Source organism: Schistosoma haematobium, chromosome 4, assembly GCF_000699445.3.
Source record: "Schistosoma haematobium chromosome 4, whole genome shotgun sequence".
NCBI classification, from domain to species: Eukaryota; Metazoa; Platyhelminthes; class Trematoda; order Strigeidida; family Schistosomatidae; genus Schistosoma; species Schistosoma haematobium.
This window is the reverse complement of record NC_067199.1, coordinates 39,820,494-39,964,672: the sequence shown is the minus strand read 5'-3', so window position 1 is coordinate 39,964,672 and position 144,179 is coordinate 39,820,494. Positions and strand designations below refer to the sequence as shown.

The 144,179-nt window shown below is 33.4% G+C and overlaps 3 protein-coding genes across 3 annotated transcripts; 2 read left to right on the top strand and 1 right to left on the bottom strand.

Annotated features, from left to right (window-relative positions):
- Positions 1–4,438: 4,438 nt before the first annotated feature.
- LDB2_2 (LIM domain-binding protein 2) lies at positions 4,439–19,309 on the top strand (the record flags this gene model as incomplete). The annotated part of the gene is made up of 5 exons (XM_051219391.1): positions 4,439–5,305; positions 6,849–7,526; positions 9,279–9,414; positions 9,454–9,593; positions 19,124–19,309. The coding sequence occupies 5 exons, from the start codon at positions 4,439–4,441 to the stop codon at positions 19,307–19,309; spliced, it is 2,007 nt and encodes a 668-aa protein (XP_051066986.1).
- Positions 19,310–26,567: 7,258 nt separating this feature from the next.
- CPLX2_2 (complexin 1) lies at positions 26,568–40,894 on the top strand. Its single transcript, XM_051216392.1, has 5 exons — positions 26,568–26,759; positions 31,589–31,816; positions 33,342–33,508; positions 37,199–37,340; positions 39,662–40,894. Exons 2-5 carry the CDS (start codon positions 31,762–31,764, stop codon positions 39,757–39,759), a joined length of 462 nt encoding a protein of 153 aa, XP_051066985.1. The 5' UTR covers positions 26,568–26,759; positions 31,589–31,761; the 3' UTR covers positions 39,760–40,894.
- Positions 40,895–63,173: 22,279 nt separating this feature from the next.
- Positions 63,174–118,500, bottom strand: CDH2_1 (Chromodomain-helicase DNA-binding protein). Its single transcript, XM_051208238.1, has 8 exons — positions 118,360–118,500; positions 98,161–100,085; positions 91,670–93,255; positions 83,309–83,702; positions 80,860–81,831; positions 77,569–77,642; positions 74,059–74,233; positions 63,174–65,179 (listed from the first exon to the last, which is right to left on the bottom strand). The coding sequence occupies exons 2-8, from the start codon at positions 100,037–100,039 to the stop codon at positions 63,714–63,716; spliced, it is 6,546 nt and encodes a 2,181-aa protein (XP_051066984.1). The 5' UTR covers positions 100,040–100,085; positions 118,360–118,500; the 3' UTR covers positions 63,174–63,713.
- Positions 118,501–144,179: the final 25,679 nt, after the last annotated feature.

Genomic DNA, 144,179 nt, shown 5'->3' with positions numbered 1-144,179 from the left:
GTTATACTTATCTTAAAACCTAACAACAAGTTTATGCTTAGGTTTAACGTATCCTATCATACCAACTTAACAAGATGCCACAACATACATTTGAACCAGTTTAATAACTGAGAACACGTGTCATGTAGATTTTATATGATGCTTGACAAATTTAGAATGAATTTTAATGCTGTTAAAATAAACCTAACTACTCTTTCACTCCGAGTTAAAGATGACCTATTGTTTATCAGTAGTGTCGGAAAATTATCATTCATAATTTCATTCAAATTACTCTTTTATTATTATATATGGTTGAGGGTTATTAATATGTTGTATAGTTTACATCGCTGACTGACATTAGTTAAAAAACGATTATACACCAGAAAGTATTGGACATATGTTACGTCCTTGTATGAGAATGCTGACTTCGATTAGGTTGTAAAGGCGCTCTAGTAAGCGGCTCCATGCCAAGAAGGGACAAATTTACAGTGAGTGCTGGTTTTCATTAGTTGTCTGATTAAGGTCACTTCATGATGTATATTGTGAAGTTCTTCTTTTGAAATAAAAAGTAAGTAGTTATTACAAAGTATAGTGAATATAAGATGAATTCGTCTATATAGTTTACTAATTTCATTTCTTGAGCTAAACAGAAAATATCATTGGATACATTATTCTAGGTGCTACGAATAATCTTTGTTGATAGATGATGAACTATCTGTAATAATTTATATTTAACCAAGCAGAAAATTGAAAATTGCCATGAATTTACCATACTTAGTAGACTGTTGCATTTTTGAAAATGTACGAATAAACATTGGAACTCAAGGTCTAGTGTAAAATTAAAAAAAGACATATATCTGTCCCACTATGACTTGAAGAATTCAACCATTTCAGGGATTATGAAAAGGATTAATTATCAGTTGAACCTTTCAGTATAAGGACAAATCGTTTACCAATTAGAAATTATATTCTAAACGTTTCATGTACTACTTATACTATTTATAAGTAGACGGTATTTTTCAGGAAGTTTCACTAGCTGGCTCTTATTTTCATACTGCGTGATTTAGAATTGGATGCTTCTCATGGGACAAAACAATGTCTGAGGAAACACAAAAACGACTAGATTGAATCCTTTTAATGTTTTTCCTGCCTATTGTATTAAAGCATTAAACTGATATGCGCCACACAAGTTACTTGATTTGTGTGAGGACTGGAATACTGTCCGGGTGCCCAAACCAAAACAGGTGGTTTACTTAGGGGGTCACATCCGGAGCCTTCGACATAAAGGTCTGATCCATAAGGCAGTGGAGCAACGTCAGGAGATGCCGTAACATGGTAGCTGGTGAATAACAATTGGTTCATACACCATTTGTTTCTTCAGGATCCTGAAGCCCATGTACACTATTGGTTTGGAATGAGGGTTTTCCAACTCCCTAAGGTAGATTCTTCGTTTCCACAAACCCGGTAAAAGCGTCGGACATTCGCCTTTCGTCCTCCCAATTTCGTAAGGAACACCCCCCTTAGCGAGAAGGCAAACCGAATTGTTCTATCCTTTATCTGTGGATAGAGTACTGCTTTTGTTTATTAGGAATACATTTCCTTATTTGTTAGGTAATCCGTTCATATTCTTAACGATTTAATCTCTCAATTTCACATAGTTTGACTGTAGTAGATGTTGTTCTAACGGACAACTTTATCTGTTGAAGAAAGTATTGTTCAGGAATACTTTATTTATTTTTTACCAACATTTGCTTTGACAGTACCGCTTTTGTACGCTTTAGTAGTATTTTGTACACCTTTCTACATTATACGTAATTTTCGGCAATTATCACCCCTTGAAGTATTCGAACTAAGGAGTGTGTGACTAAAGAATCTGTGGTTATGAAGATATTGAGTTTCCTGAAATTTTCTATCTAGTAGTAAGTATTCGTTAAATCCCAAGACTATAAATATCAGGCAATTCCAAAATTTTTTGAGATTGCGCAAATGTGACACCCTACTGTAACAAACATCAGAGTCCAATCCACTGATGCTGTATTTTTTAAATTTACAACCGCAACTTTATCCGCTGAATCTGCTTTGAATGTTTGTCACTGATACAGAATTATAATTATCATTACTACGGTGATAATGATTTGGACGATGATGATGATGATGATGATGATGATTAGACGGTAATGTCAATTTCAGAGAGCAAAGTAATTTGTTATAAATGAATAATACAATACTAGGTGTTTCAGGAAATTCAATTAAATACTTTTTCAAAACTCAATCAGATATTAAATTCACTTGGTGTTGTTTTACTTGTATCTCCTCATTGTTATTTAGGACTGCACAATTGATCAGTCTCTTATTGGCATATGTGCATCCTGTGAGGATTGCCTTGACATAGCCTTAAGTCACAAGCTTTTTAAGTAAAGATGAATAGTGGTTAGCGGTGGAAACCAGTTTGATGTGTGTTTCGTCTTATTTGGGACTCGTCAGCTGGATGTACCTGCATCCCAGAGTTGATGTTCACTCCGGGAAAGACTCAAACCCAGTACCGTTCGCTATCAGGACTCAAAAGCTAAGTGGATAAGGCGAATTTCTTTAATTTTGATAATTTAACTTACTAAGTGTTATCTACTTCATTGTTTATTATGAATATAATTTCTTCCATGTTGATAAATTGCTTGAATTATACCAAAATTATATATGTATTATAGTGAATTGTAACCTAACCTATGATTAAGAATAATGAAAATTATTTGAATTCATCAGGTTGTCTTTTGATTTCAATTCTTTCTGGTGTTATCTCTTTCATTTTATTGATTTTTCGGATGTTAGTTAGTCTTTGAAAATTCTTTTGATGTATCTTTGATTCGTTGTGCCTCCCAAAGAAAGATTCATAGTTGTACGGAGTTCATCTATCATAGTAACTGTATACAGGATGCAGTATTTTTTCGACCTCTGTGAAATCTTTTTTATTTCTTGAACTTGATCGGAATAAATATGAATTATTTAGATTTACATTCTGGAGTTTTTGAATATCACTTTAATTCATTCTAAATGAATCCAAATACGTTTAACGTTATTATTTATTGAGATTTGAAGCATATCTAGTTTTGTAAAATCTTATTTAGTTATAGTGGTAACAATTCATGACCGAATCTGGGATTTATTGACCATTTGGATGAGAGTTTTGTTTATTCTGATGGCTGAAATACCTCATTTCGATATATGGGAGGAGGAACTGTGCATTTATAATTTACGAAAATAGTTTTTTTTAGTTTTAAACCCTCTGATCTGTTTGATTTATACTTAAAGCGTTCATTATTTTACCACTTAAATATAGCAAAATTGAGTCAGGTGAATGTTCCATCAAGTTTACTTTACTAACACGAGATCTAGTTGATTGGTGAAAGGGTTTTATTATTTCTACCATTTATCGCTATATTCCTATGAGCCAGTTTTTTTGAAATTGTTCAAATGTAAAGTAGGAAGAAATACAAGTCTATAAATTGACGATATAATCTCTGAGGCCACAGAAAATCTGGACAACAAGAGCAGACAACGAAATAAAGCCGAAATTTACTGATGATTATTGAACCTTTCCTGTTTCATATTGTCTCAATATAACTAACGTGATCGGCAACAGTTGCTGAGTATCAGTTGTAGACTAAAAATAAATATTCACGTTAAGACATTTTACTCACATAACTTGTGCTACTTATAAGTAGCTTACAAATGTATCATAAACTTTACACTTTTGCTAGTAGTATATGAATAATGATAGAGATAACGATATCATAATAAAATAGACCAACCGAACAGAAAGATTGGGGATTCACTTCATTTCGCAACAATTATTCAGCGATTCCAATTGAAAATTAATGAATTCAAAGTTGTGATAAAAGTTTAATAAAAGAAAACCTAGTTGAGATAATGTTTGAGTCCTGGAGCGAACATTAGCTCTGGGATCCAGGTACATCCAGTTGACGAGTCCCAAATAAGACGAAACGCATGTCAAACTGGATTCCACTACTAGCCATTATTCATCTTTACTTAAAAAGCTTGTGTCAAGGCAATCCTCACAGGATGCACATATGCCAATAAGAGACTGATCAATTGTGCAGTCCTAAATAACAATGAGGAGATATAAGTAAAACAACACCAAGTGAATATTTATTCTAATATTGACCACTATTCATATATAAGGTTTATGTTCATTGGATAAGTTTACACAATAAATAAGCATATATCAAATGACCTTAAAGATACTCCATAGTAAACAAATAAATATTTATTATCATTTATTGAAAAAGAAAAAGAAACATAGATCCAATAAACAAATGCATTAATGAAATCAGCTTATTATTATTGTTTATTCAATTTATATTTTCAGTTTGGAGCGAAATACAAAATTTTCAACTAATTTGAAAATCAAATTCAAAAGTCAAAATAATTTAGAGAAAAAATAATGGATTTAATACAATCAAACAAAGAAATTATACATAATTTCATTGAAGATTATGATGATGATATTAAAGGTGTTAATAACTCCACTATTACTACTACTACTATCACTACTGATGAGAATGATGATGATGATGAGGAGGAGGAGGAGGAAGAGGAAAAAGAAAACAAAGAAAAGAAAGATAGTGATATAAGTTTTATACAACGACTTGGCATTGAATTACAAAAACGTATTGGTCTATTACCTAAAGTTGAAATATTTTCATTCATATTACGTAATATACCTAAAAAATTAATAAGAATATTATGTGTTAAACCAAAATCTTATACAGAAATCTCACGTACAATAAGAGCAGCAAGAACAATGAAATTAATTATTAGAGCTTATAGCCATTTATCATCATCATCCTCATCCTCATCCTCATCATTATCATCATATAACTTATATGATACAAATAATACTGTATTCATTGATTTATCAGATTTATCTGATTCACCAAGAATTGAATTCATCAATAAAAAATGTCCAATTAATGGAAATGAATTAAATGGTTTAAAATTATTATCATGTGTTACTATGAATGAATTAATTAATTATCAAATTAATCATAATATTGAAATTAATCAATTTATTGATTCATATTCAATTAATAATACAATTATTGGTATCATTTTATCAACACAATCAAATCTATATAATCCATATAATGATTTAATCAATGAAATAATTTCTATACGTATAATTAATTGTCATGGTGATTTAATTGAATATTTAAATCAAAATGAAATTTTAGCAGCTATTTCAAATTTAGGTTTATTAGGTGTTGTTTATGATATAACACTTAGATATACACCAATTACATTAACAAAAGTAAGTAATTTACATTTATTATACATTATATTAAAGATAGTTATATCATATCACAAATGGAGTATGTTTGGTTATTTAACATAAGTATTATTACTATGGGACAACTCTATAGAGTTAGAACAATTTAAATAATGTTTATTGATGTTTGCTTGATAAAGCTTTACACTTTCACAATAGTCACTATAGTTTTTCTACTTCTGTAGATTTTATCTTTACGAAGTAAAACTAATCGGATGTAGAAAATATTGACCATTTTTCGTATGGTAATTCTCTTTGTAATATATATATATATATATATATATATATATATATATATATATATATTAGATAGATTTACTCATCAATATAGACTATGTTTATTAACCTTTTAGTTTTATTTTAAATATATTGAGTCAATATGATAATCGGAAGTATTTGAATTATATTATGAACTAAGAATCCCAGAAATAACGTAATCGGATCAAGAAGTACTAGATAAGCACAAACGAATGTACTGTATTTAGAATTCAAAATCAAGCATTCAACAAGTACAAAGAAACCATTAGTTCATTCAAACACCACAGTCAAATAGCATAATCTGTTTACTTGCATAGCCATTATACGATATTAGCAGACAATAAATCTTATTATTGGTATAAGAGTTTATGGAAATTGTTTAATTTTATGTTTTACGTTATGGAATGATCTTAGTTAGATAGCGATAGGAAACCAGTAAGCTTTGGGTAGGTACTTTATCTTAGTATGAGACTCCTCAACAGTGAACATTCCACCAGTGATTAAATTTGGAACCTTCTGGTCTCACTGCAATCTCTAGACCTTTGGATCATTGAGTTGTCATCCAAATGTTTAAATATCTATTCAAGGTCAGTTTGTGATGGTAACAATAAAATCCAACAATCTGAACAAAATGTTTACGCTAATAGTAATCACGTTTTCACTAGTGACTAGTTTCAAAAGGGAATTCTCGGAGTTATAGTTAGATGCTGTTACCATTAGACTTCAGCCATATCTGTTGTGAAGGAATTACTTACCGATGAAATTTTAAGATGGTTAGGCTATATCGCGAATCGATTGAAAATAAATGCATAAACTATTTGATGAAAACTTAGTAATTTAAACGTTGAACACCTACCATAAGACCTGACGTTAACGGACTCAGTCCTGGTTATAGGCATGGTGATACACTTCTGATAAATCCCATGCAAGGACGAAAAAACCATCAAGTACTTACTAATTTTTTTAATGGTTGTTGAAAGAGCTCCCGTTCGTGATATGAACACTAAATCCTATTACCGTGTTCACTTGAAAACATTATCATTCACATATTTCAAATAGCATACAATGAATACAATAAAGCAAAACACTGGATAAAATTATATTTTATGTGTTAAATAAACCGATATAAGGATTTAATTCATTATTTTCATGGGATTATATGAATGGCTTTCATTATTTATTTGGTAAATTGATACTTTTCAAAGTTGGGAAATATCCCACTTTATGATGTCATATATATTTTTTTTTGAAAAATGTTTCCTTTCAGGTGAATTATCGATTTTATAAATGGTCAAATTTATTGAACATTGAGAATAATATACTAAAAGATGCTATAACAACTAATCAATCCATTGAACTAATCTATTTACCATATAATAGTTGTCGTACTATTTCTATTAAACCATCAAATCTTGATTCAAATCAATTGAATACTAATGACAATAATAATACTGTTGCTGATACTGCTGTTGTCGATGATGACAATGATGTTGTTGATGATGATGATGATAATATTGATGGATCCGTAGATTTAAAAAATTGGAATATTGAAGAAGATGAATTATTGTTACGTACAACAAAACGTTGTTCACAAAATAATTATGATGATCATATTACTAGAGAAATAAAAAATAATAATCATAGTAATAATAATAATGCTAATAATAATGATCCTTCAATTTGTTATGATTCTGATCCACAACAATTTGTTTATTTGTTGGATCAAGTATTTGGACCATTCAGTGAAGAATTTATTGAACAACCAGAAAATACACCAAAATTATTGAAAAGAGCACATCATTATTTAAAGTGTAAATATTGTCCACATCCGACAATTATTCAGTATACACCATGGGCATTAAATTCATTTGGTAAATTTAATGAACCACTTAGAATATTAAAATTTACTATGGAAACAGACTTTGAATTAAATCGATTTACATTAGTAAGTGATATGCTTTGAAGTATATTGACTTAATGCATTCAGTTAGTAAATAAACAGTGTAACAATGTTCAGTTTAATTTTGACTCAGCGAACCTATTTTCTCAAAAAACAGTGTGTAATGTATTGATTGATAAGTAAAATATTAAAAAGAAACTATAGATGACCAAAGTTGATGATCTATATCAAATGACTGGGGGCCTACTCGAGTTAGAGAGGAATGATGTGACCAACCAGCTAACGTCGAAGTTATACCTCCCGGTTAGTATCTAACCTGGATTACTCCTTCGTCGTATCCAGGTCCTATGGCTACTTTGTTGACCGTACAACACAAACGAAGTTATTACAGAAATATATTGGCAAGAATGGGTACAAAAAACAATGTGATCATCACCACATGGACTAGTGCATGATGTTCAACTAACTGATGCGCGTTGGTTGCATTTGACCTTGACGAGGATCGGTGAACTGTTAGATGCTTGGTGATCCAACTGCTGGATGATTTGGTTAGGGCCTAACGACATTTCACTGGTCCTACAAAACTAACGAGCTAAATGTATGATTTATCATTTCCGCAAAACTAGAAGTAAATGGGTTAGGTCTCAAAGGGAGGTATTAGCACATCCTTTACTAAGGAGCCACCATTATTAGGAAATAGCTCTTCAACACCTCTCTGTTATTTATTATACTCCATTCGGTATCAGTTTGCGATGAATTTAAGTCATCAAATGACTCAAAAATTTCTAAACCGCGCATTAGTGGAAATATAATATAATCTAACGCAGAATTAATTTGTGATTATTACATTATTGATGAGCCAACAAATATGCATTCAAGATTTAAATAAGTAATTCTGTTCTAGGATTTACAAAATTTATTTACTAAGATGATTTCTTTGCATCTGTATCAGCACTGGGATCCAGGTACGTCCAGCTGATAACTCAGTAATAAAAAGGAACTTATGTTCCAGATTTTACCGCTAGCTAGACGCGATCCAAATACATTAATACTTCGAAGAAATATTCAACTAGTCAATGACCATTCTTTAGTTGGTCACGATTTCTATACAATTAACGAACGAATTATATGCAAACCCACAACCCGCCAGATCTTAGCGAATTTGAAAAGCCTTTGGATAATTAGAAACGATGGAGCAATTCCAATTAGGTTAACTTCAAGTGTCATTAACAGCACCAGAACGTAGCTTCTGGGAGCTAGAAGAAATCCCATTTGGCTGACTTTGATTGATGGTTGTCTCAGTCTGTAAGAAAGAATAGATACCCACTTGTGATAACCACATAGGAGTCACTCTGATTAATGCTTTGTCTATGTTTAATGGTTAACTGAGACGTGTAAACAGAAATCGAGGGAGAAATTAAGACAGTTTAGATTACATTTTCACACAATGTTTAGGTTTTCAAACATAGGCGTACTTGAAAATCTTCCATCTATAGTTTATTTCTTGAATCTATCATGAAAAACGTTTTACGACACTGTTTGACATTGAAAGGTGCAATAAAGAGGTTAACAAACTTTCCGAAGCCTCTTGAAACAAAAAACATTGTCAAATCAGACGGTTACCAGGAGTGGATACATAAAATGTCGTTCATCAAGTTTGCTCTCTATACTCTGTTTTATTTGCTCTCATCACAGATATTCTCCTGTTTACATCTTTTTATTATTGTCTAATTTGTGTGTTACTCATCAATTCTATTCTCTTCTTCTTTGACATTATTTTACAAATCTCATATTCAGGCGATCCATACAATTTTAAACATACTTCATAAGTTAGCCAACAATGAAATACCAAATTATTCAGTTAATCTTGGTCTACGAATACAATTTACACGTGGTACTCACAATAGTCATCTGTTAGGTGTTGGTTTAGAAAGTGATGAACAAAAATTAGGTCGTAAACATTTACTTTTAGCACATATCACATTTATGGGTTTAACAGGAAATGGACCAAACAAACTATGGAATGATGCAGCTGAACAAATTATTTTAACTATGTTAACTAAAATACCAACTTGTATGCCACAATGGAAAACAGAATGGCATGCTAAACAGGTAAGATTTAATTACATATCATATGAGGCTTATATTTTAGTGATAATTTCTTAAAGACAGTAACGAATCTGTGTGGAAATGAATTCAAGATTTTCAAATATCTTGATAGGTTTAATTTAGTTGATCCATGAGACCTATAAATTACATATACTGAGTCATGTGTAGTGATAGGTGTATGCTTCTACTTGTTCAATGATTGTTTGGCTGACATTATATCATGATGAAACTGACTTCCACGAAATGAGTACATATAGGCTAACATTAATGTATCATATACTAGATAACGTTAGTAGTTTGCCATATAATGGTTCGAATGTAATATTATAATTACTTTAATCCAAGCAAATGTAGCATAAAAACTTTATTTTCTTATCTCTTCAATTAATCTATACTAAAAAGTTGTTATTCTTCCCATATTTCCAGTAATATTTCAGAATCATTAATTACCAAATTTATTTAATCTTCCCATGTTTGCTTTCCTTGCAAACTTAAATACACATGCTTGCTGAATTATATAAGTGATAATATTGTTATCATGACTAACCTACTTTTTAGTGTCAAAAACCAACCACTGAGTCATAAGTTCGAATCCAGCTCAGTGGTATCACAAATCCTAATATAGTGTGTATGTACTATTTGGTAGAGAATATAAACCTGTACTTGTTAACCGAGTCACATACTTAAGTTTCCATATGTAAGTAGATGATTTATGGATGGGTTATGTAACAGATTTCACTTACTTTTCCGTCATGACTTATTTATTGAAACCCCGCGTAAATATAGCATCGGACACTTCATCACGCATATACAGAGGAGCAATTAATGTGTCATCAATAATTATCACAAATCTATTATTCCTTATGGCAGCTTGGTATATGATTACAGTGAAGTTAGTTCAAGATTTATTGTAAAATGAATAGTATTAAACGGTCGTCTTAACATCATTTAGAACATAATTGCTATTCTATACCAGATAAGGTTCAGAGCTCATAGATTTAATATTTTAATACAACCATAAGAGAAGTGAGACCTAAAAGTTCTGAATTCTACTGCAAGTGGAATTGTAAAAACACACTGTTGATCAGTTCTAAAATAGAACACAACGATTTTCATGATCATCAATACTTCCCCAGATAAGATCATTTCTAGATGACAACATCATCTTTGCATTTTTTTAAAAAGTTAACCTATTAAAATTTGAAGAATTGTTATATCAGTAAGATATAAACATATGTTCAGAAAAAAACATCTAATAAGTTACGTTTTACATGGAATGGAAAAACCTGGAAGCATTGCACGGCCATCTCGTCCTAGTATGAAACTTTTCAGCAATGTCCGTTCATGATCCAGCATGTGAGACTCAAATTCAGAACCCCGGCTTCGTGCGCGAACGCTTAACCTCTAGATCACTGACCCGGGACCCAATGGTGTTTATGTCTAACTTCAATCGATCCATGATCGTGAATGCACATTGCTGAGGAGTCTCATACTAGAATCAAACAAACGTCCAGTGCTTTCAGATTTTTAATGGTGATCTAGTTTACTTCGACTCATAAATTCAACTATTAAAATCACTGCAATTTCCGCAAACCCCCATTCTAATATCTAATTGTTTTCTTTTTTGCTTACTAAGTTAAAAACAAACTATCTTTAGTCATCTTAATGCAATACTTTCATATTCCCAATGCTTCCGGTTTATATATAATTAGTTTATCTTAAAATCGATAGATATTCAATGTTGTTACAGTTATTACAACCGTGTTTAATCGGGTAAATTGCCTACAGTCATCCATATACACACACGCACACTCACATAAAAACTCAAACATACTAAAACATTTCCAAATTTATGATGATACTGACAGAAATAAAATCTTACATAATTTGAATTCGTTATAAAGTTTTCTTAATACCTCAGTGATTAACTATTTTTTGATTATACTAGGCTACAATGATCATGATCTGTTAGAATAAACGATCAATAATATTGATCAGTAATATTCACAATTGTGGTGGTCTAGCATCAATCGGTTCATGATCTCAATCAAAAACTTAATAATCTCCACAACCCCTATACTAGTAATCAACATGTACTCACTAGTGACTAGCTTTGTGAGGGAATTCTCGGAGTTCTAGTGAGAAGTCGTGACCAGTGGAGCCAATCCTTGTCGGGTAGAGACAGGTATCTACCTCAGTACAACGAAATTTGTTTGCGCAATTTCGTGGATTGGTTGATGTTAGAAACTATCACCATTGGATGCCAGCTCAGTGGTCTAGTTGGTTAAGCGTTCGCGCGCGAGGTCGAAGGCCCTGGGTTCGAGTCCCGCGAGCGGGATCGTGGATGCGCACTGCTGAGGAGTCCCGTAGTAGGGCGAAACGGCCGTCCAGTGCTTCCAGGTTCTCAATTGTGGTGGTCTAACATCAATCGGTTCATGATCTCAATCAAAACCTTAATAATCTTCACAACCCATATACTAGTAACATATAAATCGTTTACTCAAATAATAATTATTAAATTTGAGTGAATTAGATTGGAAATTATTTTTCCTCATGAAAATCGATTATAATACTGTGAATTTCTTTCTAGAAAACATTTTTAAAAAATTGATCAGCTGTTTGTTTACAAATTCATAGTTTCATAAATTTACTTACGCCTTTTATGCTTCATGGAGGAGCATAAGCCTCCCATCCCAGAATCATCCACAGAACTCTGTCCAGGACAAAGTTAGTTTTGTAAAAAAGTGTATTTTCTGAGTAAAAATATAGTGACCAGGGTGATCAGCAGAATAATTATATTCATCAGATGATCTAATACATCGATTGATGTTATTATTTAATATAATTGTGTGATTAGAATCAACACCGGATTGATCGAACAACACAATATAGTTGAGATCATAAGTTAATTGAAGATTGATCACCATGGAAAACCTGAAAGCACTGGATGTCCGTTTCGTCCTATTGTGGGACTTTTCAGAAGTGCGCATCCACGATCTCACCTCGCGAGATTCCAACCCAGGACCCATCGGTCTCGCGCGCCAACGTTTAACCACTAGAATACTGAGCCGGCCGATATCCAACGGTGTTAATGTCTAACTTCAACCAATCCAACAAATTGAGCGACACATCCACCATTGTCTTCAATAAGTTACTACCTTACAACAGACCCGGTCGAATTGTACTGGTCACTGCTTCTCACTAGAACTACATGAAATACCTCTTGAAGCTAGTTACTAGTGAGCACACGATGATGATTAATATCAGAAGTGGTTCTGTGGAGATTTTATTAAATTTATAGTTGAATTCATGTGTCAATTGGAGCTAGACCAGCATGGAAAACTTGGAAGCACTGAATGGCCGTTCCGTTTTGTTGTGGGACTCCTCAGCAGTGCGCATCCGTGATCCCACCCCGTAGGATTCAAACCCAGGAACTATCGGTTTAGCGCGCGAATGTTTAACCTGTAGGCCGTCCAGTGCTTCCAGGTTTTCCATGGTGGTCTAGCTTCAACTGACTCATGATTTCAACTATTAAAATTACCACAATATCCACAAAAACCCCCTCTGATATGCCAATGAATTAAACTTGATCAACGCAATTAAAGACTGTTATAGAAATCACTATATGTATTGGTGGATGTATATGTAGGAAATTAAGTATAAATGAAAATAGTGAAGTGGGACAACTTAAAAACTTAGAAATGTAGAGAAAAGGAGTAATTATTTGGCAATGAAGCATAAATTAGATATTCAGATAATGAAATAAATCCACAGTTTGATATACAAATATATATGACAGTTTAATGAATGTCATTAAGGTCAAACAATGAGAATCACCTTTCTTCAATACAGAAATTAATTAGGAAGTGACTGAAGAAACTATTCAACTATAAGACTTAACAGTGATAAAATCGTTACGAAATAATTTAGAGATGTAAATTGCCGAACAGTATAAAACCATTGGGAAGAATCTGGAGCTTCTAGAATGATCTCATAATGGAAAGTGTAAAATCTATCTACTTGAAAAATAATCTATTTTTAAAACAACTATGATTACAGTATCCTAACACCTATGTTTGATAGAGCTTATTTACCACTGAATTATGGTCTAAAATGATGAAGGTTCATAACTCTGGTGTATATTTTCTTGGTTGTGCTATGATCGCAGGATTGAACAGTTTAACATTTTAAAGATTTGATTGTCATTCTGGACATTATTACTTCCTTACTTACCTACTTACTTACGAACATTTCATATACCTAAATAAATGGTTGCTCTGGTTGTCAGAAGAGGCATCAGCCTCGTGACTTCCGAAGGAACTCGGCTTTCATCATAAGGCTTCATAACTCTTCTAAATGAAAACCTTCTGACTCCCAGAGCAGAATTTTAGTGGTTCGAATAATGTTTTTCTGGTTAGCTTTTTTAGCGAGTTAGTTTTCTAAGGGATGGGGTCACCAACCCCATGCCCAACCGTCCTTCTTTATCCGGGCTTGTGACCGGCAGTAGCCCCAGAATGGCTCCAACCGGAGCCTAATTTTTTTATAGAAGTAAGATGTTTAGCTAATCCATCGGTATTCAGTCCGACTTTTCTGATGACCTTGTTTGTGAGTGCTTGTTTTTATCAGTTTAAAAGAAGGTTAGTTATTTTTACAGATGGTTTTACTCATCTGGAGAATCATAGAAAAACGGTAAGAAGTTGAAAGCTTAGAACAACTTCTATTTTACCAAAAAAAAAAACAAATTCAGGGCTTTTGGATCTATAAACTTTCAATAAATTCATTTAGTAAATAGCAGTTGTGTGATCTTCAAGTGACTAAAATCGATATGTATTACCAGAAGTTTTAGACATATACCGTGATCCATGAAGTAATTGAATTCAGTAATTAAACACCAAGACAGGTTGATGATGTTTAATCATGATCAACCTGTAATAATACACATTGACTAGTAGCAAAAATGATTTAACAGCAGAAAAAACACACAATTGAAAGTGGTCAGATTTTGCAATCATTACCACCTAGGAATTAAAAAGTAGTCGAAAGTTATTCATTAACTAATTCATTCCCAATATAGTACATTACACTCAATTTTTGAGTGGGATTCTTACTATTTACACCTCTGTAAATACATGTTGAATGTGATATAAAATCAGTTTAACTGTATTTCAGTCATAGTTTAAGAAATCCACGATTATATACAAGATCAAATCTAAAACGGTTGACTTTCGTAACAGTCATGATTATAAATCCATTTTGTATTGTTTGCTTGAATCTTTCTGTTGATGTTTAGGACTGCAATCGATCAGTCTCTTTTTGAGATATGTGTATCCTGTGTGCATTGCTTCGATATTTCCTTAAGTCACAAGCGCCATAAACTAGTGGCTATCAGGACTTCGTAGCTGAGTGGATAACACGATAGCGTTTGAAACGAACGATAGTGGGTTCGAGTCCTGAAATGGGTATCAACTGTGGGATGTAGGTACATCTAGCTGACGAGCCCCAAAAGGGACGAAACGCTCGTCCTGGATCCCACTGCTAACCACCATCTCTCTTTGCTTAGAATCGTGATTATATTTCAAACTATTCAGTTGGAATTCTCAATGACCTTCATTCTTAACTTCAGTCAATTTATGATCTATGATTATTCTTATTCAATGACACTCTCTTGATCTGATGATAAGTCGTGATAAAAATTCCGATTTCAATTAAACAGTCATCACAAATCCCCTATTTTTCTTTTAATACATCAAATATTGGATACAATAATAACAGTGTACAAGTCAATTTGAAACCATTTGACATCATCCATTTTTATGATTAACAAATTTTTGAATGAAATACGCTGCTAGGAAAGCCCTACTCACTGCCTTCTCGTGGCGAATGTCAGACGCTTCCATCGGGTTGGTGGAAACGGAGAGTCCACCTAGAGGAGTTGGAAAATCCTCATTCCAAACCAATAGTGTACATGGGCTTTAGGATCCTGAAGGAACAAATGGGGTATGAACCAATTGTTGTTCACCGACTACCATGTTACTGCATCTCCTGACGTTGCTCCACTGCCTTATGGATCAGACCTTTAGGTCGAAGGCTCTGGATGTGGCTCCCTAAGTAAGCCACCTGTTTTGGTTTGAGTACCCGGACAGTATTCCAGTCCTCACACACAAATCGAATGACTTATGTGGCTCATATCTATTTGGTGCCTCCTTGTACCAATGTTTAAATAAATAAATGACATTAATCACACCTATGATCTAAGATAAACCTATATTCAGTAGAAAATGAATCAACAATATATATATATATATATATATATATATATATATATGAGGTCATCTAAGGTCACTCCTAGCTACAGAAGCATACATACATACAGATACATAGATATAGATATATGTGGGTTTATGAGTTCTGATATAAACCGTTTGAGTTGAAATTTCTCTAAATCATATTTGTCGAATAAATGAATGGTGTCTAAGAAAACTGAGAGAAAAACTTCTCTTTTTATGTATATCACCTAGTTTTTTATGAATGTTAAAATGAATAAACAAACTATAGAAGTAGGTTTGAGAATGCTTTACCGATAAATTTCCATCTCCTAAAAGGTTTTCAATTATTTAGATTGAATCTATGGAGAGTAATCAATATTGATAAAATTAATCAAATGAGAAAGTTATTATGGATGATCACTGATAAAAGTGGATAATATTGGTCAATTATCATTGAGTTCTGATATAACAATCAAACTCATTTTAATATTCACCCAATTTCCACTCGTTGTGAATATGAACAGATAGTAGAAGTAACAAACAGTATGTATAGTTATTCTCCATAGATTTTACAGTCTTATTTAACTGAACAGTCCAAAAACGAAGTACCTGAACTGATTTCTGGCTTATTACAACAAGTGAACCGTAACTATAAAAATGCAGAACGATCCTTCTGGTACTCAAAGAGTAAATCATCCTAATTCTTTAAGTTAGTTAGATAAGGTTCAGTAAATAGTCGTAGTTGAGTCCGTTATGCAAGTTTTAGAAATATAGCATGTACCATATGTTAGAATCTTGGTTAGAGACATCTACTACCAGATTTGAGACGTAGTTCAAATATTAAAAGCATCAACTTGTAAGTTGAAATGGGATTTAATGAGACCGAAAATAGGATTTCATGAACCCAGATCCTTAGAACCGATTGTTTATAAGGTGGTGATTAATCAGAAGAGAATCGGTTGCTTACAGAGACACATAGAAATTTAGAAAACAAGGAGGACTAAGTTGAAAAAACTTAAATGTTACTGGAGGAACACAGATAGTTGTTATGTCCTTGATCTGTCTACCTACTACAATGCAGAGGATAACTCGCCTAAATCGAGATTAATACCTTGACGCGATAAGCTGACTGGTTTAATCTTGAGGCTAGTATACGTGAGTTCGAAGTGAGACCAATTACTTCAGGTAGAGAGATGAAAACTATTCTATTATCTGATTAGCTGACAAGCGCTTGGGAGAGAGAAGACAAGTCAACTAGAACACTACTCGATTTATTTCCAATTCCGATCTGGTTACGAATTCAGATTACTGTAAAAAGATACATGAATAAATAGATGAATAACCGGACCACAACGCATAAACAATTAGGAAAATACAATCACGTTCAAAACTGGGGATTAGGGTAGAAAATAGAATACAAAAGATTACGTTTAAATTACAATAGCTTTGGGACAAAAAGGGCTATAGCAGTGAATGATACATCAAAAAAAGCTTATGATCTGTAGACTAAACTAGGGACAAAAATAAATGTTGCTGTTTTACAAGCTTTGAATTAAAACGAAATAACGCCCCCAAAAATAGTTTCCATAGTTTGTCCGGGATTCTTGTTTCTCTGTCCACGTCAATAGTTAACATTTCGAAATTACCAAAAACTATCAAATGATACTTTCTCTTTATGAAATCGAAACAATAACTGGATTAGAATTGATTGACGTCGTGAACTGAGAGCTCAATCACACAACACCATAAATAACTAACTAAGGAAGGTGATCATTTAATATTACTAACCTTATACCATTTTAAATCATACTGGTATTTAGTAAGAAAAGCTTCACTTATACCTACCTACCTTACAGGTACTACTTAACTCTTGAACCTGTAAATTGTTAAACAGTCATGGAATTCTGATATGGTAATCTTTTCAATTTATTCAAAAGTATTGTTTTACAGGACTTTACAGTTTGATTTTTAACTCAATATAAAGGAAAGGTTACTCATTGTTGGTTAGTAATAGATTAGCAAAAAGACATACGATTTATTTTAGGTTTATTGATTTTCATTAGCTGTTTAGTTACTATTCTATAATCGATTACAAAGTTTCTGATAAGAGACTAAAGTCTACTAGGCAACTACTTTCATTTTGGAATCGATACACTCTGTTACATCGTGGTGAATAATTAGAAGAGATAGAAGTTTATGAACTATTCAACAGATGGATGATTGTATACAGTAATTTTATAATGGCTTAACTGTAAGCTATCAATTAACTATTGTTATATGTTTTATCGTTCTTAAATTACCGTTGATTTATTATGGACTCATCGCTCCATTTTTTTATCACATTGGGAGTTTTATTCGTGGTGATTTGTGGTCATGTAACTGATATATTTAATCTTGTAAACGTTTAAGTCAGATTAACAAATAATAAGTAGAAGGGATATCGGTTTGTTATCCTTGTGTTCTAGATGACATATAAGGATAGAAAGAGCTGTATAGATTTCTGGTTGTCAGTTTTGTTTTTTGACCGAACGTTTCATCAATGAGCTATATAATCTAGTGACTCAACCAATGGAGCATAAAAAGCTGAAATCTTAACAATCTGAATTTTATATAATCAATCTAAAGTAGTTGGCTACAATGGTTTTCTTTTTAATCTACGAAAGTTTTTGAAATGGAATTACGTCATTTAACAGTTGAAAGATAAGATAATGTTTGGAGGTAGTCAATAGGGAACCCTGGACCCAGGTTTCGGGCTCTTTGACACTCTTCAGCAAGTCGTACCTGTAATCTCGAGGGAACTGATGCGCCCTGACGGATTCAATCCCGTGTCACCCAGCTTCATAGTCAGTGACATTACCATTGGGCTATCCGGGCCGCGACCGATATCCTTAAGGACTGAAATGTATTCACAACTGATTGACCACCGGGTGGTGATCAATGTCATGTGTGTCGGATCATTCTTAGTGCGGATCGAATATTATCTCAACATAATACGCACAATGTCGAGTCACCTAGACTGGTGGCCACATTGAAACTTGGTCGATAGGATCCGATCTGTACGAAGAATATCCCAACACATGTGACATTGATCATCACCCAGTGATCAATCAATTGTGAGTTGAAAGATGTTGATAGACTGTTGCTTGAACACTGAATACCACACTGGTTAGTATTCTTTCGTAAAAAATTAATTATATTTAACGACATTAAACTCGGCTCATTTTTGTTTTGTTTCTTTTTTTTTTAAATTACTATTATTATTGAAAGGTTTTACTCAATAAATTTCGTGAAGCATTTAAACAAACAAGTGAACCATTTAAACAATTAATTACTTTGGCCGATCGTGATGGAATGTTTATGAATAAATATTTAGCATCTATTTTTTATTCAAAATCAACATTCTATCATAATTTATATCAATCTCAAAGAAATGATTACTTGGCAACTATTTAAAAAAAAAAAGAACAATATAAACCCATACATATATGGATGGATGGATGGATAGGTGGATGGATGGATGGATAGGTGGATGGATGTATGTATGCATATATACGTAATATTTGATGTTGAAAAAAATTATAAAAGAAATAAACAATTGAAAAACTAAATGCAATTATTTCTTTTATTGAACATTGAACATGAATGGAATTGTTCTAAATTTAAAATAATTAGTCTCTTTGATAAATTTCGATAATATCAGAAGGGGGTTTTTGTGGATATTATAGTAATTTTTATAGTTGAGATCATGAGTTAATTGAAGCTAGATTATCATGGAAAATCTGAAAGTACTGAATGTTCGTTTTGTCGTAGTATAGGACTCCTCGTGAGAATCGAACCCAGGACCTATCAGTCTTGCGCACGAATACTTAACTTCTAAATCAATGAACCAGGATTTAACGGTGTTAATCTCTAACTTCAACTAATCCACCAAATTGAGAGACACATCCACCATTGTCTTCAATAAGTTACTATCTCACAACAGACCAAGTTGAACTGCGCTGGTCACTGCTTCTCACTAGAACTCCTTGAAATACCTCTTGAAGCTAGTCACTAGTCAGAATATGTTGAATAATATCATAAATGGTTTATTTGGATATTATAGTAATTTTAATAGTTGAGATCATGAGTTAATGAGAAAACGCAGGTTATCAGAATTATTTGATATATTTGCACAATACATTTCGAACAATCTGATCACAAATATACTTGTTAAGACATTTTCAAGTGAAAATTAAAAGGTCAACTAGACAGTTGGAAGGTAATTTGTAACAAAGAAAAATAAAGTACACATAAACAATGTGATAACCACTCTAGAAACACGTACATGGCGAGGAGCAATCGTTATTCGTAAGTAAGGGTGGAAGAACATATATCCAAGTAGCTGCAGAAACAATCCTTCTGTAACTAACTCTAAACGTTTTTAGCTAGCAGCTGATAATAGTTAATCAAGCTTCTCAGATCAATGAGGAAGAAAATAAATCGAGCCACTTTACATATTCGTTACATTACATCAAGCGTGCTAATAGAGCTGCTATGAAATGTCATGCATAATGTGAACATTTTTGGAATTCTCCCCGAACTGGTTAATTTCATGCTTTTCCTTGAGCGGATTATATCAACTTTTGAGTTTTGGAAAGGTAGACATTCCTTCGTGTATGTATATATCTTCTTTTACCATAATTCTAGAGACTGTCCTCATGCATTATGACTGTCTCTGTTAAAGTGAGAGGGTGGAAACAAAAATCCATTTCTGAAAATGGCCTGGTTAATAATCAAGATCTTCTTAGAGAATTCGAGAGGATTTTCTCCTAAATCAATGCCACGTGTGGGACTCAGTATCCCCAGATATTAAATAATTTATGATCCTATTATATGCAGCAGCTACTATGAAGTTTTATCTCCTAACTCTACTCCACTGTCTTTTAGTACACTAATCTTATAAGATATTTTACAACTATAGTTTTGTTAAAAACATGTACAAAGGGGTTCAGTTTACGGGTAAAAATATTCATATAGACTTACTACACTCGCGTAGTATATATTTCTCAGTTAATATACCTACTAAAGATTACGAAAATTAGTCAAAACTACAAGCGTATCCATATATAATATTAGTTGATAGTCGTATAGTGTTAGGTGGAGTGTTATAAACCGATTATGACAAATTCGAAGTGTCTTGAGCTCGATCCTGTGATGGAAGATCTGAAATGAGGGGATAAGACAACTGTTTATCGATTCATAGTTTTCAAGGGTTCATCAGTTAACGTTAGTTCATGACGGAAAGTATATCATATTAGATATTGGCAAACCCTCTTCCAAGTCTTCTAATATTCATCTGATAAAGACCTTATTGATTAATTATTACATTTAACATTCATTTCTAGTATTCCATACTGGACAGTAACCCAATGAGAATAATTTAATAGATTTAATACATTTAATATAAAAGGGTAAAAGTATAAAATTGAAAGAGATGGTGTTTACGTATCTCATGCTTTTGAGACTTATGTTTAGCTTGAAGTTACATTGTGTACTTCAAGAGTGTGAACAGTAGAGTTTTCAAAATAATCTGAAAAGAAAAAGGACAAGAAAGAAAAAAACTATCCAACAATTCAATAATTACATAAGATACTCTTACGTCTAATAATCAAACTAATCAACAACAACAATTAGCATTAACACATCAGTAAGATTAAAACAACCTGATAATCAAAACTAGAAGTTAATAAGGTAATGCTTTGAATACGTTACACACAAGTAATTTAAATTATGTACTATTCCGATCAGTTTTAAAAGTTTCTATCTCTGCAACACAATAAATACATTGAATCATTTGAAATTTGATTTGATTTTGTTTTAATAATAAAAACAATAACACAATAGAAATATTTTAAGACTTGGCAACTGTTAAGGAGATTTAGAAAACTCCTCGAAAAAAAACAACTTAGAAAAGGCTCTGAAAGCATTGAGAAGCATCTTATTCAATCATCATTCATTAGAAGTTTTGCACGAAACATCTAATAAGTGAAAAATCACACATCAAGTTTCTGATTGGATGATTACCTATACTGGTATTATGTTTAGTAGCATTCCAGAATTTTCCGAAAGTCTAAAGCCATCTAAAATACTATAAAAACCCTAGATTTCTTGTAAATAAACAAAAGTTTGGAGTAAAGCATTCCTCCTATAATTCGCGTCTTTTCTCTCGTATTCAAGTTGGTGTTTAGATCTAACCTAGGGGTTACTAAAAGAGCTTAGAAACTGAATCTAGCATTCAATTAGATTTATCGGTTTGAATAATTTTTCTGGTTGGTGTTTTTTAGCGAGTTAGATTTCTACTGGATGGGGTCGCTAACCCTATGCCCAATCCTCCTCCTTTATCCGGGCATGGGACCGGCAGTGGCCTCAGAGGGGCTCCAGGCGGAGACTATAATTTGCGGACGACTTTTGAGCGACGCTAAAGTGATCTTGAGAGTGTCTACCTACTTACTAGGGCTAAATGAGGGTTATAAAGAAGTTTGAAGAGTAAGGATGATGATTTACAGTTGATGACATCAGCTATAATGCCAAGATGCTATCTCGCCAAATGGGTGAATGAATTTCGCGCTAAAAACCCAGACCTATTATCGTAAATCTGATTGGTTTGTCCATAAATTATAGTCTCGCTGGTTTATCAGAGAATACTAAAACATTTATGTTATCCTCATAGAAATACCTTTATAACCTACTGTAAAACACAAAAAAATTTTCACTCTATCTTATTCTAATTATTTTCATTAATCAAGCTAAACGTTTTAAACAGATTCTTTCTTCTCTCCTTTTTTTCTTTTTTTCTCTGAATTCTTGTAACGTTCTGTATATCACTTGATACAAAGAGAAGATTTTCAAGAAAAAAACTGACATTGGAATTGTAAATTTAAGTTTGTTTTTTCTTTACTTTTTTTCCTTCTGTACTTGTATTATGACAGTGTTATGAAACTAATAAGGCATGATTATTTACACATATATAATAATTTTTCTGGTTAGCGTTCTTTTAGCGTGTTAGTTTTCTAAGGGATTGAGTCGCTAACCCCATGCTCAATCCTCCTCCTTTACCCGGGTTTAGGACCGGCAGTAGCCCCCGGAGGGACTCCGGGCGGAGTTACACATATATAATGGTGAATATATATTTGTACAATTAATGAGTTGATGTTAGTATGAGCTAAATTTTTAATTTAAATTCACTTGGTGTTGTTTTACTTGTATCTTCTTATTGTTATTTAGGTTCGCACAATTGATCAATCTCATTTTGGCATATGTGGATCCTGTGCGGATTGCCTCGATATAGCCTTAAGTCACAAGCTTTCTAAGCAAAGATGAATAATGGCTAGTAGTGGAAACCAGTTTGATGTGTGTTTCATCGTATTTGGGACTCGTCAACTGGATGTACCTGCATCCCAGAGTTGATGTTCACTTTGAGAGTGACTCGAACCCAGTACTATTCGCTCCAAACGCCATTGCGTTATCCACTTAGCTACTGAGTCCTGATAGCCACCCGCTTGTGCAACGAGGTGAAGTTTAAATTCACTTGGTGTTGTTTTACTTGTATCTTCTTATTGTTATTTACAACTTTAATCGATCAATCTCATATTGGCATATATGCATCCTGTGCGAACTATTTCGATATAAGTAAACAACATCAAGTGAATTGAAAACTTCACCCCATTGTACAAGCAGATGATTATCAGAACTCAGTAGCTAAGTGGATAACGCAATGGCGTTTAAAGAGAACGGTATTGGATTTGAGTCACTCCCGGAGTGAACATCAACTGTGAGATGCAGGTATATCCAGCTGACAAGTTCCAAATATGACGAAACGCGCGTCCTGGATTTCACTTCTAGTTACTATCCAGCTTTGGATTTTTAATTGTCCTTATTTATTAGCTGACAACAACAAAAATATAGTTCTGTACATAGAAAGTATACTGTGTTTAATGTTACCTAAGATTTAAAGATATAAATGGATGGCTTTCATGTCCTACTATAAGATTATTCATCAGTATAACTTGATTGTTGAAATGATTCTATTCAATAACATAGTGACCTATATATTTCATTTTCAATCAATGAATAGAGCGATATTAATTTAGTACTATTATTGTTAATGTTTTATTTCTGACATGATTAAAGTTCATAGACTTTGGGTTATCACTGGAAGTTCGAAGAATTCATTTAAAATTTAGAAACTAGTGGCAATATGACTATCATTCAGACAAGGAGTTTGTGGAGACTTTTCTAATAAAATCAACATTAGCCAGATAATTGCTAAAAAACAGAAAGGACTTAACAACTATTTTTATTCTTTGTTTGAGTTCGTTGTTGACTGAGATTTCGTATACACAACGTATGGTTAGAATATAAATATCTAAGCTATGACAGGGCTCGGACTTGAGATCGGTAATTTGTCTCAACAGTTCTCTCTAAACTCAGTTATTAGACTTGACAATTTTATAACCGGAGTAGATATGTTTAGGAAATCTATTAAAATGTTTCAGCAAATATCTACTCTTGGTTCTGTAACTCAGAACCCAAAAACTGTCTATTTAAAAGTAAATTCTGGATCAGTGACAGTTAATGACCAGTTAGTGAATCGGCATTTTTTTATATCCTATCCTGGTCCTTTTACAACTAGTCAGCATATATTTTCTTATCATTTACTATCTTAGATATGGGATATGGCTAGCAGTGGGACCCAGGACTCGCGTTTCAGCCTATTTAAAATCCGTTAGTTGGATATTCTTGCATCTCAGAGCTAATGCTTAGTTTATACCTCGAACACAGTACCGTCGCCTTCAAATATCGACGCGTTATCCACTTAGCTACTGATTCTAGACAATCAGCCACTTGTACAACGAATATTAATTTTAATTTAGATTGTAATGGTTCACATTATACCGTTATTGATATTTTGACTAAAATGTAATCAGTCCTGGATTCCACTGTTAGCCACATTCCATCTATTCTTCATCAACTTGTATTATAATAGGTATATCAAAGCAGTCCTCACAGGATCCACATATGTCAACCATGACTGATCGACCTTCAATCAAAGTACCAACAACGGGATAATCCGAACCATTATAAATTAATTTAAATACAAAATATGTCACATGATATTTCCTAGTTAGCGCGTTAATTAGATTTTCTTACAGTTTGATAATGGGTTCAGATCATTTTGAAATGTATGATCTAACACTACGGATAAATTCTGATTATTTTTTCATATACTATAATCATTTAGTGTTAAACCATGTAACATAAATGATATTTGGTTAGTTGTGGTAAATTTTAAGTTAGTTGGTAGATTGATTTACAAGTTTAAACACTTATCTGATCATAAATATAATCAACACTATACTTATTTATTTACGCTTGTTACCCATCGTAGAGGAGCATAAGCCTCCCATCAGCACTACTGTAAAATAAAATAATTCATACTACTTAATAAAGAACATGTACATTAGATGATTTGCACATATTAAAATACTTTACTTACTTACGCCTGTTACTCACAATAGGGCATAGGCTGCCGACCAGCATTCTCCAACCCACTCTGTCCTCTGCCTTCCCTTCCACTTCTATCCAATTGTTGCCCATTCTCCTCATATCTATCTCCATTCCCCGGCGTAATGTGTTCTTTGGTCTTCCTCTTCTCCACCTTTGACCTTGAGGATTCCATGTGAGGGCTTGCCTTGTGACGCAGTTGGGTGCTTTCCTCAATGTGTGTCCTATCCACTTCCAGCGCTTCTTCCTAATTTCTTCCTCCACTGGGATCTGGTTTGTTCTCTCGTACAGTAGGTTGTTGCGGATCGTGTTTGGCCAACGTATCCGAAGTATTTTACGTAAACAACTGTTGATAAACACCTGTATCTTTTGGATAATGACTTTCGTAGTTCTCCAGGTTTCTGCCCCATACAGTAGAACTGTTTTGACATTTGTATTGAAAATCCTGACCTTGGTGTTGGTTGATAGTTGCTTTGATTTCCAGATATTCTTCAATTGTAGATATACTGCTTTCGCTTTGCCGATCCACGTCTTCACATCTGCATCAGATCCACCATGTTCATCAATGATACTACCATAATTTAGCAACAAAATAATGCATATTTATATAAATTTCTATTCATAATTGATGGATCACTGGGTGGCGCAGATCGAATGCTATTGATCAGGTTGCAATATGGTCAGGGAGCACCAGTTCCCTCAAGAGTACAGATACATCTTTTTGACGAGTGTCAAAGGGCATGAAACCCGGGTCCAGATTTTACTGTTGACTACCTCCAACCACCATTCTATAAATTTCTATACACTACACGTTCAGGATAGTAAACAGTAGTAAAAAAAAGAAAAGAAAGAGCATTACATAGTTTAGACAAATCTGTCATCAATATTATTACTATAAACTATTTCTATATTCTTTCTCCTCTTAAATTATAATTCTATCTATTGCCTACCTTTCAGACCAATATTCCCTTATCTTATTGTATAAGTAAACTATTGATAAAAAAGGGTAAAAATTTACTTCAGCTTAAACTCAAACTCAGTCTCATATTGACTAGTTAAATAAAAATAATTCATAGTGATTGGTTATGAATATTTTTTCCATACTTTAACTAACTTCATTCTTATAGGCTATTAGAAAATGGCTATCATTCTCTGCCCGGGTTAATATAATGAAATGGATAATATTGAATATTCTTTATAAGAATCAACTAAAAATACCCATTAACCATATGCATAGAACTCATAAGGAAGAAGAAAACAAACAGATATATCATATAACATTATCATAGTTACTAAAAGAATAATAAATATTCTTAAAGGTAAATATTTATAGTGAAATAGGAATTCATTTTATATTCTGGTAAGTATATTATTATTATTATTTATTTGAACACATAAATACTGGTACAAGAAGGCACCAAATACATATGCGCCACACAAATCTCATTTAATTTGTGTGAGAGCTGTGGTACTACCTGAGTGACCAAACCAAAACAGGTGATTTTCCTAGAAGGTCACATCCGGAGCCTTCGACTCGAAAATCTGATCCATAAGGCAGTGGAACATTGTAAGGAGATACAGTCTCATGATAGCCGGTGAACAACAATTGGTTCATACACCATTTGTTCCTTCAGGATCCTGAAGCCTATGTACACTATTGGTTTGGAATGAGGATTTTCCAACTCCTCTAGGTGGACTCTTCGTTTCCACCAACCCGGTTAAAGCTCTGGACATTCGCTTTTCGTCCTCTCAATTTTGTAAACAACACCCCCGCCATGAGAACGCAGTGAGTAGGACTTCTCTGGCAGAGGCCATGTGAAAGTATTTGGAGAGAGAGAGAGTGTGTTGACTCTCCCCACTCACGGCCGTATCAGGGCACTTGGGGTAAAAGTATATAATCATGATCATTTAGTAAGTAGAATCATATAATTAATATTTTAGCAACTGAAATTCTTTTAATGTATAAAAACGTTTTTTAGGCTATTTTAAATGATAACTCGATCATTATAGATATATTCGTATTTTTCGAGTACCATTTAACAAGATGAAACTTTGAAAGATCCCTCTTAAATATTGATCTATTGATAAATACATTTAAAAGATAGAAGGTTATTGTGAAGTTATTCTCCGAAGGATAAATGATTAAAACTTGATAATGCTCTGAAAGGTTATTTTCTTCTATATTTCTGAATGTTGAACAATCACCAACTTCTTGTTGTTTTTTATTTCTTTGAATCCGGGTAAACTATAATTAATGTTTTTCACACATTTAATGATTACTTCAAGGTTCAAAGATAAATTGCTTAGACTAGCTACCTATCTCTAACTATTAGTTCAAATACTAAATTGACCCATGCAGAACTCAATGGTTTTTTCTGGAAGAAATTATAGATTAGTACAATCATAAAGTATCCTAGTTATTTCCGAATATCTATTTAGTTCCTAATCCATTAAACAGAACAACATTCATCCAGTATTCAAATTATTCTGATCTGTTTAATAGAATCAGTAAATCGGTGTAAATGGTTTCTAATTACCAAAATCGATCAGTAGCACATTTTTTTATTTTCAATGGTTATCTTCGTAATAATAATGTATTTAAAGTATAGTTTAAGTGATAACTTCTACAATTCCTCACGAAATACCCCAGTTTCTTTTCTTTCAACGTTATTCTATTATTATTATTATTATTTAAGAGCTATTAGAATGTTATTTTGTGAGTTTTCACAAGTCCTTAACTCAGTTACACAGTACTAACGTACACTGACTATTGACTTTATTAGTTAATCAATAAAGAAAAGTTGTTGAGTACACAACTTGTATTCAGGTTTGTACCTACAGTCCTCTTATTTACGTCTAAATAATCGGCTGATAACAATAATCTTCATACAAAAATTGTATACATTGAACTGATTACACTAACCATTAAACATCTCATATAATACTTTAATTATTTTTTGTATTTTCTATTGATAGACACAAATACTCCACTATTTCTCCATTACTGTTACAATATCCACATGAGGTCATATATAATTCCCTCTTTCTAGAAATTCTAATTAAAATAATCCAAGATCATAAGTACTTTCTATCATTATTTCATTACATAGTTTACAGGATTAATAAACTATATATACATATATAGCCAGTATATGTAAGTTTTGACAAATGCACAATGGGACGAAACAACCGTCCAGTGCTTCCAGATTTTCAATGGTGGTCTAACATCAATCAGTTCATGATCTCAATCAAAAAAATGAACAATAGTCAGTTTCATTGATATACAGTTACTAAAAGTATCTGAAATTGATTTATTGAATAAAAACATAGAAATCATTCAATAACTGAAATGGATTTGACAGAAACAACAATATAAAGAAGAAAAAAATGTATTTGTAGAAATCTCAACGAAAGAATTTGAAGTAATTCCAATGATTCACTTGATAATCTGGTTCATAGCTTTTTCAAGGAAATACATTTTTTCTTCCTCTTTAATGTCTTACATTAACTCAGTACTCAAATATTGTGAAACTATTCAATCAAATTTCGATGAAAGTTCTTATTTATTATCTTGTAATATAGTTATTCGTTTGCTGGAATACTGAATCAATCTATCTGATACATTAAACGTTATTGTATATAGATTTAAATACTTCATTACTATACTAGTGAACTTGATTGCTCATTTATTGAATATCACCTGAAGCATGTGAAAATGAATAAAGACCATGTAATTATTCAATGAATATTTATTAAACTTTTAGTATACATTGCACAATAATGTGAATAAAGATTAAGATGGAAATATATTTTGAATCTTAGATGTGTTTATTTCAACAGTTTGTGTATACTTTATTACCTGAATGATGTACAAACTTGAACTTTTGAAATGGATTAAACCATTTAAAAACTGATAATAATAATAATTAATGTGACATATGTTATGAAGTAATTCGAATATATATTCTCACTGAATAGATTCACAACCTAATTGATGGGTTTTACAGTTTAAGACTTAGAAAAAAGTAGGAATATTCAGTAGTTCATTCAACATAATATAGGTATGAACTAAATAACACTTTTGATGGTGTTTTGTTCTCTCAGCTGGATGGTTTGGTCGTGGAGCTTTCATCGTTCTTCTGAACTACATCATCATCATCACAAACTTCAGATAGAAGTCAAGTGTTCGAATTTCTCCACCATCACTAAAGAACACACTACAGAATCTCCCTCCCCCCCCAAAAAGAAATAATAAGTATTAAAATTCCTTCAATATTGTAGGTAAACCTTGTTGGTACATGCCAATTAGTACAAAACCTATCAGATGAGATATCTTGATAATTAACTTCATCAAGCGTCAGCTGTGTTAATACTCTCTGATAGTTATTGTTTCTAGACCTTATGTCAGATTGTGACTAAAATTATATCCGAATATTTCAATCGTTCAAGTTATTGATGATAATACACTTAGTAATGTAAAACATTTTTATTCAGTAGTTATAATTTATACGATACCATGTTTTAATAATACAAATCTTCATAGAAAAATTGAATTGGAAATGTGATGAGTATTTTTAAACATTTTATTGATTAACTATAAGTAAACAATTATTTTTCTCCTAATAGTTGCTAAGGCAACTAATTGAATTTCTTCTATCTATGTATACATGTCATATGATCGATCGGGTGTATCATAAAAAATAAACAAAAAAAAGTATTCAGAAATGAATTATTATATTAAAGGTAATTTAATGAATGTATCCAATTGGATATTGTTTACAGTGAATAGGATATTGCTATTATTATTATTATTATTATGACTTTATTCGTGCATACTATTTATTATTGACTGTAATGACAAAAAAGTGACGTCAGAGTGATTTCATATGCATTATGAATAAGAATACTGAAAAGGTCATTAACCTTTATTAATGCATGAGTACTTCTAGACACTGTCAATATACAAATGTATTAAATAACTAAAGATTTTAAGCATGAATTCATCAAAATTTAACTTCTTATCATTAGACTTTTAGTACGTGTATTGATAATTTCAATAAAATAAAAATCTGCTTATTATATGGGAACTTAATATATTCTTTAATAAATGAAATCATGAATCGATGAATTTTAGACCACCATTGGAAACCTGGAAGCATTGGACGGCCGTCTCGTTCTATTATGGGACTCGTGAGCAGTGTGCATCCACGATCCTACAAGTGGAAATCGAACTCTGGACTTTCGGTCTCTCGCGCGAACTTCTTATTTCGTTAGATTATAAGGTGCTGTGGTAGTTGTTGGATATATTAGATTACATCGGTAAAAGATCTTGATTAGATAGTGAATGAAACTAAGAAAGTACTAGACAGTCGTATTATCCTAGTATTGAACTCCTTTCAAGTGTTTACTCACAACTTGACTGAGGATAGGACCCAGAATCTTTAGGTTTCGAGATTAGCTTTAGACTTTTAGACCACTGAGTTAGTATTTATTGATTTATATCCCTAACATTAAGTAATACACAATATTGAGGAACCATTTTCCATTGTCTTCAGTGAGTAAATGATCAATTCAAGAGTTCATTGAATATCTGAATAAATCTTTTGAATCACTGAATTTTAAAGATTTGTGTAGTCAGTAGTCTCATTCTCTACATCCATTTACTAACCGATGTTTTAATAGAACTGGAAATTTTCACAACTGTAGAAATAAACTCGTACTTTAAACTCTTCAAATATTAGATTACTGGGTTTTTTCACATTTTTCGTATTTCCACTTATCAGTAAAAATATGTTTCTTCTCTTTTTTTCATATAATTTTAAGCAATGACTTGATTGTCATAGTAACCATTTATGATTTATATAACTGATTAAGCAATCAAATCTATGTTGAGAATGAGTCGGTTACCCACTAAAGACATAATGATAATCAAGTAACATTCTGAGTTAATTTGAATTGAATATGTAAACCATTAGATGTCAATTCATCGGTCAAAGGTTATGAGACCTAAACATCTTAGAGTTGATCACCATTAGGATTGTAAACATTCACTACTAAGGAGTTCCAGATTGTTCAGTAGTTTATTTTCACTGATTTTCTAAGTCCGATATGTGAACTAATAATATTTAACAGTCTTCACAAATCATGTACATTACGAATAGGAAATCATGTTGTTGTTTCTTTTTTTAGAAATATAATTAAATGCCACAGAAATCAAGAACTGTGGAATTAAAATAGAAAGTTGAAACGAACAGTATAGACACAAATCATATTAGAAAAAAGTGAATAAAAAGAAGATCAAATCTTCAGCGAACATCATATATATCTTCTGATTTCTCCTTAACAAAAGTATAATTTTAAAAATGGCAAGTTTTATTGCAAAACAACTAATCGGAAATCAATTGGATTCAGTAAAAGGTATGTATTTCTGTTTTGAATAATTGTCATGTTTTAAACCTGGAAGCACTGGATGGTCGTTTCGTCCTATTGATGGACTCCTCAGCGGTACGCATCCATGACCTCGCCTCTCGAGAATTGGACCCAGGACCTATCAGTTTCGCGAGCAAACGCTTATCCTCTAGACCACTGAGCCGGCTGGCATCTAATGGTGTTAATCTCTAACTTCAACTAATCCGCCAAATTGCGACACATACACCATTATTTTCAATGAATTACTATCTCATAACAGACCTGTTTGAACTCCACTAGTCACTACATCTCACTAGAACTCCAGGAAATACGTCTTGAATCCAGTCACTAGTGAGTTTGTCACGTTAGCCAGTCACGTAGCAAAATTACTACAATCTTCACAAAACCCGTTCTGATACTTACCTAAATTCATTTTTGCATTGTTTGTTTACAAACAGTTCAATCAAGTTGTCCTTTAAGTTCACGACTAATTGATTAGGTACAATCAATTGTGAATAGATGCCAAAGATTTTTGCAAAGATTCTGAACTCCCCAATAGTGGTATAATTTGCTTACTATAATTTTCGAAGAACATATTTTCTATAGGGAATTCGATTATGTAATATGGCATATGTAATATATTTCCCAAACACCTTAGTCAATAACAGTTCACTGCTTCCTCAATGTATCACACTGCATCAAACTTCAATACTGCTAACTCAACAATTATTCCGTGTAGGAATTGACTTAATTCAACCTAACCAGAAAGCAATATCCTTAGTTTACAAAAATCTAACCAATTAAAAAAAAGATTCACATAAATTCCTCTTTAAGGCTGCTTCACATTGCGGATAGTAAAATTTCAACTGGGTCCAACTTATTATTATAACTTCAGAAATTTCCGCCTGAAGTTAGCCTCTAGTGATTAAATGACAATTATCGGTGTGATGATTTGTGCAGATCATTGAATGTTATTGAAATCAAGAGCTGATTTAAGATACTAATCGAAAACAACGGAATAAGTTTGAGCAATATCGCGAATTGGTTAAATTTAAATATGTAAACCACTGGATACCAGCTCAATGATAAAAACTTAAATATCAGTATGGGGGTTTTGGAGATTATTAAGTTTTTGATTGGGATCATGAAAAGAATGATGTTAGACCACTGTTGGAAACCTGGAAGCACTGGACGACCGTTTCATCCCATTGTGGGACTCCTCGGCAGTGCGCATCCACGACCTCGCTCGCGGAATTCGACCCCAGGGCCGTCCAGTGTTTCCAGGTTTCCGACGGTGGTTTAACATCAATCGGTTCATGATCTCAATCAAAAGCTTAAATGTCTACTGCGACACCTGAATTTCCTACGTTCAATTTCCTTTGAGGCACTGGATACTCACTTCTTTGGAGTTTCATACTAGGACTAAACAGCTGTCCAGTGCGTCCTGGTTACCACTTTAGAGATTTTTATACAACATTTTTCTAGTTGTTCATAATACTAATTTTCTATTTCTTGTTTGATATCAATTTTCAAGGTGCATTAGGTGATAAGAAAGACGAAGGTGAAGGTGTTTTAGGTGGACGTAAAGAAATTGATCCAGAAGTTGAAGCGGCATTACGTGAGGCAGAAGAGAAAAGAGAAGCTAAACATCGTAAAATGGAAGAAGAACGAGAAGTGATGCGTCAAGGTATCAGAGATAAAGTAGGTTATCTTTTGTGGTATAGTATCATATTTATTACCTAGAGGTTGATTTTTTGCACCATAACTATGCTAGATTGACAATCATAAGTAACCCTCAAAGAGACTTTAAATAGAAGCGTTTTGAATACAGAGACCAATAGTTATGAGTTTGAAGTGATTGAGAAAACACGTAGTTCATATAGACGCCTCTAGTTATATTGTATTATTTGGTCTGAATGACTTTATTGGGAAGTCTTCATCATTAGCGGTAATTTCATATAAAAGTGAACTGTTTTGTTGGCTATTCCACGTATGTTAAAACAGTTAGTTCTGATGACCTTATTCATGATTGATTACTTCCGTAGGTTTTGTTGTCATCATTTGTCTTTGCATTTCATTCCTTTTATTTGGTTGACCTCTAACCAAATATTTGATTGGCTCTTTTTGTATGAGTTAGTACATCGTATCTATGTAAGTATGTAGATTGACTTAAATGGTATGTTTATAGATATTCTCAGGGATTTTTGAAAGTTTATCGATTCACAATGTTCACGTTTTCTCAAACTGAATTCATGTCCATGGTTATCTTAATCCACTGGTGCATTTATATGTAAAAATATACTATACATTTGTACTATTATTTTTGATTAGATATGAAAAGGAAACCACTTTGTCCTATGAAATATTTTTCGTAGTTTATGGAATTTATTTTGTAGATAGTACTGAAATTATGAGAAGGGGTTTTGTGGATATTATAATAATTTAGTAGTTGGATTCACGGGCCAATTGAAGCTAAACTACCACGGAAATCCTGGAAGCACTGAATGGTCGCTTCGTCCTACTATGGAACGCCTCAGATGTGCGCATACACGATCCTGCCCACAGCGAGGTTCGGACTCAGGACCTATCAGTTTCGCGAGCAAACGCTTATCCTCTAGACCACTGAGTTGGCTGGCATCCAACGGTGTTAATCTCTAACTTCAACTAATCCGCCAAATTGCGACACATACACCATTATTTTCAATGAATTGCTATCTCATAACAGACCTGGTTAAACTCTACTAGTCACTACATCTCACTAGAACTCCAGGAAATACCTCTTGAATCCAGTCACTAGTGAGTATATGTTGATTAATATCAGAAGGGGTTTTATGGATATAATAGAAATTTAGGAGTTGCAAACTAAGACGAAACGGCCGTCCAGTGCTTTCAGATTTTCCATGGTGATGGTGTGGCTTCAATTGACCCATGAATTCAACTACTAAATTAAAATCCAAATGTTTTGTAATACAATCTTTAAATATGATTTCATTCTATCAGTTTAACAAAACGATTGAATAAAACATGTAAAAATCCGCAATGGATTGTATCCAATGGTTATCTACTAATTTTACGTAATGGCTAAGATTGGAATTTGTGCTAAGGATTTTACAAATTACCTCAAAAGTCTGTTTTTATGTTCTTCACTGTATCAAACTAGCATATAATGCAAAAAATTACGAGTTATTGAACTAAATTGTTACATAACTTTCATTCTATCCGCTTTAGCTTACAACTTTAGGACTATGGTATAGAATCATACATAGGGGCTTCTGCTTAACACTTAGTTTAAATAATGAGACCGAATAAGAATATTAGCCTAATGTCATCATTTGTGTTGTAAATGTTTTAAGGAAATATCGGCTAGGACTGATGAATTACTAGCTTCCAAATTTAACTTTCCCGCAAACCATATTATTACTAGTGGTGTTTTGAATAACAGGTACTTCCGTGGTCTGCAGATATCAAAATACATCTGAATCTGATTGCTAAATTGCTATCCATTTATGTTGATTACTTAGTGCTTTAGCAACTGTTAACGCAAAAGATTTGGGATTTTTAGTGAGTAGTCAGAGCCATCAATATATTTATTGAGATCTATGGTGGAAGCCACGGCTTGTGTAACTGTCAGCGACTCTAATCTATGATTTGTCTAAAGAACTGAAAAAGATGTTGAAGAACCTGATTAGACCACATGATTAATGTATCAACTCCAAAAAATTCCTAGCAGATATAAAAAAATGCTATTAAACAACGGCGAAATAATAATCTCAACGCCACAGTTCTAGTCTCCTCAGTGTGTACGAAACGCCTTGAATATATAATATCATAACTGCTCAGCAACGAAGAACCCTGACAATATACAAAAATGCAGTGTTCGAGTTCGATTGAATTTACATATCAGTACTACTCAATAGTTAGATTCACAAGCAAGTCAAAGGGACCAATAATCAACCCAAAGATTTGAATACATTGCGTAGATGACCTACGTGCTATCTCCAAGAGATATAAATTTGATAATACACACAAGTTTATCAACTATATTTCCACTGTCATAGAATTTACTATAGAATAAATATCAGTAAACAAAATTCTGTTCTTAAGGGTGTTAATCAGTGAAACACATACAAGACCTTGAAAACTATTGGTATAGAGAAAGCCGAGCCTGAGATTAAGCATTAAGTTATAACCATCAAAAGCAGAAATGCACGAAACGAGCTGTGTGACATGTTATTCAGAAAAACCGAAATCCTCTTCAGAAATCGAAATGTTTGAAAATATGAAGAAATCTCTCTTCCGATTCACCTCAATCTTCATGTTTATTTTCTCAACTTTGTCAAAAATTACCTAACTAGAAGAAAATCATCCCCGGGAACAAGAACACAGAGTACTCGATAATGTGTAGAAAAAGATCTTAGAAAACGTGATATGGATTTCGAAATCACTCGAAATTAAAGTCAAATCAAAATAATCACTACTTCATTTTACGTAGGCTGAAAATTATAACTATAAATGAAGACAATTTCAGTACTTCACTAGTGAAATTCACGAGTCAATTGAAGCCACACCACCACCATGGAAAATCTGAAAGCACTGGACGGCCGTTTCGTCTTAGTTTGCAACTCCTAAATTTCTATAATATCCATAAAACCCCTTCTGATATTAATCAACATATACTCACTAGTGACTGGATTCAAGAGGTATTTCCTGGAGTTCTAGTGAGATGTAGTGACTAGTGGAGTTCAACCAGGTCTGTTATGAGATAGTGATTCATTGAAAATAATGGTGTATGTGTCTCAATTTGGTGGATTAGTTGAAGTTAGAGATTAACACCGTTGGATGCCAGCCGACTCAGTGGTCTAGAGGATAAGCGTTTGCTCACGAGACTGATAGGTCCTGAGTCCGAACCTCGCTGTGGGCAGGATCGTGGATGCGCACATCTGAGGCGTTCCATACTAGGACGAAGCGACCATTCAGTGCTTCCAGGATTTCCGTGGTAGTTTAGCTTCAATTGACCCATGAATCCAACTACTAAATTATTATAATATCCACAAAACCCCTCTCTGATTTGGATTTTATCTATTATAATCGGTTATTACAGTTCAAATGAAATAAATTTGATTTAAATTCTTTTTCTAAATCCGATAATAATTTACATCAGATACCAGTTAAAAGAACAACAATTTTTTAGTTTTAGCAATAAGTTTGACTTTCTTCCATCATTATTTATAATTTAGTTTACTTTTAAAATTACGATTGCTGCAAGCCATATGAATAAGGTAAAGTGGGAAATTCTTTTGGGATTAAACGTGTGTCAATTTATGCAACCATTTATTGTATACAATTCTGCATTTTGACGTATTTTCTCCATACATTCATTTATGTTTCTAGTATGGTATTAAGAAAAAAGAAGAAGAGGTTCCAGCTGATTTCGACTTTTCTAGTCCTGAAGGTCGTCTCGGTCGTAAACGTAAAACTCCAGCTGAACTAGCGGCTGAGGCAAATGAAGCGGAAGATGAAAACATTTTAACAAGTAAATTTATGTATCTGTATTATGCTACTGATGTATATGTTAGTAGTATATTGAATAGTGCGGGATGTTTTTTTATTAACTAAAATGTATGAGTAGTGGTTTTGTGGAGATTGTAGTAACTTCAATAGTTGAGATCATGAGTCAATTAAAGCTAGACCACCATGGAAAACCTTGAAGCACTTGACTACCATTTCCTCCTAGTATGGGACCCCTCAGCAGTGCGCATCCACGATCCAGCCTCGCGAGAATCGAACCCAGGACTTATCGGTCTCGTGCGCCGTCGTGTGCTCCTACGTTTTTTATGGTGACCTAGCTTCAATTGACTCATTATCTTAACTATAAAAACGTATTAGTCGAAATGCGATTGCCCAAAAATAACTATTCCCATCATTCTAGAACTTACGGGACTTCCTACAGTAGACGACGATTTAGATTAAAATCAGTCTTTTAATATTTCAACTTTAGTTTTCGAATAATTTACACCATGCTACTCTCTAGTTCTCATTGAAATTTAATACGTATTCGCAATCAGAAAAAGAATTTTCAGCAATTTTAGGGAAACACATGATATTTTGTGGTGAGTAGAATAAATAAGTAATAGAGGGAGTCAATTATTTCGGCTGGAATGAAGCTATTGTAATCCTGTAAAAACTGACTGCCAGAAACTAGCCATAAATATTAAGGCGGGATATTTCCTCACTGCCATAGAGTAGCTTAACTTTAAAGAATCATTAATCAGTCGTTATATAATAAGCCTTAGTGTTCGCAAACTTGATGCTTCTACGTGAATCCAGTGGCAAGACTATAAACACTTATCTCGGGTAGACATTAATGTTTATATGAAGGCTAGTATCTAGTATATCAAACACTGGAGTTATAAGAATAAATATCAGTAGAAGGTCAAGAAATAAACGACCATATCATGAGAGTCTATTGTCCGTATAATTATCTCTGTAAAACTGTTTTGTTGAAAGTCTCATAAGGCACTCAGATTCTCAAAAGTGAATGTGAAGTATTGAGTTAATTGAATCGAAAATGAGACAGTTACTGATCATTAGTACTGAATAAGGATTCTACTATAACTGAGTGAGTGGTATCATGTTCAAGTTGATGGTTCCAGTATAGAACTATCAATGAAAAATCCTGAGGCTTCAAAAGCTCGAATGAAATGACTGGACATTTATCCATCGTTTCCCCTTCCGATATCAGTATATAACCAAGGCTATTCAAGAACCTTTTTCACCCCTAGACTGTCACTTTATCCTATTATGTATCGTACTGAATTCCCAAAGTTAGTTAAATGGCTATGATCTTTGACTATCGAGTATACTGTGATACTATCTAACCAACTCTATTTACATCAGTTTGAATGTGACACTTATCACTTTAATCTACAACATACAATAAGTTAATCTCTCAGATTGATTCAGAAACCATCGTCTAGTTATCAGCATAGAGTTGTGGAGATTATTATGTTTTTAATTGACATCATGAACCGATTGATGTTAGATCCCCATTGAAAATCTGGAAGTACTGGACGGCCGTTTCGTCTTATTGCGGGACTCCTCAGCAGTACACATCCACGATCCCGCTAGCTGGATTAGAACCCAGGGCCTTCAATCTCGCGCGCAAACGCTCAACCTACTAGACCATTGGGCCAGCATTCAACGGTATTAGTGTCTAACCTGTACCAATCCTCAAAATTGCACGACCATATTCCATTGTACTGAGGTAGATACCTATCTCTACCCAACACGAATTAGCTGGGTTCGAATCCCGCGAGCAAGATCGTGGATGTGCACTACTGAGGAGTCCCATAATAGGACGAAACGGCCATCCAGCACCCCTGGGTTTTGAATGGTGGTCTAACATCAATCGGTTCAAGAGCTTAATCATTATCTAGTTTTTGAATCCCATTTTGTAGTCATATTGTAGTGAACAAGAACACGAGTGGGGACAATTGGATGTAATTGACAGTAAATTGCAGAGCATCTCAATAAAATCCGAGAACCATGTAGTGAATTGTTAATTTTGCAACATATCAATCCATCATATCAAAATTAACTGTTCCTGTTGCAATCATCAATCCATTGTCTCAGATTTGATTGTTCATAGGTTTTCATATCAATTACGTTTCATTCTCGTTCTTTCCTCATCGACCTTCTACTTAAATACATTATATGCCTAACCACCGTTATATACTACTTGTGTGGATATAAGTAACCCACATCACAATATAACGGTAGATAAATTATTTTTATCAATTCATTGATGATGTTCTCATATATATATATATATATCCTTACTATCATCATTTCTAGGTATGTTACCAGAAAATATGAGAAATATGGCTAATAAAGTAACTGAAGTTCCAGGGAAAATAATTTCAGAAGCTAGTGAAAAATGTCTTCTTATGTGATTATTATCATCTAAAAAACGAAAAAAAATCAAAACTATCATATACTTTTAAACAAATATAAACATGTATAATCATGTCAATATAAATCTCATCAAAAGTAATTCTGGCATAGTCAGTATATGCATACATGTCACTATGTTAAACAGACCATAGTAATGATAACAAGAAAGAACTTCATTATTCCTGATTGAATCGTTTATTTATTTATTGATTTATTGATTTTATTCTAATATTGTAATACAAAACTGTGTGACCATTTCAATACATTAAATGATTAATTAACTCCTTCTACTTATATATATAAATTAAATTAGTGCCTGATATTGAAGTTATTCATGTATGTTTATTGTATACATAGAATTATCATCATAAATACAAAAAAAACAAAGCAATTATAAACCTTATCTGCACATATATATTCCATGTGTTTAATCTTTGTTTATTAATAGTCTATTTGTTTAGTTATATCATAACAAATTGTATGTAGAATAATAGAGATTTCATTGATTACGTAACTAACTAACTAACTAACTAATTAATTAATTAATTAATTAATTAAATCACTTTTCATTAATTTTAATTTCTTTCTTTCATTGATTTCTTCAATTATATAATAAATTAGTAAATAAACTCAATTATAATTTAATTAATTCATTAATTGTATCATTTATTCATGCATACAAATATACAATCAAAACAAACAATTAAATAAATAAACTGTAATAATTGAATATATTACATCATTATATTCATATTTCATTTCATAATTTTAATTATTTTCTAGATTGATGATTACATAATAATTGACTATTGATTTTGTTTATTTATTTCATTTATTTATTTCATTATTTATTGATTCAAACTATTTGAAACGTTTATTATTCACATGACAACCATAAATTAATGGAATTTAAAATCAATATAAAAAAAAGAAAAAAATCAAAAAAAGAGAAAAATAAAAAAAACTATCATAAACTGTGAACCATGCATAATTCGAAACAATGGCGGATTCATTCTATTTGAAATTTTAAACAAAAATGAATGACCCATTGTCTGTTCATAAACAAAAATATATATTTATTATTATTATTATTCATTATCTTATATTGTATTTTTGAAATAGAAATATATATATATTCCTCATAGAATGGATAGTTGAAAATGCGAAATTGATTGTTTACTCATATTGATTTTGTTTTATATTTGTGCGAGTAATTTAGTAATTAGTATCAGAAAGGGTTTTGTGGAGATTGTAATAAATTCAATAGTTGAGATCATGAATCAATTGAAGCTAGATCATCATGGAAAACCTGGAAGCATTGGATGACCATTTCGTCCTATTGTGGGACTCTATAATAGTGCGCATTCACGATCTCGTCTCGCAAAATTCAAACTCAGAACTTGTCGATCTCGCGTGCTAGTGCTTAGCTAATAGACCATTGAGCTGACCGGCATCCAGCGGTGTTAATTTCTTCATCTGTAACTATCTCGTAATACCTGTATAAATCAGTCAGCTACAATGTAGGATCATGCAAATATATGTACCGGTCCAAGTTGTCGTTACCTCACTTGACTACATAAACTACAAAATACAGTTTCTAAAATAACATATTTTTCATCAGTCTAAATAATCAATACATTTAATTCTATTTATAATCAGCCTAATCCGACACTGATGAGTTTGTTTCAATTCTAAACTTACGATTCTATGTCAGATCAGTCAGTCAGCTGCAACGTAGAACCAGGCACATATGTGCATAGGTCCAAGTTGCCATACCTCATTAGCACAACAAGATAAACACCGAATTCATAGGAGTAGTTAATTCAGTGGTGGTAATATATAAAAGAAAGATTGCATATAAGGATATAGTACAGGAAAAAAGAATTAGTTGGTAGAAGGAAAGATATGAAGCGATTTTAATCTCACAGTTTAAGGGAAGAGTGTATACACTTACATCTCGTAATACCTATATATATATATTCACAGACTGACCTTTGTTAGATGACCATCAAAATGTAGGACATACTGGTTGGCTATTTTGTCACAACATGGAACTCTTCAAAAGTACTCATCCATGATCCTAACGAGGATCGAACACAGAACCTTTGGTTTCACATTGAGCACTTAACCTGTTGTACTAATAAGCGTGTGCTCACTAGTAGACAACTGATAGAAATTTTTTTAGGAGTTCCATTATGAAGCTGTGACCATTAGAGTTCGACTATGTTGGGTGTAGGACAGTTATCCACAACATGTAAACTATTAACTTTTGCCTCTGTGATCTTAGAGAATAAACACTCTTCATAAGAAAAAAAGTCCTAAATTCGATCTCCATTAGGATTTTGGATATATAGTGCTTCAGAGTCCTATACTGAGAAAGAATAGATATCCAATATTTCCTGCATTTCAGTGATTGTCTAACAAAGGTTAGTCCGTAAATGTACATTTATACTGTTAACACAGCAATAAGAAGACATTGTCTATTTACCTAAAATTAACTTTATTATAAATAAATGAAAACTGATATGCCTCGATACAGGGAAGAAGCTGAATCCAACAGATGAAGATTTATTATGCACCCACAAAATGGCGGCCTGCTTGAATACATAAGCTACCTGTTCCTGCCATCTGGATATTTCAACAAGTTTTATATTTTCTTGTTTGTTTTAACACATCGTTATGCCAATTGTTAGCACAACGTATTCAGGTGCGTTTTTAAAAACTTTCACGACATTTCGCTGTACAAGTTACAAAACAGCTCAATCAGAGACATCGTGGTTGCTGGCAATATGCATCGGAAAGAACATACACTAATGAGATGTCGATTCCTCAACTGCTAACATCTAACTAGCGACCAATCAATATTTATCTCAAGGGTTGATCAAGAAATAAGGAAACTTATTGGAATGCTTTGTGTTGAGAATTCTATATTGTGCCAAAAACATGATTTTGAATAAAGCCAATAATAATAGTGATAAAAGTAAATTAGAGTCTTAGAGACAATTTAATGATGAAATAAAAATGAATTGAGATTTAGAGTTGATTAAGTTTATTTTAATAGATGATGATGGTATTAAAAATAAAACAGGATTTATAAAGCAACCACACTTTACGGTACTACCATACCCAACCCATACTTTGAAAACACCAATCATCATGGCATTTCTCATAGTTAAATAACAATACAGAGTAAACTGCTGTAGATGAATATCTTACCTGTGTCATTAATGAAACAATTTTGTGTAAGATATCTGATATTCTGTCAACCTTTAACGTACTAGGCAGATGAAATTTTAAAGATAAGTGAATTAGTTAACGCACACCATTGCTTCATTCTCTCTGATCAGATTAGACATTAGTCCAACGTTTTGAATTTGAAGGATGATAAATGCATTTCAAATAAGCTTTCGGGACTGTTTAATAAGTTCAACAAGTAGATTTTCTAGTAAGATTTGATTTTTGGGAATATCTGATTGTTGGGGTGATCCGGCAAATTTCTCACAAAAGACAAGCAAGGAGAAGGAAACGCTAAGAATCGTTTCCTCCAATCAGCGTTCATTTGAATTTTTAGCCAAAAATATCAAGGAAGTGAAACGTCACATGTAGAGGTTCTGATTGACTGGTTGCTATGCTGCTACTATGTTTTGTAGCATCCCAGAATCTTCTAGCAACCCAAGGACATTTAAAAACATTATAAAAACCCTATATTTTCTGTGTTAAAGTGAACCTTGGAGTAAAGTACTTCTCGCATATTTTGCGTCTTCTCTCTCGTTGTTCAGGTCGCTGTATAGTTCTAGCTTGGGGGTTACAGAATAGCTTAGGAAACGAATATAATGTTCAATTTGCAAGACTTATCACTGGTTCGTTCAAGTTCTAGTAGAGTGCCTTCAGGAAGTATATGTGACCTTTTTGGTACAATCTTTCTCTAGACGAAGTCAATAAATATACTGAAGTTAAGCGCCGGTAAAAAGGTGACCTTGCATAAGCTTACTATCGAGGAATCTACGTCTAGACCTAGAACGTTCCCAAGTTTTTCCATACATGATGTCTCTGAGTTTCGTTTGAATATTGAGTAACCATAGAGACCAAGATTATAAATACGTCACCAGTTAAACCGATACCTATGTGAGTCTTTTTTAACACAAACTAGGATGATTGGACATCGAGACAGATCAAATCGGCTTTTTACTAATTCCTGAGAAGCAAGTGACTAGAATGGAGCCGGAGGCAAATTCAGTTATTTCTCAAAGTGTCTGATACACAGTTCCGGTAGGCTGACCTGAGGGCAGATAACGGTTCGTATATTTCAGAGGATGTCTTTTCTAATATTTGCCTTATGATATTGTTGTACATGATAATTCTAAACAGTTGTCGAGTGTTACCTATGTCACAACCTACTCCATGTTTTTCATTTTTGTTATATAACACAACTGATTATTCACGAAAAATGTTTTCGAGGGCCGACAAAATTTACTATAAGCTTCCAGAACCCTCTTGTTTTTTTAAGTTTTTGAGACAAGTTGCTAACTGAGGTTAGTCTCATTTGTACCACAAACTCCTAATAATTACAGGCTACCTTTGAATAAAACCTCAGTACATAGTCAATTAGTATTCCACTAAAGAAACGTTTACATTTTCAATTTCAGAGTTAGACCAAAGAGGTCATATTATTTGGAATTTTTAGAGACTAATATTTTGTAAATTCTAACCAACACCAGAGGGTGGTTAGAGTTTTAGTAATTTTTCTGTGGGAAAGGATAGACTTTTACCGACTCTCTGCAACGATCAATAACATTGTTATGGTTCATTTGTGAGTTGTTATTATAGGTCACGATGTTAAACTATGTCTCGCTTTACTCTTCAAGTTTGTGATTGCTAAGAATAAACAGTTCTCTGAACATAAATAAAACAGACGTCCGCCAACATAATTTCATCCAACTAGAACTCCAGAAAGGTAGTCTGGTGTTATTCCGTCTGATTTAACTTATGTACATGGGAGCCACAATGACGCATTACAATTACTACCATTTGGAACTTAAATTTTTAATTTTCCCTAAAAAACATTTGGTATAACTTGTCATCTATTTCTTCTGAGATTCATTTGATGGAAACAATCAAAGCTAAATCTAATCTTCTGTTTTTTACTGATTTATTAAGTTGGCCGACTCCAATGCGACTGGCAGATGGGATAAATTCAAGGTGTGGTAGTTACATTCTCGAACTCAATGCTGTTTTTACATTGAGACCACCAGGGTCAAACAATGGTTCTCTAAATATGGGAAGGATAAAATACGTTAGCAAGCTTTCGTTAGATAAATAGAAGTCCTCGGGTCCTATTCTGAAACTTAAGAAAAATAATATAAATTTATACTGTAGTGTTTTGTTGTTGCCCTTTGTTTTATTTACCTGAAGGTTTGAAAAATAAAATCTCCAACATGCAGGTCACAGTGCATTTTCAAGAGATTATGGATAAAATTTGAAAGCTTTCAATTGTTAGTTCATTGTTTATATAAGTGAAAGAATATGAAACCAAAAAAAGAGAAGCTCTTAGCTAAGATATGATTGAATTTCTCGGATGTAGAATGAACCTGTTGAGAAACTTTACATCCGGTACTGGGAGGCCATACGTGTTTTATTTCTAAGTTAAACGCTTTTAGTTTCTTTTTCCCCCTTGTGAAAACGCGGAATCTACAAAATTTTATCATGTAATGTTGTCTCAGACGAATAATTTGATAAGCAAATACAGAAACATTGTCAACATTATCCACAAATTCCCATTCTGAAAACTTGTTATTGTTTACTTCAAACTTGATTTCTCTATATATGTATCTCTTACTACTTAATAAAAATAAGTAGTTAAATCAAACATAAATATGTTCACACCTATTTGAAACTGTAATTTAATTCATTTGTATTGATTACATGAATCTTCACATTCATGTTTAAGACTGTAGTTGATTAGACTCTTATTGGAATATGCGCATCCTATGCGGATCGCCTTGATATTCCCATTAAGTTACAAGTATTATAAGTTCGGATGGATGATGTATATTGGTGGAATGATTGTAATGATTGTAAATCTATTGTTGATCATAAGACCAAATGAAGGCGTGCATAAATCAAATTTAATGTTTTCATACGGTTTTTACTTCCAGTATTATTTCTTACTGCCATAATCATTTCGATACTTCATGTACACTGATTTTCAGACATATCAGACACATACATTCACAAAGTTGGTATTGAACGTTGGAAAATTTACAAGAGAAACATGCGAAATTCATCCTCTTTGTAGATTGAATGAAAATTAAAGGAGAATGGACAACGCTGTTGATTTAACTAAGTAAAAATAATAAAATAGCGACGTTACTATATGAATTAAAACATTCTCCTTCTCAGATGATGTCTGATAAAGTCAACTATGAAAAATCAAGTGGTAACAAACTGTTCCTTCTTGGTTTCATTTATAAACTCTTGATAGTGGACATCAAACTCATGACCCTTGGACTTCAAAGTAGACACCTTAGTCAATATCAAACTGAATAAGTCAGCAGTCAACTTAATTATAAAATCACCTTCTCATTTGTATTTTCATCACTAGAATTCATCTCATCCAGAAGCCAATAATATTACCAACCTTGTAATTATAGGAAAGATTTAATCAACACTCGCGTCACTTCATTATAACTCCGCCTGGAGTCCCTCCGGCGGCCATTGCCAGTCCCAAGCCCGGATAAAGAAGGAGGGTTGGGCATGGGGTTGGCGACCCCATCCCGTAGAAAACTAACTCGCTAAAAAATGCTAACCAGAAAAAATTATTCAAACCACTTAAACTCTGCCCTGGGAGTTAGGTCTTCATTTAAAAGAGTTATGACGCCTCATGATGAAATCCGAGTTCCTCCGGAAGTCACGAGGCTGATGCACCTTCTGACAACCAGAGCAACCATTTATTTAGGTACATGGAATGTTCGTACAATGTGGGAGACTTGGAGAGTCTTCCAAATTGCTGCAGAAGTGAGGAGATACAGCCTAGTGGTGCTTGGAATCAGTGAAACATATTGGACGCAAGCTGGACAACAACGACTAGCTTCAGGGGATCTTCTGTTATACTACGGCCATGAAGAAGAAAATGTCCCCATATACACAAGGAGTTGTATTGATGATGTCCAAACAAGCACAAAATTCATTTATAGAATGGGAATCTCATGGACCAAGGATCATCAAAGCCTCCTTCAAAACAAAGAAAGAGGGCATTTCAATGAACGTCATCCAATGCCATGAGCCTACCAACGACTACAATGAAGACGCCAAAGATCAATTCTACAATAGGCTGCAGTCAATCGTCGAGAAGTGCCGAAAAACGGACCTGAACATTCTGATGGGTGATTTAAATGCCAAGGTTGGAATGTACAATACCGGATATGAAGACATCATGGGAGAAAGGAACGAAAATGGTGAGAGATTTGCAAACCTATATGTCTTCAATAAACTGGTCATAGGCGGCACTATATTCCCACATAAACGCATTCACAAAACCATATGGACTTCACCGGATCACACTACGCAAAACCAAGTCGACCATATCTGCATCAACAAAAAGTTCAGGAGGAAAATGGAAGACTTGGGAACCAAGAGAGGAGCTGATATAGTATCAGATCATCACTTGCTGGTTGCCAAGATGAAATTGAAACTCAAGAAGCACTGGACAACGGAGCGGACAATATCACAAAAGTCCAATGGTGCATTTCCTCGGGATACCGACAAACTCAACAAACTCTAGATAGACCTCAGAAATAAGTTACAAGCCTTCCATAATCTACTCAGTGGAGAAGGAACTACTATGGAGAGCAACAGGAAAGGGATAAAAGAGGCAATCACTTGAACATGTCATGAGGTTCTGGGCCACAAGAAGCACCATCACAAGGAATGGATCACTGTTGATACACTGGATAAGATTCAAGAAAGGAGGAATTAAAATTAAGATTTACAGTTGATGATTAAGGTTGGAAATTAGATTTAGGATTTTCATTACGAACTGACATCAGCTATAATGCCAAAACTATTTATCCGAATGAATGAGTGAATTTCGAGCCAAAATCCGAGACCTGTTATCCTACACATGATTTTTTCGTTCATAAATTATAGTTTCGCCGTAATTTTTCGTTCATACATTTGTGCTTTTAAAATTCAGCACCACTGATTACCCTTTGATTTGATATTTACTGGTTTAGGCCTTCACATTCGAGTAATAAATTATAAGCCAGTACAACAAGCCTCACTCCGTATCATCAACCATGTGTAATTGATCTCACGCTTAACTTAGCTGACATTTTTTATTAATCAGAGCTTTTCACTACAATTATTATGGTTTATGCTAATCATACAGACAGATATAAGTAGTATGTATCCGGAATGAGGAGTAAGACTCTTAATGATATAAGAGTAACACTAGAAGAAGAGAAAAAAGGTAGAAGCAGTCCAGGTGGAAACAGAAAAGAAAAAGCGATGGAACTTGTAAGAGATCATTCAAAGAAGATATCTAAATGATGTATTCAGTGTGTTGCTTCCACATTTTACAAATACAGTGTGGGCTTATGCTTGAGACAATAAACTGGTTTACTCTATCCTAATCTCCGTTTATTATATTACGAGATCGTCATCCCAAGTTTTCTCATTATCAAGCACATCAACTATTATTCGCTGAAATATTTCGGTAATTTCATAATCAATAAATATAGATTTATCAGTTTTGTACATTTGAATCGAACTGATTTTAATTTTCCACTGTAAATTATGTTTAATCCTAATAGTTCAAAATGTTCTCACTGATCCAATAAGCTCATTTGCATTCTCCGTCATTATCTTTCCCATCTCACTCATTTTTGTGTATCACCTTACACTACTTATTAATATTCAGTAAACTGTTTCATTCTCTCATAATTATCGAGCTTAGAGTGTGGTATATCTGTGATCAACTGGTGTTCTCGGGGATTTACATGAGCTGATGACATTCAGTTTATTTATTACATCAATTGCATTCTTTTGATAATTCCAACAGTATTTTCACTCCTATCTTCTGAATCAAACGTTTGTTTTATTGTAACGGTTCTCCTATTTCGATGTTTTTTATTCTTATTTCGACATTATCTAGGATTATAATCTTGACACATATATATAAGCTGTCGTATATCATATCACACGTTGTCACGGATTGATAAACTGGATCGATTTCATTGTGCTTATTGATTGCTGATTGACCTGAGTGCTAAGCTTCTAAAAATTCCCTGATGTTTTTGAAATCGACTCTATCCAAAATTTTCACGTTTTTCCAGTCCAATGTGTGTCCACAGATGTCCATGTGCATTGATATAGGTGAAGACATGTCATGGCACTTGACTGTTAATTTATGTTCATGCAGGCGAAGATGAAGAGGGCGTCCGCTTTGTCCGATGTAGTGTTTTTCGCAGTCGACACAATTTATTTTGTAGATGATGTTTGGTTTGTCTTCTTTTTTCATTTCATCCTTTGGTTTCCACCTGAGCTACAAACCTTCTCCACCATCTCAATGCCATTAGTCCCTTTTATAAATATGAATCAAGCTAGTGTTTCGGTCCTGGCTGGTCGATTTGTGGTTAAAATTCATCTAAAGCAAATTATTATTATTATTGTTTCACCGACATTATTACCACTATTTAGTTGGGCAAATTATGAAATTTCGTTCAGTATGAAGATCATTTGGATCATAGACTCAAATCACTGAGATCTCTTTTTGAAGGACAGATCCTCTGGACATCACGAAAAGTGGATTTCCTACAATCATTAAATGATTATTTTGTTTCCCTTTGATCTGGTGAGTGATAACTAGGAGATTTGCATATAAATAAAAAAAATGCCGATTCGAGTTAATTTGTCCTATCAGAAATCATTAGGAAATGAGGTTTGTTTTCTCGAACTACTCACAAGTAGTCAAGCTAAAATTAAAAACTAAATATGTCAGGCATTTGAGGTATACGAGCAAAAGTTGTGACATACAGGAATCTTGAAGGAAATAATGCTCTACGCTGAATCTTTTTCTCCTCAGTGATCGACCATAAACATTAATTCATACTGATAATGCTAAAATATCCAATTTACTTTTAATGTTTACTATATACTGTTACTATTTTGACCCTCATTTGAGATTAAGGTGAACCAATGGATTAATTCAAACAATATTAATTTGATAAACTTGTAAATAGGGTACAGTTTTAGTAATGATAAACACGAAGCTTTGTTTATCTGAGGTTTTAAACCAATCAACAAACTTGTTTTCATCCTTGAAAACGCTATTTGCCCTTGATGGATCAGACTCGTGTTATTAAGTTCTGTAGTCAGTAGAATTGGAAGTTAAAGTGTTTGATTTAATAACTTAATAACACACATCGTTTCGTTAGTAGAAATTAATTAATAATATTTTGATCAGTAGTTTATGCTAGCTCAATCGTACTGACAATTACACAATACAACTTGAAACTAATGAATCACTGAGTAGTGACTAGTGTTATGTACTTCTAGTCCTTTAGTGCTGATCGACTTCTTTCTTACGATTTACATTGTGAGCAGTAATCTGTGTGACTTGACGCTGAGTGCTTTATATTTTGATTTCAAGTGATTGGTCAAGATTTTGTGCTAGTTAACACTTAGTCGTTGCAAAGTATGTTTGTAATTATTAGGGAAATGATGATTCACGTAGAATTAAAACACATGTTACATTAAATTCACTTGGTGTTGTTTAACTTGTATCTTCCCATTGTTATTTGGGACTACAGTTGATCAATCTCTTGTTGGCATATGTACATCCTGTACGGATTGCCTTGATATAGCCTTAAGTCACAAGCTCTTTAAGCAAAGATGGACAGTGTCCAGCAGTGTAATACAGGACTTGCGTTTCGTCCTAGTTGAGGCTCGTCAGCTGTATACACATGCATTCCAGAGTTGATGTTCTCTCTGGGACTTGAACTCAGTACCGTTCGCTTCAAATGTTCAGTAGATAACTCTTGGAGTCAGTCAGAAGTCTAGATATCTTTGTAATTAACTAACACAAGCATCTGTATCATTTGGATTTACATTTATTCAAATAAAGACTTAGTAATTGGTCTTATTATTAAGATGAAGGAAATAGATATGTATTTATACTCTGTTTTTTCAAATAATGCTTATTATTATACTGCATATATGATTTTTTCCTTTGATTGTTAGCTGGGTCAATAAAATATTCACACTATGTAGAGATATGATTAGGTGTGAGATGTCTACTATCATAGACTATGGTCAACTTCTAGATCTATTAAAACCTAATTAGTATTAGATAGTTGTTAGGCCTTATTTGTAACTATATGGACTACATATTCTGACGTCAGTCAACTGAATCCATGGTATGATAATCACTTGATAATGTTATATGATGAGATAATAGCAGTGAAACATTGGAACATAGTTGAAGAAGAACACAGTTTTAAAAAGACAGCGCTTGATAATAAGTGGCTAGGGGTAATTGGTGGAAAAAACTGGTTGGTTTAAGTTCCATGCTAGTTAAGAACTTTCGGACCAAGGCATACCTACAATCTGGAGGTAATTAGTGCTCCCTGGTGAATTCGAACCAGCATTACACAATTTCACATTCTGAGCAGTTATTACTGAGAAGTTCGATCTGTGATTTATCTTCTGTAAGAAATATATTTACACTGACTGGCTACTGAATAGTGACCGCCAAGCATCATTGTCTTCAATTATCTAACATCTATACATAGTGTACGCGATATCGAGTCACTTATGACAGTGGCCAGATTTCAACTTGATCAACAAAATTCTATCATCACTAATAATTAGACAGATATAATATTAGCATCTATTCAGTGATTAATCACTAGCCGGTCAGATAGTCCTACAAATATCACACACTCATCAACAACAACGAAATGAAGTATTGTAGTCAAAAAATAAATCATCCTAACACATATAAAGGACATATTAGACAGATCAAGTTTGGATTAGGCGAAGCGCATGAATCAACAAAATCATTCCAATCTTTCTTATGCACAATAAAAAAATGGAATGACAATAAAAGTAAAGCTATACATCAACTCCATAAACACAAAACCATACAATGTGATCAATTTCTTCATCTTCATCTTTATGAATACTAACTAGATGTCAAACATCATGCTGTATCTTCGCCAATATCAATGCCCATGGACAATTGCTGACATAAGTTCAATTAGCGGTATATTGAAATAATGAACAGAGGAGATAAAAAGAACCTTTAGAAGTTAGGCTCTCCCTTCAAAAAACGATTATTAAACTGACATTAAAACGACTGCAGCTTTTTATCTTTATCCCCAACAATACATTTTGATGGTATGACCGTAAATATGAAAAAAATAGTGATTGATCTAAGTATTATCGAAATATATGCTCAATATATCTACTTAGGTGGAAAACTTTTTTTATCGATCGATCGAAAAAATCATGGACAAATGAAGAATTCAACTATAAAATTACTAAACTCTCCACAAAACCTCTTCTAATATTAATCAACATATGCTCACTAGTGACTGGATTCAAGAGGTATTTCCTGGAGTTCTAGTGAGAAACAGTGACCAGTGGAGTTCAATCGGGTCAATTGTGAGATAGTAACTCACTGATGACAATGGTGGATGTGTCCCTCAATTTGGTGAATTAGTTGAAGTTAGACATTAACATCGTTGGATGCGGACTCAGTGGTCTAGAGGTTAAGCGTTCGCGCGAGAGACTGGTAGGTCCTGTATTGGGATCTCGCGAGGCAAGATCGTGGATGCGCACTGTTGAGTATTTCCACAATATGACGAAACGGCCATCCAGTGCTTCCAAGTTTTCCATGGTGATTTAGCTTTAACTGACTTATGAATTGAACTTTAAAATAAAGAATCAAAAAATAGAGTGGGTAGACAAAGGCAATCTCAATAAATATGCAGAAATCAACAGATTCAAAGTCACGAGTAACAAATCCCGATTTAAGTTGACCGGACAACTTGGAGGAATTCAAATACCTTATTTCTACCTGAAATTTATTCTGATGATATTTTTCAGAAGGATAATGAATGATTCACAATAAAAAATAATAGTAATCACACAGGCCAAATCTCCTAGTAATATTATGTATATGCTCAAGATTATTCAAAAGGCAGAACACCAATTGTAGGGATAATGTATTGTTAATGACTGATGAAACCAGCAAGCAACGCAGAAAGCAAGCACAGAGGGAAGTAAGTGAGAGAGAGAAAAGCAAAACGATCTGGCAGAAATGTGATGAATAGTATGAAGAATGCACACACATACCACTCACATAAAAAAATCGTCAAGTTGACAAGCGAATAATTAACGAGGCCAAAATGTGACTCAAGGAAAATGAATAAATTAGCCTGTCTGGAAGCTAGAACAAGCCACGTGGGCTTGTGACATGGCAAGCGACACTATAACGGTTTTTTATAAAGATACTGATTACTTATTCATAAATTCATCTATCCAATCGAGAATTCATTTATTTGGTAGTGAAATGTGAATCACATGATAAGGGTGATTGAGAAGAACGTTTTCCTACTGAGACGGTGTCACATCGAAAGTAAACCCTAGTGAAACTATGATTTCATGAGAACTGAAGACGCTTCAAGTAGATACTTTACATCCTGGACCCATCCTTTTACGCTTATTATCACAAAATTTAACCTTTCATGTTAGAAGCTTTCAATTAGAACAAATTGAAGAAAAAAAGTTGAAAAGGGTTTAAAATTTCCAATTGTTTGTATTAAGAGCTGTAATTGGTCAGTCTCTGTTGCTATACATGTATCCTAAGCTACTTGACACAGTATAGAGTCACACCATAAGTTTAAATATATTTGCTATATAACTAGTAATGATATTTGTGGCACAATTGTGATGCTCAGTAATGGCTAACTTCACTCAATAACTCAGTGTATAATCCATTGTTATTTGAAGCAAAAGTTACTGTGAAAATCATTGGGACATAGATAAATCCAGGTGATGAGTCTATAAAGGGATAAAATTAACATCTTATATTCAACTAATAGAAACATACTAAACACATAAATTGGAAAAAACGTGGATAAATTCACAGGTATTACTACACTTAGATTTAATTGTACGTGTGAAATTTATTCCTAGAACAAGTCTGTTATTCATTGAAGGCTTTTTTGTAAACTGATTACATATAACGCAATTCTAAACTTTCTTGATTGTTGTCTTTAGTCAAACATGCTAGTTATGATCTCTTTCATATGACTTTGAAAAATTACATGGCTACATAATGTTTGCGAATGATTTCCAATCTTGATATGTTTATAATGAATTTGCATATAAGGATATAGTACAGGAAGAAAGGATTAGTTGGTAGAAGGAAAGATATGGAGCGATTTTAATTTCACAGTTTAAGGGAAGACAAAGAGTGTATACACCTACGCCATTGTGATCGATTCCTAGCCATGTCATTCAAAGTCTCCAACAATTGGTTACGATATTCACGCGGTCTCCAACCAAGTAGTATGCATCTACCGGCAGGGCTCAGACCAGAAGTTGGTGACTTCAAGCATTGATGCCACGTTTTGGTTTGGCCGACCCTAACTTTCTTCCAACCATCCCTAACACTAATCAGCATTGAGCGTCATGGTAATCGGTGTTCAGGCATACGCAACACGTGGCCAAACCATCTCAGTCGATGAAGATTTACAACCTCATCAAATGATTTATCATCATTCCCTAATACCCTGTGTCTAACCTCACTATTACTTACCCGGTCAGATAAGTTGACATGATTTTGAATCCACAAGCCTTATGGGTTAGGAAAAATTCGGTCACCAACTAGTAACTTCGAAAAAAATAGTTATCTTTTCATTGTAAAGGCTTTTAGATTGGGGTAAGTACTTTAGTGAGATGGAACTTGCAGAATGACAATACAAAGATAAAAAGAACTTCAGTTTGCCGTCTTTGTATTTTGATTGACTAATTGGAACAGAAAGGACAGCGGGGCAAATAGTAGTTGGGACTAAAGTCATTATGCAACGTCATTCATGGTATTAGTTGGAAAGGAAGTTATTGGTCATACATCACAGTACTAATAAACTGAAAGTCATTAATGCATAACAATTTGTACTTTCAAAGATTACAATACCATTGCATAATTGCTCCTTGATATGTAAGAAGAAAATATAATGAACCACTAAAATTTGTAAGATTTCTCGAAGTGACATATTTCTTATTCAATATAGATCATTGAAAATTCTTATCATATAAGCAGAATTTCTACAAGCCAAAAGAAATCTAGGTCACTTTATTCCAATTCACTGACTCCATAGTAATAAATCTCCTACTTTAAATATGAAGATTATCATTTTCAATTGTATATGTGTATGTATAGTGAGGGTTAAAATGGATAGAATGAAGCATATTAAAGTGTATTTTGAAAGAAGTACAAAAAAAGTGTTATACATTTGTTAATGCTTCGATGAATAGTTCTTGTTCGTTGATGATAGTACTTTCAAGATATATACAATTTCCAAAGAACTTGTTTACCTTAATAATCTACGTCCAAATTCAAAGACATATTAGATGATGAACTATGTTAATGATGTGTGAAATAAAGATCTTTTATTAGGTCATTCATTTCAATAGATTATAATAGTTTATATATGAAGTTTTATTCTATTAAGAAGAATGAATTGTATAGTTATATCAAATTTATAAATCTACGGTTACATCACAACACATTTCAAAACATAAAGGATAACAGTTTGTTATTAAGAATACACTAGCAGAATATGTAGTGGATCTATCAACAAAGAAAAAGAAGACTAAGAGGTAGTCAAGATAATAAACTAGATACAATAATGTAACAAGATTTGAAATGAACTCTTGAATTTATATGACATGTGTAGGTCAACCATATCAAGACTAAGATAGATATGATTGATGATATCGGATACTTTTTGCATAACGCTTACAAACTGATTGAACTTAGGAATAGAAACTATTGAATTCTGATCAAATATTCTAACAGTATTATTATGTAAGGCATCACAAGGCAAGCTGTAATCTGGAATCCTGAAGGGCAGTAGAAAAGAGGAAGGCCGAAGAATACACTACGTTGGAAAATGGAAGCAGATATAAAGAGAATGAATAGCAACCGGAAACAACTGGAAAGGATTGCCTAGGACAGGTTTGGATGGAGAGTGCTGGTGGGAGGCCTATGCTTCTCTAAGAGGGGTAACAGACGTAAGTAAAGACATAATGGTTTTAAATATGACCTTTAAAATCAGTCAAGTTGAAAATGAAGTAGCTGCTTATCGAGTTTATTAAATGATAAGCACAAACTATCGAGATTTGATCTTATTACTTTAAAATACACTTGCTTTCATGATAATGATTCATTGAAATAACAAAAGCTAAGCAATTTAACCATCCAGCTTAGAAAATTCAACATCACTTGAAAATATTTGATGATATACGTATGTTACATAAATTAAAATTCTGTGATTCAGAATTTGTGATTCCCTGTTATTGATATTGAGGACTACAATTAATCAGTTTCTGTAACACAGTTTCACTAAGAGCATTAACAGTGAAATGTAAACATATCCAGATGAAGAGTATCAAATAGGACGAAATATGAGTTCTATATTCCATTGCTAGCTATATATCAAATATATAAGGTTTTAAATAAAATCTTAAACAAAATAAAAACGACAATGAACTTTGATTAAACTACATAATGATGACAGTTTAGTCCTATTTAAAATGTGACATGGAGAGAACCAAAACTATGTGGTTAACATGCACCATTTTTGCGTCAACAGAATAAACGACGTGGACATATTGGATGATAAATTACATAGGTTATTCAATGAGTAATAACCAATATCACTTTCTTCTAGTCCTTGGTAGTGATCGAGTTCTATTCATCAAGTTTCCGTTTGACCGCTAGTTTGAATGGTTCATTATCTAGTACACTGTATTGAGATGTTTGATGGTTCGATGAAATTGACAGGAAACCTTTCTCGACTTATTTTTCATGCTAGTTAGCACTCATCCATAGGAAAGTATATTTGGAATCTTGAAATATCTGGTACTCTTATCACGTTCAAACTCTTATCATCCAGTCTTACGGTTTAAGACACTATCACTGAGCTATTCGTACAACAACCGAGCTCTTGTAGAACCCAGCTATTTAAAATAATTGATCACTGAGTATCGGTAACTTTCACTCAGGTTCGAATCCTACTAGAATTTTAGTCTTCGCAATATTTCGAGTATTCATTGTTAACGAGTCTGAACTGGTGCAAAACCCAAGTTAATACAGTGTTCCCTTCCGACTCTTTACATACATTTAGACAAATAAAAACACAACATATGGTTACTTACTACATTTCATTATTATTTGGTAACATTTGTTTGGATGTAGAAATTATTGTTTTTATTTTGATTACGTTTATGAAGCGAATCAATATAGCAAACGATATGTTTCTTTTTGATGAAATGACTAAACTAAAACGTATATAGAGATTAGTGAACTACGTAAATTTCTATGCTTACTATAGAGATTGTAAAGAATATTATTTATCAATATTCACGACTGATTATTTAAATCAATATTGATTTTCGATATCATAAACCCTGAGTATCTTGGTGGAGTTTTGTTCTCTGAGCTGGATGGTTTGGTCGTAGAGCTTTCATCGTTCTTCTGGACGACAAACGTCAGATAGAAGTGAAGTGTTCGAATTTCTCCATATGTGTTTCACAGCTTGATCTGTGCACCTCAGTGTTGATTGGTTCTTATCGACCTAAAATTTATCATTGTCTACTTCTTTGTTTTGGTTGTGTCTCCCATTGGTTTGATTTTTGTTCCTATATTTATGCATGATTTTCCTGATTGGTTGATAAATTGGATGGATTTCAATATGTTTGTTGATTGATGATTGACCTGAGTGCCAGGCTTCTAAAAATTCTCTGATGGTTTTGGAGTTTCCTCTGTCTAAGATTTCTACATTTTTCCAATCTAATGAGTGTCCGTAGTGAAGGTGAAGACAAACCTATCTAGATTCACTACAGAAAACATTGAATAACCATCATTGATTGTCTTTTATTTTCATCCATAATTATTATTATATTTTATTATATGATTAATAATCCATAATTACACTCTTTTGGCTAAATATTTTGTGCTTAAGTAATGAATTTTATTTCTCAATACACTTTCATATTATCCAGTCTGTTCGATTGGAAGTTCAGGTATCCTTTTTGTGAGCAAAACTGTTAGTACAATTACTACGTCTATCCCAATATTTCAGTATGCCCGATAAAGCTATCAAAATAACGCTGAACAGTATGTCAGTAACAATGATAAGTGTTGACAGAAACTAATCAAATTTAATGTTGACAAAACATGCTGTTACATACTCTTAATAGAAAACCTGATAGCTCACTTCTACTTTAAGTTTATGCTGATATTGTCTAGAAAGATAATGAAAGATTCACAATTGAAACCCTGAGCTTAAAGATCACAAATTCACCAAAAAAACAAATTGTTTCATGACATTTTTATTCTGATATTATTCAATTAAAGCTAAACCACCATGGAAAGTCTGTAAGAACTGGACAGCCGTTTCGTCCTAATATGAATCTCCTCAGAAGTGAGCACCAATGATTCCGCATATGGGGTTCGAACCCAGGACTTATCGGTTTCATACTTCAATGTTTTCCACGCTAGTCTATCTTTAATTGATCCATGAATTCATTTTACTCTACATTCTTTGAACAATTTATCGTTAAATTGAAACAGAATTAAAATTATTTACAAAGCTGCATTTCATAACACACTCATATATAAATGAATCAAACTTATTGTTTGAATCAGAAAGTTTTTCAAATAGAAACTCAAGTGTTTTTCACGAGATGTTTACAATAAATGAAGCATAATGTGAGAATAACATTCTATTGAAATCGTTGATTAGGAAAGAATGATAACAAGGGTAACAATATGGTGGTGATCAAAAAGTGAATGGATGTTTACTTTACAACCACTCGAATTGGTGGCATTCATGTGTAATGAATAAAGTTGACAATCTTCAAACTTGAGAGTGATTCATTTATTAAACAAATTTCATATAAAGAATCATTGAAAACTACAAATTATTAGAGGGTAGTTTCATTTTAATTAAATACATTTGAATCTCAGATGCTTCAAATTATATAGCGAGTATAATAGACTTTCTGACTATGAAAAAGCATTTGATAGCGTGGACAAAACAACATTATGGAAACTTCTTCGATACTATGGCGTGCCTCAGAAGATAGTCAATATCATACAGAATTCATATGATGGATTAAACAGTAAAATCGTGCATGGAGGACAGTTGACAAAGTCGTTCGAAGTAAAGACCGGTGTCAGGCAAGGTTGCTTACTCTCACCCTTCCTCTTTCTCCTGGTGATCGACTGGATCATGAAGACGTCAACATCCGAAGGGAAACACGGGATATAGTGGACATCTAGAATGCAGTTGGACGATCTAGACTTTGCAAAAGATCTGGCCCTCCTATCGAAAAAGCATCAACAAATGCAGGAGAAGACGAATAGTGTAGCAGCAGCCTTAACAGCAGTGAATCTCAATATAAACAAAAGGAAGAGCAAGATTCTCCGATACAACACAGTATGCAACAATCCAATCACAATTGACGGAGAAGATTTGGAAGATGTGAAAACCTTTACATATCTGGGCAGCATCATTGATGAACATGGTCGATCTGATGTAGATGTGAAGGCGCGGATCGGAAAAGCAGGAGCAGCATATTTACAATTGAAGAACATACGGAACTCAAAACAACTGTCTGTCAACTAACAACAAAGTCACAATTTTCAATACAAATGTCAAGACAGTTCTACTGTATGGGGCGGAAACCTGGAGAACTACAAAAGTCATCATCCAGAAGATACATGTGTTTATCAACAGCTGTTTACGCAAAATACTTCAGATCCGTTGGCCGGACACGATCAGCAACAACCTATTGTGGGAGAGAACAAACCAGATCCTAGTAGAGGAGGAAATCAGGAAGAAGAGCTGGAAGTGGATAGAACACACATTGAGGAAAGCACACAACTGCGTCACAAGACAAACCCTCATTTGGAATCCTCAAGGTCAAAGGTGGAGAAGAGGAAGACCGGAGAACACATAACACCGGGAAACGAAGATAGACATGAGAAGAATGGGCAAGAATTGTATGGAACTAGAAAAGAAGGCGGAGGACGGAGTGGGTTGGAGAATGCTGGTTGGCAGCCTATGCTCGATTATGAGTAACAGGCGTAAGTAAGTAAGTATAATAGACTTTAAATCACCTAGGTAAAATTCAATGATTTATGAATTTAAATTCAGTGATTTGATAATAAAACTGGATCACTATACTGTACCGTAAGCGTTTCAACAGGTATCTAATTTCAACTGTACTATAGAATAACGTAAATGATTTAATGTCACCCGTCTTCGTAAACACAGATTTAATTTGCACTTTCGTCAGGTGAATCAGTGAAATACAGACTCAGACACGGATAAAATTTGAATAAACTTCACAAAATGATGGAATACATGTTATATGAATATAATACGTCAGTATATATACAATAGCGAAATGGTGTGGTTAAGTTTGAATTTTTGAAATGTCTATCATTGGCTGGCTTAGGTAACCTAGTTTAAGTAATTAAAAAACGCCAAATTAACTTCAAATCGAATATCGACTAAATCAAATAAAACTTCAACGTTTATCGAAAAACGAATTAAAGAAAAGGTTTCTTCATTAATTTGTTAAGACAACAACAGATTATGCTCACATTGAAGATATTATTTATTTATTTGAACACATGGATATTGGTACAAGGAGGCACCATGTAAATATACGCCACACAAATCTCATTTAATTTGTTTGAGGGTTGTGATACTGCCCGGGTGCTCAAACTGAAACAGGTGGTTTACTTACGGGGCCACGTCCGGAGCCTTCGACCTAAAGGTCTGATCCATAAGGCAGTGGAGCAATGTCAGGAGATGCAGTCTCATGGTAGTCGGTGACCAATAATTGGTTCATACGCCATTTGTCCATTCAGGATACTGAAGCCCATGTACACTATTGGTTTGGAATGAGGATTTTCCAACTCCTCTAGGTGGACTCTCCGTTTCCACCAAACTGGTTAAAGCTCTGGACATTCGCTTTTTGTCCTGTCAATTTTGTAAACAACATCCCCACCACGAGAAGTGTTGGGGATGTCAGATCCCCAGAACTCACTTGGTAAATGCCTTAATTTTATAATTTTGTTTTGGAAATTTAAATTTCCTTTTTTTCGCGACAAATGCACACTTTTCACCTTCGTGTCGTATTTCCCACTTGGGAGAATCTTTAACGCTATTGTTTCGTTGTGTATTTTTAGTATGCTATTTTCGCAACGCTTTCCAAGGACAGTTTTATACTGTATATATACGTTTGAGTTGTGTCTGTTATTATTCATTCGTGCTTCTGGCTTACGGAATACACTTTCCCGTTCCAAACTTGGACTTCTTTCTCTAGTTAGTGGGGCTGGAACGCATCAAGAAGGCAGTGAGTAAGACTTCCCTGGCAGAAGCTATATACGTGTGGCCATGTAAGAGCATTTGGAGAGGGAGAGCGGACTCTCCCCACTCTCGGCCGTACCAAGACATTTGGGGGCTATTGGAACTGTCAGACAATTTCATTTGAAATATTTGAGGAATAGAATATTATCTGTAAGAATAAAAGCAAAACATCACTACAGATACCGAAAGTTGTACAGTTGAAATAGCTTATTACCGTGACAAATACTTTGAGCTAAATTGTTTGCGGCTTGATGTAATCTGTATCGTTGCCTTGTAAATCAGAAATGCAGTTCATGTAACTTGGAAAAAGTGATCTAAATACATCATGTTCATTACTAGTGTACTGAGTAAGAATATAGGCTGCGACAACCAAATTAGAGAATCTCTTAGTAAAATCTGAGAACCATAAAGTAAATAATTCATTTGCAAAATGTCAATCAATTGTTTCACATTTGATTGTTCCTTTATTTCCACACCAATCACCCTCTTTTCTCGTTCTATTCTCTTCAATCTTTTTAATTTTCTGCTGCCAGACATATCACTTTCGATTGGTGATGCTTACTACTTTTTTATATGTCAATATCAGTAACACACACCACACTAGATATGAAGGTCATCTGTACATTTGTGACATCGTATTACTGAGGAGTCTCATACCAAGATGAAGTTTAAAATATATAAACCTTAACAAATCACATATTTCAATACGATATTCTCTTCGTTCACAATGAGGTAACTATATCACAAATGCAATATACAATATAACGTTTGAGATTTTAAAGCCGTTTTTTTAACCAATAGGGAGAACACTCGTTGTTATTAAAAGTATTTTGTTTGGAAATTAAGGAAACCTATCAAAGCGGGGAGGCCATTAATAAATTTTTTCAAGGTTAACCATTAGTTTTCTGATAGTATTAAAGAATTTCACTAATCTAAATGTGAATAAGTTTCTTTTATGAACCTATTCGGTTGTTATTAACAGGTATACAGAAAATTACTAATTGTCAATAATATCTTTATCATTGGATTCACTGAATGAATGGTTAACAAGATTAGGTTATATGATGATGATATGAAGGTGTCACACATAAAAATTGTAGTACATTATGCATTTCTACTCTGTTGGCTCGATATAATGTTTTCGTTGAAAGTTAAAATAGCATAAAAACCAGTAAAACAGAAGCTTTCTGCTTTATGTATGACATAAAAACCTAGTTCATAAAGAATGTATTACTGGTGGTTTCCTTTCCACACTGTCATTTCCTGTCTATGATGGTAGAATAATTTGTTCTTGTTAATTAAACGTTTTTTCTCAATGCTTTTTTTTATCTGAGAAGATTAAAAAGAACGTATACAATCATGGAAGTAATATCTTTTCATGAGTTAATGAAAACTAGACCACCATGAAAAATCTGGAATCACTGGACGACTCTGTCGTCTTAATATGAAACTTCTCATATCCCGTGAGCCGGATCATAAATGCACACTGCTGAAGAGTCCCATACTAGGACGAAATGGCCATTTAGTGCTTTTAGGTATTTTTATAGTGACCAGTGGAGCTAATCCTTGTCGGGTAGAGACAGTTATCTACTTAAGTACAATGGAAGTTGGTCGCGCAATTTCGTGGATTGGTTAATGTTAGAAACTATCACCATTGGATGCCGGCTCAGTGGTCTAGTTGGTTAAGCGTTCGCGCGCGAGACCGAAGGCCCTGGGTTCGAATCCCGCTCGTGGATGCGCACTGTTGAGGAGTCCCACAGTAGGACGAAACGGCCGTCCAGTGCTTCCAGGTTTTCAATTGTGAAGGTCTAACATCAATTGTTTCAAGATCTCAATCAAAAAGATCTAGTTTTAATTGACTCATGAATGCCACTATTCAATTACTATGATCTTTACAACCCCCTCCCACTTCTTTTCGTTGAATCCAATATATACATCATCATTATAACAATAAGAGTAATCTTTTATTCTTTTCATTCAAAAGTATTTCAATTTCAATGATAATTTTACGAAATTAAAAAATAATTATTATCTAAATAAACATCAATATTGTTATCATTACTGATTATTGAACATATTCAATAACACAATAAAGTTCTTTAAACTTTACTTCGATTCCTATTGGATAGATAATCCATTATGAAATGATAATACCAAATTACAATGTACATTTGAATAAGAAACAAAAGAAAAAAAGGGAATATACAAACGTATTTAAGTGTTTATCCTTTTTTAAAATAAAATCAAAAACTGTTCTTATTCAATATTGTTTTATTTTAAACAAAACTAGCTTCTCTAATTGTTTTGTAGGTATATTTGCCTACATCCGATTTTGATAATCCATAATGTTCTGATTTGATCATTTCCTTTGAATGAATTGAATTATCGGTCATTTGATTATCATGATGAGGATGATGAAGATGATTATTATTATTATTATTATTATTATTATTATTATTATTAATATCAACGATCAATGGTAATGAACTAGTTATAGTTGGTGAATATTGAAATGAATGATGAAATGTTCCATTTTTAATTTGTTCATTACAGATAAGATTATCAATATAATCCGTTTCATTATCAATCGACATGTTGATATTATTATTATTTAAAGGTATAGTTGAATTCTTAGATTTAACATAAATCGGTAATTCCTCTAAATGATCTATGGTTATTGTTGTATTAATACTATCATTATTGATAGTATTATTGTCAGTGTTATTTGATGGTTCATGATTGCCTGATATGACATTCTCATCACAAATATGATCATTATCTTTACTAATATCATCTTGATTTTTTACTAATAATTGTTGACATTCTTGTTCATCTTCTAATGGTAAAGGTGATTGATGATGACGGTGGTGGTGGTGTTTAGTTTTGTTTGGTAAACATATCTTTAAATTATCCGTATATATTATTCTAGGAGATATAAGAAGATCATCATGATGTTGTGGGGCATGAAATGTTTTATAATGAATCTGATCCCTTGAACAAATCAACCGATTTTTATCATGATGATGATAAGTTAGCATAGGATTTGGGTCAGTATTCATGACAATTGATTGATGATTATGTCGTCTTAATGTTGCTTGTAGTAATGAAATATCCTGGTAAGAAGAAAGCGGATGTTGTTGGTTTCGATGTTCCTGCTGTTGTGGTTTGAAGCGATGCTGAAATGATCTTAAATTTGCGGGATTTTGTAATTGATTTATGGGATAAACTGGTAGCGAATTACCTCGAAAATGCATTGGATGTCTATTCGGATTAGGTGACATAGCATAGATTAATGTAGGCGTTTTAGATGACATTTGTTCACGTCCTTCATTATTCATTGTTGATTCTGTATAAATGATTGACTGGTGACTCATACTCACTGGAGAATTCAGTTGTTGTAGACTCATTGGTAACCAATTACGATTATTAGTGCCTATATGGTTTAAGCCGATGGCTTCAACATTCTGGATAGTTTGATGTGACCTTTGGTCAAAAAATGGAGTTAAACAACGTGAAATATGTGATATTCTATTATCAACTGTTGGAGCTAAACATTGATATTCGTTATCGACATCGAAACGTGAATTAATTGGATGTTGTACACACTGTGGGTTATATGTGCATTTATTTAGATTGCTCTGTAATTCCGATGTAACCAAAGCAGATTGATGTGTTGGTCTATTCAATGTGGTATTAAATAGAAATCGAGGTTCAGAATTTCTTTGAATAAGAGGGTAAGAATCTGAAAGAAAAGGTAACCGAAAAATGTTACACATAATACTGATTGCTAATTATTTCTTATCAGAAGGGGTTTTGTGGACATTATAGTAAGTTCAATGGTTTAGATCATGGATCACTTGAAGCTAGACCTGCTGAGGAGTCCCACAATAGCACAAAACGGCAATCCAGTGCTTCCAGATTTTCCACGGTGGTCTACCTCCAACTGACTCATGATCTCAACCATTGAAATTATTTTTTGAACAAATAATTAGTTAATGTTTTTCAGACACGATGTGTCGCTTGACTTCAAAATCGCTACCGATTTTATATGAAAAAGCAACTCAATGTAAACAACAAATTTATGTTGCCTTGAATAAACTCTTGGTCAGTCAACTACATCGCATAAAAATGAACCACATCATTGAACAACATGTTACTTGTCAGTTTTCATGATAGTACTGAATTTGTTCAAAATACTGAAAAGTAAACAACATATTTTGATATATAGGCTAACCACTGTAAAAATCAACATGCTCAAGTACAATATAGTAGAGCATTGTTTTGTTTTTCAAAAGTCATACTGATCGATATATCTTTGAATAATAACAGCGATTGAAAGTACTCGAACTCTCTCAACTTATCAGGATTTACATAGGTATTCCTTTAATAAAACTTTTGAGAGTCTACGCCAATTCTTCAAAAGAATCTTTAGGAACTGAAAGATGCTTGAAAATATTTCTTCCAATAAGCGTTCAACAGAAACTCCCCAGAGGGTTCTAGAAAAAACAGTGGGTAATTTCTAGTCGTCTTTGTAAATTGAACAAGTTTCTAGGAGCTTCCGGAATATCACATACAACCATGAACCTTTTAATATCTTTGATATCTGAATCTAAACTAACCTTGGAATTTAAGCGTCTTTTCATGCTTCTTGCCTTTGAACTTCTATTCTGGGTTCAAATGTAAATGATTCCGGTTGACCAAACAGGCGTTAGAAAGTCAATATTAAGTATTTAAAGTGACTGTACCCCTTTTAGTGTTACTGCCTGTCCGAAGCCCTGGTAAAGTAGGAGGGTTTGGCATGCGGTCAACAACCTCACCTCTTAGAAAACAACCTTGATTAGAAAACGCTAACCAGAAAAAACAACCAAAACCATTTAAATTCTGCTCTCCGAGTAGAAGGATCGTCATTCACGAGAATTCCAACGTTTCATGGCAAAATACGAGATTCTTAGGAAGTCACGAGGCCGATGTCCCTTCTAATAAGCAGACCAACAATTAATATATGCACATGGAATGTCTGGACGATGTGGTAGACCGCGGGGACCAATCAAATAGTTACGGAAATGGAGTGATACAAGTTGACGGTTCTCGGAATCAATGAAATCCATCGGACCCAAGACGGACAGAAAAGGACAGATTCAGGAGACATGTTGCTGTACTCTGATCATGAACAAGCTACGTAGATTTCACTGGATTACAGTACAGAGAATCAGATAGATCATGTTTGCACCAAGTAAAAAAATTCAGAAGGACAATGGAAGATATGGGAACCAGGAGAGGAGCTAACAGCTTCAGATCACCACCTGATTATGGCCAAGATGAAACTGAAGCTAAAGAACCAATGGGCAGCTGGAGAAACAGCACTACAACGGTTCAATACAACCTTCCTCCAACATACTAACAAACTCAACGAATTCAAGATAATTCTCAACAACAGGTTCCAAGCCTTACAGGATCTAGTTAAAGATGAAAGTACTATGGAAGACAACCAGAATAGGATTGAAGAAGCAGTAACTTCAAAGTGTCAGGAGGTTCTGGGTCTCAAGAAGCACCAACATAAAGAATGGATCTCTATCAAAACCCTGGACAAGATTCAGGAAAAGAAGAACATGAAGACAAGAATTAACAACAGCCAAACAAGAACAGAGAAAGTCAAGGCACAAGCTGAATATACAGAAGCAAGCAAGCAAGTGAAGAAGTGTATTAGAGTCGACAAGCAGAAATAGGTGGATGAGCTAGCAACGACAGCGGAAAAAACTGCAAAAGAAGGAAATATGAAACAACTATATGACACGACAAAAAAACTGACAGGGAAATATTGTAAGTCAAAGAAACCGGTCAAGAACAAAGGACGCAAGCTAATCACTGAGATTCAAGAACAGAAAGGTGGAATACATCGAGGAACCATTGAATAGACCACCTCCACTAAATCCACCGGAAATCGAAACAGCACCTACAGATTTTCCTATAGATGTCACTCCACCAACGATCGAAAAATTCAGGATGGACATCAGACTACAGAACTACAGAGAAATCACATTCCCATTGGTACCAGGAAAATTTTTCTACAGTGTTGCTGATCCGGATGAAAGATTTGACACGACAGGATGAAAAGTCAAAACTAGACTGATTTACTCATCATGATTTTTATTCAACATGAATTCCGTCTTTTTTAATTCAATCTATTGATTACTCAATGTAGTATTTGTTTTGTTTTTATGTATAACATGCGGTATTCCTGTATTAAATTAACATGAAATATACTCAGCATATGATTTGTTATAACCTTAAATATTTATCATATATGTGATTTCATCCTAATTATCAATCGAAAATGGCTGCATGAATCAATATATAAATGAGTGTATTTTCGACTAGACTTGTCGTAGTTGTTCTTGCTTCTGGCTGCTTGTGAAATATATTTCCCTCTTCCGAATTTAGATTTCTCTCTCTAGTTAGCTAGGCTGGGACGCGTCGGAATAGCTAGTTTATCTGTCACTGTGTCATAGAGTCTTCGTTTTGTTCTCAGATTAGGTAAACTCGTGATCTTTTCAGTAGATACCCAGTTTCGACAAACCGAATTCCGTAAGGATAGGTCGTGCACAGAATAAATGGCGACACAAGGGATCATCGTTGAACAATCAGTTAAATGGAACTCGTCACTATACATCAACTTCCTTGACTATAAGAAAGAAATTGACAGTGTGGATAGGAGAACCTCGTGGAACCTTCTCTGAAACTATAGAGTGAGTAGCTGAAAAGATCTTCAAAATCACATGGAATTCCTACGACGTGCTGCACTACAAAGTCGTGCATGGAAAACCGCCGACAGACGCATTCCAAGTGAGTACCAGAGTCAGAAAACGCCACTTACTCTTCCCCTTCCTTTTCCTTCTGGTTGTTGACTGGATTATGAAGACCTCTACAGCAAAGAGGAAGCAAGAAATACAATGGACAGCATGGTTGCAACTGGACGATTCGAACTTCGTAGATGTCCTGGTCCTTCTCTCACATACACACGAAGAAATGCGGGTCAGGACAATCATTGTGGCATAAGTCTCTGCATCAGTGGGTCTCAACATATATAAGGGAAAAAGCAAGATCCTCGAATACAACACAGAGAACACCAACTCAATCATACTTGAGGGAGAAAATCTGGAAGAACTAGAAAATTTCATGCAACTAGACAGCATCATCGATGAACAAGGAGGATCAGATGCAGACGTGAAGGCGTGGATTAGCAAAGCAAGGGCCCCATTCCTACGGTTGAAGAACATATAGAAGTCAAAACAACTGCCAATCAATAACAAAGCCACGAGCTTCAATACTAACGTCAAGACAGTGAGTTCTGCTGTACGGAACTACCACAACCATCATCAAGAAGGTATAAGTATTTATAAACAGTTGTCTACGCAAGATACTCAACAACCATTGGCCGGATACTATCAGCAACAGCCTACTGTGGCAGAGAACAAACCAGCTTCGAACTGTAGAGAAAATTAGGAAATACATTGGAAATGGGTAGGACATACATTACGCAAATCATCAAACTGCATCACGAGGCAAGCGATAGCTTGAAATGCTGAACAGAAACGGAAAAGAGGAGGGCCAATGAACAAAGTGCGTCGAGAACTGGAATCAGACATCAAAAAAATGAAAACAAATGGAAACGATTGTCCAGGATAGAGTTGGATGGAGAATGCTAGTGGGTGGTCTGTGCTTCTGCATGAGGGATAACAGCCATAAGTAAGTAAGTGTTTAAGTACTAAGTGTCCCAAGAATTTTGGGAAATCAGTGTTTATCGACATACTTTTCAAACTTCAATGATAAAATCATTTGAAATATGGCTTAGTCCTAAAACGTCGAAATATCAGATATTTTTGACTATCCGGGAATACTTTAGACAATACAAACAATTTGTATTTTTATGCGCTTATGTTTTTCTGTTGTTGACATGGAGGACTGCAGGTGACCAGTCCTCAGAGTGGATTACCTAGGTTTTCATTTGTTAAAGTTAGAAGTAACCAGAGATGGTATTCAGGATGTGAATTTCTTTATATTTATGACTAGTCAGCTGGGTGTACCTGAATTTCAGTGCTGGTTTTCGTAATAAGACTCGACCCCCGTACTTTTCGAATTGAAGGCCCGAGGCTCAATCCTTGGTGGAGTATTAGGTATGCACTGCCGAGGGGTCACATACTAGAATGAAACAATGTTCAATGCTTTCTGGTTTTCAACATTACTACAACTGAGATGATTCCGTGAAGAATCTTCACAGAACCCGTTGTTCTTTCTTATCTCTTAGAAAGTTAAACAGCTTAGAGATAACCGTTATCATGAACTGAAAACAGCTGAACTACTGAAAACCTAGTTGTCTGTTATTGGTCAGTAGCTCCTCATTATTATGCACTTCAAACCCCCCACACCAAGAACACATTTCATAACCATTAGGGAGTTAAAATACAATGATCTATAATTTCATACCAAATCAATTTATGATGTAGAGTAATATTCAGTTGATATAGCCTGTAGATAACCATTTAACTTCACAGTCTGCAACTCCTTAGAATAATTTCTGGAAATCCATCTCCAGGCTAGTTACTTGTAAATGAATCGTATAATTTTAAATGAATAAATTCACTTTGCTATATCAAACAGAAAATTGTCCAACAAAAGTTGACGACTAGTTTCTATAACGAAGACGTAAGAGCAACTTACATAAGATTAAGATTAAAAAGAAGATTGAGGCTTTAAGATTAGAATTTATATAGTTTAGGATTGGAGTTAAATATTAGAATTTAAGAATAAAATAAAGGGATTAAGTTACACAGAAAAGAACTTTGAAATCATATCCTAATCTTAAACATGAAATCTTAACTGATAACCTTAAATGGGGAGACTATAATTTATGGATGACCTTTGAGCGACGCTAAAATAACCTTGAGAGTGCCTACTTACTAGGACTAAATGAGGGTTATAAAGCAGTTTGAAGAATAAGGATTATGATTTACAGTTGATGGTTAGGGTTAGGAATTAGATTTAATGCCAAGACTCGATTTAACCAAATGGATGAATGAATTTCGCGCTAAAATATAAGACCGGTTATCGTAAATCTGATTAGTTCGTCCATAAATTATAGTCTCGCCCCTTAAATTGTAAAACTTAATCCCACTACTACTGCAAACAACAAAAATATTAAATCTGTATTCTAATTGATTGAAACAAGGTCAAAAATTTGTCCAAGTAGTTTAAAGTGTCACTTAAACTCTTCCCCCTTTATCATATCTATTTAAGTAATATATACATATGTATCAGAAAACATTTTAGAATTAAATCATCTGATCTAAGCAAAGATGGATAGTGTCTAGCAGTGGAGTCCAGTTTGACGCGCGTTTCGTCTTATTTGGGACTCATCAACTGGATGTACCCGCATCTCAGAGTTCATGTTGTTGCACTATCCATCTTTGCTTAAAAAGCTTGGGACTTAAGGCTATATCGAGGCAATCCTCACACGATACACATATGCCAACATGAGACTGATCAATTGAAGTCTTAAATGACAATCGGCAGATATAAGTAAAACAACACCAAGTGAATTTAAACTTCACCCCATCGCACAAGCAGGTGGCTATCAGGACTTAGTAGCGAAGTGAATAGCACGATGGTGTTTGAAGCCAACGGTACTGGGTTAGAGTCACTCCCGGAGTGAACATCGATTGTGAGATGCATATACATCCAGCTGGTGAGTCCCAAGTAGGACGAAACGCACGTCAAACTGGATTCCACTGCTAACTACTATCCATCTTTGCTTAAAAAGCTTGTGACTTAAGGTTATATTGAGGCAATCTGCACAGAATGAACAAATGCCAATAAGAGACTGATCAATTGTAGTCCTAAACAACAATCGGAAGACACAAGTAAAACAACACCAAATGAATTTTAATCATCTGTCATTTATAAGTATTATGAAATGGAATGAAATAAAAGAGTTTTGTGGTAAAGGTTAATATTATTTATTATTATTATTATCATCATTACTACTGATTAATGTGTTTTCATTACTACTGAATTCTAATTTTATGAATAATGGATTTATGACATGTTGCTAATTGATTTTAGAATTTCATCGCCCGTGTTTTTTTCCTTCTTGTTTTCTATGGTTACATAAATGTGTATGTTTTTGTAACAGAATTTTCTATTAAAATTTGACTAAAACTTTTACATTTCACATGGTCACTGTATAAATAAATAAATAACTTTTGCTGGTTGAAATCATGAGTCAATTGAACTAAGACCACCATGGAAAACCTGGAAGCACTGGACGACCGTTTCGTCCTAGTATGGGACTCCTCAGCAGTGCTCATCCACGATCTCGCTCCTCGTGATATTTGAACCGGGTCAGTGGTTTATTTGGTTAAGCGCCTGGTGCGAGACTGATAGGTCCTGGGTTTGAACCTTGCGAGGAGCGAGATCGCGGATGCGCACTGCTGAGGAGTCCCACACTAGGACGAAACGGTCGTCCAGTGCTTCCAGGTTTTTTATGGTGGTCTAGCTTCAATTGGCTCATGATTTCAACCAGTGAAATTTCTGAAATCTCCAAAAAACCCCTTCTGAAAATAACTTTTAACATAAACATTTAGAAAACAAAAAGAAGTAAAGAGGGAACACAATATTATTCTATTCATAGTTTTAAGTGTTGATAGATATTTATCTAGATGAAAGAGAGAACTCATTGGTTGTGCATAAAAGATTTTACTCTCGTTTGTATTCTACACAAAAGATCTAATAAGACATATTATTTGTCAGGGTTTATATTTTCTTGTTCTTAGGGTTAAGATCTGTAATTAATCAAACCGCCGTCCATTGCTTACATGTTTTGCATGGTGGTCTAGTTTCAATTGTCTCATGATTTCCACTATTGAAATTATTAAAATCTCCACAAACCCCTTCTGATAATGATCAATTTCTTTTGGTAAATATACATCCTAAACAGCTTACCTTGATATGATTATTTAGTTAGGAATTTTTAAAAAAAATAAAGTTGGATAGTGACTAGAAGTAATCACAATTGATTGATCACTGTGTGGTGATCAATGCCATGTGTGTCAAATCCTTATTCAGTGATCAATCAATTGTGATTTCATCTCAGTCATACAGGAGGCCGGTCGCGGCCCGGATAGCTCAGTGGTAACGTCTCTGACTGGGAAGCTGAGTGACACGGGATCGAATCAACCAGAGAGCACCAGTTCCCTCAAGATTACAGGTACACCTTGCTGACTAGTGCCAAGTAGCACGAAACCCGGGTCCAGGGTTTCCTGTTGACTACCTCCAACCACCATCTAATTTCAATATATAGTGACTAGAAGAGGGATTTAAGACACATGTTTTATAAATCACTGCCTTTATCGTCTATAATTAATGCGTTTAAAGTAGGATGAAATTATTTGATATTCATATCGAAATTTTACTCTTCATTATGGAGTAAAATAAGTTGGAAATAGATCGAAAATCAAAAATTATTAAGATCTTCTTTTCAGTCTCCCAAGAAACACGAAGTCAATAACTATGTTGTTGTGAACAGTTGAGTTGAACCTAATGAATAACAGTTATATTTATAGTTGATTTTCATTACTACACTAACATCATCCAGTTAATATCAACCAATGCTGTGAATTAATTTTTAGGTACAGAAAACTTCAATAAGTTCCTTATCTTCATATCATGTTACTTTTTCACTCATTTTGGGTGAACAACTAGTGTATAGATTATCATTGTACAAATGTCACCTCTACAGTTCGGTGGTAACGTACCTGGTTGAAGCATAGATCGATGAACTTTCCGAATCTTTGATGATATTTAAGTTCTCTTGTGATCATGGATGTGTTTTCCCAATTAATTATTATCATAAAGTTTAAGCTTACGTCCTCAGGACAGCTGTCTCCGACGAATTAACATTAGAAGAATTGAAATCTCATAATGAGTCACTTTGATGACCACACTGCAGAGTCAATCGACAGAACTCGAGTAACACTAGGAATCATATAGTATGCTTTTGCTTAACAATTGAAGGCTGATGAGAAATTGGGACTATTATTAGCGTGCTAGGACGGTCGAGTATAGAAACAACACATTCATGTGCTTACATACCATATCAGAGTCAAGCGGCAAGTAAAAATTTTCAAATGAGGTATGCTATTGAAACAAAATTGGTTATGCCCCTACTTGAAGTCTCTGTCGACATATCATTGTCTTAGTCAGAAAAACAGTTGCATAAACACATGTGATTTATATGTACTATAGTTTGGTTAGTTATTTCAGTATTACTACATATTTCAGTCTTTTTATTCTCATGATGTGTTTGGTATACTTTGGGAACTGAATCAAACGACAGAATACTACACAGTCACTAAATATAACTGATGATTCCAAACAAATCTAGTTTCATTTCAATGAACAGGAATGACCTGATTGAAAATCATATGTTACCAATACAAAGAGCTTGATTTCGTTACATAATGCAACACATAATACAACTCTGCAAGGTGTTGTAACACTTTTATAATAATTTAAATTAGACCTAAATGTATAAGTTCAAAAGATGTCTAAAAAGATAACACTTACCATGTGGATTTTGAAGCATATCAGTTGATAAAGTTATCGATTTCTCTGTAGCGCCAATAGATCTATCATTAATACATGACATTTCATTAGAATTTATTGTAATGTCTGTTGCACTGATCATATTATCTGGGATTGCACGATATAATGATGCAGTGTTTCTTGACAGTTCAACCGGCTATATTTTTCAAAAGAACACAATGAATGAAAATGTTTTTTTTCAGTGAACAGGAAATTAATTTCAATAGTTAAGATCATGAGTCAATTAAAGCTAGACCACCATAGAAAACCTGGAAGCACTGGATGGCCGTTTCGTCCCATTGTGGGACTCCTCAGAAGTGTGCATCAACAATCCCGCTCGTGGTATTCGAACCCAGGGCCTATCAGTCTCGCGAGCGAGATTAATTATTGAAATTAAGCCTTCTGATTGGATAGACATTGTTTAGAATAAAGATTTATAGTACAAGCAGTAAGCTTACTTTTATGATAGCATTAAAGATCAACGAATGATATATATATATATATATATATATATATATATATATACATCGAATTCACTACCTAGAACGTGGTTAATTCAGTAGTTTGCAATAATTCACTACTCAATAAGATCATGGTGTAGTGAAATTATCATTGAATTCACGAAATACCGACAAATCAATATCTAGTAAATCCATTATCAGACATGGACGGTTGAATCATTTCAAAAACTTTTCATATCAGTCCATGTCTTAAAACAACTACAAATTTCGGTTACCATTTAAATAAAAAATGAAGAAGAACTAGGAAAGAATATTATTGTTAATGATTAAAGTCTATAGAAATATTAACCAAACTATCAATTAGTTACCATAGGGAGATTGCTCTTGTGTCATATCATGAACTAATCTTGGCTAAATAACGTAAGTAAAACAAGAAGTATTGAACGATTATTTCGTCCCAGTATAATAGGAGAGATCAAACACATGACTTTCGGTCTCGTGCTCGATCGTTTAACTTTTAGACCATTAACTCAGCATTCGAGTATGTAGTTGTCTGACTTCAATCGGTTTATGACATTATTTAATCTTCTAATGTCATTGTTGTATAACTTCCTCATACTCGATTTGGTTGAACTCCACTACTAATGCTTTCTCATCAGGACGTCTGGGATTATTTAGTTGTTTCAATTAGCACTTTAACATTCCAGTGGTTCTATAAAATGAAAATTAGTTTTTAGTCATGATCGAATTGATGAAAGTGCTATAGATAACGTTGAATGTCGATGGTACTGAAAGAACAACGTTAACTTTGTAAAATTCATCGTTTGAAAATTATCAGTCTTAAATATCCCAGAGAAAACACAAACCTACAAAGTTTATAATCTTAGAAATTTCTCATAACCGTATTTCTGTTTGTGTTATAGAAAGATGAATTAATAAGTGATTATTTATATCAATATACACTTGGATGGTTGATTTGCCTGTAACCGAAAACTTTTAAAGAACAGTTAATAAAAATAATAAACCTGTTATCAACCGATAAAAAAATAAACTAATCCATAATATGTTCTCGAGCGAGACCGATAGGTCATGGGTTCAAATTCTGTGAGGTGGGATCGTGGATGCACACTGCTGAGGAGTCCCACAATGGGACGAAACGGCCATCCAGTCCTTCCAGGTTTTCCATGGTGGTCTAGCTTTATTTGACTCATGATCTCAACTAATAAAATTACTACAATATCCACAAAAACCCCTTCTGATATTATGTATTTATTGAAAATGAATATGTTTGCTCTGATTGTCAGTAAAAAGAATAGTTATTAGCTTAGATACGATAGTGAAGTAATTAAACCTAATAGCTGAACATTTATTCCATAGGAAAGTGAATAACCTGTAGTTCCCATACCCGCCAATCATTTACCTGTTAAACAACTTATTTTTATTCTTGTGTTCATTATTTTATATATAGATGCCGTGGATGTGGATTGCCCCCAAATGCCCTGGTACGGCCGAGAGTGGGGCGAGTCTGCTCTCCCCTCTGGAAATGCTCTCGCATGGCCACGTGTATATAGCCTCTGCCAGGGAAGTCCTGCCCACTGTATTCTCACGGCATTACTGTTGTTTACGAAATTGAGAGGACGAAAAGCGAGTGTCCGGAGCTTTAACCAGGTTAGTGGAAACGGAGAGTCCACCTAGGGGAGTTGGAAAACCCCGATTCAAAACCAGTGGTGCACATGACCTCCAGTATCCTGAATGGACAAATGGCATATGAACCAATTATTGGTCACCGACTACCATCAGACTACATCTCCTGACATTGCTACACTGCCTTATGGATCAGACCTTTAGGTCGAAGGCTCCGGATGTGGCCCCGTAAGTAAACCACCTCCCTCGGTTTGGGCACCCCGGCGGTATCACAGCCCTCACACAAATTAAGTGAGATTTGTGTGGCGCATATGTATTTGGTACCTCCTTGTACCAACATCTATGTGTTAAAATAAATAAATAAATAATAAATCATTATTTTATTTACAGATGCATCATATAAGATGGTGGTTGGAGATAGTCAACAGGAAACTTGGTCGATAGGATTTGATATGCACTAAGAAGGACCTAACATACATGACATTGATCACCACCCACTGATCGACCAACTGTAGATGCATTATATTGTTAGGAGAAAAACTTTTTCTACCGGCCAACTGTCTTATCGTCTGTTATTGATCACATTAACAGTTTTCACTCAGCCATATAGTATAATTGCATATTAACAACCAATAAGATCATTTCATTTATTAATTTAACAATATACATACATCTCTTGACTATAAACTTGTTAGTTCCCGATAAACATAATGAATGGTAATTTTGGGATCCTTTTATGGACCAATGATAAACGTATATGTTTATTGTATAGTTGTCAAATAACTAAACTATTCATATTCATGTTCCTCTTATTATAAGCTTTATTTTGACCTATGAACCATTATTATACGATTTACCATTCTTGAATTATGCCCTGTCTATTAATCACTGCCTCCGACATTCACAGCCACATTTGGCCATATTTTGTACAAATGTTATTTTCTATTTTATGCTACGTTGTGGTCTGTTTGATTGGCATATAAACTTAGTATGTTTGAAATATAGTGATTCATATTGCAGAGGCTGAGATTGGCGTTCTGGACTTAACTGGTGGGCTAGGCGGGAAGCAGGACCAATCAGGACTCTAGGCTGCTCGCACGTGTTTTACGCGTCCTCGATAATTCCCTGCATTTGATTGGCGGCTTTGGGCATAGCAAAACTATAAACTATTAATTCACAACAATGACAAAGTGGATAAAAGTTGATTGCTAGAATATCCATCGTATTGAATCAGATTAGCTTACTACTTTAATAATTCAATTTTGTCGAGTTGAAACAATTTGATCACTCCTAATTATTACATAATACCTATTAGTTAATAATCAACTTGATTCATATTTGAAAATAGAGAAGTTTTCCATAATCATTTAAAAATAATCAAACTTACTGCACATATCGTTTCATTATTGTCTTGATTACTTTTTAAGTTACAACTGTTTGGATTCGATCTAAAAGTACCGTCTAAAATTAATTATCATAAGTAGTTAAGAAAAAAATGTGGTGAGTAGACTTTAGTAAACAATATTTAAATTATTGGTTAGAATAAATAATGTAAGTTATGTAGTTTAGGTGTTTACTGAAAACAATTGAGTTCAATTAGATTTCGTAAATATTAGTTACCATGGCTTCATGGGTATTAGTTGCTGACGTGTGCCAACTAGTACAAAACTTACGTCAAGAATGAGGTCCTATCAGCTACATCCAACACCATAACATCTTAATTTAAGTTGTAGTGGCTGGCTCTATATCGAGCCTACATAGTTTATTCTAGCTTCCGGATAGACCAATCTAGTTACATTTTGACCTTGTTAATTATTCGCTTATCAACCTTGACTGTTTTTATGTAAGCGCATATGTGTGCATTTCTTATCCTGTTCATCACAGTGTCTAACTTTCAATTGAATTTCATTGAAATCATGAACCCACCAATATTAGACCACTATCAAAAACTTGAAACAACTGGACGGTGTTTCATTCTCGTATGGGACTCCTCAAAAGTACGCATCCACGATTGAATACTCAGAATACTGATTTAAGCATTTCAGTCTCGCGAGAACGCTTAAAGACGATATAGATGTTCACTTTCATCAGTGTTATAAAGTATTACTCAAGTTATCGTATCGGACTTAATTCGGTTTTAACAAATTTTATTAACTACAAAATGTTATCTAGTAATCATTCTTATTTATCTTTTTCAAATAATTTTACTTGTGAAAATCTGTGTTCTCATCAATTATTCAATATTAAGGGATTTACGTACAAGTTAATACATGATTTTATAATTATAACCTAATGTTAAATTCTATCAGTAAATAGTTGTTTTTTCTTAAAAAGTATAAGGATGGTAAAGATGGATAGTGGCTAGCAATGAAAGTTAGGATACGCGTTTCGTCCTATTTCGGACTCTTCAGCTTAATGTACCTGCATCTCAGAGTTGATGTTCACTCTGGGACTTGAACCCAGTACCATTCACCTCAAATATCATCACGTTCTCCTATTACACAAGCAAGTGGCTATGAAAACTCAGTAGCTAAATGGATAACTCAACGGCGTTCAAAGCGAACAGTACTGGGTTCGAGTCACTCCCGGAGTGAACATCAATTGTGGAATGAATGTACATCCAGATGAAGAGTTCCAAATAAGACGAAACGCATGTCAAACTGGATTTCACTGTTACCCACTATTCATCTTTGTTTATAATGCTTGTAACTTAAGTCAATTTGTAAAACTAACTGTTTATAAGTTTGTGTCAATTTTTTTTATTTTCTTTCAATTACAATAACAATTACTTTTATGTATAAACAAACTGTTTGTTTTATTTACGATTTGAAAGTTGCCAAGTAATAAATATATGAGTTATGAAAAGAAAGAACTTGGCTATTTGTTTCTTCTTTCTCCCCCCCCCCTCTTTTTTAAAAAGATCTATTTATTAGATATATGCTTGTGTTTATTGATGATTTATTTACTCTCTATGATATAAACAAATCATTGTTGATATCAATGTAAACAAAACAATGAAATGATCCATATGGATGATCTAATAATTCAGTGGATATGTTTATCATTAGTTTTGTCAATGGTTATCTTACTTTGAATGATGAACTTACATGCAGAGCTGATTTGTAAACATATAGAAGTTATGGAAGGATATTACGACAGTCTTTTTGATATTTACTGTCAACCATTTACTAGAAGTTAATGTCTAACATTTTTTTTAAAAAATCATAAGTTAGGCTTGTTCCGGTAGGTTTAAAAAATTCAAATGTAGCTAGTACAATAGAATACCAGGAGTCATTGTAGAATGAACAGAAGATCTCGAAAGATTGTTACATAAGCACAGTTTCTTCTTAAGAGTTAACTCAAGAATGACCATTGAAGTTAAGTTTGACAAAGAGCATAAAGTTAACTATGCTTTGACATTTTTATTACGTTTGCTAAGGAGATCAAAGATTACTTGTTATTTTGTTGTTGATAATGCTAAATATTTACTAATAATCTAAAAGGTATTTGATTTTCTTTCTACTTCAGTCTTTTGGGTGACATTTGGTCTTTTCTAATTAGATATCACTACTTTTAGTACGCTAACTTTCTGTGTGACTAATTTTAAGTTGTCCTACATGAATCATATGCTTTTCTTACACTTCATTTTCTTCTTATGTTAGCGATTGAGCGTTGAAATGTCGTATGTCAACTGTAGTTAGAGAGTCGCCAATAGAACTATGAGTATAGGAATAGATTAGTTTCGTTTTAATACGCAAGTATTTTAGGCCAACCGGAAACCATAATAGCAAATAGTATTATCAAGACATAATAATTATTTAAACCCATACTTAGGTATTCGGAAATAAAATCACCCAAATTTGTTATTCATTTCATACTACTGACCGAATCAGTTTCATCAACTGATTTACTATAGTCGTAAAGTTATTTTTTGGCTATTAGCCAAAAGTCATGGATTCAGAATTCTGAATTGTTGATACCACTTATTAATATACACTATAAACCTTCTTCGGTAAATTTATGCTCAGTTAGTTTGGTTGTAAACATATGAACAGTGATATTTGATTTTGTAAACTTATACGAACAATGAAAATAGAAAATGATCCTCTATTATGTCATCACACTGATATATACATGCCTTACACGGCAATAATTTTAACAAATGTAATTTTACTACTAAAACCTATCTGTTAGTACATAATAATAATAATAAAGGTGATGGTCTAACATCAATCGGTTCATGATCTCAATCAAAAACTTAACAATCTCCGCAACCCCTATACTAGTAATCAAAGTGTGCTCACTAGTGACTAGCCTCGTGAGGGAATTCTCGGAATTCTAGTGAGAAGCCGTGACCAGTGGAGCTAATCCATGTCGGGTAGAGACAGGTATCTACCTCAGTACAACGGAATTCGGTTGCGCAATTTCGTGGATTGATTGATGTTAGACACTATCACCATTGGATGCCGGCTCAGTGGTCCAGTTGGTTAAGCGTTCACGCCCGAGACCGAAGGCCCTGGGTTCGAATCCCCGGAGCGGGATCGTGGATGCGCGCTGCTGAGGAATCCCACAATAGGACGAAACGGCCGTCCAGTGCTTCCAGGTTTCCAATGGTGGTGGTCTAACATCAATCGGCTCATGATCTCAATCAAAAAAGGTTATATCAAATTGAACTCACCTTTCAAGTAGGATTTAGAAGTAGGTACTGGTAATAAAAGTGTTTTCCGCCTAGTCAAATAAATCAATACCATTATAGCGATCAATAAAATAATAAATACGATTATTAAGCAAACTACTGCAACTTCACTGATGACAAAACTATTAGATTGATTATTTCCATGATTATGATTATTATTATTATTAGTTATATAGTTTTCATCATGTCCATTTGGATATTGTTGCATTATACCTGGATGTTTTCTGAATTTTGAATCGGATAACTGTTGGTTACTTGAAGAGTATTGATTTCTAACATTTTTATCATACGGTTGATGATCTAGTGAAGATTTTATATCCCAAATATTTTTAAATTGGGCAAATTTTGGTGGATAACGTTTATTATTACTAACAGAATTTTCTTGTCCATGGAAATTACCATTCGTTTTTCTATTTAAATCAATGTTATTATTGTCATGATTGTTAATATTTGAATTATAATTAACATGACCAGGTAACATTGCTGTATTAGACTGTTTCATGTAACCAATGAATTGTTGATCTACTGAAGAAGATGGATCATTTGATTTTTTATGGTTAGTAACTAAAGATGGATCTAGAGGATTTGTTAAATGTGGTAATCTAACAAGATGTGGAAATTCATTTGGATCAATTACTAACTGTACCCAAATGGGTGAAGCACAACGTTTCGGTAAACCGTGATCACAAGCTTCGAAACGTAGAACATATGTGATAGGATTTATAGGATTTTGATTCAGGTTTGTATTTTGTGATAATGGTTGTATAAAATGATCAGATTTTGAATAGAGATTAGGCGATAAAGACAGAACCCCAGTATCTGAATTTAAAACAAACAAACTATCTGTATTTCCAGCTCCAATTTCATAAGTAATTTTAGCATTTTCATCAATATCAGCATCAGTGGCTTCAATTTGTAGCAATGGTCTAGATTCGGTTAAACTGGAAGCTTCACCTAGAGATATAATGGGGTTAGATTACTGATTAAGGTGTTTAATGAACAGAGTGATATACATAGTTTTCATCACAAACTAATAGAAATTCACAATCTGTTGAAACTAACCTTCAGTATCATTCAGCGTTAAAACATTGAAATTGCCGTTGATTATTTCAATAAATAATTCATCACGAACTGATTTCAGTTTGATAAACTTTTACAACCAGAAAACACTAGATATCTGTTTCGGCGTAGTACGGAACTCTACAGAAGTGTACTAATTCAACTCCATCGGGGACCAAAGTCGTATGCAATGCAGTTACCCACCAATGATATCAGGAGATGGTTGTGTAATACAGTAAAGTTCATTGGACATAAAAACGCAGGCCTTCAGAAGTTAGTTCAGCAATCTAAAGACCAAACGCTCTCTGTAGCGACTGAAAGTCATGTTTTCGATCTCAGATAGGGTCGTAGATGCCTAATACTGAGGAGTACCATGTAGGACGATACAGTTATCCAGTACTTCTTGGTTCTCAACGACTATCTAATCTACTTTGGTTGATTATAGATATCTATGAAATTCAACAATCTCCAAAAACACCAGTATATTCAGTTCAAAATGAAAAATAGTTCACTTTAAGCAACCAATTCAAGGATATTTATTTCCTCAATATGCATTTTTCAACTTTTGTTTAATCTTATTAAATGGTGGTCTAACATCAGTCGACTCATGATCTCAATCAAAACCTTAACAATCTCTACAACCCCATAAAGATAATTTCCATGTACTCCCTAGTGACCAGCTTCGTGAGGGAATCCTAGGAGTTCTGGTGAGAAGCCCTGACCAATGGAGCTAATCCTTATCTGTTGTGAGACAGTTATTGACTGAAGACAATGATGGACGGTCGCATAATATCGTGGACTGGTAAAAGTTAGACATTACCATGGTTGGATATGGGCTCAGTGGTCTACAGGTTATTCGTTCGCACGTTAGATCCAAGACGTCCAGTGCTTCTAGGTTCTCAATGGTGGTCTAACATTGATCCATTCATCATATCAATCTAAACTCAACAATCTCCACAACCTTATTCTGATAAAGTAATATTATCAATAACCATACGTATCACATATTAGCCACTGGATATTTGTTTAATAGTCTAAAAGCTTAAATGCTTTTTGAGAGATCTGATGTTTTTAAATTCGATCCACAATCTGATTATGGATACAAGAAGTTGAATGACTCTTTAGTAGAATGAAACCGTTTTCAATTTCTCGTTAGATTTAAATGATTTTTTGAGTAAGATCCGTTCGTTATGTAAATTGTAAAATATCTGTATTGCAAAATTACATTGGTATGATATGGACTTAACCAGTATAACTCTATCAAGTACTTAAAAAAAAACAACTAAGGAAACGTAACATTAGTTACTATCTAAATGAGATGGAAAAATATCCTTACTTAACTACTTTCATTATTAAAATACATTTGAATTACCTTCACCATTAATGAAATCATTAGTTTTTTCTCTTCTATGAACTAATACAACTGGTATATTTGATTTATCATTATGATTGAATTGTATAGTTTGTTGTATTAAATTATTATCATCGTTATTATTGGCACCTTGATTCATTTGTTTCAATGGATTATTGTCATTGTTATTATGATCATTATGGGAGGCGGGCCAATTAACTTTTAAATGATCATCTTGTTTTGCTTGTAATTCATTTTCTTTTTTATCATTAATTAGTGGATTGATAGAATATGGTTTATGAATATTGTTTGTAAGTTCATTATTCATCGAGTTTAACGTTGATTTTGATTTAGATGATAATGTTGTAGTAGAAATAGCAGGTCTAATAAAAACAGGATCATTGTCATTCTCATCCTTATGGAGATTTCATTTTAGAAAGGAAAAGAAAAAAATGAAAAGAGGGAAAAATTCCAAATAATAAATCAATAAGTACAGTACATCAGTATATGGAACAAAAGATCATTCCATTGATTATCAATCATACTGCAATAATGTAACTGACCTCGTTATACATCATAATAATGAAAGGAGCTTAAATCCCTAACGTAGTGTCAGTTTCGTTGAAGATTAGGAGCAACTGTTTCTTCAGTGCACAGAATTATTACTAAGCAAAATACCTATGGTCGCTTAAGATTTATCGATGAATTATCTCAACAATCCTTCACCAGGTACTATGATATTTATCGTCAGTATTATTTATCCGTGATCCAGATTGTTACTATTTACGGGATCCAATTCAGAAGCATACGTTCCCTATACTCTTGCCCAATCAGTTTTTTAAGTGAAAAGACCGAGAAGCAACTAGGAATCTGTGATTGATAAGGTATATATCTAAGGTAATAAGTCATTGGCGTACATACAATTGTTCCTCTGTTTCAGACAGGGATATGTAGGCCCAAAATTTCCCTATATTTTAATTTTTCCTCCAGCGTTTTGGAATTTAGATAACTTCAGATACACAAAATCAGTAGAAATCGCACTAATATGTAAACCATTCACCCATTAAATGAACTGAAAAATGCCCGAAAATGCGGGATAATGTGTACTTTTTGGACATTGTAAAACGGATGGATAATCTCACACCTTATATAGACATGGTTATAGGAGATTTTCTAATATGAATAAAAAATGAAATAAGTGTTTATAAACTGGCGATAAATTTGAACTAAAACTTAATCAACTAAAACAAGTAGTATGTAGCAGGAATTGGAAGTTGAATGCTTATCAGCAGAAAGTTGAAATAAAGAGAACAGAAAAGAAAATTGAGAACACTAGGAATAACAACGGAATTAGAAGAATGATGGGTAACTGAAGTAAGATCTACGAATAATATATCTAATGTATAACTTTCGTATTTTACAAAGGCACTGAATTTAACTTTGCACAAAAACTGTCTTCGTCGACCACACCACTAATATTAATGCTACCATCATTCGCATACATACAATAAAATAATTATCCACTGATGTCATAAATATCCTGGTTAATTTTGAAGGAAAACTAAACCGTAATAAACACTAACATCCATCTTTTCAATTGATAAATACATGACTGCGCAGCCTACATTTCGTCACTTCCCTATTTTTTTTAACCGTTTCCCCTCAATCCACAAGCATACCCCCATAGTGTTGAACTAGTCAATAAGACGTATATATAGACTTTAATTACAACTTTTTAGTAATGTATTCAATAATTACTTCATTAGGCAAGGTACACACAAGATAAACAAAATTTACAGAATCTTTGGTAAATTATCATTTAGTGCCTTGTTAAGGGGGAGGAAATCTCTTTAGAAAAGTAAAATATCTGTGTTATTAAAACATAAATGAGAATTTATGTTTTATTAATTGCTGTAAAAGCCTCATTTAAGCAATTTTTACACACGTATCTATTAAAGTACATTGGTGTTCGTCAGCAGTGGAATTCAAGACATGTGTGTCGTTCATTTCGGGACTCATCAGAAAAAAACTGATCAAGTTCGTTCTTGAATATGAACAAGAGAATATAACGTACAAGATATTGAACTATGTATTTATTCGTAAGAAGCTAACTCTACTTACAGGTTTTCTAGGTTTACTGCCGGTTCCGAGCCCGTATAGAGTAAGAGGGTTGGGTGTGGGGTTATCAACTCTATCTCGTAAAGAAGAACTTTGCCGAAAAACGAAAATCTTTATAATTTAACATTCATTAGACGAGATACTACTAAGAGTAGTGGATAATATGTGTTGCTTATAATGTTGATATGTAAAAATGGATAGTGGCTAGCAGTGGAATCCAGTTTGACGCGCTTCTCGTCCTATTCGGGACTCGCCAATTGGATGTACCTGCATCTCAGAGTTGATATTCACTTTGAGACTCGAACCCAGTACCGTTTGCTTCAAATTAAGGCAATATCGAGTCCATACGCACAGTATGCACATATGCCAATAAGAGACTGATCAATTGCAGTCTCAAAGATCATCAATGGGAAGATTAAAGTAAAACAATACCAAGTGAATTAATGTTGCTATTTTCTTAAATTATTCATACTGAAATGTATGAGGATCGATATCAATGTCATAGGAAATTTTAGTAGGTATAACACTGTCAATTTACCAGATTATATTTACACAATAATATAAGAGAATATGTTACGGATAAGGTCTTGATGAGGAAAACCATACATTAAATAGATTATTAACACATCTTCCATCAGTTGTCTTTTATAAACTTTATCAATCCTTCATTCCTATTGTCATTAAAAATTACTCACTGTTTCCCATTCTCTTGTCAATATACTTTTGATAACCATTCCAATTCTGACTGTTCCTAGACACTACTTACATTTGTTAACATAAGTAGTATATATCACATATCAGAGATTTTCTTAAATTTTTGTTTAAAGGAATTGGCATCAATTATTCAATCAAAAAAATGAAATAATAATGACGATAGATATTTACTAGAATTTATGAGAATCTTCTAGAAAAAAATCTTTTCACAGATGTTCTATAGTTTATCCATGAATGATGTCATACATTTTGTATTCATTTATCAATTTTATTTATTTTTTTTAAAAATTTGGCGGTTTATTTGAGATTTTGCGTTACATGTTTTATTTAAATAAATAAATATATTTAGTCTGTTTTAATTTTTTTTTATATTATCAACTACATCTGTTCAGTAAACATGATTCACTTTCATGTTGAATGTACATTTACATTTGTTTGTTTGTTTTTAATAGTTAGTTTATAAATGAATCATATCTGTATTGTTATATTTTAAATGAATTATATCTTATAATTGACGTATAATGATGTTGTTGTTGTTTGTTATTTTTTGTGAGTTTGAAGGCCTAATTATGAAGCTTTGATTATCAGTTTAGACAAAAGCGCTCGTGCGCGAGACTGATACGTCCTGAGTTCGAATCCTGTGAGGCAGGGTCGTGGATGCGCACTGATGAGGAGTGCCACAATAGGATAAAACGGCCATCCAGTGCTTTCAGGTTTTCCATGGTGATCTAGTTTCAATCGACTCATGATTTCAATCAAAAACTTAACAATCTCCAAAAACCCTAAACTGATGATCATTTAAAGTTTCCATAATTACAAGACGTTCATAAAACATCAAATGTTTAACCATAATGCATTTCATATCAATATGAAAGAATATGGTAATTCTGCCATACTGAATAAATTAAAGTTTAGTTGATGTATCTACAACAACAAGGAAGCAACAAAAATAAATCATTCCAATGAAGTGAAAGCGAGGAAACATAGATTTATTTAACAAACAAATGAAGAACACTTGGCTAGACAAATATATACATAACTACATAAGAATACAAATAGAATACGTTTAGTTAAGGTCAATTTTACAACTGTACATTCATACATAAGTATACATTGTATACACACTAGCTCATCGTTTCTGAATGGTCAGATATGTGAATCTTTCATCCAGATGATTTTTTGTCATACTTAAAAGCATTTATTATGTCATTAGGGTTCAGTAACTTTAATATAACACTATTCGAGATAATGTATTTTGACTGACTTATCAGAATCCATCGTAAATTATTTATTTTAAGTAAACTTACTGAAACTGAAACCCATAGTTGAAATACGTCGGTTCAAAAATCGATAATTTCTTTATTCGATGATTTAATGATGTCATTCTTCATCCATGCAAGACATATTAATGATAACTAAAGGTATATACTTCCTTACAGATTATCTCTTTATCTGAGTTAGTCAGCCTATTTAGGTATACGTGCTATTCGATCTGAAATAGGTACACACATAGAACACTTTTATATGTCTGTCTAATTATTTATTTTATTTATTTGAATACATAAATATTGGTACAAAGGGGTATTGAATACATATGCGCTACACAAGTCACTTGATTTATATGTGAACTGTGATACTTCCCGGGTACACAAACTGAAGCAGGTGGTTTTCTTAGGGGGTCACATCCCGAGCCTTCGACATAAAGGTCTGATCCATAAGACAGTGGAGCAATGTCAGGAGATTCAGTCTCACGATAGCCGGTGACCAATAATTGGTTCATAGTCCATTTGTTCCTTCAGGATCCTGAATCTCATGTACACTATTGGTTTTGAATAAGGGTTTTCCAACTACCCCGAGTGGACTCTCCGTTTCCACCAACCCGGTTAAAGTGCCGAACATTCGCTTTTCGTTCTCTCAATTTCATAAACAACAGTAATGCCGTGAGAATGCAGTGAGTAGGACTTCCGTGGCAGTGACTGTATACGCGTGACCATGTAAGAGTATTTGGAGAGTGAGAGCTGACTTTTCACACCCTTGGTCGTACTAAAATAATTTCGGATAGATTTGATCAAAATAGTCTCATGAAATAATATTCCTGTGTAAAAGAATTAGTTGATAGATTTATCATAGCGACTGCTTATTTGTTCATTAGTGATTAGCCAGTTGAGTGCATAACTTAATACGTTTGCATAATATTCAAAATTACAGATAATCTGTGTCTTTTGATATTTATTATTGAACAACATAATTTTACCAAAATAACAGAGTTCATTCATTTATCCTTTCTTACAAAATAATAATACTCCATGACAATAGTAATAATAATAATATTAAGATTATTAATCTTCTATATTAATTGATCTTAAGATGTTAATCGAAATAGTACTTACGTCCATAAAATTTGGAACAGAATAAATTTCTTCAGAAATATAATTACATCTTGTTAATATAACTTCCCAACAAGTTTGAAGTCAGCAAAATTCAAAGATTCTTAATGACATGCTAAATATTGTGTTTTAGATGTTTCTTTTTCAAAAGCAAATTGACTTGTCATATATGTTTACAACGGTAGATCACGTGTCTTATTCAAACTACCTGGATTAGACATTACACTCTAGATATTAACACTAGTTTACTACCCTACACTAGATACTGGATCAGGAGATCGCGATAACTAATTATGTGAAATATAAAGTCGTTTAGTTATGCAACCAATGATCAAGAATATGAAAATGACCATAACAAGTGGAATCAAAACAGGATTTTAATAGAATGATGTTTGGGCACAATATGATCTCCCATATTTAATCTAGTTAGTTATATTTGTGTTTGTCTCTCATTCAGTTATGGACTATTTTCACTAGATACATTGTAAAAGAAATAGGTTTCTATGCAATGCACTTCTATTTAAAGTAATCACTCGTAATATTGTCAGAAGGGGTTTTGTGCAGATTGTATTAATTTCAATAGTTGAGACCATGAGTCAATTGAAACTAGACCACCATAAAAAACCTGGAAGCACTGGATGGCCGTTCCGTCCTATTGTGGCACTCCTCATCAATGCGCATCCACGACCCTGCCTCGCAGGATTCGAACCCAGGACGTATCAGTCTCGTGCACGAGCGCTTTTGTCTAAATTGATAATCAAAGCTTCATAATTAGGCCGTCAAACAGTGAACAGTACTGGGTTCGAGCCCCGGGGCGAACGTCAATTCTAGGATGCAGGTGCATCCAGCTGACGAGTTCCAAATAAGATGGGACCCGTATTCTAGATTCCACTGCTAGCCACTATTGATTTTTGCTTAAAAAGCTTATGACTTAAGGCTATATCGAGGTAATCCTCACACGATACACATATGTCAACATGAGACTGATCAATTACAGTCCTAAATAACAATGAGAAGATGCAAGTAAAACAATACCAAGTGAATTTCATACACAGACTATTGAAACTATTACCGATTCAATTCAAATATAATATACAACAACAAAAATAATAATTGATAATAATGAAACACACAGTTCATTAGACATTCTATTGTTTTTCTTTTCCTTTTCGTTTTTTTCTTTTCAATCATTTTATCTTTAATAGAAATAAATTAGATTAAACTGTTAATTATTATTGTAATACTATTAGTATAATTAGTGTTATTCTATTTAATGGATATAAATTCGATATATAGTAATAATGATTTTCTTTTAGTATCTATCTTAGTAACCTACTTATAATAATCACTTCATTATAAGATGGAACAAAGATACAAATTTAATCTTTTGCAATAATCTATCATGTTAACAGCGGTCTACCTAATTCCGTCAGACTGCGAATCCTACAGACGGCTGAAGTAATTGTTATTCGGTTCAGAAAGCCAGAGTTTTACATCCAAAAGAAATATGTTCAACCTTTCCTTTTACTATGGCCAACTAGTTAATATCAGAATGGGTTTTGTGGAGATTTTTAGAAATTTCACTGATTGAAATCATGAGTCAATTGAAGATAGACCACCATGGAAAACCTGGAAGCACTGGACGGCCGTTTCGTCCTAGTATGGGACTCCTCAGCAGTGCGCATCCACGATCCCGCACCCCTCGAGATTCGAACCCAGGACGTATCAGTCTCGCGCCAGGAGCTTAAAGGATCATGTTTAACTCAATATTAAGTATCAGTTAATGGCTTGATATGTTTAATCAAGATCTAATCAAGCTTATATGAGTAAACAGTATGTACTTTCAAGCCAAATAAAAATATTTCAATTCACATCTATGAGTCAAATAGAACTATTACAAATATTTATATATGCAACTATAACCTTGATAATTGATTTTTAGACTAACTTATTATGTCGTTATGCAATCGCAATTGTACGTTTTTATTTTACTCATCAGTCATTGTTTTGTCATTCACAATTTAAAAATTATCATAAATTTAATATTAATATGTTAACTATTTTTATCAAAAATCCACTTTATGTAGAGTAAACATCAACTTTGCGATGCAGGTACATCCAATTGACGAGTCCCAAATAGGACGAAACGCGCGTCAAACCGGATTCCACTGCTAGTCACTATCCATCTTTGCTTAAAAAGCTTGTGACTTAAGGTTATATCGAGGCAATCTGCACAGAATGAACAAATGCCAATAAGAGACTGATCAATTGCAGTCCTAAATAACAATAGGAAGATACATGTAAAACAACACCAAGTAAATTACACTTTATGTGATTTATTATTTTTCACATGTTGTTTATATATATGACAAATATAATCATTGGTTTAGACTTTCGCAATTCTAATCGACAGATTCGGAATGTTAGATTCTTACAAGAGGCCAACAACCATTGGGCAAACAATCAGTGAAATTATTATTTTATATAATTTATATTACATATAGGGTTTAATTAAAGTGGAAACAACTGACCAACCTAACACTTATCACAACAGTACAAATTTACCTTACTAAGGATCTAACCCAGAACAAACAATTCTAGGTAGGAAATACAACAGTCCAGACTTTCCGTGTCACTAACCTCATATATATTTTATTCTATTTAAAATGCCATTCCGCAGCGATTTGAAAGGCTCTCCCGGTCTCCCACATTGTACGAGCATTCCATGTGCCAAAATAAATGGTTGTTATGGTTGTCAGAAGGAGCATCAGCCTCGTAGCTTCCGAAGGAATTCGGCTTTCACCATGCGGTGTCATAACTCTTCTAAATAAAGACCTTCTGACTCCCAGAGCAGAGTTTAAGTGGTTTAAATAATTTTTTCTGGTTAGCGTTTTTTTAGCGGGTTAGCTTTCTACAGGATGGAGTTGCTAACCCCATGCCCAACCCTCTTCCCTTATCAGGCTTGGGGCCAGCGGTAGCCCCAGAGGGGCTTAAGGCGGAGCTCTATTTAAAATACACCTTACTTTTCTTATTCATAACCTTTGTACAAAATATTAGATACTTGAGTATGAAACGAATAATTATTGTGATATATATTTTCATTCATCTAAAAAATAGATGTGTCTGAATACATTAATATAATAAATTCATCCATATTACTTACATCTACAATTACAGTTACTGTAGCTGTTGATGTTTGTGATGTTACAGTAGATGGATTACCATCATAAGCAATAACATTAAATATATAAATATGTTGTTTTTCACGATCTAATGTCATTGATGTTCTTAAATAACCATTTGTAGCATGTAAATTAAATGTTCGACGTATTATTAATGGTGAATCATTTGATATTCTTAATGTAATATATGATAAAGATGATGAAATGAATGGTGTTTTAGATGAAGGAGATATCTTGTTTATATTATTATTATTATTATTATTATTATTATTATTATTATTATTATTATTATTGTATGTCATTGCTTTACTTTCAATATCTAAATCAATTGCCATAATTCGTCCAACTAACCAATAAGCTGGTTTATTCTCTTTTATATGAAATACATAATTATTAACAAAATGTAATTCATTTTGATAATGATTATCAATAATAAAATTTTCATTTTTAAATAAATTATTAAAATATTGTTGTTTATTTTTCATACTACTTATATTATCCTTATTAGTAGTACTAGTATCTGTATGATTAATATTAGATTGATTTGTTAATATAAATAATGGTGGCCAATCATTAACATCTGTAATTTTGATTTCAACTATAGCTGTTCCACTATGTCGAATTGATGTTAATTGATTTGGTTGATCTAAAGCGAATACATTAAAACGAAACATGTCGACATTTTCACCATCAAATTTTTTCAATGCATATAATATACCAGTATGTGAATCAATACGGAATAATTGATCAACTCTGACTAGTTCATGACTATGTTCAATATTATTATTATTATCATTATCATTATTATTATTATTATTTTCATTATGATAAATAAATAAGTTCTTATCTTCTACTCTAGTTTGTTTATTAATCAATAAATAAGCTGAAGGTAGAACTGAACTAACTGATGATCGTATTTCTAAAAAGTACTCATCTAAATAATATTCAACACGTGCATTTTCACCTTGATCATTATCTTCTGCTAGTACACGACCTATTCGATATTCATAACGATCATCCATTCCTTCAGATTTATATTCTTTCCGTTCATCTACAATTTCTTTTATTGTAGATGTTTGATTTGTTAAATAAGTATTACTTGTTTTATCCAATCGATAATATCCTAATGGTTTCAATTGTTTATCACTATTCTCTGGTAGATCAAATCGATATATTGATTTTTGAAATCTTGGCTGTTCATCATTCATATCTAATACACGTAATCGAATAGTTTGTTCATTAAAATTAGACGCTTGATCAATACATTTTATACGTACATAATATAAAGGATTTTTTTCACGATCTGGTTTAGTAATTAAATTTAAAATATAATCATTTTTTGTAGCTGAAATTGATTGTGATGATGATTGTAAATCTAAATGATTATTGATTTCATGATAATTATCATTGTTTTGATGAAATTGATCCAGTGAATTAATTGGCTTCAATGAAAAGTTCACATTGTCTGTTAAAATACAATTAACTTGATCATTTCCATCGAAATCTGGATCACGAACTTGTACATAGGCTAATTGAATAGGAGGTTGAACATTTTCTTTGACAACTCCTAGAGTAATAAAAATCAAGTTGACTGACTAATTATTTGATCTACTTTATATAATTGAAATAATCTGATGCATTAATGTGTTAAGTAATATAAAACAATTGACTTTAACCTTCCATGATTGAATAATAGTATATTTACTATGAAATCAGTATCTGTTGTGACCCTGCCCACCTCAAACGAAAAGAGGGTATTGTGGAAAATTTTGGGTTTAGATGTAATACTCCCCACCTTGTCCCGTTTATTTCAGTCTCAAGCAGTAAGACCTTTAAATTAAAAGCTAATATATTAAGAACTAATCAATAAAAGCCTGTATATAATCTGTCCCGTGTGCTTGAAGGTCACACCCTTAGGTTGTCAAAACCACTCCCAACCTGGTTTCTTTTTCACGTACTTCAAGAAGTATCCTACAATTGTTTGGGTAACTTAGATGTGACAACTTTCCTCATACATGTAACGGCATTCAAGATCAATTTATTTATCAGCAAGTGTCGTATTTACATGAATATCAAATGAACGAGGTATACACTACAGATAAGTCTGAAACATACAGCAAAAACTAATGAATTTACTCTGTTTTTTGGGTATAAATTAAAAACTAATAAAAGGTAGTAATTTTTTCTTCGAATTTGATTTGAATAATACATAAATAAACGGATGCACACTGCTGAGGAGTCCCACAATAGGACGTAATAGCCGTCCAGTGCTTCCAGGTTTTCCATGGTGGTCTTACTTCAATTGAATCATGATCTCAATCATTAAAATCACTATAATATTCACAAAAATCCCTTCTGATATGAATTAACATTTGCTCTTTAGTGACTGGCTTCAAAAGGTATTTCATGGAGTTCTAGTGATAAGCGATAACCAGTGGAGTTCAGCTGGGTCAGTTGTGAGATAGTAACTCACTGATGAAAAAGGTGCATGTGTCTCTCAATTTCGTGGATTAGTTGAATTTAGATATTAACATGGTTGGACATCGGCCGGCTCAGTGGTCTAGTGACTAAGCGCTTGCGTGCGATACTGATAGGCCCTGTGTTAGAATCTCGCGAGGTAGGATCGTGAATGCGCACTGTTGAGTAGTCCCACAATAGAATGAAATGGCCGTCTAGTGCTTTCAGGTTTTCCATGGTGATCTTGTTTCAATTGACTCATAACCTCGACGATTAAATTAAATTATTAATTATTGAAAAGAAAAATGTTTTTTTCCCTAAATAATGTATAAATATAAATGTCCAAATTCTATGTGTAGTGGCCTACAATAAGATATATAGTTGATATTCATATATATATATATATATATATATATATATATATATATATATATATATATATATATACCTATCTACTTGAAGTAAATCCAAATATCATATTTTAGTCAAGATAATAATAGTTATCCCGATTCTATATCAAACTAAAACATGGAATTTTAATTTAAGCAATTAATAGTAAACTATTGAAATTCAAATGACGATTGTAAATAGAAGACGAATAATATTGATTTTGATGTCTTTTCTTTTTATCTAAATCAGTGTAGTGTTTGTTTGTTTTTTGTACTTGCTGAAAATCATTGTAAAATGATTCTTACTTCTGAAGTGTATAAAGTTTCAGTCAGCCAGTCAGTCAGTAACAACGTAGAACTTCGTATGTACGTACATCAGTTCGAGTTGCCATAACATATTAGCACAGAGATGCAGTTGCCGATTCAAATCCCGTAGTGACAGATGTAAGGTGTGATCGATAAACGAACTCACCAATGATAAAGTGAAACGCCGACCACCACATTAACTTTCTTTGACATTGTATGACTATGTCTTGTTTATTCGCCAATCACAATTTTATGTTCATTATAAAACATTATTTGCCTTGTTGACTCATTTTTCCTATCCTCTAGCTACTATTCGGTATGTTATTTCTGTATACTAACGGTGTTAATTTATGTTTTAGAAACAGATAAAGTTTATCAAGCCAAATAGCTTACTTGTTCTGACTTTGGCTAGACCAAGACTCTGTGTTCGACGGTCTAGAGAATAGCTTAGAGTTACACCTGTAGGAAATTGCTTCCTACAGTAGAGGAAGTAAAAGTATAATCAGTAATCGAAAAGATTAGGGTTTGAAGAGGTTATTCAATGAGTATAATCTAGTGAAATAAATTTGGAAAGAGAAAAACAAAGGACATGAAGAATTCAGAAGATTAGAATTTGGGAGAACACAAAGAGTGGATGCACCTGCGCCACTGAAAACGATTTTGAGCCATGTCATTAAAGGTCTCTAACCATCGGTTACTATCGCCTGGCGGATCCCAACCAGGTAGTCTACATCTACCAACATGGCTCAGTTCACTTATTAGTGACTTCATGGATTTGTGCCATGTTTTAGTCTGGGCGCCCCTAGCTTTCTTTCAACCTACTCCTACACCATAAATTTTAGTTAGAAATAATGTACTTGAAGTGACTGATATATGTAACTATCCTAAAAGGTTCATACTATACAATACTAACAATATTTTTTTAGTTGTGATCAATGACACTGTCTTTGACTTAGATAGCGGAGGACCAGTCGATGTTTATCTAATCACGAAAATAGGCACTAAATATAACCTTTGGTAATAAAGACTAGCGTTATTTGTTGGCTTAAACATAAACGAGTAAATAAGTTCACAATTTTTCTGTGTAGACAGTTAACATCGTATCAAAATTAGAAACATCATACAATGCAAATACTTTGTCTTTGAGTTTATTTTAAAGAAAATATAGGTGAAGAGAGATGAGATTCAATGAGAATTGGTTGTTAGCTTTGAACGTAGTAAACGTTGTTTACATACTAAATCAATTAACATTGAGTATCACTGTTTGAATTTAACAAAATAAAAAGATTTGGTGTAATGATATCCGATTTATCAGGTTGAGAGTTAGTTTGCTCACCAATAAATCATTTGCCGTTAGAATCTAAATATTATTATTGTGAACTGAGACAAAGTACAAGGCTATTGACCTCATATGAGATCTGACTGAAGATCCGAACAATGTGAATGTTCAATAGTTGACTTGGGATTTACGGATTTATAAACTTCTTTTATTCTAGAAAAATAGAACAGATATCATTGGATTATACTGGAGAGCAAACGTTTCACTATTTTTTAATGAGTTACACTTACTTTACTTTCGCCTGTTACTCCTAATGGAGAATAGGCCGCTGAACAGCATTCTCCAACCCACTCTGTCCTCCACCTTCTTTTCTAGTTCCATCCAATTCTTGTTCACTTTTCTCATGTCTATCTTCATTTCCCGGTGTAATGTGTTCTTTGTTCTTCCCCTTCTCCACCTTTGACCTTGAGGATTCCATGTGAGGGCTTGTCTTGTGACGCACTTAGGTGCTTTCCTTAATATGTGTTCTATCCACTTCCAGCACTTCTTCCTGATTTCTTCCTCCGCTGGGATCTGGTTTGTTCTCTCCCACAATAGGTTGTTGCTGATCGTGTCCGGCCAATGGATCCGAAGTATTTTGCGTAAACAGCTATTGATAAACACCTGTGTATATTGAGACCTACTGCTGCTGAGGCTGCTGCTACACTATTCGTCTTCTCCTGCATTTGTTGTTGCGTTTGGGATGCAAGGGCCAGATCATCTGCGAAGTCTAGATCGTCCAACTGCATCCTAGAAGTCCACTGTATCCCGTGTTTCCCTTCGGATGTTGACGTCTTCATGATCCAGTCGATCACCAGGAGGAAGAGAAAGGGTGAGAGTAAGCAACCTTGCCTGACACCGGTCTTCTTTTCGAACGACTTTGTCAACCGTCCTCCATGCACGATTTCGCAGTGTAATCCATCATATGAACTCTGTATGATATTGACTATCTTCTGAGGCACTCCGCAGTGTCGAAGGAGTTTCCATAGTGTTGTCCTGTCCACGCTATCAAATGCTTTTTTGTAATCAATGAAGTTGATGTAGAGTGATGAATTGCATTCAATTGTAATGAGTTACACAGGTCATAGATGTTCACTAAACTCTAGAGTACCTGTCTTGCATTTCGTTATAGATAAGCATCTATATAGTTAACTGATGTACTTTTTATAAGAGGTGAAGATTCTAGACCTGATCCTATACATGAGATTGTGGATGAGCATTTTCAAGTCCAAAAAATGAGTTTAATTACCAGTTAACTGGATAATTGTAATTAGGAATGTAAACAGTGAAATGTTATCACACTAGAGAAGGAAGCTTGAAAAACGTGAGAAATTACCACATCATCTACAGTCTCTGTTCTGATTGAATTTAGTGTCATCAGTAATTTATGCGTTAGACTATTGAACATAGTCTACAGAAAACTTAATACCTAGATTTTGTTCCAGTTAATGGTCGTCAACATGTTGCACCTAATGTGTTGAGAGAACTAGTACCCTGACGGATTTTAGCCCAAATTATCTCATTTCAGTCTGAGGCGTTACCAATGAGATATTTCAGCCGTAACTGGCCTCCTAAATGACAAACAGTTATTTTGATTAAACAGTGAGTATTTGAAAACCTCACCCTGGTTCGAATCTACCATATAGTCTCATTCCCTTTAAGATGTGTGTACACTCTGAGGTCGGATGCCAACTAGCAATACATGGTTTTCTGATGATTACCTTCAGCCATCCAGTATCAAAACAAACTCCATACATTGTTGAGTGAATTAGACTAGGAACCATATTATATCTTAATCTATAGAATTCAACCAGCAACAAATGACTAGACAAACAATACAATGGTCACTATTTAGTGACCAGTTAATTATAACTTGTTTACAATATACTTATCTAAATCAATCAAACCTTATAATCACTTAATGAGGTTCCCAATTTATCAACTCCATTTTGTAGTTAAGTAATGAATAGAATATTATAACTTAATAATACCATTTATCTACCTGTTTCACCATAACTTGTCATTTCTGATGTACCAAGAAATTTCACAGTTATAATTGGTGCTTCATCATTCTCATCAATTACAGGAATGATAACTACAGCAGTACTAGTAAGTTCATATGGTTGAGGTGCAGAATCGACAGCTTTCACTTGAAATATAAATTGTTTTTTATAATTTTGATTTGTATTAATATCTATATTATTATTATTATTATTATTATTATTATTATTATTATTATTATTTAATGGTGTTGTTTGTGTTGGTTTATTAAACAATAATGAATTTAATATAATTTGATTATCTATTGTACTTGTTTCCATAGTTTCATAATCTAACCAACGTTTTAATATAATTAAACCATTTGATTGTACATTAAAATAATTCATAGCTAATGTACCAGGAATCATTGTATAATGTATACGATTATTTATGGATGATACATCTTGATCTGTTGCTGTTAAATTTATGATAATTGTACCAGGTAATGTTTTTTCACTAATAAATTGATTTAATGGATAATATATTGATTGATTAAATATTGGTGAATGATCATTAATATCAATAATATTGATTTTAATTAATGCTGTACCAGTTCGTTTAGGTAAACCAGAATCTATAGCTAATAAATAAAATTCATAATTTTGTTTTAATTCATAATCTAAATTTATAGTTGGAATTAATTCTAATGGTCTATTAGGTATATCTTCTATCATAAATGGAATATCATCATCATTATGATTATTGGATTGATTAATATCATAATTATGTTTATAATCTAATGATTTCTTTATTGATTGAAGATGATATGTTAATTGACTGTTAATTCCTTCATCAGGATCATAAGCACGTGGTAAATTGATTCGTGATTGTTGATATCTTTGTTTTATACTTGACGAATGATCATCTATTCCATGCATTATTTGTATATTATTTGGTGTCTCTGATATTTGTACAATGATATTTGGTATATCATTATGATTATTATTACCATTAGTAGTAGTAGTAGTATAATTATAATGATTATTATTATTATTATTATAATTGATTCCATTATTAATTGATAACCATATTGGCTTATTATCATTTATATCGATAATCAATAAATTGATAGGTATTTTTTTAATATTGACTTCATTTAATTCTATTATTTGTATTGTTGATAAAATATTCAATGTTTTAATACATTTTTTATTTAAATTAATTGATATCCTATTCATAGGATTATTATTATTATTATTTTGTAAAAATATTGATGGACGATTATTCAATGGAAATTGTGAACTGCTACTATGACTACTACTACTACTACCAATCATAATGTTATTGTTGATACCATTGCCGTTTACACTACCACCGCTACATATAGATTCACGGTCAATACGTTTTTGAATTGTTAATTTACCATTTATTGGATCTAAATGTAATGCATTTGTTAAAGGATCATGTATATCGAGTAATTGAAAATTAAATTGAAACTTATCATTATTTAAGAAATTTTTATTATTGACATCTATTTTTATATTATTCATTGTAAGAAACTGTTGTAAACTAACTGAAATATATTGATGTAAATATTTAGATACACCAATAATCTCTGTACCATTTGGAGATTCTTCAATTAGATGGAATAAATTTAATTGATCTTGTTCTGTAGATGACGAAGACGACGACGACAAAGAAGAAGAAGAAGAAGAAGAAGAAATAGTTGATGGTGGAAAGTGAAGTGAATGAGAAGAATCATATCCAGATGTAAGATACATTGTGGTATTCGTTTGATGCACAGCCGAAGCGGAAAAATTAACAACATTATAAATATGAATAAAATTATAGAAAAATAGATTGAATAATAAGTAGGATGATTTTTTACAAATAAATGACATTGTTTCCTTTATTAGCTGATTAAAGCAACCGTAATATAGGTGATTTCTGAAGAAAAAAAATAATAGAAATACATAAGTTATTAAAATTCATTAGTTTTGAAAAATGGATAAACTTAAATTCGACTTTCTTTATGTTAAATGATAGAAATTTGATTTGGTAAGGTAAACAATGACGAGACTATAATTTATGGACGAACCAATCAGATATATGATAACGAGTTACGAATTTGGGCGCGGAATTCATTCATACATTTGGCGAAATAGAGTTTTGGCATTATAACTGATGTCAGTTCGTGATGAAAACCCTAAATCTAATTCCTAAACCTAATCATCAACTGTAAATGCGAATTCTAACTGTTTTATAACCCTCATTTAGTCCTAATTAGAAGTTGTTCACTCTCAAGGTCACTTCAGCGTCGCTAAAAGGTCGTCCATAAATTATAGTCTCACCTAAACAATTTTAAGTGGACATTGACGATAGATTGTAAAAGACCCTAGCAAACCTAATAGTTGTAAATTTCTTCAAAGTGATTAAAAATGAAGTGGTTTATTTATTTATTTGAACAAATGAATATTGGTACAAAGAGTCACCGAATACATATGCGCCACATAAATCATTCGATTTGTGTGAGGACTGGGATACTGCACGGGTGTACAAACCAAAGCGGGTGATTTTCTTAGGGGGTCACGTCCCGATCCTTCGACATAAACGTCTGATGCATAAGACAGTGGAGCGATGCAGTTTCATGGTAGCCAGTGACCAACATATGGTTCATACGCCATTTGTTCCTTCAGGATCCTGAATCTCATGTACACTATTGGTTTTGAATCAGGGTTTTCCAACTACCCCGAGTGGACTCTCCGTTTCCACCAACCCGGTTAAAGTGCCGAACACTTGCTGTTCGTTCTCTCAATTTCATAAACAACAGTAATGCCGTGAGAATGCAGTGAGTAGATCTTCCCTGTAAATGGTTATATGCAGGTGGCCATGTGAGAGAATTTGGAGAGAGAGTTGACTCTCCCCACTCTCGGTCGTACCAGGGCATATAGGAGGAGTGAAGTGGTTACTTTGGAAAATTTATGATAATCGAGGTAATAGTACAGTGTGAGGGGGGATGAGTCAGCCGGGTTGCTAGGATCCACTTTTGAATGTTTTGTGCAAAAATCAAAAATGAATGACTTTTTTCTTGCACTATATAGAACGAGAACCAAAAAAATATCTTTCTATAGCGTTAAGAATATTTGTAATTTTAACGAATGATTAATTGTTGTCATCAATATAGTAAAAGTGAAAGTTTTACACCTATCAAATATTCAATTCTTTCTACATATAAGTTGTATTACAATATTCAACTTAAAAGATGGATATTCTATAGCTATACAGATCTTTATCAAAATCATTACAAATTAAGTTTGAATCATTGTCAACATTAGTGAACTCGTTCAGATATCCAAAGTATAAATATAATGTCAATAATAAGAAATACTCTATCATTCTGAAGTAAAGAAATACTAATTGTATTACTACATGTTTTTTAAAAAGTAAAACCTTATTTTCAGATTTTCTCCTGAGAAAATTATGTTATTGTTTAGAGATTTATCTCCATCTGGAGCCACTCTGAGGTTATTGCCAATCCCATGTCAGGATAAAGCAGGAGGGTTGGGCATGAGGTTAGTGACCTCATCCCATAGAAAACTAACTTGCTAAAAAAAAATACACTGACCAAACATGTAGAGATTTAAAAATTTATTCACTGGGTAACAAATTAAATGATAAAGTCAATATTTAACCACATGATAATAATTATAATGCTGAAACACACAGCAAAGCAACTCATCCTTGTAAGGAAAAAGAAGAAGAACAAAAGATTAATCTTTTAATTTTAAGATTATGAAACAGGTGTTTAATAAGTTCTGTCTGCCATTAACCAAATGGTCATTTCACTAAATACAAACAAATGAATTATTTTAATTAATATGAATAGTTTATCATGGATATTTCGATATCATAGTTAGATAAAAGTAAGCGGTGAAATCTCGGAGGTTCATTCAATCTTATCTAGAGTTTTTCATCTGGACATACGTGCATTGCAGTGGTGATATGAAAGGATGTAGTTTGTTCTGTCGCTATTTATTATATAACGAAATGCCTTTTCTGGATTTCACTGAAAGTCATATATCAAATAGTTGATTCAAATAAGAAGCATGGAAGGTATCACTCACAAGGATTATAAAGTTAGTGTCAAGTATTCAAGTATCAAATCATTAAATGTTCTTTTCCTCAAAAGATTCTTCGAATCGAGAAAATATTTTTTACATCGTTAGATTTATTCATACAGTACTAGGACATGGAAATATTAGTTTTTCTTCTTAGGAATTTTGGCCAGCCAACAATAGCCACCAGCTTAAACCTATACAACTAAATCCTAAAAGGTATGAATAGAAAGGCACAAAAATGTTTTCTACTTGTTAGCCTTTTCTACATGGCAAATGTTTCATTATTAAATTGGGCAATATGATTAGAAACGACTATTGAAAAAATATAGTACCATGAAGCAATATTCATTTACATTTACTTCAGTAGTATGCAAGGTGTACTATAACTAACTGATTGATAAATGACAGTGATTCAGAGAAAAAAGGCCTAATCTAATTTGGGATGAAAAGTTTTCATGGGAAAAACATTTTGATCATGCTGAATCTACTTCCAATTCAATAAGTATTGATATTATTACCAAGATCCAAACTTATTATCAACATATTTGAACAAGAAATCCGTACACTAAAAGAAACTCTATAGTTCAGTTGTAAAAACAAAATGCATTCATTAATTATAATATCAGTTTAGGGGTTGTGCATGCGCACTGCTGAGGAGACCCACAGTAGGACGAAGCGGCCGTCCAGTGCTTCCAGGTTTTCAGTGGTGGTCTAACATCAATCGGTTCATGATCTCAATAAAAAAATTACAATATTGACGAGATAGGCTAATCAAGCATATACCAAAATACAAGCGCACACCATTGGTCAAGGTTCGACTACATTTTCTGAAATAAAGAGAACATTAAATTGTCTGAAATGTAGCTGTATTCCCTAAGGGGGAAAGATATATATTTATGGATGAGTATGTATGTATGTTCACAATTTGGTTCCAATTAATAAAGTCTTCTCATTTAAACAAATGGTTTGGGCTGGCATTTAGGAAGCTTATTTATCAGCGGCTGACACAGACCACATGGAATAATGAATGTATTATGATGAAATCAATGAACTTCGACTAGTTTAAGATATAGTTCAATTATCTGAATGCTTAACTTAAACCTTATAAATATACTTTTTCTAAAAGTGCATTGTGAGATAAAGACATTTATAACAGAGTAATTTACTTATTGAAGCAATTTATACTTGCGACAATTCAGAATATCAACTAACTGTTAAATCCTATTGACATTTGTTCGCTTATATCAAAAGATGTGAACAACTGGTGATATGAATCTGATTAGGAAAACATTCAAACTATTGAGTAGAGTAAAAATAAATCCCTTAATTCACTCACACATCAAATAAGACATGATTTACCAATCAATAAAAATGAAATAACAGATACCTACTACCTTAGAGATCAAATGAAAGTTAAAATAACATACAAACAGGAGCAACACAAGTAAGTAAACAATCAATCTAGTCCCACGTAGACAGAACAGGCTATTGTGAGACTGGGAGAATTCTAATAGTTCACATCTTTTTGAGGTATTTATTATAGATGTTGTCTGAAAAGACAATGAAAACTTAAAGATCAAAACTTCTAGCTCAAAAAAAACATAACACTACTCATAAATGAACAGATTTAGTAAATTCGGTTCATGATTCATTTAAGATTTGGAAATGAGATACTTATTGCTCATTAACTATATATCAGATGGGACGGGTTATTTAATATTATGGAGTTCTGTGGTTTTTATGCCAAGTGGTAAATATGTTGATAACTGTAAGCTTCATTTGAATTACGATATATCACATGGATAGACAATGCTGGTGAGTGGCCTATATTCCTCCACGAGCGGTAACAGGCCTAAAAAGGTGAGTAAGTAAGTAAGTGAGTACTTGGGTTCTCCGTTCTTCATTTTCTGGTCAATTTGTAACTAATTGAGAATTCATTGAACAGACCCCATAATTTCTTTTTATATACACAACTTTTAATGTTATTTAATAGTTGAATTCATCAGTCAATTGAAACTAGATCACCATGGAAAACCTAGAAGCACTGGACGGCCGTTCTATCCTAGTATGGGATTCCTCAGCAATGCGCATCCACGATCTTGCCTCGCGAGATCCCAATCCAGGACCTACCAGTCTCTCGCGCGAACGCTTAACCTCTAGACCACTGAGTCCGCATCCAACGATGTTAATGTCTAACTTCAACTAATTCACCAAATTGAGCGACACTTCCACCATTATCTTCAATGAGTTACTATCTCACAACAGACCTGATTGAACTCCAATGATCACGACTTTTCACTAGAACTCCAGAAGATACCTCCTAAAACCAGTCACTGATAATAATATCATTACCAATTTTTAATTTACAATCCTCCCCTGTAATGTATAGTCTTGAATACAAGAAACAAAAATCTAGAATTTCTCAATTAAAAATGTTATTAAAGAAGAATAGCTCTTTTTTAAACAATTCAATCAACAGATTTTCAATTTACATCAAGGTTTTATCTTAATCTGATAACTACTACTAACTAATGTTGTATTAAGAAACAATATTAGCATCAAACTAATATTTAATTGGCTTTAACCCTTAAAATAGAATAATAATGTTCTGGTGTGTACCATTTGTATAGGATAGATTGTAGTGAAGGAGAACACAAGTGAGGACAACCGAATTATAGTTAACACAACATTACAGAGTTACTTGGTAAAATAGAAAAACCATACTATAATACCTAATTTGAAAAATGTTCAATAATTGTCTCGGACTTCATTGTTCTTGCATTTCTTTACTAATTGCTTTCTATTCCCGCTCTTCCTTTCTTGATCTTCCCAATCTTCTGCTGCCAGACATTACATTTCTGACCTGTGTTATATACTACTTATGTCAATATAAGTAGTACTCACAACATAGAGAGAAGTAGTAGGTATTAGATATTAAATGTAGAATTCTTATAAACTCCGTAAGAGGTAAATGAAGAACAGAAGAGATAAGAAAATACAAAGCAATTAAAATAAAACCAGGAATAGAAAACAATGAAAGTTTAAAAGGATAACTTAAAGGGATACGTACAAACATTGTTTTTTTATATTTTACAAATCCAATGTGTAATTTTGCACAAAATTACCTTAAACAAGGCCATATTCATTACATTTCGACCAATCAGATGAATTCAAAGTAAATATTCCCCAAATTAGAACAAAAAATGCAAAGTTGCAATTTTCTAATTTCTCAGATGTAAAGTAAAACTGAGTAATTGTAGAAACTGATTAATTTCAGTCCTAACAATTAATAGGAAGATCCAAACAAACAATGTCAAGTGAATTTAAACTTCACCACATCGCACAAGCTAGTGGTTATCAGTAACTAAGTGAATAACGTGGTGGTGTTTGAAGTGAACAGTACTAAGTTCGAGTTCCGGAGTAGACATTAACTCTGGGATGCAGGTACATCCAGCCGACAAATCCCAAATACGACAAAACGAGCATCCTTCATCCCACTGCTAGCCACTACCCATCTTTACTTTCAATGCTTGTAAATAAAGGCAATGTCGAAGCAATCCGTACAAAATGCACATATACCAATAAGAGACTGATCAATCGCAGTTCCAAACATCAATGTGAAGATTCAGGCAAACAATACCAAATGAATAGTAGATTTATTTTTAAAATAACTATTTGGAAAAATATGTACACTATCATTAGTTTGTTACCTCCTTAAGTTTAGCAATTACCATAAGCTATTCATGTTGTGAATAAAACCGGTTACTTATCACGTGACTTATTAGTCAATCGAAATACGATTTATTCAATCTTAGTATTGTGCTAAACCAATGACGTTCAATCGGTATGAACAGTTTAGCGCCTTTATTGGTTCTTTGTTCTCCTAGCCCACCCAATTGAGTCCAGAACACCAATAACAGCTCCCACCATGAGAATCATTTATTTCAAACATACATGGTTTATATACCAGCTAAACAGACCACATCGTATCATGAAATACGAAATAACATTTATACAAGATCAAACCAAAATGAAGCTGTGAACATAGGAGACTGTAATCAATAAACTGGGTATAAATTAAGAACAGTAAGTTGTACCATAATAGTCTGTCTGTCAAAATGAAGCTTATAATAAGAGGTATATAGATATACATAATCCATATTACTGGATCGTTATACAATAAGAAGATAAATAGAATATTAGTTCGTTAACAGTTCTCAGGAGTTACCCATAGTTTAATCTTCAGCAATTCACTTAGCTTCTTACCGAACCTATTAGACCACATACATAAAAGATTAATCTTAAATCTTTAAACTAGTAATTCAGGATTATTTAAATTGTGAAATAATCGAAATTAAATTAACATTCTTCTCACACCTTTTTCATTTATCATTCCCAAACAATCCACATTGATAATTGAACCTATTTATTAATGAACATTGAAATTAAAGGATGACAGATTCTAACACTTTATTTTTGTTCCCATGCATTTTAATTGTTTTTTTATTATAAAATATGTTTGTTTAAATTAGTTACATTATAAAATATTTTGTTGCTAACTCAATGATGCACTTTCTTTGTATGTCGATAAGATTATTTAATCAGACAAATTAAAAAAAGATGTATCTAAGATATCAGTCAGTCAGTCAGCTACAACATAGGACCAGGCACATATGTGCATCGGTCTAAGTTGCCATTACACATTAGCACAGCAAGACGAACACCAGATTCATAGAAGCAATTAACTCAATAGTGTAATATATAAAGGAAAGATTTCACGCAAGGATATATTAAAGAAAGAAGGAATTAGTTCGTAGAAAGAAAGATATGAAGCGATTTTAATCTGACAGTTTAAGAGAAGACATAGAGTGTATACACCTACGTCATTGTGATTGATTCTGAGCCATGTCACCAAGAGTCTCCAACCATTGGTTACAATAGTCACGCAGACCTCAACCAAGTAGTGTGCATCTACCAACATGGCTCAGACCAGAAGTTAGTGACATCAAGCACTGATGCTACGTTTTGGTTTGGTCACCCCTAACTTCCTTCCAACCATGCCCAACATTAGTCTAAGATATGGAATTGAATGTTGGTATACTTCAAGGATAATATATAACAAAACAGATTGGATAAATAATAAACGATTTTTATGAGTCAGCGTTATTTTAATGAGATGGAGTTGTGTGTATACGATAACTTTTATCCTAATTCTCTTGGTTTATGCTTTTCTGGTCAGGTTTCGTATGGAAGATATTTCAATGTTATGTATAATGAAAATCTTTGAATTCAGTTTCATATGAATATCGATATTATAAATAAATTAATATATTTGTAAGATCCCAATGAGTAAAATAAGTTCTCTGAAGAAGTGGTTTACACTGAGTCACGAAACAAAAAAATTCTAATTTTTCTACTCACTGGGATACTGCAAATATATTAACTAATTTATTATAATTTACCCAATGCTCAATTTATTCGAAATTATCAAGTCAAACCTTGGTTATGATACCTAGAATATCAATATTATCAGTATAGGGGATGCGGAGATTATTACGTTTTTGATTGAGATCCTGAACCGATTGATTTTAGATCACAATAAGACGAAACGGCCATCCAGTCTTTCCAGGTTTTCAATGGTGGTCTAAGGTCAATCGGTTCAGGATCTCAATAAAAAAATATCGATATTGTATACACTTATTTATCAATGATTTGAACCTAATTTTAAAACTATGAAATGAAACAGAGAAGACAGAATTTCAAATTTCATAGTTTACATTATGGAGTGATCTAAATCAGATAACCATTATGTACCAAGGAGCATTGAATAGATATTTAGCTCTAGTATAGACTTTTGAGTATTGTACATTCATCTCTTTGAAAATGCTTTAGCTTTAGACCTCTAAGTTTACATTCAATGGTTTATATTTGCAACTTGAAGCACAATACATTCGTGATATAAACTATGACATTCAACGGTCTCCACGCGCTTCCCCCAGGCAAACTTGTAAACTTCATAATGTTTAATTATGCTGTACTTGTCAATAATTATTTAACTTACAACCGTCGTAACAACGAGAACACGTTAACAGAATCAGGCTGTCTCACGATTGTTTTTAATTATCGTTTTAGTTGACTTAATAAATAGATGTTGTTTAATGTATTTCGATGGTTAATCTTCTTAAACAAATTATTTTAGAGTTTAAATGCGAAAACCAATTAGTAAATGTTTATCGAATGCATACGCTCCATATAAATCATCCGATTTGTGTGAGGACTGGGATACTGCATGGGTGTCCAAACCGAAGCAGGTAGTTTTCTTAGGGGGTCACTTCCCGAGCATTCGACATAAAGGTATGATCCATAAGACAGTGGAGCAATGTCAGGAGATGCAGTTTCATGGTAGTCGGTGACCAACGCCATTTGTTCCTTCAGGATCCTGAATCCCATGTACACTATTGGTTTTGAATCAGGGTTTTCCAACTACCCTAGGTGGATCTTCCGTGTGCACTGACCCGGTTAAAGCGCCGAACATTCGCTTTTTGTCCTCTCAGCTTTGTAAACAACATCCCCGCCACGAGTAGGACTTCCTTGCTAGTTTCTGTATACGCGTGACCATGTGAGAGCATTTGAAGAGGGAGAGCGGACTCTCCTTACCAACGGTCGTACCAGGGCATTTGGAGCAGTAATCTATGTAAATGTCATTTACCATCATTCTGAACGCAAATGTTTGAATCTATCGCAGTTGGTTCATTTTTCAAACAATAAATATGCAATAACTGAATCTCGCGAGGGGCGAGATCGTGGATGCGCACTGCTGAGGAGCCCCATACTGGAACGAGACAGCCGTCCAGTGCTTCCTAGGTTTTCCGTGTTGGTCTAGCTTCAACTGACTCATGATTTCAACTATTGAAAATATTTACGTTAATAATTTCATGAATAGAATAATAATTTAGAATAAAGAATGAAAATAAATGGATTTATAAAGTGATGTAGACATTTAACCTTCAGACATAGGAGGATATAAACACTTTTTCATGATTAGAGTGAATCGTTTATTTCTCACCTTTTTTTTATCACACTTCAGTTATTATTGATCGTTTTAGCAAATGATCATTATACTGATTACTAATGTATTATGATCCCATATTTTTTTCTAAAATATACCTTCACATGTACACATGTACATACATGAATAAAACCCCATGGTGATCAAAGTTAGCTAGTTAGTTATCCATCATGAAAATCTTTCTACAAAAATCATTTTACTAAAAATAGTAACAAAATGTAACCTTTACCCGGTTGACAAGTACAACAAAAAAAAAACAGTTGTGTCATCGGCATTCATACTAAACTTCGAAAGCTTCTTAATAACCTCTAATGGTAGTCTAGCAATGAAGCAATCAAAATAACAATATTGATGACGACAAGAAGATTTGTAAACATAAAAAGAAACTTTTAACATGAAATTAATTCATCTCTCCCTTAAATAATAAATAGTTTTGACATCAAAACATTGATCAAGGATGAATAGTGTGTCCACTATACACTATGGCTAGAAGTAGTATTTTCATTAAATAAGTTTTATATTGGATTTATTTATTTATTTCAGTGTTTATTTCCAGTTTGGCAATGAACATAGGTTATGCCTCATCATTTGAATTATTTTTTGGTTAGCATTTCTCTACGGGATGGGAACGCTAACCCCATGCCCAACCCTCTATCTTTATCCGGACTTGGAACTGGCAGTAGCCCCCCTCAAGTCGGAGGAAAGCACCCAACTACGTCACAAGGCAAGCCCTCGCACGGAATGCTTAAGACCAAAGGAGGAGAGGAAGAACAAAGAACACATTGCGCCGAGAAACGGAGACATACATGGGAAGAATGAGTAACAATTAGATAGAACTAGAAAGGAAGGACAGAGTGGGTTATAGAATGTTGGTCGGCGGCCTATGCTCCATTGGGAGTAATAGGCGTAAGTAATGTTTCGGCCTAAAACTATGTGTGTACAGAATAAGCAATAAACATAATTGTTCCAAATGTTGTTCATTACAAACCCGGATGTTTCAAAAATCTGTAAAAAGTTTTTACAGTAGATAATATTGAGTATAAATGTATAGTTTCTGATTGAATTAATTAGTGTTCCATGTTGAGAATGAAGAATTTTTAATTGTTTGATCAGTTGCATCATTTTCGATCATCATGGGTTCAGTAATGAAATAATGTAGATATGCTGACCCATGACGTAATCGGTTCTGATCAATATTAACACGTTTATGAGGTATATATGTTTTATATAAACGTTTAAATTCAAATTATGAAACCATAATGCTCAAATTAAATGTTGAGTTGTAAAAACTGTCCCAAGTAATGAGTTATAAAAAAATTTAGATTAACGCTGGTATGTAAAACAACAATCAAATTAAATAACAATAACGGGGAGAGGGTCACACAACTAGGGATTACTATTTATAGTAGCTTAGATATTAGTAAATACCCAAATAAACTTGTTTTGTTATGAAATAGACTAGGCATAAATGAAGGAAACATTCAAATATACTAACTGAAAAGCAATCGAATATTACCATAAGTGTTAATCTGATATTTATAATAAGCTCATAGTTTTACTACTATTCGAATTTCTAAGATATGAGCATTAATAAAGCTAGTATGTTGTCAGACTTATGATTCAGACCCACTCCCATTTCATGTACCAGACCACTCTTGAGTCAGATGCACCAAACCGCTCGACTACTCCAAAATGGGGCAACCGACTCATCTGTCTAACTATCACACTATTTATCAATAACATATCATCATCACCACCATACTAACCACACTCATCACAGCATGTAAACAAACTATGTCAAACGAAATTCACCAGAACAACATTGGATAAACCATATCAAACCCCGAATAAGTATATACTCTACTGTATACAACTGTAGCATCAAGTATGTATATCTGTCATCAGCATCCCCATTCTATACACAAGCATATGTATATACGTGATGCACTCAACTGAAGGTCTTCACCATGACAATTAACATAGTGAGCACGAGCACACTGAGTTATTGCTACTAAGCTGTCATTTATTGTATGAGTTCTTAAAATATTTCATTGACTAATCGATGCTATTTCTATTATTTATCTCAGCTAACAGTTCATAGTTATATTCAACTACATAGGTACATAATCAATTAATGAAATCTCATCTTTATGAAAATGATACATCTTTTAATTTATTGGCGGTAATTGGCGGGAAACTTCACTAAACCTAGGTACCGTGCCAGCTAGCATTTGTCAGCAAGACATAACTGCTGTTTTTATGGAGATGAAATCTCATCATCCAGTCTCATAGTCTGAGGTGTTGCCATAGAGGTATTTGAGCAGAGACTAAACTCTTGTAAATTTGAGATATTTACAACCGATTGGTTATCGAATGGTGTTGATTTTCATGTTAATCTAACATTTTTGTGAACTTGTCTATTGCATGTGCCTCTTTGTATCCTAATGTTGGTGTTTTGAGCTATTGTTCAACTTTAGTAAAATCTCATGACTAAGCATAAATATCCAGGTTATCCATTCAGAACACACAAATTCCATTACAGATTGATTGATTACAATCGTTAATATCACCGATGCTATTTCTATTATTTATCTCCGTTAACAACTCATAGTTTTATTTAACTACATAGGTACATAATTAATCAATTATGAAAATGAAACATCTTTTATTAAAGAGGAAAAATGTATTTGTAATATCTCAGTGAATGAATTTGAAGTAAATCCAACGTTTCGCCTGGCAATCTGGTCCAAGCTTTCGCTGAGATTTTACAAATACATTCTTCCTTTTTAATGTCGCACATTAACTCGGCGCCCAAATATTTATTATTCCGAAACATCTTTTAGTTTGTTGGCGGTAATTGATAGAAAACTTCACTAAACGTAGGTACCGTTTCAGCTAACACTTATTGGCAAGACACACAGACTGATCGATTACAATCGTGAATATCACCGAAGGTAGTAGATAAACCTCCACAAATGATGTGTACTATTGTGTGAAATTTTTAAAAAATATAATACTATTTTTGCACACATACACACACATATATATCTGTATTTCACAAGGGGTTTGTAATTTACCATTTTAGCTATTATGACATATACTTTAATAGGCATTTTCACTTATCAAAAACTAAACATTCAATCTTTTACATAATGAAGTACTTCAAAATCTATCCTAATCAATATTTAATTCTGTCATCCACGTTATTTCAAGTTTTCCATGAATAAAACGAACAAACAAAGAAATTCTGTCATTAGTCTCTAAGCTCAATGGTAATCTAAAACAAAGTACTGAACAGCCGTTTCGTCCTATTGTGGAACTCCAGTGCTTCTAGGTTTTTCATGGTGTTCTAGCTTCAACTGACTCATGATATCCACAAAGACCCCTTCAGCAAAAAAAAATGTTCATTCAAGATTCCCTAGTTCGATTTACAAAATAATTATTCACCTAAAGAATTTCAAATGAAATAAAACTATGTATCATATATGTAAGTAGCCTGGATGTGTATACAACATTCTAGTTTACAATTCACTAATAACCGTTGTACTAAATAATAGAGATTTTTTTCAATCTAATTATTTATACAGCACAATGGAAAAATTGATTGATTTCATTGTTTAATGTACGGATATATATATATATATATTCCAATTGTTCACAACACTCTTGGAATATTTCGTGTATCCATATTATCAGAAGTTGGTTGAATGCAACTATAAATTTACATATGTTAATTTTTATTGTATATGGGTGGTGATTATTCAAGTGTACAACGCATATATATAAAGTAATGCACAAACAGATTGGTGTCTATACGTATGCATATAATAATATGATGTAACTAAAACTTATAAATGATATCGAATATCTTATTCAATATCCTGAAAACTTTGGTACCATTATTGGTTTGACTATTATTATTATTATCAATATTATTATTATTATTAGTAGTAGTAGTAGTGGTAGTAGTATCGGTATCGATATTAGTATTAGTATTAGTATCAATGTCATTGATAATCATCAATGTTACTGTCATTTAATACACGTAAAAAAAGGTATATAAACTAATGAATATTCCATTTCGTTTTATTAATATAAGTAAAAATTTCAAATGTTCTGCTTCAATAGTGTAGTAATGTTATTACCAGAAGGAAGGAACAAAGGAAGGAGGAAGGGAGGGAATGAATGAACGAACGGACGAACGAACGAACGAACGAAAAAAGGAAGGGTAGAAGAGAGATAGGTCTAACGGTAATTGTTTGGAAAAAAGTGTATTTTTTTCTTTAAAAAAAAAAATCTAATAGTTTCAATGCGTACTAGTTAAGTATCAAATTTTATGTCTGAATTATTCAATAATTAAATCTTGTACAATCTTGATTCACTTCATTATTAATGATTAATAGATATATGATATAATCAATTTCTGTATGTTTTAAGTTTTTTTTAATGTATGATAATGTATATAAAAATATAAATGTGTTTCTCTTGTTGTTGGTGAATTGAATCTAACTCTACATTAGTTACACAATATTAGATTTTGACTTGGATACATCAAGTACATCAACACTTGATGACATGCTCAGTTTGTCTGATTAGATTTAAATAGAGTAATCCATCATAACTGAATCTCATTCATTAGTTGGAATGTAAAATCATGAACATAGATCTTCATTTCATTGTTAAATATTATCTATCTCATGTTCACTATTAAGTTAAGATTAAAAATATATAACCATTAAATTTAATTCTAGTGTTGTGTGTGCTACTGATGTAGACAGATATAAGTAGTATGTATGATCAATTGAAAGTGAAATACCTAACGGCACAAGGTTAAGAAGATCGAAGAGAAGAGAACGAGAACATAGAGTGATTAGTATGGAAATGTAGGAACAATGATGTCTGAGATAATTGATTGAAATTTTGTAAATGTAGTATTTACTGTATGGTTCTTAGATTTCACTAAGAGATTGTAATCTTTTATTCAACTTCATTTGATCATCCCCACTTGTGTTGTCATTCACTACACGAGTTTATTAGTAACGTACATGCTACTGTGTTTTACTCTCTAACGATTCACGAGTGAATACTATAGTCAGGTAATTTCAATTTGTATCTAATCATTTATTGATTCACTATCGATTATTCAAATTTTCATTAAAAAACAGAATAAATTGATCTTAATAATATGAATATTGTTGTACTGAAAACTATCTCTGATACTTAAAAAGAACCAAAAAAAGTAACTGTCTCTCTTTTTTTAAACACAATGATGTACTCATTTAGATAAGGTCATCCAAAACTTGTTCAGTTTTCCATAGGTTCCCTATCATACTCAGCCATTTCAATCATTTTCCCCCTTGAACCGATTGGATACTTTATAATTAAAGTGTAAGTTTCAGTAAACATTACATTTCAACAGTATGGAGTTATTCTCAGCTATCTGCTATGTATATGTCTAATATATCAAATCGAAAAAACCTTAGTAAACTTTAGGGCTTGACACGTAATCATTATTTGTATTATATTTTAATACACAGTACTTACCCACTACATGAAAACAAAAGAATTAAAATTACAAAGGACAATACACTTAGCCAAGATTGAAATGTTTTCGATAATATTAGCTTGTAGTAAACGAGAACTCAGGCTGGAAAAGACCAATTTATTTTATTGCATACTACATTACAGAATGCTTTTGTAAAACATTTTCCATCAGTTGTCCCTAACAAACTTCATATCACTCCTTCATTCCTATTGTGACTACAATTACTTTCTGCTTACATTCCTATTCTCTTCAATTCGATCCCCTTAATTTTCTTCTGAAAGGCATTTCACTTCCGACTGCTGCTACATACTACTTATATATGTCAACATAAGTAGTATACATTGTTAGCATATTATTTTTTTACCAATATTACCTACATAATTATGGCTCAAATTTATAATTCAATTTTTTGAACAGTTCTAATCATTGGAATATAGATTTTATTTAAATCCGGTTATCAGGATGATATTAACACCTCAACTATGTTAAGGTGTTAGTATGCAAGGCCTGGTACTATGTTAAATCTACATAGGTTATTCTAGTTTTCAGACAGAGCAGTTTATTTATTCTTCTCAAGCCAAATTTTACCCTGTCAGTTATTTGCTTATTAATACCTCGATTGTTTTTTTATATGATCGTATGTATGCTAATTTCTTAGCTCACTCATCAAATGTCTGTAACTTATTTTTGTTCGACAATAAATATCGATTCAAATTTGGTTAAATCAAGTGGGTTCAACTCGCCTTCTCGATTGAGCTTTCTGATTTACGATTGTAAGAAATATGTGCTTATTCAAAAATCCATCCTCGTACTTGACTTATTTAATTCCGTTATGCACTAACGTGATTTAACTCGAGGATTATATACGAGGATAAGCAAGCTATTTTCATAGTATGAAGTTTTAGATTTTAGTTTGATATGATGTCATAAGTGTGGAGCTATGACAAGTTCTGAACTATTAATTGGTTGGAAATAGTTGATGAGATACCATGTACTGACCTAGATTCCGTGTTATGTGAAACTCATCATCAAGATGTACTTGTAATTTTAAGGGAAATAATATTTCCTAGTGGATTCGAACCTGGATCAGTCGGGCTCACAATCAAAGATGTTAGCAGTGAGGTATCCAATTGTCGACCAACCTTCTGTTCAGCTGAAATATTTATATTGACTGATAGTTGAAAGATAGTCAGTTTCATTCATGTTTGAAACCACTACGAAGTATCATTACCTTGATGAGGATGAATGTTAACTAACTAAGGTTTTCTCTCAACTACCTCCAGCCATTTAACACTTCAGTATTTTGCACATGAAGTCAAGTCAGTAATACTAATAACCAAACTGAAACCTAATCCGTGGGATATGATCAGTAGTAAGGACTAGACAGATGAGATATTGGTCACCGCTTAATGACGAATCATTTGTGAATTTAAAATTAAAACGAAATACCTGTCTAGCATTTCTTTTTCTATGACTAAAATTTGTTTGGACTAGAAATTATCTTCAAAACATCTTATCGAATAATAATCACTAATCGTTGAATTTATTTACAAAACCATTCAACAACAACAACAAGAACAACAAATGAATTCCTGTTGTGTATTACGATAAGCTTTAAAACAAAAATAATCAATCGATCACAGTTGATGAGATCAATAAGTCATTTCTTAATCACTATGATAAAATGAAAGAAATCAATAATAAACTCTCTACCTAGATTTTATAAATTATCATCAAAGATAAAAATAAAATGTGCAGTTGTTGTTGTCATCGTTTGAAGTCATTCAACATTTTGAACCAATGATCACTTATATACACCCAGTACTTTGCTATTATATCATAGTATATCATTGGAAAGGGGGTGACACTTTTTATAATTATTCTATATAGAATTATTATACATATTTTTGTTGTGTATTCAATATTTTGGTTTAGGGTGCTTTTATATTTCCCCTTTATATTTCTCTACTTTTGTTTAAATTGTTAACTGTTGATAAGTTGAACTGTCTCGAAATTACCATCAGTTAGTTATTTGTCTATTCCTCTGTTTTGTATCACTTATGACTGAATAATGACTGAACAATATAATCTCATATATATAATAAGGTGTTATCGTGTAATTAATGTTTATAATCCTATGGATTTTGAGTCATAGTAATAAAACATTTATCGGTTTCTTATGTATATCTTCAAATTGGCTATTGAGGATAGAAGGAGTTCAGTTTTAAAGCGTTAGGAATTAAGAATTAGCAGTCATAATTCACAGTCGTTTTGTTAATGGTCAAAAGAGTAACTCATTGATCAGACAGCTCCCAAATACCCTGGTACAATCGAGAGTTAGGTGAGTCAGCATTCTTCCTCCAAATGTTCTCACATGGCTACGTGCATACAACCACTTCCACAAAAGTCCTACTCACTGCATTTTCGAACCACGGGTGTTGTTTACGAAACTGAGAGTGTAGTGTCGGTCATTATGTTAAGCCCATATACCTTATTCTAAGCTTTCAGACAGCCCATTCTATTCATTTTACTTGAGTCACATTTTGACCTCGTTAATTATTCGCTTATCAATCTTGACTGTTTTTATATGAGCGCGTAGGTGTGTGTACACTTCTTATCTCATGACTCTCACATGTCTGTAACTTATTTTTGTGTGCCCATGAATATTGGTTAGCGCTTGACTGCTCGTCGTTTCGCTTCTCTCTATTCTATTCGCAGCATATACAAAGTATATATATTCAAAAGTCCATTCTCGTTATTTGACTTATTTAATTCCGCTATAGACGGACACGATTTGAGTCGATGATTATATACGAGGATAGGCGATAACAAACATTCATACGATCTAATGGGAGTCAGATCCACGGGCTACTAAAGTGGAGAACCCGTCAACAAACACCGTTCGATCTAAAACACGACAAAATAACGGGCCCCAGGAAAAGAGGACGAAAAGCGAATGTAAGACGCTTTAACGGGGTTGGTGGACACGGAAGGTCCACCTAGGAGAGATGGAAAACCTTCATTTTAAACCAATGATGCACATGGGCTCCGGGGTCCTGACATTGCTCCACTGCCTTGTGGATTAGGCCTTTAGGTCGAAGGCTCGGGGTAAGGCCCCCTAACAAAACCACCTGCTTCGGTTTGGGCACCCTCACACAAATCGAATGATTTATGTGGCTCATATCTATTTGGTACCTCCTTGTACCAATGTTTATATGTTTAAATAAATAAATAATTGATCAGACAGATACAAAATGAGTTAACAATTAATAGACTCTTTAATCCAATGATTCAATTAAGTGAGCATTATTAACAATTAAAGTTCATGACATCTATTTTCAAGGAGGATCTGATTAAATTAGTTCACATTTCCAATTTTTTGTCGATTGTATTATAAAATGCAATCTTTACTTAAACTTTAGATCATGGCTTCATAAAAATAACGAGTAACTTCATTATAATTACATATGAAAACACTTTTAAACTTACCATATTATTAAAGTACACATTAAAGAGTGTTTATTAATGATAGTTATAATACTTTTTTTTTAAATTAATAGATTAAATCAACTTCATATCATAATTTTGTAGCCATAGTTACTAATGATTATTGCATTGAATAGGATTGGAAACAAAATACAGTTTGGTTAGTTTTTTTTTCTAATTTTATTAATTATTATTAGTATCCATGTGAGTAACAAATGTGAGTAATTAATTTAAAATTACATAATAAATAAACCAGCATAAAGTTATTTCTGCTCTATGATAATAATGTTAATACTTAGGAATAATATCAGATAGAATTCGAAGAATATTTATTTATCTGGCATAGATTTATATAGATACATGAATGGAATACATTCACCAAACGAAATATAGATTGGATACAACTGATTTTTGTTTTTAAATAAATGGCTTGTATGAGACTAGTATAGGCAATGATGTGTATATTACATCGAACATACTATACTACGTATTCACACACACACACACACACGTATATATGCATATAGTTATACAAAGACATTGATTTACTGGACAGATTGTGTGGCCAATCCGAAATCGAATATATATATATATATATATATATATATATATATATATATATATATATATATATATATATATATAATCAGTCAGCTCTGTTACTACACCATAATTACTCACTCATCATTTTCTTGTCTAAAATATCTATTTACTAAATCATAATTAGAATTCATTACCATTTTTGTTACAATCTCATATCGATAAAAATTCACTAACCTAGAAACATAAACGAGTACACAATAATCGATTATTTGATTGTGTGCTTCATGTAAATTGTTACTGGACTAATATATTTATTAAAAGGTTAAATATTGAAAATTATGACATTTGAATTAGGCAACTTTTTGAAGATCATTTAAATAAACTTCAAACCATTTTATTTGTTCGTGGACTAACAACTAAACAACATGGAAACCACAAGCTAAATACATTATTTGTATATCTTCTTAAAGTTGTCCTTTACACACTCAAGGATTCTTATAATTTTGATCTCTTATTACAATTACTCTCTATTTCGATCCTTGTTTTCTTCAATTCAATCTTCTTCTGACAGGCATTACACTTCTGATTGTTGCTACATATTACTTATATCCATCAGTATAAGTAGCATACACCACAACATAAATTATTTGATCAACAAGATCCATATACCCAATCACATAGAGTAAATGTATCAAATTTATTTTACATCGATGTTTGTTATGAATGTATAATCACAAAAACATTTATACAATTTCAGTCATAACATTCTATAACACCTCAGAATAAAGACAGAATATGGTTTATGTGAGTGAAATGGTTTATAGACAATAATTAGAATATAATTTATGTGCCGCTCAATTTCGTGGATTAGTTGAAGGTAGACATTAAGATGGTTGGATGCCGGCTCACTGCTGCAGTTGTTAAGCGCTCTCGCGCAAGACCGATAGGTTCTGGGTTCGGATCTCATGAGGCGGGATCGTGGATGCGCACTGTTGAGGAATCCCACAATAGGACGAAACGGCCATCCAGTGCTTCCAGGTTTTTCATGGTGGTCTACCTCCAACTGACTCATGATCTCAACCATTGAAATTAATATGATTTATTGTTGAGAATGATAAACATGAAAAGGATTATCAATTGATTGACATGAAGGATTTGTTGAGATTGTTGAATTTTACCGGAGAAAAAACGAGTGGATAGCAATTCCATTGTAGTATAAGACTTTAGAAATGCGCATCAGTAACCTCGCTGGAGACTGAACATACATTTTCGATTGAGATCATGAACCGACTATTGTTAGACTATCATTAGAAACCTGGGAGCACTGGACGGCCGTTTTGTCCTATTGTAGGACGTCTCAGCAGTGCGCATCCACGATCCCGCTCGCGGGATTCGAACCCGGGGCATTCACTCTCGCGCGCGAATAATTAACTTACTGGACCACTGAGCCACCATCCAATGGTGTCGATTTCTAACTTCAACAGAACATATAGCCTTCTGTCTCGTGGCGACAGCTCAGCTTCCAAACTTCAAAAGCGTTAAACAATAATTGAAATATCTAACTTCAATGACAAAATTGATACATACATTAAAAAGAACCAGAAATCATAATCTGATATAACATTTTCAATATTGACAAGTAGTGCAAAATGACTTTACTGAATAATGATTTTCTTTAGATGTTGATTGATGAATCAAAAGAAGATATCCTTATTTATATCCAATATCAATTCATATTCTGAAAACTCTATTGTATAATTCATTATTCTATGACTTGACGATCAATCAGGGCAAATCAACCAACTAGTTTTTATTATCCTTTTATGTTAATTAAAAAATTTATACAAAAATTTGTGTTTTTTTTATAACTGGTAACTTTGCAGTTACGTCTTAACATATTTCATCTTTTGGGATATTCACATTGTTAGCAAAGTATTCATACTATCTATCTGTTATCTATTCATATTCATTCAATGTAAATTCATCATGTCGTACCGAAGAACTGATCTAGATCTTCCTAGATCCTATTTTGAAGGATGATTTGTTCAGTAGACTATCAATAATAAGATAAATCATTCATTCATACCTAGAAATATACATTATTCATAAGTGTGTTTTTTTGACACTCAATTAAATAGTTAACTATTAAGATATTTAATAGTAATAGAACAAGAGGATAAATACTGTTTAACATACAAATTGTGTTATATTTTGATTATTTGTTGGATAATTTGACACTTGAAAGTTGAAGAATATCATCGTCTACATGATGAGTCGTAACGGTTATCATAGTGAAAACACATCTCAACATAGTGCACGCAGTATTGAGTCAACTAGACTAGTGGCCACATTGCAACTTGGTCGATAGAATTCGATCTGCATTAGGAAGGACTTGACACATACGACATTGATCACCATCCAGTGATCACTCAATTATGAGTCTATCAAAGTCCTAATAATTTAAAAGTTGATATTAATCAATACTTGAAAAGTACCATACATTATAATTGTTGGGAAATATTTAAATATTAAGATAATTATGACTGTACATAATCCATTTGTTTGTTGATAACTAAAGTATTTTATGTATTCTATAAATCACTGGGAACATTTCAAACAACCCTAAGGATTCTTGAACTGGAATAATAAGATTATATGTATTTGCTCTGAATTAAGAAAACTTGATTTCATTCACTAAATGACTTAATAATTACAGTTTATTTAATATATCCGGAGAAATATAAGAAGATAATCAAGAAATCATAAACCAACTGCTTTCAAAATAGAAACTTACCTTTCTATTAACTCAGCAACGAACGGAACTCCTCATTTCAAGAAGTCATCTGTTGGATTTATACAAACAAACATTAAACCAAGTAAAAGACAATTTTCAGTAGAACTAACTAAAACGTCTAGTTTGGCGGGTTTTTTTTATTTGTTTATACGAACTGAAACGTAAACTACTTAGTAATTGAAAGATTCATGAATGATTAATAAAACTAAGTGTTAGTTAACATGAAGAATTACAAACAGTAACAATAAACACCGAACAATCGACTTATGATATACCATCACTGACTGATCTAAGTTACACAACCATTGGGAACTAGAAAACACTAGATAACTGTTTCGTCCTATTATGGATCTTCTCAACAGTATTCATTCATGATCCAACCGAGGATCTAACAAAGAACCTACAATTCTTGTGGAGAGCATTTAACTTTTAAACCACTGAGCTGGCATCCAATTGTTTACATTGCTAACTTACTGCCCCTTGAATTAACTGAGTGGTTTAATAGATGGATTATTAAGAGAGAAATGAATTAATATTTATTGGATTAAATTATATGATGAACAGTGACTCAATTCATCATTTTAATACTAGTCAAAGTATCCATGTTATACCATATGTAAATTTAGTTGACGATACATAACACATGTTTTCTTATACAGTTGCAATAGAGTTTTGCTATATTGTTATATGTATACCTAAAGAGCGACAAGTTAATAAATACTGTACTTTAATCAACATGCATTCATTCGTACTTCTAAATAGCAGCACTTGGCAGCACCTGAAAAAGTGAACTCAGGAAAGCGACACTCGAAAATCTTTCGTCGATGGCCTATGCACAACAATTAGTGGTAGACTTAGGTAAGTTTATTTCTTTTAGATTACTGCAATGGTGAAGGACTTCTCAATCAACTAAATAAGTAAATTTTTTACTAAATCATTTTTTGCAATTTTTTATTGCTCTGTGAATACGATTTCACATTGAAGAAATGATTTTCTATATTGCAATATATACTTAGTATACTAATAATGAAATAATATATAACCAGATTAGTATATATATGAACACAATTGAGTATTTAAAATTCATAGGTGATAGTTAGCTAACTGATGACATACTTTAAAACATATCTGAAGTTTTAGCGAGCAGCTATGACTGATGGAGATCAAATATGTTGTGTGTGGAACATTTGTCTCAAATAGCATTGGATGGTCTTCGTTCTGTATGATTAGTTGTTTGAACATAAAATCATACCATTGAATGGCGTCTTATCGTTTCCAGTGGTTAAGTGTTCGTTGCATGACCTGGAGGTTCTGAGTTTGAGGCCTGGTGGATTTGTGGGTGTGCACTGCTGAGGAGTCCCGTACTAGGACGAAACAAGTACTCACTACCCTTTGATTTTTAATGGTATCTCAAATGAGATCAATGCGTGATAAATAGTAACTAAATATTCGAAGTCAATTGGAAAGCATCATTCATATTGTGTTGCATACTACTTATACTAACAGATATAGTAATATGTAACGGTAGATGGAAGCGGAATGCCTGTCAGAAGAAGATTGAATTGAAGATAACAGGGGTAGAAACAAAGAGCAGCTGTGATAGAACAGAATTGAAAGAATCATGAAGTGTCAAAATGTTTGGTTTTCATATTTTATGAAGACATTCTGTAATTATATGACAGAGTGAATTGGTTTCTCCTAACTGAATTCTCCTTTACCTTAAGATATATTGCATAATTGAAGGTAGCCATGGGTTCGACTTTGAGTGATCGTCAGCTGCTGTTACAAGTCTATATTAAACTAATAGTATGGATTTCGTAGTTTATGTCACAAGACTGACCTAACATGGACAAAATAAAAAGGAGCACTAGACAGCTGCTTCCTAGCACGGAACTCCTCAGAAGTATGTACCAACTATCTATCTGAGGAGTTCGCATAGTAGCACATCCGGTTGCTTATCTACATTCAAAAAAAGAATAAATTAGGAAATCAATAAGATGAAACAAGATAACACTTTGTATTGACCTTAGACATGTTACATAACTTTTGCAAATGACAATTAAAGATTATTTTAATTTCACTACAATATTAAATGCTTGCTATTGAAGCTTTTCAACAGGAAAAATAACTGTCTATACAGTTGAACTAAATTCAGAAATTGAAATTCTTTTGCAGTAATTGTCCACATTCTTTTTGACTCCGACCATTCCCACTAACATCATCTGATAAACAAGGTCTGATGAATGGAAATGAATCCTTCACGATATTAATTTAAGAACTTTACAGAGTGAGTTACGAAAAATATCTAGTAAAACTTAAATCCGAATGAAATATTTGACTCAGAATTGTGAACCTTTCAATCATTTTGATTTATATCAAATAAAGTTTCGTTTACAGTAATCATCTACTCATGAGTAGTTCAAATATGACAATATAATTTCATCATAGTATTCTATTGTTCAAACATTCAAACGTAATTTTTGATAAAGTGGAGTTTATATTTATTGAATAAATACGGCGGTAAATGTCTGTATTGCTTGAACAAGTCCTGAAAATCTGGATTAAAATGTCTGAAATGCTGCGTTCAGTCTTCTTTCAACAAAAACTTTCCAAGACTGGAGTATGATAATTATGTTATTTTGTGACCGGATATTTTCTGATTTTGTTATTGATTATTGCGTGTTTCTAGAAGCTTCTATAATATCAAGGTTGCTTTTAAACCTAGAAATATTTTTATTTCCTATACCATAACTAACAATGGAACTAAAGCTTCTTTTCATGCTTCTGTTTTAGATTCAAATATAAGAGATTTCTAAAGCAATTTAAGAAGAGATCAGAAAATCATTGTCAAGCGTTAGAGCATCATACCTACTAGCCAAATACATATATAGAATCATGTAGATAATAATCGCTGAAAAAAAACCGTAAATCAATAAAAACAACTGTACTCACAAAAGTTTGCATATATATTAAATCTGGCAAATCCGCTGTTTATGTATTGAAGCTTCCAAATCCAATGCTCAAACACATTTCAAGTATTGGAATTGATCAATGGGTATATAGCTCATTTAGATTCACTTTGAAGTAAAACGAACGTTATTTTTGATGAAAAGATTCTGATATTGGATTATTATTAGTATTAGTATTGTGATGTGTGCTACTTATAACGACATAAGTAGTACATAACACTAGTCAGGAATAGAATATTTGGCAGCAGAATGTCGAGAAGATCGAGAAGGAAAGAATAGGAACGCAAACCAATTGGTATGGAAATGCAGGAACAATGAAGTCTAAGACAATTATTGATTATTTTGCAAATGAAGTATTTTTACGAATATTCGTCAAGATTAGAACGAATAGTTTGACAGTGATTGAGCGCCTAGTATAGAGAAGTCATTATATGTGAAAATTATATTTGAAATATTCTCAGCGATTGAAACTTAACTAATTCCAACGTTTCGTCCAGCTAACTTGTCTGGACTTCTTCAGGGTAATAATCAAAATCAAAATTATCAAAGAAATATATAGCTTTTCAACAATCAGGATTATACTGTGTTAAACCAATCATATTTGGATGTTGATTTTTTGTAAAATGGGATAAAATGAGTCAGTTAACTAGAAATCATGTGGAGAAATCAACTACATGGAAACACTTAACTGAGTAACAAATCGTATGTGTGTATGTGTGTGTAGGTATGTATGTATGTGTGAGAGATTGATATGAAGGAATAAATGAAGTTCAAGTTCAAGGATGAAAAATTGATAATGAAACATCGATGTACATGTCAAAACATAAATTGTATTGTTTAAAAACTCATTGAATTCTTTCAAAAATAATAACGATGCATGTGATATTAAAAAACAGGTTTAAACAAGAGATAGGTTCCAAATTTACTTGTCAAACGAAATTTGCCAGGTAGTTGCCAGTTGAATACCATCTTTTCGGTTCAGGCTGTTCTTGTTCGCCCATATTATGCAGCGCTTCTGCTGTCAATCTTTCTTCATGGGTGTTAAAACCTTTCTGAAGTATTTTGGTCCCTTCAACATTAGTCTTGTGTCCTGTTTCTAACGCATGTAACGCTATCGCTGACTTATTTTCAAGCTTCTTTAAATCGACCGAGGATTTTGAAACATTTTTCAAGCATTGTTTGTGTTCCTTCAATCTTACATTCAATTGCCTGGATGTTTCTCCAACATAGGTAGTATTACAGTCATGACAGTGAATCTCATACACAATGTTCTGTTGTTCTTCCTTTGCCAACTGGTCCTTAACTTTCACTTATGTCGATCTTAATGTGTTATTCGCTCTAAAATACACTCTTATATCATGTTTGTTTAGAATCCGTTTGATTTCTTCTGATGTTTCACTACGGTAAGGTATGACTACGGTGTAATTCCATTCTTTTCGTATACTTTCTAGTTTAGTTTTTCTTTCATTTTTAATAATCTTCTTTAAAAACCTTTTTTGGTAGTTGTTATCCCTAAGAGTAGAAGATGCTTTATTTAATTCGGTTCGTTGGTCATCCTTGTCTGTAACAATCTTGATACTTCTGTTCATTAGATTTTTTACTACATTAATTTTCGTGCTCTGTGAATGGGCTGAATTAAGATCCAAGTATCTCTCGGAATGTGTTGATTTTCTGTAAACATTTATTTTCAACTTATTATTGTGTCGACGTATTTATTTCGATAATGCAATGAGAAGACGAAGTTTAGTAGAATTATGTGATATATTTGAATAATACATTTCGAACAATCTGATCACACCCAAAAAGCAAGTTTACACTTTGTTACCATTTAGAAGCGACACAAATAGTCTCATTTTGAAAGAGATGTGGAGATAGGCATGACAAGCTTATTTTGTAAATAGTTTTTAGTGTTGTTTGTATCTGTTTTGTGAATCTTTCACTGTCTGTATATTTTATCATTAAATGATTGTACCTGTTGCTTTGGTAAATGACCTTGAACACACTTTTCGTTGTGATACTGACATAGCGTGACATACTCTTGCTGGCTAACAAATACACTACTACTCACACATTCCTCGTTCTATCTTCGTTTGTGATTGAGTTAACTGAAGTCTAAATCAAATACTATCTACGTTTATAGACTGTAATTGGAATATATCACATCCTACGTTGGATTATATCACTGGAGAGTTCGTCAACCAGATTGGAATTATCAAGCATTTATAATTGTGGTTTCTTAGTACCAGATCAAAGCCGAACACGCATCAATTTGGTGAACTTAAGTAAAGTCCCAACTTTCTATTGTATTTGTAATAATTAACTTATATATATTAACATTTCTATTGATCTTTATTAACTTTGTTGATACTTTTTGCGTTTATATATCGTTAGGTCCACCACAGATACTTAAATTGGCCATCAACCGGATATTTTATGCAGCCCAACTTGTCATTGACGGCCTATGCTGCTCCACAAGGAGTAACAGGCGTAAGTAAGTAAATAATTAACTTGTCATTACTAAGAAGACAAGGTATTTTCTACCAAGAGCCCAAACAGCACGTAAGCGATTGTGACACATCCAGTTGTGTCTATCAATTTACATATATGTGCAGAAACACGTTCATAGGGATTAGCAATCATAATTTGCTATTAAGGGTTGATGAACACATACAAAAATGGCTGCAGAAGTGAATGAATTTCAATGGTCAAATAAAATCACAAGATAAGCCGACATCATCCTCAATTGCGAAACATTTGATTGAAACTAGTCATTAAGTTGGCATTTGTAGTGTTATACAAAAGCCTTCAAGGACATATACTAAGGTTTATTGTAGCATTGGCCATACGGTAACTGAAACCCCCTTTGTGCATTCAAAAACAATTTGTACTTATCCTTAACCTACCCTGGTAATACTGATTTATTATCCATAGTAGTAATCATATTGTTTTTGTGTACTTTCATATCATTATTTCTTACATTTAACCTGTCTAGTTGACCTTTAAATGTTTTATATATAACATGTTTTAACAAGTATATTGTGTGTGATCAGATTGTTCGAAATGTATTGCGTAAATATATCATCACATTATTCTGATAACCTTCGTCTTCTCATTGCATTATCGAAATTTATCATAGGGATTAATTGTTTTAAATTCCTGAAAAGAAGTATTTATTGTATGGTTCTCAGATTTGTTATATTAAAATATGTTCGATCATCCCCATTTGTATTCTTGTTCAATACATTACTAGTATTATTACAATTATTACGTAATCTAGGTTAGGATTGTTGTTTTGGTAGAGTCTATTCACATCAAATAACATTATAAAAAGAAACAATTTTCTCTTTAAAGATAAGAAGTACAATAATAAATTGTTTTAGTTAGTACTGGATTCCACTGCTAGCCACTATCCATCATTGCTTACAAAAAGCTTGTGAATTAAGGCAATATCGAGGCATACGCACAGTATGCACAAATGCCAATAACAGACTGATCAATTGCAGTATTAAACCTCAATGGGAAGATATAAGCCAAACAATACCAAGTGAGTTTTAGTTAATAGTTTTAATTAAACAATATTTTGTACTAAATTTCAGAATCTTGTCCTAATTTTTAAAAGTTATGGATCCATGGCAACTTACATGTACAATAGGATATATATATGGTAAACTAACTTAAAGTTATGTTTTTCTGAAGCAGACATTCTAAGCTAATTTACAGATAGTCAATTTTAACCAGATATCAATCAGTGTTTATCTTTAATAGTTGAGATCATGAGTCAATTGAAGCTAAACTACTATGGAAAACCTGGAAGCACTGAATGACCGTTTCTTCCTATTGTGGGACTACTCAATAGTACGCATCCACGATCCCGCTCCCTGCGAGATTCTAACACAGGACCTATCAGTCTCGCACGCGAGCGTTTAATCACTAGACCACTGAGTCGGCCGATATCCAACGGTGTTAATATTTAACTTCAACTAATCCACCAAATTGAGCGACACATCCACCATTGTCATCAGTGAGCTACTATCTCACAACTGACGCGACTGAACTCCACTGGTCATCACTTCTCACTAGAACTATATGAAATACCTTTTGAAGCCAGTCATTAGTGAGCATATGTTGAATAATATCAGACTCATAGGTTCTGGGTTCGAATCTCACGAGGCGAGATCGTGGATGCGCACTGCTGAGGAGTCCCACGACAAGACGAAACGGCCATCTACTGCTTCAAGGTTTTCCATGGTAGTCTAGCTTCAATTGACTCATGATCTCAACTATTGAAATAAAATTATCACTTTTAAGTTTTACATGATCATACTATAAATACACCTTTAAACATATTTTTTGGCTATGATAACAACATATTGTTTTATGTACTAATAAATGATTATTTGTATGATTTATAATCTTTGTTAAATAACTCATCATTCTTTCCTGCCCCCACCTCCCCGCAATTATAGTTTATTAGTTGATATGCAATGAATGCACAAAATTACATAACAGGTAATACGAACCTTTTGTTTGGTATTTTACTAAGTAATAATAATAATACCACAGAAGATAATGTCTGATTCATTCTAGTTATGAATCATTATTCGAACAATGTCTAATCAACCAATAATGATAATATTCTTTTTGTAATAAATATATCCAGCCTCCGAATAATAAATTGTTTCATAGAATGATCTAAAATATAAATTAGTATAAATCAATATAGAGAGGAACCCCATTTACTACAACGATCGATAATCTAAATTACTAATATTGGATGAAATCTAGATTTATTAAAAGCCAAAATGGATGGTGATTAACAGTGGAATTCAGGACGCACATTTCGTTTTATTTGGGACACGTTAGTTGGATGTGTCTGCATCCCATAGTTGATAATCACTCCAGGATTCAAACTTAGAAATGTTCACTTCAAACATTATCGTGTTATCCACTCAGTTACTAAATCCTGATAGTTACTTGCTCGTGCAATGTGGTGAAGTTTAAATTCACTTGATATGGTTTGTTTGAATGTTCCGATAGATGTTTAGGACTGTAATTCATCAGTCTTTTATTGATATAAAGTTACATTCGGATAAATAAAGTATGACCTAGTTTCAGGTAACTAACTATTTAAAAGGTTTGAATTACATCTTATATAACAGGAAAAAAAGTAGTACAGTTTAAAAGACATACATTTGGATCCCTTATTATATGGTAACTAGTAAATTCTATGTTTGAAATAATTTATAGTCTTGTTTAATCAAATGCTTTAAGTAAGACTATTAATTTTATGCATAAAGCAGGAAACGCTTTTTATTCCTTATTACTCTAAATCACTCTGTCATGTTTACTTTTCACATAAATATGAAGGGGTTTACCATTTCAAATAGTACTCCTCATATACGGTGACAATTACTGTTATTACTTATGCCATATAAAAATACATTCTACCTAAACGAATCTCAACGACTATACATATACTCAGACTAAATAAATGCATAGTATAATAGTATGCAGATACGTGTATGTACTTACACCTGTTACACCCTATTGAAGAGCATAGATCGCTCACCATCATTCTCCATCCAACTCTGTCTTGGGTAATCTTTTCCAGTTCTTTCCAGTTGCCAACTTATATATGTAGTATTAATAAACTTTTGTAATTCATTCATTACGATGCATTATAAAGCTTGTTAATGATTTCTTAGCTGGAGATTTACAAAACAATTACAAGAGTATTTTATTTAGCATGATATGAACGTCATATCAAATAGTAAGCCTACCTACTTTTTAACTTATAGTTTAATTTGTTATTTAGCATTAACACAAAAGATTCATTCATTCATTCATATAAGTAGGTGCCTGTTATAATAACCGTTACATCGAATAATCAATAAATCCAATAATTCTAATCAACTTTTTTTGTTAGTCAACAATCAGCTGAAATATTTGACTGTAAAGAAACAGAATTCACAGTATAGGGGTTGTGGAGATTGTTAAGTTTTTTATTGAGATCATGAATCAATTGGTGTTAGACCACCGTTGGATGATCTCAATCAAAAACTTAACAATCTCCACAACCCCTGTACTAGTAATTAACATGTGCTCACTAGTGACTAGCTTCGTGAGGGAATTCTCAGAGTTCTAGTGAGAAGCTGTGACCAGTGGAGCTAATCCGTGTCGGGTAGAGACAGGTATCTACCTCAGTACAACGGAATTTGGTCGCGCAATTTCGTGGATTGGTTGAAGTTAGACACTAACATCATTGGATGCCGGCTCAGTGGCCCAGTTGGTTAAGCGTTCGCGCCCGAGACCGATAGGTCCTGGGTTCGAATCTCGCGGGGAGCGGGATCGCGGATGCGCACTGCTGAGGAGTCCCATACTAGGACGAAACGACCGTTCAGTGCTCCCAGGTTTCCAACGGTGGTCTAACATAAATTGATTCATGATCTCAATCAAAAACAGAATTCGGTTGAATGGCTCTAATAGAAAATAATACTACTATGTTAATAATTGACTAACTCTTGACTATTTAAGTCAATTTATGAACTGAACTAAAATTTATTAGCTTCTAATAAAGTTCAACTATTTTAAGTGGTTTTAACATTTAAAAACATTGAATCAATTGATCATTTATTTTAATAACTTATTAGTTTATATAAAGATGAAAAGGTGCTTTTCAATTCATCGATTGACTAAAAGATGAAGCTATAAAGATCAAAATAATAATGGTGTAGCATACATCTTTCAGAGTTTGTTCATCAAGGGTGATTAGGCTGATGTTCTCCCACAGTGTATTTGAAAATTATAAAAGAAAAAGCAATATCCTCAAATACAATACAGAGAACACCAACACAATTACACTTGATGAAGAAACTATGGAAGATATGGAAACTTTCACGTACGCGGGGAGTATCATAGATGAACAAGGAGGATCGGATGCAGACGTAAAGGGAAGGGCTGGCAAAGTAAGAGCATTATTCTTACAATTGAAGAACATATGGAACTGAAAACAACTGTTAACCAATATCAAAGTCAAAATCTTCAATACGATCGTCAAGACAGTCTTGCTGTACGGAGCTGAAACTTTGAGAACTACCACTATCAAAAATGTACAAGTATTTATAAGCAGTTGTCTACGCAAGGTATTCAATGTCTGTTGGCCGGATACTATTAGCAACAGGTTACTGTGAGAGAGAGCGTACCAGCTTCCAGGTGAGGGAGAAATCAGGAGATGCTGGAAGTGGACAGGACATACATTACGGAAATTATCAACCTGCATCACTAGGCAAGCGTTAACTTGTAATCTTGAAGAAAAATGGAAAAAAAGAAGGCCGAAAGACACACTACGTCGAGAATCGGGATTAGACAATAGCAACTGGAAAGAACTGGAAGAAATTACCCAATACAGAGTTGGTAGGTGGCCTATACTCCTCTACGAGGGATAACAGGCGTAAGTAAGTAAGCAAGTAAGTAAGTACATGACAACTGTTAAAAGTTAATTCAGTTCAAATAAACTATTATTTAATTATGTCGTTTAAAAATTATTCACATTTGTAGTACATTTCTGAGAATAGCTGACTAATTTAATCAATAATGATCATTATTTCTAACATGGATAACCGTATTAATGAGGATCCTTTTTCATGGAAAATTTAACAGAATTTTATTCTATCTCTAATTAACTTGAAGAATTCACTGAATTTAGCTAAAAAAACCTTTATAGGATTAGTGAATCATCATGTACTACGGTTGAAATAAAGTTTATCTAACTAAACACTTTAACTAGACATGTTTACTACTTATTTTTGCATAACTTAGTACTTTCTCCCTCTTTCTCTCTCTCTAAGTTGTTTACAACCCAACACTATTTAGTATATATTCAGTCAATCAACCTTTCTTTCGTCTCTCAACTATATAATATGAGAATATATTGAAATATGTGAATAAACATACTATATAACATGACTGCTATCATTCAATCAGTATTATGCTTACTGTTTAAAAGTCAGTCTGTTTAATCGATTTATTCATACATAAAATCAAATATGACACAATTTAATGATTGTTAACATTTAAGATCAGATTGATGATATAATAATCGTGAATGAGCACCGCTGAGGAGTACCACAATAGAACGAAACGGCCGTCCAGTGCTTCCAGGTTTTCCATGGTAGTCTAGCTTCAATTGGCTCATGATCTCAACCATTGGAATTGCTGTAATATCCACAAAAACTCTTCAGATATTAATCAACATATGCTCACTAATGACTGGCTTCAAAAGGTATTTCATACAGTTCTAGTGAGAAGCAGTGATCAGTGGAGTTCAACCGGGTCAGTTGTGAGATAATAACTCACTGATGACAATGGTGGATGTGTCACTCCTTTTCGGTGGATTGGTTAAATTTAGACATTAACACCGCTGGATATCGGCCGACTCAGTGGTCCAGTGATTAAGCGCTCGTATGCAAGACTGATAAGTCCTGTGTTGGAATCTCGCAGGGGGCAGGATCGTGGATGAGCACTATTGAGTAGTCCCACAATAAGACGAAACGGCCATTCAATACTTTCAGGTTTTCCATGGTGATCTAGCTTCAATTGACTCATGATCTCAACTCTTGAAATTACTACAATGTCTACAAAACCCCTTCTGTTACTAATAAATAATAATAATATAATTTTAAATAATTTACTGATTAATTAAAGTCAGTTCAATGATCAATTTACTTACTATTAAAATAAAATTATGATAATAACTTAATTCAAATGGTTCTTTCTTTTGAATTTGGGTTCAACTATCAATCAGTATTCATAAAAAATGAAACATTATTATCATTGAAAACAAAATTATACTAAAACTGTAAATTATCCATTAAAAGGAAAAAAAACGTTTTGTTGTTGTTGATTGATAGAAATCATTTTAGATAATTAATTATAATAAAATGAATTTAATAATAAACTAAATTAGGTCATGGATACTATAAGTTTTTATTGGGAAATCTATAAAAGAGTTGAATAATTGAGGACCTAATCAAATTAAACTGGAATGTTGTGACAAACTAGCTAACTTTGAAGTTATACCTCATGAACAGAATTTAATGCAGTTTATCCCTTTGATGTAATTCCGCCTGTAGTTCTTCAAGATTTACTCCCGATCCCAAGCCCGAGTAAAGGAGGAGGGTTGGGCATAGGATTAACGACCCCATCTCGTAGAAAACCAACTCGCTAAAAATGAAAACGCTAGCCAGAAAAAATAATCCTTGTAGGAGGCCTATGCTCCTGCACAAGGAGTAACAGGCGTAAGTAAGTAAGTAAGTATCCCTTTGATATATTAGTGTACTATGGCTGCTTTGAAGACCGTATAACACAAAGGATGTTATTATGAAATGAGTACAGAGAAGATAGAGAGACTACCACCGCATGAATCAGTCCATGGCATACGATTAACGGATGTGAATTGGTTTTCCTTGAATTTAACAGGGATTGATGATCTGTTCGATATTCAATGACCCAATTGACCGATAATTTGGCTAGGGCTAAGTGACCACATGAATAAACCAATGTGATATTCTAGAATCTAGATAAACAAATATAAGATGATAATAATAAACAATGATAAACGTAAGATATAAAATGTTTAAACCAAACGAGATACAATAAGAAGAAAAATGTTGATGAAAATGTAGTGATATAAAGAAACTATTTCACGATCATATTGATTCAAAACAAAAATTCCAAATATTTTTCTAGTTAAATAGAATTATTTATTACTTAATAGTGAATACGATAATAAGATAACCTTATAGTTATCCTCAGTATAAGCATTTCTTCATTAATTACCTTCATCAAGTGACTTATTCGTAGTGTGATGTATTGACTAACGGTTCACCCCCCCCCAATTGAATATCTAGATACTATTGTAAAACGAAACTTAAACGAAGTTTAAGAGTGAAGAGTATACGAATTAAGGACTTGTTATTTAATTACAAAGAATATTGGACTTCTTAAATAATCCATACGAAATTTAAGAAATTTGTCGACTAGACGTTTTATCAAACGAAAGACAAACTCTAAACATAACGAATAGTCCATATATCTTTTCATAGAATATGGCTTGTTCTGAATGTTTATAAACCATTACAGATGAAATGAAATGTTGACTTAACAGATCCAAACTATTGATAGCTTTTCTCAGTATTAAAATTGTCATTTTGATTTCTCCAATATTTACCTCATTACTTTTGTCATAATATCAGTGTTCAGTTCTTGCATTAAACTATACATCATAGATTGATAGTCATGAGTTTATAAGTGTAGTGGACTGGTGAAGATTAGTGAGCTTCACAGCTTAAATCACGAAATGACTTGAGTCACACAACCATCAAAAAAACAGATAACACTAGACAGTTTTTCAACTCTTGTATGGGACTTTTTAACAGTGCGTATCCATAACCCCGAAACGGACGGAACACAAGACATTAAGGTCTGGAAAGGAACCCTAAACCTAAGCTGAGTCTTTATTTCATTCTTCACATTTTGAACTACAATAGTTCATCCAACTCCTTAGTAACTTCTAGACATAACCAAACACAAGGACATACAACAGAGTTTTTAGGTTTCAGAAAGAGCACGATGTCAATAAGTCGCTGATTAGGAATTCCAATGTTTACGTTTCAACTTCAACTAATTTGTGACAATATAGAGAGAGCTTTTTCTAGCAAATGAAGTAGATTTCCGTCAAAGAAAATAAGTTTCTAGTCCATGAAAGACTGTTATTACCTTAATTTAAGAAATAAAAATGTACGCCTAACCCATAGAACTACACAACATTATGAGCAAATATAATGTTGATCCAAAGCTCCCTACAGATTTACAACGTTAATCATTTTTTCTACTACCTTATTCTTTAATTATTATGATAAGATGAACTGCATCAATTCGGACCAACTCTGTTATATATCAATAGTTGAGATCATGAGTCAATTGAAGCTAGAACACCATGAAAAACCTGGAGGCACTGGATGGCCATTTCGTCGTATTGTGGGACTCCTCAGTAGTGCGCACCCACGATCCCGCCCCTTGGGATTCGAACCGGGGACCTATCAATCTCGCGCTCGAACGCTTAACCTCTATCATATACTTGAAATTCCATTCATTATATTAATTTAGCTTTAAATGAGTTATAGTTCTATGGTGAAAAATAACTCATATTCATTGTCGATTTCAATGTGACGTTTGTCTGTTACTCTCTGAAGTCACTTCAAATTAAAACAAAGTTGGGATTAGTGGAATTAATCGAGACGAATGTGAAACAGTAATTCATATATTATAGTGAATGATTGTTACGTTATATCATAAAAACTGACTAAATTGAAAGTCATCAATATAAGGAGTTTGTAGAGATAGTTAAATTTTTTGGTTCACATCATTAACTGACCTTAGTTAAGCAACTGATGGAAACCAGAAACCGGTGGACAGTTTTTTCTTGCTAGTATGAGATTCTTCCAACGGCGATTAAACAAACAGGCGAAACTATAATTTGTGGACGAACCAATCAGATATAAGATAACGAGTCACGAATTTTGGCGCGAAATTCATCCATACATTAGGCTAAATAGAGTTTTGGCATTATAAGTGATATCAGTTCGTGATGAAAACGCTAAACGTAATTCCTAAACATAACCATCAACTGTAATTGAGAATTGTAACTGCTTTATAACCCTTATTTAGTCCTAATCATTAGGTGTCCACTCTCAAAGGTCGTCCATACATAGTAGTCTCACCAACAAACTTTAGATTTCCAAATCAAAATATAGTAGTCCTCATTTTATGTACACGTTAAATCGCTCCCGGAACAAGCATTTAACTTGACAAAAAGAATAAATAAGGTTTGTCATTAAAAGACTTCAGTTTAAAATCTGACTCACTTTATAAGAATAACTACTGGTAAATATTCAACTTAGTGGTCACCATCATTACGTTATTCTTCTTAAAATTACTATAGTTTAGCTTTAAAGAAAGTGTGTTACATGCTAAAATGATGAATATAATCGCAAAATGTAAAAATACAGGTACTCAGTTACTATTAGAGAAAGGTACAGATTCATTAACTTTGCTGTCAGAGCCTCTGGAATTATCGGCAAAAAAATGATTGTTGGGCTTAGGGACAATAGGTAAGTAACAAATCGATTACACGCTATCTGAAGTAATAATTGATTGAAAAGAATTTCACTTTGATCAACCAAAACATTGATTCACTTCGTGAAACCGTTGTCTTAATTTTAACTAACCAAATAATCATAGTTATTGAAAGCCTTATGTTGTACGACTCATAGTTAGTCGCAGTAGTACACAAACAGTTTTTCGTTTCAGTCAACTAGTACTTCAAATTTAAAGCACTTGGTCACACTTTAATAAATTTCGACAGAACAATGAGAAAAATCTCCAAAGTAGATCAGATAATGTGATCTTCCAACCCGACAAAGGTTCTGAAGCGGTTGTTATAAATAAATGTGACTATAAAGTAAAAATGTTATCTATACTTAATGAACAGAGTAAGTTCCTGGGGGACGTTTCATCGAATATTAATGTTAGAAAATTGGAATCCAGAGTAAATTCCAATCTAATGAATCTCCTTAAAATGAATGTCATGAACAAAGAAGATTTTAATATGCTGAAACCTACCGGTTTTGTTCTCCCGGATTTACATGGATTGCCTAAAATTCATAAACTTAATAATCCATTACGACCAATATTATTTATGTGTGATTCACCTATACATGAACTAGCAAAATGGTTAGATAAGTTGCTCAGCCCAAATCTTAATAAACTGTGTAAGTTCTCCCAGAAAGATACATTTGAATTAATTGATCCTATCGATGACGTTAATATTAAAGCAAAGAATATGCATTCTTTTGATGTAAGCTCTCTTTTTACGAATGTACCTTTAACTAAGATGGTTGATTTCCTTTGTAACCGTATATCTAGTAATTTCCCTTTTTCCTATTGGGTCAATACTGTTGAAAGGACTACGCTTGTTATGTAATTCAAAAGTCCAAATCAAGTTTGGAGATGACCATTTTCGACAAGTTGATGGTGTTTCTATGGGTAGCCCTTTGGGGCCTTTCTTGGCTGATGTATTTATGTCTTATGTTAAAAATATAACGAGTGAGCTCATCAACAAGATAACTCTGTATAGGAGATATAAGGATGATATATTAGTTATATGTGATCAAGATTTCGATACTACTCAGTTACTAGATAAACTCAATAGCGTACAGAATGATATCGTAATGACCTGTAAGGAAGAAAGTAATAACCGATGAGCCATTTTGGACATACTTCTAGTTCGAAGATAGGATGGAACCATAAGGCGGTCAATTTAAAGGAAGCCAACTAAGACAGGTTAGTATTTAGATTTCCACAGTTTCTGTCCATTGCAACACGAGTGGGGCTTAGTTAACTGTCTCTTCAATAGAACTCAAAGAATATGCACCACATATACAGTTGGAAAAGACCCAAAACTGGTGACTGATACACTAATATGGGGTGCAAAAGTCAGTCAACACCAAAAAATCTCGTCCATTCTATCCCAAATAAAGCTGCTTATACCTCTCTACCACTTAGAGGTGAATCGAACGGTATGGCTTTAAGACAGAGACTAAAAGCAGCCACCGAGAAAAACTATTACGCTAATAAACTGGTTGTGATTGAAAGAACTAACCCCATGATTCCAAATAGACCTAAACAATGCACAAACGATTACGTCATACCCCATTGCATTTACCAATTTATATGTTTGTGTGGACACACATACATAGGGAGGTGTAATCGTACAATGCAATCAAGTGTTATGAAAAATGTGCCTAGATGACTTTAAAACCAGTTAATGTCAAATGTTCCGATCAACATGGGAATTAGAAAACCATGTTCATAGATAGCAAAGCACATAATTGAAATGGAGAACAGAATTGACATCAATACAGTTCTCAAAACGTTGCATAAAAATTATCAAGGACGAATCATCACGTTTATCAAAGCCTTACTTACTTAATTACTTACTTACGCCTGTTACTCCTAATGGAGCATAGGCCGCTGACCAGCATTCTCCAACCCACTCTGTCCTCAGCCTTCTTTTCTAGTTCCATCCAATTCTTGTTCATTTTTCTCATGTCTATTTCCATTTCTCGGCGTAATGTGTTCTTTGGTCTTCCTCTTCTCCACCTTTGACCTTGAGGATTCCATGTGAGGGCTTGTCTTGTGACGCAGTTAGGTGCTTTCCTCAATGTGTGTCCTATCCACTTCCAGCGCTTCTTCCTGATTTCTTCCTCCGCTGGGATCTGGTTTGTTCTCTCCCACAGTACGTTGTTGCTAATAGTGTCCGGCCAATGGATCTGAAGTATTTTGCGTAGACAGCTGTTAATAAACACCTGTATTTTCTGGATGATGGCTTTTGTAGTTCTCCAGGTTTCTGCCCCATATAGTAGAACTGTCTTGACATTTGTATTGAAAATCCTGACCTTGGTGTTGGTTGACAGTTGCTTTGAGTTCCAGATGTTCCTCAGTTGTAAATATGCTGCTCTTGCTTTGCCGATCCGCGCATTCACATCTGCATCAGATCCACCATGTTCATCAATGATGCTGCCCAAATATGTAAAGGTTTTTACATCTTCCAAATCTTCTCCGTCAATTGTGATTGGATTGGTGCATTCTGTGTTGTATCGGAGAATCCTGCTTTTCCCTTTGTGTATATTGAGACCTACTGTTGCTGAGGCTGCTGCCACACTGTTCGTCTTCTCCTGCATCTGTTGTTGCGTTTGGGATAGAAGGGCCAGATCGTCTGCGAAGTCTAGATCATCCAACAGCATCTTAGATGTCCATTGTATCCCGCGCTTACCTTCAGACGTTGACGTCTTCATGATCCAGTCGATCACCAGGAGAAAGAGAAAGGGTGAGAGTAAGCAACCTTGCCTAACACCGGTCTTCACTTCGAACGACTTTGTCAACTGTCCTCCATGCACGATTTTGCAGTTTAATTCATCATACGAATTCCGTATGATAGTGACTATCTTCTGAGGCACGCCGTAGTGTCGGAGAAGTTTCCATAGTGTTGTTCTGTCCACGCTATCAAATGCCTTTTCGTAGTCAATGAAGTTGATGTAGAGTGATGAATTCCATTCAATTAATTGTTCCACAATGATCCGTAGAGTTGCGATTTGGTCTGTACACGATCTATCCTTACGGAATCCTGCCTGTTGGTCACGAAGTTGGGCGTCTACGTAGTCCTTCATCCTGTTTAACAATACCCTGTTGAAGACTTTTCCCGATATTGAGAGAAGAGTGATGCCCCTGTAGTTATCACACTTGCTGAGATCGCCTTTCTTCGTTATTTTGATCAGAAGTCCTTCTTTCCAGTCTTTTGGTACTTCTTCCTCATCCCAAATCTTATTGAAGAGAATGTGGAGTATCCTTGCAGTTGCCGTTACGTCTGCTTTTAGTGCCTCTGCTGGAATGTTGTCTGGTCCTGCTGCCTTGCCACTCTTGATTTGTCTGATGGCCATGCTGATTTCTTCAATTGTTGGTGGGCCAACATTGATTGGGAGGTCCGTGGGTGCTACTTCGATGTTGGGTGGGTTCAGTGGGGCTGGTCGATTCAAGAGTTCTTCGAAGTGTTCTACCCACCTGTTTTGTTGCTCTTCAATGTTGGTGATTACCTTGCCTTCCTTGCTTTTTACTGGTCGTTCTGGTTTGCGGCGATTTCCAGAGAGTTTCTTTGTCGTGTCATACAATTGTCTCATGTTTCCTTCTCTTGCAGCCTTTTCCGCCGTCGTTGCTAAATCTTCCACATATTTACGTTTGTCGGTTCTGATGCTCCTCTTCACTTGTTCGTTTACTTCTGTGTATTCAGCTTGTGCCTTGGCTTTTTCTGCTCTTGTTCGGCTGGTATTGATTGCTGCCTTCTTGTTCCTTCTTTCTTGAATCTTATCCAGTGTATCAACAGTGATCCATTCCTTGTGGTGGTGCTTCTTGTGACCTAGGACCTCATGACATGTTGAAGTGATTGCCTCTTTGATCCCCTTCCAATTGCTCTCCACAGTAGTTCCTTCTCCATTGAGTAGATCATGAAAGGCCTGGAACTTGTTGCTGTGGTCTATCTTGAATTTATTGAGTTTGCTAGTATCCTGGAGAAAGGCCGTATTGAACTTTTGTGATGTTGTCCGCCCCATTGTCCAGTGCTTCTTGAGTTTCAATTTAATCTTAGCGACCAGTAAGTGATGATCTGATGCTATATCAACCCCTCTCTTGGTTCTCACGTCCTCTATAGTCCTCCTGAACCTTTTGTTGATGCAAATATGGTCGATTTGGTTTTGTGTAGTATGATCCGGTGAAGTCCATGTGGTTTTGTGAATGCGTTTATGTGGGAATATGGTGCCGCCTATGACCAGCTTATTGAAGGCACATAGATTTGCAAATCTCTCACCATTTTCGTTTCTTTCTCCCAGTCCGTGTCGTCCCATTATGTCTTCATATCCAGTGTTGTCCGTTCCAACCTTGGCGTTGAAATCTCCCATCAGAATGGTCAGGTCCTTTTTTGGGCACTTCTCGACGATTGACTGCAGCCTATTGTAGAATTGATCTTTAGCGTCTTCATTGTAGTCGTTGGTAGGCGCATAGCATTGGATGATGTTCATTGAAATGCCCTCTTTCTTTGTTTTAAACGAGGCTTTGATGATCCTTGGTCCATGAGATCCCCATCCTATAAGTGCATTTTGCGCTTGTTTGGACAGCATCAATGCAACTCCTTGTGTATGTGGTGCATTTTCTTCTTCATGGCCGGAGTATAACAGGAGCTCTCCTGTAGTTAGTCGTTGTTGTCCAACTTCTGTCCAATGTGTTTCACTGATCCCAAGTACCTCTAGGTTGTATCTTCTCATTTCTGCAGCAATTTGGAAGGCTCTCCCGGTGTCCCACATTGTACGAACATTCCATGTACCTAAATAAATGGTCGCTCTGGTTGTCAGAAGGGGCATCGGCCTCGTAACTTCCGAAGGAATTCGGCTTTCATCATGAGGCGTCATAATCCTTCTAAATGAAGACCTTCTGACTCCCAGGGCAGAGTTTAAAAGATTTGAATAATTTTTTCTGGTTAGCGTTTTTTTAGCGAGTTAGTTTTCTACGGGATGGGGACGCTAACCCCATGCCCAACCCTCCTCCTTTATCCGGGCTTGGGACCGGCAGTAGCCCCCGGAGGGACTCCAGGCGGACCCCCATTATGTGTACAAAAGCAAGTTGCCATAACCTTGAATTTAACCTGATAATCCTTAAGTCATATAATGGCCTAAGGTAATGCGACTCTTTCCTGTTCTTTCTATACGATGTTAATCTGTCCTCTCCTTTATCACCTTCTTTACTCGAATCTTCATTTAATTGACCTTTATTAATTTTCATATAAAAAGCCTGACATGTATATATGTAACCAGATTGTTCAAAATGCATAGCGCAAATACATCACATTTTTCAGATTAACTCCATCTTCTCATTGTTCTGCTGAAACTATTACTTCAGAGAGCATACTAACCCACTAGTGATGAAGTATGAATATCATACAACTTGACCACTTTATTAGTTGAAATAATTCCAGTCAGCATCTAAATATCCCTCATCTTAGATACACTAAATTTGAACGAAAGTCAAAAGAGTCTCTTGGTATACACAAGTTATACTACTGTTTAGTTCATCAAAAGTCATGTTACACCTCAAACTAGGTATCAATTCAGATTATTCGTTAAACATTATTAGTTAAATGTAAAACATTTGTCGAATATTCAAATTATGTCTCAATAACTAAGTAATCGATTTTTTGAATATACTTATTTGTGGTAGTCGGTAATAGTAACACTAGTCGCCTGAATTGGAATAGCTGAAATGGAGTTTCAGTAAGTCAGTCAGTAGCAACGTAGAACTTCGTATGTACGTACATCAGTTCGAGTTGCCATACCACATTTGCACACACATGCAAATGTCGACTCAAATCCCATTGTGGTATAGGTAGTAAGAGTATAAGCAGTTATTGGAAGGATTAGGGTTTGAAGATGTTATTCAATGAGTATAATCTAGTGAAATAAATTTGGAAAGAGGAAAAAGAAAGAGACATGAAGAATTCAGAAGATTAGAACTTGAGAGAACACAAGGAGTGGATGCACTTGCGCCATTGCAAACAACTTCGAGCCATGTCATTCAATGTCTCTAACCATCGATTGCTATCCTCTTGCGCATCCTAAGTCAGTCAGCTACAACGTAGGACTAGGCACATATATCCATCGGTCGAAGTTGCCACACCTCATTAACACAACAAGATGGACACCGGATTCATAAAAGTAGTTAATTCAGAGGTGGTAATATATAAAAGAAAGATTACAATAAGGATATAGTACAGGAAGAAAGAATTATAACGTGGAAAGAAACATATGAAGCGATTTTAATCTCTTAGTTTAAGGGAAGACAGAGAGTGTTGACACCTACGCCATTGTGATCGATTCTGAGACATGTCACCATGAGTCTCCAACCATTGGTTACGATAGTCAGCGTATCCCAACCAGGTAGTTTAGTATCTGTGTAACATAATAATTGAAAATTGAATTTGTTCTAAGGATACAAAGTCAACAAAATAATGAAAGGAAATTTCATTTTATTTAAGAAATATTCTAATTTTTACGCTTGATTAATTAGATCACATGATCAAATGTGACCTTAAGTTGTTTAATGATCCTTTCAAAAGCAGAAAAAAATTACAAAAAAAAGAAAGATTTATCATTTCCGAAAAAATTCTGCTATTTTTTCTTATCTCTATTCTCAGTTCATTGAATTAGTCCTATAAAAAAATAATAATAAATAAGCCATTTCTGTAAATGGATCCATTCAATGAAACCGATTACTGACTTTATAATTACGTTACAATATTTGGACTGTTTGGACTAATTATGAATACAAATTCATAAAGGATATTTGTTATTGAAATTATTTTTATTTTCATGTTTTTTTATTCTGTAATTTTGTTTCTTCAAAAGTAGAAAAAAGAAAACAAATCAACATAATTACAATTATAATCAGAATGTGCACTGCTGAGGAGTCCTATATTGGGACGAAACGACCATCCAATGCTACTAGGTTTTTTTTTCATGGTGATCTAGCTTTAATTGATTCATGAATTCAACTATTAAAAATAATTACGATTGTACACTATGTGATATATTAGCATAATACATTTCGAACAATTTGACCAAATATATACTTGTTAAGAACATTTATCTACGAAAAATTAAAAGGTTAACTAGACAAATGGAAAATAGGAGGAAACAAAGATTATACAGGGGAATCATGCGAGGAACATTGTGAAACTCAACATGTTTAATAATAAACTAATACTACCAGGGTAGCTTTATTCCCATCTTAACAAGTTTATGCATGATCATATTGTTCGAAATGTACTACGCTAATATATCACTGAGTTTTGAAGATCT

Excerpts from the sequence above, each read along its gene's own strand:
- CPLX2_2 (XM_051216392.1), top strand. The coding sequence starts at position 31,762 with ATGGCAAGTTTTATTGCAAAACAACTAATCGGAAATCAATTGGATTCA. Across the intron at positions 31,817-33,341 it reads TCAATTGGATTCAGTAAAAG|GTGCATTAGGTGATAAGAAA; the intron begins GTATGTATTTCT and ends TCAATTTTCAAG. Across the intron at positions 37,341-39,661 it reads AGATGAAAACATTTTAACAA|GTATGTTACCAGAAAATATG; the intron begins GTAAATTTATGT and ends CATCATTTCTAG.
- CDH2_1 (XM_051208238.1), bottom strand. The coding sequence starts at position 100,039 with ATGTCATTTATTTGTAAAAAATCATCCTACTTATTATTCAATCTATTT. Across the intron at positions 83,703-91,669 it reads CAGTAACTGTAATTGTAGAT|GATGAGAATGACAATGATCC; the intron begins GTAAGTAATATG and ends AATCTCCATAAG. Across the intron at positions 65,180-74,058 it reads TATGCTTCAAAATCCACATG|ATTCTTACCCTCTTATTCAA; the intron begins GTAAGTGTTATC and ends CTTTTCTTTCAG.